Source organism: Sus scrofa, chromosome 12, assembly GCF_054392235.1.
Source record: "Sus scrofa isolate SSC_HxYL_T2T_F1_AM1 chromosome 12, Sscrofa_HxYL_maternal_Yorkshire_Landrace_v2.0, whole genome shotgun sequence".
In the NCBI taxonomy this organism is placed as follows: domain Eukaryota; kingdom Metazoa; phylum Chordata; class Mammalia; order Artiodactyla; family Suidae; genus Sus; species Sus scrofa.
Window position 1 is genome coordinate 19,891,880 of NC_139394.1, and position 113,133 is coordinate 20,005,012.

Consider the following 113,133-nt stretch of genomic DNA (forward strand, 5'->3'; position numbering starts at 1 on the left):
TTGTATGTTAGAAAGGTGAGTACATCTTCTGGGGTTTGGGTTGCAAATATGTACTCTTACTTTCCTTGTTTTATCCTGCATCACCTGGAACCGATGTGACACACCTGGGCAGGAGTGGACCAGCAGCTGATCCTGCCCTCAGGGCACACTCAGCCCAGGATGGGGACGAAGACACCTGCCCAAGAGGCCAGAACACCAGGCAGGACAAGGAGGGAGTCGGCGAGAAATGGACAGATGGTTGGGTGTTTGGACCGTAGCCACCGCCTTCTCAGGGAAACCAAAGGAGTGAGCAGAAGATGGTCTGACGCTCACAGATCTGAACAGAGGTCCAGGGATGGGAGGCTGAAGAGTCTGGTCAGGAGCAGGCTGAGCCTAGGATATATTGTCTCAGTTCACCCTCTTCTGTCCATTCAGTCAACGAGTACAGGCGCGGAGGAGACAGCAGCAAATACAACCCCTGCCATCGAGGGGAAGAGCAGTCCAGCACTAATTTCGGTGTATCTGTGATGACAGCTATACATCTGTGTGTCTGTGTGCCCACCTCAATGTCTATACACATGCCACGTGACACTCATGGGTGTCAATAGCAACGTAGCAGGTGGCAGAAACATAAATAGGTAAAGCGGGATGTGAAACAGGAATGCTCAGGGTGGGTAAGTGGAGACAGTGCACAGCACTGAAGTGGAATTCTCTCTCTCTTACAGACAAGAAGTGACTTTCCCTAGAGGGCCCTTATTCAGACAGCCCCATGCGCCTGCCCTTCCATGTGTAGCTTCACAGGCAGCCTAATCAGACAGGCATTGTCATTCTCCCTATTTTATTTTATTTTTTACTTTAGGAGGGCACCCTCAGCATAGGGAGGTTCCCAGGCCAGGGGTCAACTCAGAGCCATAGCTGCCAGCCTACACCACAGCCACAGCAACCATGGATCTGAGCAGCATCTTCCACCTACAACCACAGCTCACCGAAACGCTGGATCCTCAACCCAGTGGGCCAGGCCAAGGACGGAACCCAAGTCCTCGTGGATACTAGTCAGGTTCACTATTGCTGGCCATAACAAGAACTCCCATTATAACTATTAAAAAAAATAAAATAAAATCAACCCCAGTTTAAAAAGACTGAGGTCCCACATGGTTAGCTGGATGCTTGGATGCAAGCCCTGACTTGGCTTCACATTGGCTGTATGATCCTAGGCAAGCTGCTTGGCCTCTCTGAACTTCAGTCTGGCAGAGTGCTTTCCACTAGAAACAGGTGACGCACGCGGGTACTTTCTTCTTCCTTTCCCCCTCACCCACGCCATGTGGAGGTTCCCGGGCAAGGAATCAAATCCCAGCCAAATCGGTGGTAACACTGGAACTTGAACCCCACGGTGCAAGTCAGGGATCCAAACCACGCTGCCTGAAACACAGCAAAGGATCCTTACTCCACGGAGCCACAGGAACTCCACTTACACGTAACTTTAAGTCTTCCTAGCCACATAAGAAAATAGTGAAAACAAGTGAAATTAAGTTTCATGTTTTATTAAACTCAGTATATCTAAACTATCGCTTGAATCTATGTAATCAGTGTCCAAATTACTGAGATACTTTACCGCTTTGGATACTAAATTCTTGTCCTTTTTTCTTTTTTTCTTTTTTTTTTTTTTGGTTGGTTGACCCGTCGCATATGAAGTTCCCAGGCTGAGGCCCAGATCCCAATCACAGTCACTATGGAAGCCACAGCAGCAGCAGCAACAACGGGATCCTTAGCCTGAGGAGGGAACCTGCGTGCCAGCGCTCCCAAGAGGCCCTGACCGCTTGGAGCCACAGCGGGAACTCCTTGAAGGCTGTCTTTTAAACCCCACGTGTACTCTACCCTCACAACACATCCCAATTAGGACCCAGCGCTCCCACATGCCCAGTGCTCCAGGTGGCCTGTGCCTGTGACAGCTCCGGTGAGCAGAACGGGGCTAATAATAACGCAGTGGGGATTAGAGTGGAGGGAAGGGAGCGAGGCACTTGCCTTGGCCCACACATTGCAGGGAGCACCAAAAAGCCCAGTAAGCCCACGAGGCACCCCCTCTACCTTAGACTCTAGCGAAGAGGTAGTGTATTCAAAGGGCCCTCCTAAGAGTTCCCATTGCTGGGGTCCAGCAGAAACCAATCCAACTGGTATCCACCAGGATCCCGGTGCAATGCCTGGCCTCGCTCAGGGGGTCGGGGATCGGGCGTTGCGGTGAGCTGCGGTGGAGGTCACAGACGTGGCTCAGCGTCCCCGTGGCTGTGGCGAGGGCCGGCAGCCGTAGCTCTGATTTGGCCCCTAGCCTAGGAAATTCCCTGTGCCGACGACGACGGCGTGGCCATAGAAAGCAAATGGTACCTAGAGTTCCCACGGAGGCCCGGGGGGACGGGTGGGGTCTCAGGAGCACCGGCTTGCAGGCTCAGTAGCCCACCCGGCACAGTGTGCTGTGGATCCGGTGTTGCCACAGCTGTGGTGTGAGCCCCCACCGCAGCTCAGAGCTGATCCTCCCGGACTGGCCTCGACGCCCAGAGCGGCCCTGACAGTCCCCTCGCCTCTCGGGTGTCCTGCCGCCGCCTGGCCACCTCTTCCCTCCCTTCAGCCCTGGACCGGCCCGTACCCTCCTAACGGCTCGTCCGATTCCGTCTGTTCTGCGCCTCTTTCACTCGCTCAACGAGCGTCTACCGTGCACCTCCTTCCAGGCCGGCCCCCGGGCTAGCGCTGGGATGACGGGGCGACAAGGGCTGAGGAGGGTCCCCTCCGGTTTCGGCGGCGGGTGGGGAAGGGTGGACTGGAAAAGAAGCACCGGCTGGGAGGGAGCACGAAGGAGGAGGGCGGCAGGCAGACGCGGGGCGGGGTGCGCAAGAGCCCAGCGCGAGGCCTGCGGCGAGGAGCTGTGGCCACAAGCGGCCGGGGGCGGAGGGGGTGTAGGGATCGACGTCTCGGGCAGAGGGCGCTCTCCGACGGCCCGGTCCGTGGAGGCGGCCGGCAGACGCAGGCGCTGGAGCTGGGGAGGCTCCTGGCGTCGGCCCGGCCGGGCCCTCCCCACCCGCACGCCCGCCGCCTGGCTGGGAGCTGACGGCGCCGCGGGAAGCCCCGCTCCAGACCTGCCAAGCCCGGGACTCAGAACCAGGCCCTCCTGCGACGACGGCACGAAGCTCGTCCCTCCGCAGTCGGAGGCCATTGGCACACTTTGGCTTCAGGAAAATCTCCGCCAGCAGCTCCTTCCCCCGGCCCCTCCGGCCGCCCACCGCGTCTCTCCTGTCGGCTTGGGGTGCCAAAGACGAAGGGCATCCTCTGCGGCCCGGCCTGCGCGCCGGGTGCCGGGCGCCGGGAGGCGGTCCCCAGGGCCCAGCGAGCCCGCCTTGGCCACGCCTGCTCGGTTGGGACCGGGCGGGACATGCAAACGGCAAAGGTCGCCCCAGCCCGAGGCCGGCGAGGCCGCGAGCGGTGGAGGAGTCGTCTTTGACGATGTAGGGAGGAAAACATCCGCGGGAGAGGCCGGCGTAGCGCCCGCCGCAGTGGTGCGAGGGAGGCGAAGGAGGGGCGAGCGGGAGCGCGGGGTGGTGGGGGTCACCGTGAGTTGAGTGTGGCTGCGGGCCGGGCGGTGCGGGCGCTGGGGGTGGGGGCGGGCATCGCTTCTCGGCCTTTTGGCTAAGATCAAGTGTAGTATCTGTTCTTATCAGTTTAATATCTGATACGTCCTCTATCCGAGGACAATATATTAAATGGATTTTTGGAGCTGGGAGTTGGAGTAGGAGCTTGCTCCGTCCGCTCCACGCATCGACCTGGTATTGCAGTACTTCCGGGAACGGTGCACCCCCTGCGGGGGAACACGACAGGGTTTGAAAAGTAGAAGGGGCGTCACCTTGGCGGCTAGAAGAGCGTTTGAAGGGAAGTTTTATTCTATCATGTTGTCCATTACGTCGTCTTTCTGTTATGAAGCTTTTTTTCTGTGGGAAGTTTGGAGGCTGAGTTTTATAGCCGTGTTCTCTAGCTGGCTGCTGTAGGTGGATTTGAGTTTGTTTTTTGTTTTTTGTTTTTTTTCTTTTTCTTCTTCGGGTCTTGGTGCCATTTGCTTGGCCGCTCCCGCGGCATGTGGAGGTTCCCGGGCTGGGGGTCGAACCGGGGCTGCAGCTGCCCGCCTACGCCAGAGCCACAGCAACGCGGAATCCGAGCCACGTCTGCAACCTCCACCACAGTTCTCGGCAACGCCACGCCGGATCCTTAACCCACGGAGCAAGGCCAGGGCTTGAACCCGCAACCGATTCGTTAACCACTGCGCCTCACGACGGGAACTCCGGCTTTGAGTTTTACTTTACGCCTCAAGTCTTTCTTCGTTTAAGGTGCTTTCAGTGTGTTTATGTTGGTTCCGCGGCAGTTGGTGGCTGTTTGGGCGGGTGTTTTGTTTTGTTCTTCAGGGCCGCGTTCGCGGAGTGTGGAGGTTCCCAGACTAGGGCTGGGTTTGGAGCCACAGCTGCCGGCCTTTACCACCGGATGCTTGACCCACTGCGCAAGGCCAGGGATAGAACCTGCAACCTTCTGGTTCCTCGTGGGATTCATGTTCTCGGCACCACGACCGGAACTCCCTCCCCCTCCCCGCCTACCCCCCCCCCCGGGGGGTGGGGTGGGGTGGGCTGGTGGTTTTAATTACTGGGCTGTGTCTCCTGCCCAACCGGGAAAGCAGCGTTTTAACCACTGGACAAGACCTTTGCAGCCGCGGGATGATTTGCTGAGGAATATGCATTTGTTCCCTTACACTGTGGCGGAAAGCAAGTTTCAGAGATCAAGTCTGAGTTGGGCCTGCCACAAAGGAGAAACTAAATGATTGCAGTAGTCAACAAAGGATGTTACAGCCATTAAACCATCAGTTTACATGGGTGCACCCTGAGGCCCGTCTAGATTAGAAAGCACAGGATCGTTTAAAACCAAAAAACCCCCAGGAGTTCGCTGGCTCCGTGGGCTAAGGATCTGGTGCAGGTACCCTCCTTGGCCTGGGTACTTGCACGTGCTGCCAGCATGGCAGAAAACAAAAAGCAAAACAACAGGAGTTCCCGTCGTGGCACAGTGGTTAACGAATCCGACTAGGAACTATGAGGTTGCGGGTTCGGTCCCTGCCCTTGCTCAGTGGGTTCACGATCCGGCGTTGCCGTGAGCTGTGGTGTAGTGAGCTGTGGTGTAGGTCGCAGACGCGGCTCCGATCCCCCGTTGCTGTGGCTCTGGCGTAGGCCGGCGGCTACAGCTCTGATTGGACCCCTAGCCTGGGAACCTCCATATGCCGCGCGAGCGGCCCAAAGAAATAGCAAAAAGACAAAAAAAAAAAAAAAAAAAAAAGCAAAACAACAAAACGACATGAAAGCAGAGCACAATAGGATACGGGGCCCGGATATCTGAGGTGCATATTAAAGGAATGATTTCAGCGAGCCTAGATTCCTAGATCTTCCCATAAATAGAAGCACTGAATGGCTTACCTGGTTTTCTTTTGTTTTTATTTATTTTTGGTCCTTGACCAGGGCATACGGAAGCTTCTGGGCCAGGGATCCATCCCTCACCACAGCAGTGACAACTCCGGGTCCCTAATATGCTGAGCCACCAAGGAACTCCCTTGTTTTTCTTTCTGTCTGTCTGTCTGTCTTCCTTTCTTTCCTTCCCTCCTTCCTTCTTTTTCTTTCTCTTCCTTCCTTTTTTTAAAAATTATACTTGATTTACAATGTTGTGCCAATTTCTGCTGTATCCCCTATTTTCCTTCTTTCTTTCTTTTTTTTTTTTTTTTTGTCTTTTTTTTTGGGGGGGCACACCTGCAGCATATGGAGGTTCCCAGGCTAGGGATCCAGTTGGAGCTGTAGCCGCCGGCCCTGCGCCACAGCCACAGCCAACTCCGGATCCGAGCCGCGTCTGTGACCTACACCACGGCTCTCGGCAACGCTGGATCCTTAACCCACTGAGCGAGGCCAGGGATCAAACCCGTGACCTCGTGGATGCTAGTCGGCTTCGTTAACGGCTGAGCCCCAGTGGGAACTCCCCTTGTTTTCTTTTAGGAGCAGCAGTCCTTTGATGTTCGGACTGCCAGGTCTTTCGTTGCAAAAACTGATTTCCCCCACCCCTTGCCTCTGCTGAATAACCTACACCTCTCAACATTTAGGTGAGCTGCTTCTATTTTGTTTGCAGTTGACACAGCTCAAACCAGGTATGTTTACCCGAAAAGAAGAAACTGAGGTGTTCCCACGGTGGCGCAACAGGATCAGCAGCGGCTCTGCAGGGCCGAGACGCAGGTTCAATCCCCAGCCTGGCACGGTGTGTTAAAGCATCCAGCGACGCCGCAGGTGCGGCGGCGTCTAGGTGGAAACTGCTCCTGCACAAGGCACAGCTGTGGCTTGGATCTGATCCCTGGCCCAGGTCACCCAGCTAGAAATTAACTAACCTGGGCTTTGAACAAATGCTGCATTGTCTATGAAACCAAACAAATGGGAGCTGAAAACACGCCCATTGTTTTGTTTCTTCCACAATCTTTGAAACTTCTTTAGCATTTCTCCAAGATCTCCTGGGCCTCACCCAAGAGGGAGACTGTCACTTGACTATCTGATGAAGGGGATGGAAGTGGCAATTCTACCCTACGTTGCATCTTTTGTGTTTGCCAGGGAAGGTATTGAACAAGTGGGAAGGAGATGGGGCAAGATGAGGGTGAAGAAAGGGGCCCGGTTTGTCAGGACAGCCTCAGGCCGTGGACCTACCCCAATCCAGTCTCTTCTAAATAGGAATTCCAGGGCGTTCCCATCGTGGCTCAGTGGTTAACGAATCCGACGAGGAACCGTGAGGTTGCGGGTTCGATCCCTGGCCTTGCCCCGGGGGTTAAGGATCCGGCGTCGCCGTGAGCCGTGGTGTAGGTCGAAGACGGGGCTCAGGTCCCGCGTTGCTGTGGCTGTGGAGTAGGCCAGCGGCCACAGCTCTGATTAGACCCCTAGCCTGGGAACCTCCATGTGCCTCGGGTGCGGCCCTAGAAAAGACCAAGAAGAGGTAAGTGGGAACTCCGGTCTCCACCTCCACACCCCAGTCTGGGACCTGCCCTCGTGGAGTGTACACCATATTGGGCAATGGGGAGACACAGACAATGACTGCAAAGAGAGAATTTCAGATCACGACCCGTACAAGCAAGGAAAATGAAACAGGGAGATGGGCTGGAGAGTAACTGGGCAGGGAGCTACTTTAGATGAGTCCAGGCTTGGGGGGTAGGGGATTGCTCTTGAAGCGCTCTCCAATTGGCGACCTTAGAGCCAAGGTTTTCAGTGATAAGGAGTCACTCCAGAGCATTCATTCCAGAGAGGACAGAATAGCTGGGACCTGCATGCCACCTCCTGTAGACGCCCCAGCCGGGGTCAACTTCTAGCTGCTGAGGGGTTGTTCTTCCTTAGAGCCATCTCCCCAGCAGACGAAGTGCCGAGCCCAGGAGCTGGCTCTTGTCATCCACAGCTCTGCAGTGCCCAGCACCACGCCTGCCACACAGTGGGCAGTCAGGAAAGCTTGCAGGATTCATGACTGCACAATGGGACGATTTTTTCAAAATTAATGTCTTTTGCTTTTTGGGGGCTGCACCTGCAGCACGTGGAAGTTCCCAGGCTAGGGGGTCTAATGGGAGCTACAGCTGCCGGCCTAGGCCACAGCCACAGCAACGCCAGATCCGAGCCGCGTCTGCGTCCTACGCCGCAGCTCATGGCAATGCCGAGTCCTTAACCCACCGAGGGAGGCCAAGGATGGAGCCTGCATCCTCAGGGATACTGGTCGGGTTCATTACCACTGAGCCACAATGGGAACTCCACAATGGCATGGTTAAATGTACTCAGGGGGTTCCCTGACTATGGGAACCAAGCATCGACCCTTAGCTGGAAGTTTCCTGGTCTAGGATCCTTGAGACCTCGGTGGTCACCAGGGATGCCTATAAAATCCTGCCCTTCTGGGCAAGGTCTGGGTAGTACTGAATGCTCAGGCCTTTACTGGAGAGGAAGGATTTCTTGGAGGAGAGGCTACAGGATGGATGGAACGCACCCGGCAAGCAGCCGAGGACATCCTTGTCTCCTCAGCAGCCTAACCGAGCACCTGTCTGAGGGCACAAATGAAGGAGGAGAGGCGCCTGCAGGAGTGGGGATGGGCCGGGCAAGTGGATGCCCGGGAGCAGCTTCAGCCTGGGAATCACCAAGACCCGGATTTCAAATCCTAGCTGTGTTTCCTCCAGAATGAAATGCGGGGGACACAACCTACTTCTTAGAAGGAGCGCGACCAGAGAAAACGTGTGGAAGGAACCCTTAGGCGCCTCCTCTTCCCCTACCAGAGGCGGGTTCAGAGGCAACGCCTCCAAAACAAAACCAAGTCCCAGGGCCCAGCCAAGGGCTGGGCAGGAGATGCTGCCCCCTGGTGGAGGTGTCTGTGGGCGCCTGATTCCTGAAGGAACGTGGAGCCGGGAGGGTGTCAAGGTGTGCAGGTCGCTTGGCCTCCTGGAGGCTTCCTTTCTGACAGTTTGAAGGTGGGAATGGAAAATCTACACTCTTTCGGGTTTGTTGGTTCCTTTGGTGTGTGTGGAGGTGAGCTCACATTTAGATGAGCGTAACGCCCCACCCCACCCCCGCTTGTAAGCAGCCTTCACTGACCCAGCTCCCCCTCATTTCTTTTGGCGGTGCCCCCAGGACATACAAGTTCTCAGGCCAGGAGTGGGACCCATGCCTCAGCTGTGACCCCAGCCACAGCAGTGACAATGCCATATTTAACCTGCGGCATCCCAAGGGAACTTTGCCTTAATTATTTGGGGGCTCTTTAACCACCCCTCTAGATAACCCCTCGGACTTATGGCTCCCTTCTAATAACAGAGGCTTAATTGTTTTCCAGGAACTTGGAGTTGGCTGCTGTCCAGGTCAAGATGGCGAAGACTGGTTGGGACCACCAGCCCTAACACTGGGCCTGTGAGGTTCCCATCGTGGCTCAGCAGTAACAAACCCGACCGGTTTGCATGAGGACTTGGGTTCAATCCCGGGCCTCGCCCAGTGGGTTAAGGATCTGGCGTTGCTGTGGCTGTGGTGTTGGCCAGCAGCTGAGGCTCCAATTCCACCCCTAGCCTGGGAACTTCCATGTGCCACAGGTTCAGCCCTAAAAAGACCCAACAACCAACCAACCAACCAACCAACCAAACAAAACCTGGGTTTATGCAGGTGTCTTAGGAACAACATTTAGACATCAGACAGAAGAAAACTCCACTCTCAGATCATGCTTAGCAGCTCCATTTTGGGGGGAGGCCACACCTGTCTGACATTCGGAACTTCCCAGGCAAGGGATCGAATCTGAGTCACTGCAGTGACAACACTGGATACCCAAGCTGCTGGGCCACGGGAGAACTCCCACAGCCCCATTTTTGAACAGAACATCCCATGAGGAAGCATGGAACTCAGCTACCTCGCCTTTTCCCTACCTCAGTTTTCCCCACACCTAAGACCACCTGCTTCTTCATCCCATAACTATCTCAAGGCCCTCACCTTCCGGGGGGATGCAGGCAAGGCTAAGGCGGGAGTAGGCTGCAGGTGGAGGAGGTTATGAAGAGGGGGTTGCAGCCATGGTGCAGCGTCTTAGGAGACAGACCCCCACAGGGACAGACGTCCAGCCTCCACCTGCATAGGTGCCTGGCACTTTGGGAGACCTTGGCTGCAGGAGGGGACTGGGGGTGACCAGAAAGAAACAGCAAGTGGAGCCCCAGGAGGGTGGTAATGGCTGGGAGCGAGAGCCACGAGGGGGGAGAACTGATCACACTAGAGAGAGGCAGGGAGGTGAGGCCTGGGGGAGACCAGGCCCACCAGCTGAAGGGAAGGTGCCAGCTGCCCAGGTATCCAAGCTGCCGGGCTCCAGGGAGTTTCGCAGCAGGGCCGATCTCCAGCGACCGTCTATGTTTGACTCAGTTTATTTTAGTTGACTTTATTTTATTTTTACTTTTATGCCTCCCCCACCCCGCGCCGCATGTGGATGTGCCTAGGCTAGGGATCAAATCGGAGCTGTAGCCACCGATCTACAGCACAGCCAGGGCAACGCCAGATCACAGCTGCTTCTGCAGCCTACACAGTGGCTCATGGCAACGTCAGATCCTGAACCCACTGAGTGAAGCCAGGGATCCAACTCTCATCCTCATGGAGACTAGTTGGGTTCTTACCCTGCCGAGCCACAAGAGGAAATCCCAAAACCACTTTTTCTTCTCTACGAACTAGGAAATGATTCAGTGCCTGGTCTTCACCCACGTTCCCCCCTATGGAATAGTTAGCCTTTTAGTATAACTTTGAGGCGCTCTTTGTATGTTAGAAAGGTGAGTACATCTTCTGGGGTTTGGGTTGCTCTTACTTTCCTTGTTTTATCCTGCATCACCTGGAACCGATGTGACACTCCTGGGCAGGAGTGGACCAGCAGCTGATCCTGCCCTCAGGGCACACTCAGCCCAGGATGGGGACGAAGACACCTGCCCAAGAGGCCAGAACACCAGGCAGGACAAGGAGGGAGTCGGCGAGAAATGGACAGATGGTTGGGTGTTTGGACCGTAGCCACCGCCTTCTCAGGGAAACCAAAGGAGTGAGCAGAAGATGGTCTGACGCTCACAGATCTGAACAGAGGTCCAGGGATGGGAGGCTGAAGAGTCTGGTCAGGAGCAGGCTGAGCCTAGGATATATTGTCTCAGTTCACCCTCTTCTGTCCATTCAGTCAACAAATACAGGCGCGGAGGAGACAGCAGCAAATACAACCCCTGCCATCGAGGGGAAGAGCAGTCCAGCACTAATTTCGGTGTATCTGTGATGACAGCTATACATCTGTGTGTCTGTGTGCCCACCTCAATGTCTATACACATGCCACGTGACACTCATGGGTGTCAATAGCAACGTAGCAGGTGGCAGAAACATAAATAGGTAAAGCGGGATGTGAAACAGGAATGCTCAGGGTGGGTAAGTGGAGACAGTGCACAGCACTGAAGTGGAATTCTCTCTCTCTTACAGACAAGAAGTGACTTTCCCTAGAGGGCCCTTATTCAGACAGCCCCATGCGCCTGCCCTTCCATGTGTAGCTTCACAGGCAGCCTAATCAGACAGGCATTGTCATTCTCCCTATTTTATTTTATTTTTTACTTTAGGAGGGCACCCTCAGCATAGGGAGGTTCCCAGGCCAGGGGTCAACTCAGAGCCATAGCTGCCAGCCTACACCACAGCCACAGCAACCATGGATCTGAGCAGCATCTCCCACCTACAACCACAGCTCACCGAAACGCTGGATCCTCAACCCAGTGAGCCAAGGCAGGCCAAGGACGGAACCCAAGTCCTCGTGGATACTAGTCAGGTTCACTATTGCTGGCCATAACAAGAACTCCCATTATAACTATTAAAAAAAATAATAAAATCAACCCCAGTTTAAAAAGACTGAGGTCCCACATGGTTAGCTGGATGCTTGGACGCAAGCCCTGACTTGGCTTCACATTGGCTGTATGATCCTAGGCAAGCTGCTTGGCCTCTCTGAACTTGAGTCTGGCAGAGTGCTTTCCACTAGAAACAGGTGACGCACGCGGGTACTTTCTTCTTCCTTTCCCCCTCACCCACGCCATGTGGAGGTTCCCGGGCAAGGGATCAAATCCCAGCCAAATCTGTGGTAACACTGCAACTTGAACCCCACTGTGCAAGTCAGGGATCCAAACCACGCTGCCTGAAACACAGCAAAGGATCCTTACTCCACGGAGCCACAGGAACTCCACTTACACGTAACTTTAAGTATTCCTAGCCACATAAGAAAATAGTGAAAACAAGCGAAATTAAGTTTAATGTTTTATTAAACTCAGTATATCTAAACTATCGCTTGAATCTATGTAATCAGTGTCCAAATTACTGAGATACTTTACCGCTTTGGATACTAAATTCTTGTCCTTTTTTTTTCTTTTTTTTTTGGTTGGTTGACCCGTCGCATATGAAGTTCCCAGGCTGAGGCCCAGATCCCAATCACAGTCACTATGGAAGCCACAGCAGCAGCAGCAACAACGGGATCCTTAGCCTGAGGAGGGAACCTGCGTGCCAGCGCTCCCAAGAGGCCCTGACCGCTTGGAGCCACAGCGGGAACTCCTTGAAGGCTGTCTTTTAAACCCCACGTGTACTCTACCCTCACAACACATCCCAATTAGGACCCAGCGCTCCCACATGCCCAGCGCTCCAGGTGGCCTGTGCCTGTGACAGCTCCGGTGAGCAGAACGGGGCTAATACTAACGCAGTGGGGATTAGAGTGGAGGGAAGGGAGCGAGGCACTTGCCTTGGCCCACACATTGCAGGGAGCACCAAAAAGCCCAGTAAGCCCACGAGGCACCCCCTCTACCTTAGACTCTAGCGAAGAGGTAGTGTATTCAAAGGGCCCTCCTAAGAGTTCCCATTGCTGGGGTCCAGCAGAAACCAATCCAACTGGTATCCACCAGGATCCCGGTGCAATGCCTGGCCTCGCTCAGGGGGTCGGGGATCGGGCGTTGCGGTGAGCTGCGGTGGAGGTCACAGACGTGGCTCAGCGTCCCCGTGGCTGTGGCGAGGGCCGGCAGCCGTAGCTCTGATTTGGCCCCTAGCCTAGGAAATTCCATGTGCCGACGACGGCGTGGCCATAGAAAGCAAATGGTACCTAGAGTTCCCACGGAGGCCCGGGGGGACGGGTGGGGTCTCAGGAGCACCGGCTTGCAGGCTCAGTAGCCCACCCGGCACAGTGTGCTGTGGATCTGGTGTTGCCACAGCTGTGGTGTGAGCCCCCACCGCAGCTCAGAGCTGATCCTCCCGGACTGGCCTCCCGGACTGGCCTCGACGCCCAGAGCGGCCCTGACAGTCCCCTCGCCTCTCGGGTGTCCTGCCGCCGCCTGGCCACCTCTTCCCTCCCTTCAGCCCTGGACCGGCCCGTACCCTCCTAACTGCTCGTCCGATTCCGTCTGTTCTGCGCCTCTTTCACTCGCTCAACGAGCGTCTACCGTGCACCCCCTTCCAGGCCGGCCCCCGGGCTAGCGCTGGGATGACGGGGCGACAAGGGCTGAGGAGGGTCCCCTCCGGTCTCGGCGGCGGGTGGGGAAGGGTGGACTGGAAAAGAAGCACCGGCTGGGAGGGAACACGAAGGAGGAGGGCGGCAGGCGGACGCGGGGCGGGGTGCGCAAGAGCCCAGCGGGAGGCCTGCGGCGAGGAGCTGTGGCCACAAGCGGCCGGGGGCGGAGGGGGTGTAGGGATCGACGTCTCGGGCAGAGGGCGCTCTCCGACGGCCCGGTCCGTGGAGGCGGCCGGCAGACGCAGGCGCTGGAGCTGGGGAGGCTCCTGGCGTCGGCCCAGCCGGGCCCTCCCCACCCGCACGCCCGCCGCCTGGCTGGGGGCTGACGGCGCCGGCGCCGGCGCCGCGGGAAGCCCCGCTCCAGACCTGCCAAGGCCGGGACTCAGAACCAGGCCCTCCTGCGACGACGGCACGAAGCTCGTCCCTCCGCAGTCGGAGGCCATTGGCACACTTTGGCTTCAGGAAAATCTCCGCCAGCAGCTCCTTCCCCCGGCCCCTCCGGCCGCCCACCGCGTCTCTCCTGTCGGCTTGGGGTGCCAAAGACGAAGGGCATCCTCTGCGGCCTGGCCTGCGCGCCGGGCGCCGGGAGGCGGTCCCCAGGGCCCAGCGAGCCCGCCTTGGCCACGCCTGCTCGGCTGGGACCGGGCGGGACATGCAAACGGCAAAGGTCGCCCCAGCCCGAGGCCGGCGAGGCCGCGAGCGGTGGAGGAGTCGTCTTTGACGATGTAGGGAGGAAAACATCCGCGGGAGAGGCCGGCGTAGCGCCCGCCGCAGTGGTGCGAGGGAGGCGAAGGAGGGGCGAGCGGGAGCGCGGGGTGGTGGGGGTCACCGTGAGTTGAGTGTGGCTGCGGGCCGGGCGGTGCGGGCGCTGGGGGTGGGGGCGGGCATCGCTTCTCGGCCTTTTGGCTAAGATCAAGTGTAGTATCTGTTCTTATCAGTTTAATATCTGATACGTCCTCTATCCGAGGACAATATATTAAATGGATTTTTGGAGCTGGGAGTTGGAATAGGAGCTTGCTCCGTCCACTCCACGCATCGACCTGGTATTGCAGTACTTCCGGGAACGGTGCACCCCCTGCGGGGGAACACGACAGGGTTTGAAAAGTAGAAGGGGCGTTACCTTGGCGGTTAGAAGAGCGTTTAGAAGGGAAGTTTTGTTCTATCATGTTGTCCATTACGTCGTCTTTCTGTCGTGAAGCTTTTTTCTGTGGGAAGTTTGGAGGCTGAGTTTTACAGCCGTGTTCTCTAGCTGGCTGCTGTAGGTGGGTTTGAGTTTGTTTTTTTTTTCCTTTTTTTCTTCGGGTCTTGGTGCCATTTGCTTGGCCGCTCCCGCGGCATGTGGAGGTTCCCAGGCTGGGGGTCGAACCGGGGCTGCAGCTGCCCGCCTACGCCAGAGCCACAGCAACGCGGAATCCGAGCCACGTCTGCAACCTCCACCACAGTTCTCGGCACCGCCACGCCGGATCCTTAACCCACGGAGCAAGGCCAGGGCTTGAACCCGCAACCGATTCGTTAACCACTGCGCCACGACGGGAACTCCGGCTTTGAGTTTTACTTTACGCCTAAAGTCTTTCTTCGTTTAAGGTGCTTTCAGTGTGTTTATGTTGGTTCCGCGGCAGTTGGTGGCTGTTTGGGCGGGTGTTTTGTTTTGTTCTTCAGGGCCGCGTTCGCGGAGTGTGGAGGTTCCCAGACTAGGGCTGGGTTTGGAGCCACAGCTGCCGGCCTTTACCACCGGATGCTTGACCCACTGCGCAAGGCCAGGGATAGAACCTGCAACCTTCTGGTTCCTCGTGGGATTCATGTTCTCGGCACCACGACTGGAACTCCCTCCCCCTCCCCGCCTACCCCCCCCCCGGGGGGTGGGGTGGGGTGGGCTGGTGGTTTTAATTACTGGGCTGTGTCTCCTGCCCAACCGGGAAAGCAGCGTTTTAACCACTGGACAAGACCTTTGCAGCCGCGGGATGATTTGCTGAGGAATATGCATTTGTTCCCTTACACTGTGGCGGAAAGCAAGTTTCAGAGATCAAGTCTGAGTTGGGCCTGCCACAAAGGAGAAACTAAATGATTGCAGTAGTCAACAAAGGATGTTACAGCCATTAAACCATCAGTTTACATGGGTGCACCCTGAGGCCCGTCTAGATTAGAAAGCACAGGATCGTTTAAAACCAAAAAACCCCCAGGAGTTCGCTGGCTCCGTGGGCTAAGGATCTGGTGCAGGTTCCCTCCTTGGCCTGGGTACTTGCACGTGCTGCCAGCATGGCAGAAAACAAAAAGCAAAACAACAGGAGTTCCCGTCGTGGCACAGTGGTTAACGAATCCGACTAGGAACTATGAGGTTGCGGGTTCGGTCCCTGCCCTTGCTCAGTGGGTTCACGATCCGGCGTTGCCGTGAGCTGTGGTGTAGGTCGCAGACGCGGCTCCGATCCCCCGTTGCTGTGGCTCTGGCGTAGGCCGGCGGCTACAGCTCTGATTGGACCCCTAGCCCGGGAACCTCCATATGCCGCGGGAGCGGCCCAAAGAAATAGCAAAAAGACAAAAAAAAAAAAAAAAAAAAGGCAAAACAACAAAACGACATGAAAGCAGAGCACAATAGGATACGGGGCCCGGATATCTGAGGTGCATATTAAAGGAATGATTTCAGCGAGCCTAGATTCCTAGATCTTCCCATAAATAGAAGCACTGAATTGCTTACCTGGTTTTCTTTTGTTTTTATTTCTTTTTGGTCCTTGACCAGGGCATACGGAAGCTTCTGGGCCAGGGATCCATCCCTCACCACAGCAGTGACAATTCCGGGTCCCTAATATGCTGAGCCACCAAGGAACTCCCTTGTTTTTCTTTCTGTCTGTCTGTCTGTCTTCCTTTCTTTCCTTCCCTCCTTCCTTCTTTTTCTTTCTCTTCCTTCCTTTTTTTAAAAATTATACTTGATTTACAATGTTGTGCCAATTTCTGCTGTATCCCCTATTTTCCTTCTTTCTTTTTTTTTTTTTTTTGTCTTTTTTTTTGGGGGGGGGGCACACCTGCAGCATATGGAGGTTCCCAGGCTAGGGATCCAGTTGGAGCTGTAGCCGCCGGCCCTGCGCCACAGCCACAGCCAACTCCGGATCCGAGCCGCGTCTGTGACCTACACCACGGCTCTCGGCAACGCTGGATCCTTAACCCACTGAGCGAGGCCAGGGATCAAACCCGTGACCTCGTGGATGCTAGTCGGCTTCGTTAACGGCTGAGCCCCAGTGGGAACTCCCCTTGTTTTCTTTTAGGAGCAGCAGTCCTTTGATGTTCGGACTGCCAGGTCTTTCGTTGCAAAAACTGATTTCCCCCACCCCTTGCCTCTGCTGAATAACCTACACCTCTCAACATTTAGGTGAGCTGCTTCTATTTTGTTTGCAGTTGACACAACTCAAACCAGGTATGTTTACCCGAAAAGAAGAAACTGAGGCGTTCCCACGGTGGCGCAACAGGATCAGCAGCGGCTCTGCAGGGCCGAGACGCAGGTTCAATCCCCAGCCTGGCACGGTGTGTTAAAGCATCCAGCGACGCCGCAGGTGCGGTGGCGTCTAGGTGGAAACTGCTCCTGCACAAGGCACAGCTGTGGCTTGGATCTGATCCCTGGCCCAGGTCACCCAGCTAGAAATTAACTAACCTGGGCTTTGAACAAATGCTGCATTGTCTATGAAACCAAACAAATGGGAGCTGAAAACACGCCCATTGTTTTGTTTCTTCCACAATCTTTGAAACTTCTTTAGCATTTCTCCAAGATCTTCTGGGCCTCACCCAAGAGGGAGACTGTCACTGGACTATCTGATGAAGGGGATGGAAGTGGCAATTCATCTTTTGTGTTTGCCAGGGAAGGTATTGAACAAGTGGGAAGGAGATGGGGCAAGATGAGGGTGAAGAAAGGGGCCCGGTTTGTCAGGACAGCCTCAGGCCGTGGACCTACCCCAATCCAGTCTCTTCTAAGTAGGAATTCCAGGGAGTTCCCATCGGTGGCTCAGTGGTTAACGAATCCGACGAGGAACCGTGAGGTTGCGGGTTCGATCCCTGGCCTTGCCCCGGGGATTAAGGATCCGGCGTCGCCGTGAGCCGTGGTGTAGGTTGAAGACGGGGCTCAGGTCCCGCGTTGCTGTGACTGTGGAGTAGGCCAGCGGCCACAGCTCTGATTAGACCCCTAGCCTGGGAACCTCCCTGTGCCTCGGGTGCGGCCCTAGAAAAGACCAAGAAGAGGTAAGTGGGAACTCCGGTCTCCACCTCCACACCCCAGTCTGGGACCTGCCCTCACGGAGTGTACATCATATTGGGCAATGGGGGACACAGACAATGACTGCAAAGAGAGAATTTCAGATCACGACCCGTACAAGCAAGGAAAATGAAACAGGGAGATGGGCTGGAGAGTAACTGGGCAGGGAGCTACTTTAGATGAGTCCAGGCTTGGGGGGTAGGGGATTGCTCTTGAAGCGCTCTCCAATCGGCGACCTTAGAGCCAAGGTTTTCAGTGATAAGGAGTCACTCCAGAGCATTCATTCCAGAGAGGACAGATTGGCTGGGACCTGCACGCCACCTCCTGCAGACGCCCCAGCCGGGGTCAACTTCTAGCTGCTGAGGGGTTGTTCTTCCTTAGAGCCATCTCCCCAGCAGACGAAGTGCCGAGCCCAGGAGCTGGCTCTTGTCATCCACAGCTCTGCAGTGCCCAGCACCACGCCTGCCACACAGTGGGCAGTCAGGAAAGCTTGCAGGATTCATGACTGCACAATGGGACGATTTTTTCAAAATTAATGTCTTTTGCTTTTGGGGGGCTGCACCTGCAGCACGTGGAAGTTCCCAGGCTAGGGGTCTAATGGGAGCTACAGCTGCCGGCCTCTGCCACAGCCACAGCAACGCCAGATCCGAGCCGCGTCTGCGTCCTACGCCGCAGCTCATGGCAATGCCGAATCCTTAACCCACCGAGGGAGGCCAAGGATGGAGCCTGCATCCTCAGGGATACTGGTCGGGTTCATTACCACTGAGCCACAATGGGAACTCCACAATGGCATGGTTAAATGTACTCAGGGGGTTCCCTGACTATGGGAACCAAGCATCGACCCTTAGCTGGAAGTTTCCTGGTCTAGGATCCTTGAGACCTCGGTGGTCACCAGGGATGCCTATAAAATCCTGCCCTTCTGGGCAAGGTCTGGGTAGTACTGAATGCTCAGGCCTTTACTGGAGAGGAAGGATTTCTTGGAGGAGAGGCTACAGGATGGATGGAACGCACCCGGCAAGCGGCCGAGGACATCCTTGTCTCCTCAGCAGCCTAACCGAGCACCTGTCTGAGGGCACAAATGAAGGAGGAGAGGCGCCTGCAGGAGTGGGGATGGGCCGGGCAAGTGGCTGCCCGGGAGCAGCTTCAGCCTGGGAATCACCAAGACCCGGATTTCAAATCCTAGCTGTGTTTCCCCCAGAATGAAATGCGGGAGACACAACCTACTTCTTAGAAGGAGCGCGACCAGAGAAAACGTGTGGAAGGAACCCTTAGGCGCCTCCTCTTCCCCTACCAGAGGCGGGTTCAGAGGCAGCGCATCCAAAACAAAACCAAGTCCCAGGGCCCAGCCAAGGGCTGGGCAGGAGATGCTGCCCCCTGGTGGAGGTGTCTGTGGGCGCCTGATTCCTGAAGGAACGTGGAGCCGGGAGGGTGTCAAGGTGTGCAGGTCGCTTGGCCTCCTGGAGGCTTCCTTTCTGACAGTTTGAAGGTGGGAATGGAAAATCTGCACTCTTTCAGGTTTGTTGGTTCCTTTGGTGTGCGTGGAGGTGAGCTCACATTTAGATGAGCGTAACGCCCCACCCCACCCCCGCTTGTAAGCAGCCTTCACTGACCCAGCTCCCCCTCATTTCTTTTGGCGGTGCCCCCAGGATATACAAGTTCTCAGGCCAGGAGTGGGACCCATGCCTCCGCTGTGACCCCAGCCACAGCAGTGACAATGCCATATTTAACCTGCGGCATCCCAAGGGAACTTTGCCTTAATTATTTGGGGGCTCTTTAACCACCCCTCTAGATAACCCCTCGGACTTATGGCTCCCTTCTAATAACAGAGGCTTAATTGTTTTCCAGGAACTTGGAGTTGGCTGCTGTCCAGGTCAAGATGGCGAAGACTGGTTGGGACCACCAGCCCTAACACTGGGCCTGTGAGGTTCCCATCGTGGCTCAGCAGTAACAAACCCGACCGGTTTGCATGAGGACTTGGGTTCAATCCCGGGCCTCGCCCAGTGGGTTAAGGCTCTGGCGTTGCTGTGGCTGTGGTGTTGGCCAGCAGCTGAGGCTCCAGTTCCACCCCTAGCCTGGGAACTTCCATGTGCCACAGGTTCAGCCCTAAAAAGACCCAACAACCAACCAACCAACCAACCAAACAAAACCTGGGTTTATGCAGGTGCCTGAGGAACAACATTTAGACATCAGACAGAAGAAAACTCCACTCTCAGATCATGCTTAGCAGCTCCATTTTGGGGGGAGGCCACACCTGTCTGACATTCGGAACTTCCCAGGCAAGGGATCGAATCTGAGTCACTGCAGTGACAACACTGGATACCCAAGCTGCTGGGCCACGGGAGAACTCCCACAGCCCCATTTTTGAACAGAACATCCCATGAGGAAGCATGGAACTCAGCTACCTCGCCTTTTCCCTACCTCAGTTTTCCCCACACCTAAGACCACCTGCTTCTTCATCCCATAACTATCTCAAGGCCCTCACCTTCCGGGGGGATGCAGGCAAGGCTAAGGCGGGAGTAGGCTGCAGGTGGAGGAGGTTATGAAGAGGGGGTTGCAGCCATGGTGCAGCGTCTTAGGAGACAGACCCCCACAGGGACAGACGTCCAGCCTCCACCTGCATAGGCGCCTGGCACTTTGGGAGACCTTGGCTGCAGGAGGGGACTGGGGGTGACCAGAACGAAACAGCAAGTGGAGCCCCAGGAGGGTGGTAATGGCTGGGAAGCGAGAGCCACGAGGGGGGAGAACAAATCACACTAGAGAGAGGCAGGGAGGTGAGGCCTGGGGGAGACCAGGCCCACCAGCTGAAGGGAAGGTGCCAGCTGCCCAGGTATCCAAGCTGCCGGGCTCCAGGGAGTTTCGCAGCAGGGCCGATCTCCAGTGACCGTCTATGTTTGACTCAGTTTATTTTAGTTGACTTTATTTTATTTTTACTTTTATGCCTCCCCCAGCCCCCTCCCCCACCCCACGCCACATGTGGATGTGCCTAGGCTAGGGATCAAATCGGAGCTGTAGCCGCCAGAGCAACGCCAGATCACAGCTGCTTCTGCAGCCTACACAGTGGCTCATGGCAACGCCAGATCCTGAACCCACTGAGTGAAGCCAGGGATCCAACCCTCATCCTCATGGAGACTAGCTGGGTTCTCACCCTGCCGAGCCACAAGAGGAAATCCCAAAACCACTTTTTCTTCTCTACGAACTAGGAAATGATTCAGTGCCTGGTCTTCACCCACGTTCCCCCCTATGGAATAGTTAGCCTTTTAGTATAACTTTGAGGCGCTCTTTGTATGTTAGAAAGGTGAGTACATCTTCTGGGGTTTGGGTTGCAAATATGTACTCTTACTTTCCTTGTTTTATCCTGCATCACCTGGAACCGATGTGACACACCTGGGCAGGAGTGGACCAGCAGCTGATCCTGCCCTCAGGGCACACTCAGCCCAGGATGGGGACGAAGACACCTGCCCAAGAGGCCAGAACACCAGGCAGGACAAGGAGGGAGTCGGCGAGAAATGGACAGATGGTTGGGTGTTTGGACCGTAGCCACCGCCTTCTCAGGGAAACCAAAGGAGTGAGCAGAAGATGGTCTGACGCTCACAGATCTGAACAGAGGTCCAGGGATGGGAGGCTGAAGAGTCTGGTCAGGAGCAGGCTGAGCCTAGGATATATTGTCTCAGTTCACCCTCTTCTGTCCATTCAGTCAACAAATACAGGCGCGGAGGAGACAGCAGCAAATACAACCCCTGCCATCGAGGGGAAGAGCAGTCCAGCACTAATTTCGGTGTATCTGTGATGACAGCTATACATCTGTGTGTCTGTGTGCCCACCTCAATGTCTATACACATGCCACGTGACACTCATGGGTGTCAATAGCAACGTAGCAGGTGGCAGAAACATAAATAGGTAAAGCGGGATGTGAAACAGGAATGCTCAGGGTGGGTAAGTGGAGACAGTGCACAGCACTGAAGTGGAATTCTCTCTCTCTTACAGACAAGAAGTGACTTTCCCTAGAGGGCCCTTATTCAGACAGCCCCATGCGCCTGCCCTTCCATGTGTAGCTTCACAGGCAGCCTAATCAGACAGGCATTGTCATTCTCCCTATTTTATTTTATTTTTTACTTTAGGAGGGCACCCTCAGCATAGGGAGGTTCCCAGGCCAGGGGTCAACTCAGAGCCATAGCTGCCAGCCTACACCACAGCCACAGCAACCATGGATCTGAGCAGCATCTTCCACCTACAACCACAGCTCACCGAAACGCTGGATCCTCAACCCAGTGGGCCAGGCCAAGGACGGAACCCAAGTCCTCGTGGATACTAGTCAGGTTCACTATTGCTGGCCATAACAAGAACTCCCATTATAACTATTAAAAAAAATAAAATAAAATCAACCCCAGTTTAAAAAGACTGAGGTCCCACATGGTTAGCTGGATGCTTGGATGCAAGCCCTGACTTGGCTTCACATTGGCTGTATGATCCTAGGCAAGCTGCTTGGCCTCTCTGAACTTCAGTCTGGCAGAGTGCTTTCCACTAGAAACAGGTGACGCACGCGGGTACTTTCTTCTTCCTTTCCCCCTCACCCACGCCATGTGGAGGTTCCCGGGCAAGGAATCAAATCCCAGCCAAATCGGTGGTAACACTGGAACTTGAACCCCACGGTGCAAGTCAGGGATCCAAACCACGCTGCCTGAAACACAGCAAAGGATCCTTACTCCACGGAGCCACAGGAACTCCACTTACACGTAACTTTAAGTCTTCCTAGCCACATAAGAAAATAGTGAAAACAAGTGAAATTAAGTTTCATGTTTTATTAAACTCAGTATATCTAAACTATCGCTTGAATCTATGTAATCAGTGTCCAAATTACTGAGATACTTTACCGCTTTGGATACTAAATTCTTGTCCTTTTTTCTTTTTTTCTTTTTTTTTTTTTTGGTTGGTTGACCCGTCGCATATGAAGTTCCCAGGCTGAGGCCCAGATCCCAATCACAGTCACTATGGAAGCCACAGCAGCAGCAGCAACAACGGGATCCTTAGCCTGAGGAGGGAACCTGCGTGCCAGCGCTCCCAAGAGGCCCTGACCGCTTGGAGCCACAGCGGGAACTCCTTGAAGGCTGTCTTTTAAACCCCACGTGTACTCTACCCTCACAACACATCCCAATTAGGACCCAGCGCTCCCACATGCCCAGCGCTCCAGGTGGCCTGTGCCTGTGACAGCTCCGGTGAGCAGAACGGGGCTAATAATAACGCAGTGGGGATTAGAGTGGAGGGAAGGGAGCGAGGCACTTGCCTTGGCCCACACATTGCAGGGAGCACCAAAAAGCCCAGTAAGCCCACGAGGCACCCCCTCTACCTTAGACTCTAGCGAAGAGGTAGTGTATTCAAAGGGCCCTCCTAAGAGTTCCCATTGCTGGGGTCCAGCAGAAACCAATCCAACTGGTATCCACCAGGATGCCGGTGCAATGCCTGGCCTCGCTCAGGGGGTCGGGGATCGGGCGTTGCGGTGAGCTGCGGTGGAGGTCACAGACGTGGCTCAGCGTCCCCGTGGCTGTGGCGAGGGCCGGCAGCCGTAGCTCTGATTTGGCCCCTAGCCTAGGAAATTCCCTGTGCCGACGACGACGGCGTGGCCATAGAAAGCAAATGGTACCTAGAGTTCCCACGGAGGCCCGGGGGGACGGGTGGGGTCTCAGGAGCACCGGCTTGCAGGCTCAGTAGCCCACCCGGCACAGTGTGCTGTGGATCCGGTGTTGCCACAGCTGTGGTGTGAGCCCCCACCGCAGCTCAGAGCTGATCCTCCCGGACTGGCCTCGACGCCCAGAGCGGCCCTGACAGTCCCCTCGCCTCTCGGGTGTCCTGCCGCCGCCTGGCCACCTCTTCCCTCCCTTCAGCCCTGGACCGGCCCGTACCCTCCTAACGGCTCGTCCGATTCCGTCTGTTCTGCGCCTCTTTCACTCGCTCAACGAGCGTCTACCGTGCACCCCCTTCCAGGCCGGCCCCCGGGCTAGCGCTGGGATGACGGGGCGACAAGGGCTGAGGAGGGTCCCCTCCGGTTTCGGCGGCGGGTGGGGAAGGGTGGACTGGAAAAGAAGCACCGGCTGGGAGGGAGCACGAAGGAGGAGGGCGGCAGGCAGACGCGGGGCGGGGTGCGCAAGAGCCCAGCGCGAGGCCTGCGGCGAGGAGCTGTGGCCACAAGCGGCCGGGGGCGGAGGGGGTGTAGGGATCGACGTCTCGGGCAGAGGGCGCTCTCCGACGGCCCGGTCCGTGGAGGCGGCCGGCAGACGCAGGCGCTGGAGCTGGGGAGGCTCCTGGCGTCGGCCCGGCCGGGCCCTCCCCACCCGCACGCCCGCCGCCTGGCTGGGAGCTGACGGCGCCGCGGGAAGCATCGCTCCAGACCTGCCAAGGCCGGGACTCAGAACCAGGCCCTTCTGCGACGACGGCACGAAGCTCGTCCCTCCGCAGTCGGAGGCCATTGGCACACTTTGGCTTCAGGAAAATCTCCGCCAGCAGCTCCTTCCCCCGGCCCCTCCGGCCGCCCACCGCGTCTCTCCTGTCGGCTTGGGGTGCCAAAGACGAAGGGCATCCTCTGCGGCCCGGCCTGCGCGCCGGGTGCCGGGCGCCGGGAGGCGGTCCCCAGGGCCTGGCGAGCCCGCCTTGGCCACGCCTGCTCGGTTGGGACCGGGCGGGACATGCAAACGGCAAAGGTCGCCCCAGCCCGAGGCCGGCGAGGCCGCGAGCGGTGGAGGAGTCGTCTTTGACGATGTAGGGAGGAAAACATCCGCGGGAGAGGCCGGCGTAGCGCCCGCCGCAGTGGTGCGAGGGAGGCGAAGGAGGGGCGAGCGGGAGCGCGGGGTGGTGGGGGTCACCGTGAGTTGAGTGTGGCTGCGGGCCGGGCGGTGCGGGCGCTGGGGGTGGGGGCGGGCATCGCTTCTCGGCCTTTTGGCTAAGATCAAGTGTAGTATCTGTTCTTATCAGTTTAATATCTGATACGTCCTCTATCCGAGGACAATATATTAAATGGATTTTTGGAGCTGGGAGTTGGAGTAGGAGCTTGCTCCGTCCGCTCCACGCATCGACCTGGTATTGCAGTACTTCCGGGAACGGTGCACCCCCTGCGGGGGAACACGACAGGGTTTGAAAAGTAGAAGGGGCGTCACCTTGGCGGCTAGAAGAGCGTTTGAAGGGAAGTTTTATTCTATCATGTTGTCCATTACGTCGTCTTTCTGTTATGAAGCTTTTTTTCTGTGGGAAGTTTGGAGGCTGAGTTTTATAGCCGTGTTCTCTAGCTGGCTGCTGTAGGTGGATTTGAGTTTGTTTTTTGTTTTTTGTTTTTTTTCTTTTTCTTCTTCGGGTCTTGGTGCCATTTGCTTGGCCGCTCCCGCGGCATGTGGAGGTTCCCGGGCTGGGGGTCGAACCGGGGCTGCAGCTGCCCGCCTACGCCAGAGCCACAGCAACGCGGAATCCGAGCCACGTCTGCAACCTCCACCACAGTTCTCGGCACCGCCACGCCGGATCCTTAACCCACGGAGCAAGGCCAGGGCTTGAACCCGCAACCGATTCGTTAACCACTGCGCCACGACGGGAACTCCGGCTTTGAGTTTTACTTTACGCCTCAAGTCTTTCTTCGTTTAAGGTGCTTTCAGTGTGTTTATGTTGGTTCCGCGGCAGTTGGTGGCTGTTTGGGCGGGTGTTTTGTTTTGTTCTTCAGGGCCGCGTTCGCGGAGTGTGGAGGTTCCCAGACTAGGGCTGGGTTTGGAGCCACAGCTGCCGGCCTTTACCACCGGATGCTTGACCCACTGCGCAAGGCCAGGGATAGAACCTGCAACCTTCTGGTTCCTCGTGGGATTCATGTTCTCGGCACCACGACCGGAACTCCCTCCCCCTCCCCGCCAACCCCCCCCCGGGGGGGGGGGGCCTGGTGGTTTTAATTACTGGGCTGTGTCTCCTGCCCAACCGGGAAAGCAGCGTTTTAACCACTGGACAAGACCTTTGCAGCCGCGGGATGATTTGCTGAGGAATATGCATTTGTTCCCTTACACTGTGGCGGAAAGCAAGTTTCAGAGATCAAGTCTGAGTTGGGCCTGCCACAAAGGAGAAACTAAATGATTGCAGTAGTCAACAAAGGATGTTACAGCCATTAAACCATCAGTTTACATGGGTGCACCCTGAGGCCCGTCTAGATTAGAAAGCACAGGATCGTTTAAAACCAAAAAACCCCCAGGAGTTCGCTGGCTCCGTGGGCTAAGGATCTGGTGCAGGTTCCCTCCTTGGCCTGGGTACTTGCACGTGCTGCCAGCATGGCAAAAAACAAAAAGCAAAACAACAGGAGTTCCCGTCGTGGCACAGTGGTTAACGAATCCGACTAGGAACTATGAGGTTGCGGGTTCGGTCCCTGCCCTTGCTCAGTGGGTTCACGATCCGGCGTTGCCGTGAGCTGTGGTGTAGGTCGCAGACGCGGCTCCGATCCCCCGTTGCTGTGGCTCTGGCGTAGGCCGGCGGCTACAGCTCTGATTGGACCCCTAGCCCGGGAACCTCCATATGCCGCGGGAGCGGCCCAAAGAAATAGCAAAAAGACAAAAAAAAAAAAAAAAGCAAAACAACAAAACAACATGAAAGCAGAGCACAATAGGATTCGGGGCCCGGATATCTGAGGTGCATATTAAAGGAATGATTTCAGCGAGCCTAGATTCCTAGATCTTCCCATAAATAGAAGCACTGAATTGCTTACCTGGTTTTCTTTTGTTTTTATTTCTTTTTGGTCCTTGACCAGGGCATACGGAAGCTTCTGGGCCAGGGATCCATCCCTCACCACAGCAGTGACAATTCCGGGTCCCTAATATGCTGAGCCACCAAGGAACTCCCTTGTTTTTCTTTCTGTCTGTCTGTCTGTCTTCCTTTCTTTCCTTCCCTCCTTCCTTCTTTTTCTTTCTCTTCCTTCCTTTTTTTAAAAATTATACTTGATTTACAATGTTGTGCCAATTTCTGCTGTATCCCCTATTTTCCTTCTTTCTTTTTTTTTTTTTTTTGTCTTTTTTTTTGGGGGGGGGGCACACCTGCAGCATATGGAGGTTCCCAGGCTAGGGATCCAGTTGGAGCTGTAGCCGCCGGCCCTGCGCCACAGCCACAGCCAACTCCGGATCCGAGCCGCGTCTGTGACCTACACCACGGCTCTCGGCAACGCTGGATCCTTAACCCACTGAGCGAGGCCAGGGATCAAACCCGTGACCTCGTGGATGCTAGTCGGCTTCGTTAACGGCTGAGCCCCAGTGGGAACTCCCCTTGTTTTCTTTTAGGAGCAGCAGTCCTTTGATGTTCGGACTGCCAGGTCTTTCGTTGCAAAAACTGATTTCCCCCACCCCTTGCCTCTGCTGAATAACCTACACCTCTCAACATTTAGGTGAGCTGCTTCTATTTTGTTTGCAGTTGACACAACTCAAACCAGGTATGTTTACCCGAAAAGAAGAAACTGAGGCGTTCCCACGGTGGCGCAACAGGATCAGCAGCGGCTCTGCAGGGCCGAGACGCAGGTTCAATCCCCAGCCTGGCACGGTGTGTTAAAGCATCCAGCGACGCCGCAGGTGCGGTGGCGTCTAGGTGGAAACTGCTCCTGCACAAGGCACAGCTGTGGCTTGGATCTGATCCCTGGCCCAGGTCACCCAGCTAGAAATTAACTAACCTGGGCTTTGAACAAATGCTGCATTGTCTATGAAACCAAACAAATGGGAGCTGAAAACACGCCCATTGTTTTGTTTCTTCCACAATCTTTGAAACTTCTTTAGCATTTCTCCAAGATCTTCTGGGCCTCACCCAAGAGGGAGACTGTCACTGGACTATCTGATGAAGGGGATGGAAGTGGCAATTCATCTTTTGTGTTTGCCAGGGAAGGTATTGAACAAGTGGGAAGGAGATGGGGCAAGATGAGGGTGAAGAAAGGGGCCCGGTTTGTCAGGACAGCCTCAGGCCGTGGACCTACCCCAATCCAGTCTCTTCTAAGTAGGAATTCCAGGGAGTTCCCATCGGTGGCTCAGTGGTTAACGAATCCGACGAGGAACCGTGAGGTTGCGGGTTCGATCCCTGGCCTTGCCCCGGGGGTTAAGGATCCGGCGTCGCCGTGAGCCGTGGTGTAGGTTGAAGACGGGGCTCAGGTCCCGCGTTGCTGTGACTGTGGAGTAGGCCAGCGGCCACAGCTCTGATTAGACCCCTAGCCTGGGAACCTCCCTGTGCCTCGGGTGCGGCCCTAGAAAAGACCAAGAAGAGGTAAGTGGGAACTCCGGTCTCCACCTCCACACCCCAGTCTGGGACCTGCCCTCACGGAGTGTACATCATATTGGGCAATGGGGGACACAGACAATGACTGCAGAGAGAGAATTTCAGATCACGACCCGTACAAGCAAGGAAAATGAAACAGGGAGATGGGCTGGAGAGTAACTGGGCAGGGAGCTACTTTAGATGAGTCCAGGCTTGGGGGGTAGGGGATTGCTCTTGAAGCGCTCTCCAATTGGCGACCTTAGAGCCAAGGTTTTCAGTGATAAGGAGTCACTCCAGAGCATTCATTCCAGAGAGGACAGATTGGCTGGGACCTGCACGCCACCTCCTGCAGACGCCCCAGCCGGGGTCAACTTCTAGCTGCTGAGGGGTTGTTCTTCCTTAGAGCCATCTCCCCAGCAGACGAAGTGCCGAGCCCAGGAGCTGGCTCTTGTCATCCACAGCTCTGCAGTGCCCAGCACCACGCCTGCCACACAGTGGGCAGTCAGGAAAGCTTGCAGGATTCATGACTGCACAATGGGACGATTTTTTCAAAATTAATGTCTTTTGCTTTTGGGGGGCTGCACCTGCAGCACGTGGAAGTTCCCAGGCTAGGGGTCTAATGGGAGCTACAGCTGCCGGCCTCTGCCACAGCCACAGCAACGCCAGATCCGAGCCGCGTCTGCGTCCTACGCCGCAGCTCATGGCAATGCCGAATCCTTAACCCACCGAGGGAGGCCAAGGATGGAGCCTGCATCCTCAGGGATACTGGTCGGGTTCATTACCACTGAGCCACAATGGGAACTCCACAATGGCATGGTTAAATGTACTCAGGGGGTTCCCTGACTATGGGAACCAAGCATCGACCCTTAGCTGGAAGTTTCCTGGTCTAGGATCCTTGAGACCTCGGTGGTCACCAGGGATGCCTATAAAATCCTGCCCTTCTGGGCAAGGTCTGGGTAGTACTGAATGCTCAGGCCTTTACTGGAGAGGAAGGATTTCTTGGAGGAGAGGCTACAGGATGGATGGAACGCACCCGGCAAGCGGCCGAGGACATCCTTGTCTCCTCAGCAGCCTAACCGAGCACCTGTCTGAGGGCACAAATGAAGGAGGAGAGGCGCCTGCAGGAGTGGGGATGGGCCGGGCAAGTGGCTGCCCGGGAGCAGCTTCAGCCTGGGAATCACCAAGACCCGGATTTCAAATCCTAGCTGTGTTTCCCCCAGAATGAAATGCGGGAGACACAACCTACTTCTTAGAAGGAGCGCGACCAGAGAAAACGTGTGGAAGGAACCCTTAGGCGCCTCCTCTTCCCCTACCAGAGGCGGGTTCAGAGGCAGCGCATCCAAAACAAAACCAAGTCCCAGGGCCCAGCCAAGGGCTGGGCAGGAGATGCTGCCCCCTGGTGGAGGTGTCTGTGGGCGCCTGATTCCTGAAGGAACGTGGAGCCGGGAGGGTGTCAAGGTGTGCAGGTCGCTTGGCCTCCTGGAGGCTTCCTTTCTGACAGTTTGAAGGTGGGAATGGAAAATCTGCACTCTTTCAGGTTTGTTGGTTCCTTTGGTGTGCGTGGAGGTGAGCTCACATTTAGATGAGCGTAACGCCCCACCCCACCCCCGCTGGTAAGCAGCCTTCACTGACCCAGCTCCCCCTCATTTCTTTTGGCGGTGCCCCCAGGATATACAAGTTCTCAGGCCAGGAGTGGGACCCATGCCTCCGCTGTGACCCCAGCCACAGCAGTGACAATGCCATATTTAACCTGCGGCATCCCAAGGGAACTTTGCCTTAATTATTTGGGGGCTCTTTAACCACCCCTCTAGATAACCCCTCGGACTTATGGCTCCCTTCTACTAACAGAGGCTTAATTGTTTTCCAGAAACTTGGAGTTGGCTGCTGTCCAGGTCAAGATGGCGAAGACTGGTTGGGACCACCAGCCCTAACACTGGGCCTGTGAGGTTCCCATCGTGGCTCAGCAGTAACAAACCCGACCGGTTTGCATGAGGACTTGGGTTCAATCCCGGGCCTCGCCCAGTGGGTTAAGGCTCTGGCGTTGCTGTGGCTGTGGTGTTGGCCAGCAGCTGAGGCTCCAGTTCCACCCCTAGCCTGGGAACTTCCATGTGCCACAGGTTCAGCCCTAAAAAGACCCAACAACCAACCAACCAACCAACCAAACAAAACCTGGGTTTATGCAGGTGCCTGAGGAACAACATTTAGACATCAGACAGAAGAAAACTCCACTCTCAGATCATGCTTAGCAGCTCCATTTTGGGGGGAGGCCACACCTGTCTGACATTCGGAACTTCCCAGGCAAGGGATCGAATCTGAGTCACTGCAGTGACAACACTGGATACCCAAGCTGCTGTGCCACGGGAGAACTCCCACAGCCCCATTTTTGAACAGAACATCCCATGAGGAAGCATGGAACTCAGCTACCTCGCCTTTTCCCTACCTCAGTTTTCCCCACACCTAAGACCACCTGCTTCTTCATCCCATAACTATCTCAAGGCCCTCACCTTCCGGGGGGATGCAGGCAAGGCTAAGGCGGGAGTAGGCTGCAGGTGGAGGAGGTTATGAAGAGGGGGTTGCAGCCATGGTGCAGCGTCTTAGGAGACAGACCCCCACAGGGACAGACGTCCAGCCTCCACCTGCATAGGCGCCTGGCACTTTGGGAGACCTTGGCTGCAGGAGGGGACTGGGGGTGACCAGAACGAAACAGCAAGTGGAGCCCCAGGAGGGTGGTAATGGCTGGGAAGCGAGAGCCACGAGGGGGGAGAACAAATCACACTAGAGAGAGGCAGGGAGGTGAGGCCTGGGGGAGACCAGGCCCACCAGCTGAAGGGAAGGTGCCAGCTGCCCAGGTATCCAAGCTGCCGGGCTCCAGGGAGTTTCGCAGCAGGGCCGATCTCCAGTGACCGTCTATGTTTGACTCAGTTTATTTTAGTTGACTTTATTTTATTTTTACTTTTATGCCTCCCCCAGCCCCCTCCCCCACCCCACGCCACATGTGGATGTGCCTAGGCTAGGGATCAAATCGGAGCTGTAGCCGCCAGAGCAACGCCAGATCACAGCTGCTTCTGCAGCCTACACAGTGGCTCATGGCAACGCCAGATCCTGAACCCACTGAGTGAAGCCAGGGATCCAACCCTCATCCTCATGGAGACTAGCTGGGTTCTCACCCTGCCGAGCCACAAGAGGAAATCCCAAAACCACTTTTTCTTCTCTACGAACTAGGAAATGATTCAGTGCCTGGTCTTCACCCACGTTCCCCCCTATGGAATAGTTAGCCTTTTAGTATAACTTTGAGGCGCTCTTTGTATGTTAGAAAGGTGAGTACATCTTCTGGGGTTTGGGTTGCAAATATGTACTCTTACTTTCCTTGTTTTATCCTGCATCACCTGGAACCGATGTGACACACCTGGGCAGGAGTGGACCAGCAGCTGATCCTGCCCTCAGGGCACACTCAGCCCAGGATGGGGACGAAGACACCTGCCCAAGAGGCCAGAACACCAGGCAGGACAAGGAGGGAGTCGGCGAGAAATGGACAGATGGTTGGGTGTTTGGACCGTAGCCACCGCCTTCTCAGGGAAACCAAAGGAGTGAGCAGAAGATGGTCTGACGCTCACAGATCTGAACAGAGGTCCAGGGATGGGAGGCTGAAGAGTCTGGTCAGGAGCAGGCTGAGCCTAGGATATATTGTCTCAGTTCACCCTCTTCTGTCCATTCAGTCAACAAATACAGGCGCGGAGGAGACAGCAGCAAATACAACCCCTGCCATCGAGGGGAAGAGCAGTCCAGCACTAATTTCGGTGTATCTGTGATGACAGCTATACATCTGTGTGTCTGTGTGCCCACCTCAATGTCTATACACATGCCACGTGACACTCATGGGTGTCAATAGCAACGTAGCAGGTGGCAGAAACATAAATAGGTAAAGCGGGATGTGAAACAGGAATGCTCAGGGTGGGTAAGTGGAGACAGTGCACAGCACTGAAGTGGAATTCTCTCTCTCTTACAGACAAGAAGTGACTTTCCCTAGAGGGCCCTTATTCAGACAGCCCCATGCGCCTGCCCTTCCATGTGTAGCTTCACAGGCAGCCTAATCAGACAGGCATTGTCATTCTCCCTATTTTATTTTATTTTTTACTTTAGGAGGGCACCCTCAGCATAGGGAGGTTCCCAGGCCAGGGGTCAACTCAGAGCCATAGCTGCCAGCCTACACCACAGCCACAGCAACCATGGATCTGAGCAGCATCTTCCACCTACAACCACAGCTCACCGAAACGCTGGATCCTCAACCCAGTGGGCCAGGCCAAGGACGGAACCCAAGTCCTCGTGGATACTAGTCAGGTTCACTATTGCTGGCCATAACAAGAACTCCCATTATAACTATTAAAAAAAATAAAATAAAATCAACCCCAGTTTAAAAAGACTGAGGTCCCACATGGTTAGCTGGATGCTTGGATGCAAGCCCTGACTTGGCTTCACATTGGCTGTATGATCCTAGGCAAGCTGCTTGGCCTCTCTGAACTTCAGTCTGGCAGAGTGCTTTCCACTAGAAACAGGTGACGCACGCGGGTACTTTCTTCTTCCTTTCCCCCTCACCCACGCCATGTGGAGGTTCCCGGGCAAGGAATCAAATCCCAGCCAAATCGGTGGTAACACTGGAACTTGAACCCCACGGTGCAAGTCAGGGATCCAAACCACGCTGCCTGAAACACAGCAAAGGATCCTTACTCCACGGAGCCACAGGAACTCCACTTACACGTAACTTTAAGTCTTCCTAGCCACATAAGAAAATAGTGAAAACAAGTGAAATTAAGTTTCATGTTTTATTAAACTCAGTATATCTAAACTATCGCTTGAATCTATGTAATCAGTGTCCAAATTACTGAGATACTTTACCGCTTTGGATACTAAATTCTTGTCCTTTTTTCTTTTTTTCTTTTTTTTTTTTTGGTTGGTTGACCCGTCGCATATGAAGTTCCCAGGCTGAGGCCCAGATCCCAATCACAGTCACTATGGAAGCCACAGCAGCAGCAGCAACAACGGGATCCTTAGCCTGAGGAGGGAACCTGCGTGCCAGCGCTCCCAAGAGGCCCTGACCGCTTGGAGCCACAGCGGGAACTCCTTGAAGGCTGTCTTTTAAACCCCACGTGTACTCTACCCTCACAACACATCCCAATTAGGACCCAGCGCTCCCACATGCCCAGCGCTCCAGGTGGCCTGTGCCTGTGACAGCTCCGGTGAGCAGAACGGGGCTAATAATAACGCAGTGGGGATTAGAGTGGAGGGAAGGGAGCGAGGCACTTGCCTTGGCCCACACATTGCAGGGAGCACCAAAAAGCCCAGTAAGCCCACGAGGCACCCCCTCTACCTTAGACTCTAGCGAAGAGGTAGTGTATTCAAAGGGCCCTCCTAAGAGTTCCCATTGCTGGGGTCCAGCAGAAACCAATCCAACTGGTATCCACCAGGATGCCGGTGCAATGCCTGGCCTCGCTCAGGGGGTCGGGGATCGGGCGTTGCGGTGAGCTGCGGTGGAGGTCACAGACGTGGCTCAGCGTCCCCGTGGCTGTGGCGAGGGCCGGCAGCCGTAGCTCTGATTTGGCCCCTAGCCTAGGAAATTCCATGTGCCGACGACGACGGCGTGGCCATAGAAAGCAAATGGTACCTAGAGTTCCCACGGAGGCCCGGGGGGACGGGTGGGGTCTCAGGAGCACCGGCTTGCAGGCTCAGTAGCCCACCCGGCACAGTGTGCTGTGGATCCGGTGTTGCCACAGCTGTGGTGTGAGCCCCCACCGCAGCTCAGAGCTGATCCTCCCGGACTGGCCTCGACGCCCAGAGCGGCCCTGACAGTCCCCTCGCCTCTCGGGTGTCCTGCCGCCGCCTGGCCACCTCTTCCCTCCCTTCAGCCCTGGACCGGCCCGTACCCTCCTAACGGCTCGTCCGATTCCGTCTGTTCTGCGCCTCTTTCACTCGCTCAACGAGCGTCTACCGTGCACCCCCTTCCAGGCCGGCCCCCGGGCTAGCGCTGGGATGACGGGGCGACAAGGGCTGAGGAGGGTCCCCTCCGGTTTCGGCGGCGGGTGGGGAAGGGTGGACTGGAAAAGAAGCACCGGCTGGGAGGGAGCACGAAGGAGGAGGGCGGCAGGCAGACGCGGGGCGGGGTGCGCAAGAGCCCAGCGCGAGGCCTGCGGCGAGGAGCTGTGGCCACAAGCGGCCGGGGGCGGAGGGGGTGTAGGGATCGACGTCTCGGGCAGAGGGCGCTCTCCGACGGCCCGGTCCGTGGAGGCGGCCGGCAGACGCAGGCGCTGGAGCTGGGGAGGCTCCTGGCGTCGGCCCGGCCGGGCCCTCCCCACCCGCACGCCCGCCGCCTGGCTGGGAGCTGACGGCGCCGCGGGAAGCATCGCTCCAGACCTGCCAAGGCCGGGACTCAGAACCAGGCCCTTCTGCGACGACGGCACGAAGCTCGTCCCTCCGCAGTCGGAGGCCATTGGCACACTTTGGCTTCAGGAAAATCTCCGCCAGCAGCTCCTTCCCCCGGCCCCTCCGGCCGCCCACCGCGTCTCTCCTGTCGGCTTGGGGTGCCAAAGACGAAGGGCATCCTCTGCGGCCCGGCCTGCGCGCCGGGTGCCGGGCGCCGGGAGGCGGTCCCCAGGGCCCGGCGAGCCCGCCTTGGCCACGCCTGCTCGGTTGGGACCGGGCGGGACATGCAAACGGCAAAGGTCGCCCCAGCCCGAGGCCGGCGAGGCCGCGAGCGGTGGAGGAGTCGTCTTTGACGATGTAGGGAGGAAAACATCCGCGGGAGAGGCCGGCGTAGCGCCCGCCGCAGTGGTGCGAGGGAGGCGAAGGAGGGGCGAGCGGGAGCGCGGGGTGGTGGGGGTCACCGTGAGTTGAGTGTGGCTGCGGGCCGGGCGGTGCGGGCGCTGGGGGTGGGGGCGGGCATCGCTTCTCGGCCTTTTGGCTAAGATCAAGTGTAGTATCTGTTCTTATCAGTTTAATATCTGATACGTCCTCTATCCGAGGACAATATATTAAATGGATTTTTGGAGCTGGGAGTTGGAGTAGGAGCTTGCTCCGTCCGCTCCACGCATCGACCTGGTATTGCAGTACTTCCGGGAACGGTGCACCCCCTGCGGGGGAACACGACAGGGTTTGAAAAGTAGAAGGGGCGTCACCTTGGCGGCTAGAAGAGCGTTTGAAGGGAAGTTTTATTCTATCATGTTGTCCATTACGTCGTCTTTCTGTTATGAAGCTTTTTTTCTGTGGGAAGTTTGGAGGCTGAGTTTTATAGCCGTGTTCTCTAGCTGGCTGCTGTAGGTGGATTTGAGTTTGTTTTTTGTTTTTTGTTTTTTTTCTTTTTCTTCTTCGGGTCTTGGTGCCATTTGCTTGGCCGCTCCCGCGGCATGTGGAGGTTCCCGGGCTGGGGGTCGAACCGGGGCTGCAGCTGCCCGCCTACGCCAGAGCCACAGCAACGCGGAATCCGAGCCACGTCTGCAACCTCCACCACAGTTCTCGGCACCGCCACGCCGGATCCTTAACCCACGGAGCAAGGCCAGGGCTTGAACCCGCAACCGATTCGTTAACCACTGCGCCACGACGGGAACTCCGGCTTTGAGTTTTACTTTACGCCTCAAGTCTTTCTTCGTTTAAGGTGCTTTCAGTGTGTTTATGTTGGTTCCGCGGCAGTTGGTGGCTGTTTGGGCGGGTGTTTTGTTTTGTTCTTCAGGGCCGCGTTCGCGGAGTGTGGAGGTTCCCAGACTAGGGCTGGGTTTGGAGCCACAGCTGCCGGCCTTTACCACCGGATGCTTGACCCACTGCGCAAGGCCAGGGATAGAACCTGCAACCTTCTGGTTCCTCGTGGGATTCATGTTCTCGGCACCACGACCGGAACTCCCTCCCCCTCCCCGCCAACCCCCCCCCGGGGGGGGGGGGCCTGGTGGTTTTAATTACTGGGCTGTGTCTCCTGCCCAACCGGGAAAGCAGCGTTTTAACCACTGGACAAGACCTTTGCAGCCGCGGGATGATTTGCTGAGGAATATGCATTTGTTCCCTTACACTGTGGCGGAAAGCAAGTTTCAGAGATCAAGTCTGAGTTGGGCCTGCCACAAAGGAGAAACTAAATGATTGCAGTAGTCAACAAAGGATGTTACAGCCATTAAACCATCAGTTTACATGGGTGCACCCTGAGGCCCGTCTAGATTAGAAAGCACAGGATCGTTTAAAACCAAAAAACCCCCAGGAGTTCGCTGGCTCCGTGGGCTAAGGATCTGGTGCAGGTTCCCTCCTTGGCCTGGGTACTTGCACGTGCTGCCAGCATGGCAAAAAACAAAAAGCAAAACAACAGGAGTTCCCGTCGTGGCACAGTGGTTAACGAATCCGACTAGGAACTATGAGGTTGCGGGTTCGGTCCCTGCCCTTGCTCAGTGGGTTCACGATCCGGCGTTGCCGTGAGCTGTGGTGTAGGTCGCAGACGCGGCTCCGATCCCCCGTTGCTGTGGCTCTGGCGTAGGCCGGCGGCTACAGCTCTGATTGGACCCCTAGCCCGGGAACCTCCATATGCCGCGGGAGCGGCCCAAAGAAATAGCAAAAAGACAAAAAAAAAAAAAAAAGCAAAACAACAAAACAACATGAAAGCAGAGCACAATAGGATTCGGGGCCCGGATATCTGAGGTGCATATTAAAGGAATGATTTCAGCGAGCCTAGATTCCTAGATCTTCCCATAAATAGAAGCACTGAATTGCTTACCTGGTTTTCTTTTGTTTTTATTTCTTTTTGGTCCTTGACCAGGGCATACGGAAGCTTCTGGGCCAGGGATCCATCCCTCACCACAGCAGTGACAATTCCGGGTCCCTAATATGCTGAGCCACCAAGGAACTCCCTTGTTTTTCTTTCTGTCTGTCTGTCTGTCTTCCTTTCTTTCCTTCCCTCCTTCCTTCTTTTTCTTTCTCTTCCTTCCTTTTTTTAAAAATTATACTTGATTTACAATGTTGTGCCAATTTCTGCTGTATCCCCTATTTTCCTTCTTTCTTTTTTTTTTTTTTTTGTCTTTTTTTTTGGGGGGGGGGCACACCTGCAGCATATGGAGGTTCCCAGGCTAGGGATCCAGTTGGAGCTGTAGCCGCCGGCCCTGCGCCACAGCCACAGCCAACTCCGGATCCGAGCCGCGTCTGTGACCTACACCACGGCTCTCGGCAACGCTGGATCCTTAACCCACTGAGCGAGGCCAGGGATCAAACCCGTGACCTCGTGGATGCTAGTCGGCTTCGTTAACGGCTGAGCCCCAGTGGGAACTCCCCTTGTTTTCTTTTAGGAGCAGCAGTCCTTTGATGTTCGGACTGCCAGGTCTTTCGTTGCAAAAACTGATTTCCCCCACCCCTTGCCTCTGCTGAATAACCTACACCTCTCAACATTTAGGTGAGCTGCTTCTATTTTGTTTGCAGTTGACACAACTCAAACCAGGTATGTTTACCCGAAAAGAAGAAACTGAGGCGTTCCCACGGTGGCGCAACAGGATCAGCAGCGGCTCTGCAGGGCCGAGACGCAGGTTCAATCCCCAGCCTGGCACGGTGTGTTAAAGCATCCAGCGACGCCGCAGGTGCGGTGGCGTCTAGGTGGAAACTGCTCCTGCACAAGGCACAGCTGTGGCTTGGATCTGATCCCTGGCCCAGGTCACCCAGCTAGAAATTAACTAACCTGGGCTTTGAACAAATGCTGCATTGTCTATGAAACCAAACAAATGGGAGCTGAAAACACGCCCATTGTTTTGTTTCTTCCACAATCTTTGAAACTTCTTTAGCATTTCTCCAAGATCTTCTGGGCCTCACCCAAGAGGGAGACTGTCACTGGACTATCTGATGAAGGGGATGGAAGTGGCAATTCATCTTTTGTGTTTGCCAGGGAAGGTATTGAACAAGTGGGAAGGAGATGGGGCAAGATGAGGGTGAAGAAAGGGGCCCGGTTTGTCAGGACAGCCTCAGGCCGTGGACCTACCCCAATCCAGTCTCTTCTAAGTAGGAATTCCAGGGAGTTCCCATCGGTGGCTCAGTGGTTAACGAATCCGACGAGGAACCGTGAGGTTGCGGGTTCGATCCCTGGCCTTGCCCCGGGGGTTAAGGATCCGGCGTCGCCGTGAGCCGTGGTGTAGGTTGAAGACGGGGCTCAGGTCCCGCGTTGCTGTGACTGTGGAGTAGGCCAGCGGCCACAGCTCTGATTAGACCCCTAGCCTGGGAACCTCCCTGTGCCTCGGGTGCGGCCCTAGAAAAGACCAAGAAGAGGTAAGTGGGAACTCCGGTCTCCACCTCCACACCCCAGTCTGGGACCTGCCCTCACGGAGTGTACATCATATTGGGCAATGGGGGACACAGACAATGACTGCAGAGAGAGAATTTCAGATCACGACCCGTACAAGCAAGGAAAATGAAACAGGGAGATGGGCTGGAGAGTAACTGGGCAGGGAGCTACTTTAGATGAGTCCAGGCTTGGGGGGTAGGGGATTGCTCTTGAAGCGCTCTCCAATTGGCGACCTTAGAGCCAAGGTTTTCAGTGATAAGGAGTCACTCCAGAGCATTCATTCCAGAGAGGACAGATTGGCTGGGACCTGCACGCCACCTCCTGCAGACGCCCCAGCCGGGGTCAACTTCTAGCTGCTGAGGGGTTGTTCTTCCTTAGAGCCATCTCCCCAGCAGACGAAGTGCCGAGCCCAGGAGCTGGCTCTTGTCATCCACAGCTCTGCAGTGCCCAGCACCACGCCTGCCACACAGTGGGCAGTCAGGAAAGCTTGCAGGATTCATGACTGCACAATGGGACGATTTTTTCAAAATTAATGTCTTTTGCTTTTGGGGGGCTGCACCTGCAGCACGTGGAAGTTCCCAGGCTAGGGGTCTAATGGGAGCTACAGCTGCCGGCCTCTGCCACAGCCACAGCAACGCCAGATCCGAGCCGCGTCTGCGTCCTACGCCGCAGCTCATGGCAATGCCGAATCCTTAACCCACCGAGGGAGGCCAAGGATGGAGCCTGCATCCTCAGGGATACTGGTCGGGTTCATTACCACTGAGCCACAATGGGAACTCCACAATGGCATGGTTAAATGTACTCAGGGGGTTCCCTGACTATGGGAACCAAGCATCGACCCTTAGCTGGAAGTTTCCTGGTCTAGGATCCTTGAGACCTCGGTGGTCACCAGGGATGCCTATAAAATCCTGCCCTTCTGGGCAAGGTCTGGGTAGTACTGAATGCTCAGGCCTTTACTGGAGAGGAAGGATTTCTTGGAGGAGAGGCTACAGGATGGATGGAACGCACCCGGCAAGCGGCCGAGGACATCCTTGTCTCCTCAGCAGCCTAACCGAGCACCTGTCTGAGGGCACAAATGAAGGAGGAGAGGCGCCTGCAGGAGTGGGGATGGGCCGGGCAAGTGGCTGCCCGGGAGCAGCTTCAGCCTGGGAATCACCAAGACCCGGATTTCAAATCCTAGCTGTGTTTCCCCCAGAATGAAATGCGGGAGACACAACCTACTTCTTAGAAGGAGCGCGACCAGAGAAAACGTGTGGAAGGAACCCTTAGGCGCCTCCTCTTCCCCTACCAGAGGCGGGTTCAGAGGCAGCGCATCCAAAACAAAACCAAGTCCCAGGGCCCAGCCAAGGGCTGGGCAGGAGATGCTGCCCCCTGGTGGAGGTGTCTGTGGGCGCCTGATTCCTGAAGGAACGTGGAGCCGGGAGGGTGTCAAGGTGTGCAGGTCGCTTGGCCTCCTGGAGGCTTCCTTTCTGACAGTTTGAAGGTGGGAATGGAAAATCTGCACTCTTTCAGGTTTGTTGGTTCCTTTGGTGTGCGTGGAGGTGAGCTCACATTTAGATGAGCGTAACGCCCCACCCCACCCCCGCTGGTAAGCAGCCTTCACTGACCCAGCTCCCCCTCATTTCTTTTGGCGGTGCCCCCAGGATATACAAGTTCTCAGGCCAGGAGTGGGACCCATGCCTCCGCTGTGACCCCAGCCACAGCAGTGACAATGCCATATTTAACCTGCGGCATCCCAAGGGAACTTTGCCTTAATTATTTGGGGGCTCTTTAACCACCCCTCTAGATAACCCCTCGGACTTATGGCTCCCTTCTACTAACAGAGGCTTAATTGTTTTCCAGGAACTTGGAGTTGGCTGCTGTCCAGGTCAAGATGGCGAAGACTGGTTGGGACCACCAGCCCTAACACTGGGCCTGTGAGGTTCCCATCGTGGCTCAGCAGTAACAAACCCGACCGGTTTGCATGAGGACTTGGGTTCAATCCCGGGCCTCGCCCAGTGGGTTAAGGCTCTGGCGTTGCTGTGGCTGTGGTGTTGGCCAGCAGCTGAGGCTCCAGTTCCACCCCTAGCCTGGGAACTTCCATGTGCCACAGGTTCAGCCCTAAAAAGACCCAACAACCAACCAACCAACCAACCAAACAAAACCTGGGTTTATGCAGGTGCCTGAGGAACAACATTTAGACATCAGACAGAAGAAAACTCCACTCTCAGATCATGCTTAGCAGCTCCATTTTGGGGGGAGGCCACACCTGTCTGACATTCGGAACTTCCCAGGCAAGGGATCGAATCTGAGTCACTGCAGTGAGGGAGCGAATCTGAGTCACTGCAGTGACAACACTGGATACCCAAGCTGCTGGGCCACGGGAGAACTCCCACAGCCCCATTTTTGAACAGAACATCCCATGAGGAAGCATGGAACTCAGCTACCTCGCCTTTTCCCTACCTCAGTTTTCCCCACACCTAAGACCACCTGCTTCTTCATCCCATAACTATCTCAAGGCCCTCACCTTCCGGGGGGATGCAGGCAAGGCTAAGGCGGGAGTAGGCTGCAGGTGGAGGAGGTTATGAAGAGGGGGTTGCAGCCATGGTGCAGCGTCTTAGGAGACAGACCCCCACAGGGACAGACGTCCAGCCTCCACCTGCATAGGCGCCTGGCACTTTGGGAGACCTTGGCTGCAGGAGGGGACTGGGGGTGACCAGAACGAAACAGCAAGTGGAGCCCCAGGAGGGTGGTAATGGCTGGGAAGCGAGAGCCACGAGGGGGGAGAACAAATCACACTAGAGAGAGGCAGGGAGGTGAGGCCTGGGGGAGACCAGGCCCACCAGCTGAAGGGAAGGTGCCAGCTGCCCAGGTATCCAAGCTGCCGGGCTCCAGGGAGTTTCGCAGCAGGGCCGATCTCCAGTGACCGTCTATGTTTGACTCAGTTTATTTTAGTTGACTTTATTTTATTTTTACTTTTATGCCTCCCCCAGCCCCCTCCCCCACCCCACGCCACATGTGGATGTGCCTAGGCTAGGGATCAAATCGGAGCTGTAGCCGCCAGAGCAACGCCAGATCACAGCTGCTTCTGCAGCCTACACAGTGGCTCATGGCAACGCCAGATCCTGAACCCACTGAGTGAAGCCAGGGATCCAACCCTCATCCTCATGGAGACTAGCTGGGTTCTCACCCTGCCGAGCCACAAGAGGAAATCCCAAAACCACTTTTTCTTCTCTACGAACTAGGAAATGATTCAGTGCCTGGTCTTCACCCACGTTCCCCCCTATGGAATAGTTAGCCTTTTAGTATAACTTTGAGGCGCTCTTTGTATGTTAGAAAGGTGAGTACATCTTCTGGGGTTTGGGTTGCAAATATGTACTCTTACTTTCCTTGTTTTATCCTGCATCACCTGGAACCGATGTGACACACCTGGGCAGGAGTGGACCAGCAGCTGATCCTGCCCTCAGGGCACACTCAGCCCAGGATGGGGACGAAGACACCTGCCCAAGAGGCCAGAACACCAGGCAGGACAAGGAGGGAGTCGGCGAGAAATGGACAGATGGTTGGGTGTTTGGACCGTAGCCACCGCCTTCTCAGGGAAACCAAAGGAGTGAGCAGAAGATGGTCTGACGCTCACAGATCTGAACAGAGGTCCAGGGATGGGAGGCTGAAGAGTCTGGTCAGGAGCAGGCTGAGCCTAGGATATATTGTCTCAGTTCACCCTCTTCTGTCCATTCAGTCAACAAATACAGGCGCGGAGGAGACAGCAGCAAATACAACCCCTGCCATCGAGGGGAAGAGCAGTCCAGCACTAATTTCGGTGTATCTGTGATGACAGCTATACATCTGTGTGTCTGTGTGCCCACCTCAATGTCTATACACATGCCACGTGACACTCATGGGTGTCAATAGCAACGTAGCAGGTGGCAGAAACATAAATAGGTAAAGCGGGATGTGAAACAGGAATGCTCAGGGTGGGTAAGTGGAGACAGTGCACAGCACTGAAGTGGAATTCTCTCTCTCTTACAGACAAGAAGTGACTTTCCCTAGAGGGCCCTTATTCAGACAGCCCCATGCGCCTGCCCTTCCATGTGTAGCTTCACAGGCAGCCTAATCAGACAGGCATTGTCATTCTCCCTATTTTATTTTATTTTTTACTTTAGGAGGGCACCCTCAGCATAGGGAGGTTCCCAGGCCAGGGGTCAACTCAGAGCCATAGCTGCCAGCCTACACCACAGCCACAGCAACCATGGATCTGAGCAGCATCTTCCACCTACAACCACAGCTCACCGAAACGCTGGATCCTCAACCCAGTGGGCCAGGCCAAGGACGGAACCCAAGTCCTCGTGGATACTAGTCAGGTTCACTATTGCTGGCCATAACAAGAACTCCCATTATAACTATTAAAAAAAATAAAATAAAATCAACCCCAGTTTAAAAAGACTGAGGTCCCACATGGTTAGCTGGATGCTTGGATGCAAGCCCTGACTTGGCTTCACATTGGCTGTATGATCCTAGGCAAGCTGCTTGGCCTCTCTGAACTTCAGTCTGGCAGAGTGCTTTCCACTAGAAACAGGTGACGCACGCGGGTACTTTCTTCTTCCTTTCCCCCTCACCCACGCCATGTGGAGGTTCCCGGGCAAGGAATCAAATCCCAGCCAAATCGGTGGTAACACTGGAACTTGAACCCCACGGTGCAAGTCAGGGATCCAAACCACGCTGCCTGAAACACAGCAAAGGATCCTTACTCCACGGAGCCACAGGAACTCCACTTACACGTAACTTTAAGTCTTCCTAGCCACATAAGAAAATAGTGAAAACAAGTGAAATTAAGTTTCATGTTTTATTAAACTCAGTATATCTAAACTATCGCTTGAATCTATGTAATCAGTGTCCAAATTACTGAGATACTTTACCGCTTTGGATACTAAATTCTTGTCCTTTTTTCTTTTTTTCTTTTTTTTTTTTTTGGTTGGTTGACCCGTCGCATATGAAGTTCCCAGGCTGAGGCCCAGATCCCAATCACAGTCACTATGGAAGCCACAGCAGCAGCAGCAACAACGGGATCCTTAGCCTGAGGAGGGAACCTGCGTGCCAGCGCTCCCAAGAGGCCCTGACCGCTTGGAGCCACAGCGGGAACTCCTTGAAGGCTGTCTTTTAAACCCCACGTGTACTCTACCCTCACAACACATCCCAATTAGGACCCAGCGCTCCCACATGCCCAGCGCTCCAGGTGGCCTGTGCCTGTGACAGCTCCGGTGAGCAGAACGGGGCTAATAATAACGCAGTGGGGATTAGAGTGGAGGGAAGGGAGCGAGGCACTTGCCTTGGCCCACACATTGCAGGGAGCACCAAAAAGCCCAGTAAGCCCACGAGGCACCCCCTCTACCTTAGACTCTAGCGAAGAGGTAGTGTATTCAAAGGGCCCTCCTAAGAGTTCCCATTGCTGGGGTCCAGCAGAAACCAATCCAACTGGTATCCACCAGGATGCCGGTGCAATGCCTGGCCTCGCTCAGGGGGTCGGGGATCGGGCGTTGCGGTGAGCTGCGGTGGAGGTCACAGACGTGGCTCAGCGTCCCCGTGGCTGTGGCGAGGGCCGGCAGCCGTAGCTCTGATTTGGCCCCTAGCCTAGGAAATTCCATGTGCCGACGACGACGGCGTGGCCATAGAAAGCAAATGGTACCTAGAGTTCCCACGGAGGCCCGGGGGGACGGGTGGGGTCTCAGGAGCACCGGCTTGCAGGCTCAGTAGCCCACCCGGCACAGTGTGCTGTGGATCCGGTGTTGCCACAGCTGTGGTGTGAGCCCCCACCGCAGCTCAGAGCTGATCCTCCCGGACTGGCCTCGACGCCCAGAGCGGCCCTGACAGTCCCCTCGCCTCTCGGGTGTCCTGCCGCCGCCTGGCCACCTCTTCCCTCCCTTCAGCCCTGGACCGGCCCGTACCCTCCTAACGGCTCGTCCGATTCCGTCTGTTCTGCGCCTCTTTCACTCGCTCAACGAGCGTCTACCGTGCACCCCCTTCCAGGCCGGCCCCCGGGCTAGCGCTGGGATGACGGGGCGACAAGGGCTGAGGAGGGTCCCCTCCGGTTTCGGCGGCGGGTGGGGAAGGGTGGACTGGAAAAGAAGCACCGGCTGGGAGGGAGCACGAAGGAGGAGGGCGGCAGGCAGACGCGGGGCGGGGTGCGCAAGAGCCCAGCGCGAGGCCTGCGGCGAGGAGCTGTGGCCACAAGCGGCCGGGGGCGGAGGGGGTGTAGGGATCGACGTCTCGGGCAGAGGGCGCTCTCCGACGGCCCGGTCCGTGGAGGCGGCCGGCAGACGCAGGCGCTGGAGCTGGGGAGGCTCCTGGCGTCGGCCCGGCCGGGCCCTCCCCACCCGCACGCCCGCCGCCTGGCTGGGAGCTGACGGCGCCGCGGGAAGCATCGCTCCAGACCTGCCAAGGCCGGGACTCAGAACCAGGCCCTTCTGCGACGACGGCACGAAGCTCGTCCCTCCGCAGTCGGAGGCCATTGGCACACTTTGGCTTCAGGAAAATCTCCGCCAGCAGCTCCTTCCCCCGGCCCCTCCGGCCGCCCACCGCGTCTCTCCTGTCGGCTTGGGGTGCCAAAGACGAAGGGCATCCTCTGCGGCCCGGCCTGCGCGCCGGGTGCCGGGCGCCGGGAGGCGGTCCCCAGGGCCCGGCGAGCCCGCCTTGGCCACGCCTGCTCGGTTGGGACCGGGCGGGACATGCAAACGGCAAAGGTCGCCCCAGCCCGAGGCCGGCGAGGCCGCGAGCGGTGGAGGAGTCGTCTTTGACGATGTAGGGAGGAAAACATCCGCGGGAGAGGCCGGCGTAGCGCCCGCCGCAGTGGTGCGAGGGAGGCGAAGGAGGGGCGAGCGGGAGCGCGGGGTGGTGGGGGTCACCGTGAGTTGAGTGTGGCTGCGGGCCGGGCGGTGCGGGCGCTGGGGGTGGGGGCGGGCATCGCTTCTCGGCCTTTTGGCTAAGATCAAGTGTAGTATCTGTTCTTATCAGTTTAATATCTGATACGTCCTCTATCCGAGGACAATATATTAAATGGATTTTTGGAGCTGGGAGTTGGAGTAGGAGCTTGCTCCGTCCGCTCCACGCATCGACCTGGTATTGCAGTACTTCCGGGAACGGTGCACCCCCTGCGGGGGAACACGACAGGGTTTGAAAAGTAGAAGGGGCGTCACCTTGGCGGCTAGAAGAGCGTTTGAAGGGAAGTTTTATTCTATCATGTTGTCCATTACGTCGTCTTTCTGTTATGAAGCTTTTTTTCTGTGGGAAGTTTGGAGGCTGAGTTTTATAGCCGTGTTCTCTAGCTGGCTGCTGTAGGTGGATTTGAGTTTGTTTTTTGTTTTTTGTTTTTTTTCTTTTTCTTCTTCGGGTCTTGGTGCCATTTGCTTGGCCGCTCCCGCGGCATGTGGAGGTTCCCGGGCTGGGGGTCGAACCGGGGCTGCAGCTGCCCGCCTACGCCAGAGCCACAGCAACGCGGAATCCGAGCCACGTCTGCAACCTCCACCACAGTTCTCGGCACCGCCACGCCGGATCCTTAACCCACGGAGCAAGGCCAGGGCTTGAACCCGCAACCGATTCGTTAACCACTGCGCCACGACGGGAACTCCGGCTTTGAGTTTTACTTTACGCCTCAAGTCTTTCTTCGTTTAAGGTGCTTTCAGTGTGTTTATGTTGGTTCCGCGGCAGTTGGTGGCTGTTTGGGCGGGTGTTTTGTTTTGTTCTTCAGGGCCGCGTTCGCGGAGTGTGGAGGTTCCCAGACTAGGGCTGGGTTTGGAGCCACAGCTGCCGGCCTTTACCACCGGATGCTTGACCCACTGCGCAAGGCCAGGGATAGAACCTGCAACCTTCTGGTTCCTCGTGGGATTCATGTTCTCGGCACCACGACCGGAACTCCCTCCCCCTCCCCGCCAACCCCCCCCCGGGGGGGGGGGGGCTGGTGGTTTTAATTACTGGGCTGTGTCTCCTGCCCAACCGGGAAAGCAGCGTTTTAACCACTGGACAAGACCTTTGCAGCCGCGGGATGATTTGCTGAGGAATATGCATTTGTTCCCTTACACTGTGGCGGAAAGCAAGTTTCAGAGATCAAGTCTGAGTTGGGCCTGCCACAAAGGAGAAACTAAATGATTGCAGTAGTCAACAAAGGATGTTACAGCCATTAAACCATCAGTTTACATGGGTGCACCCTGAGGCCCGTCTAGATTAGAAAGCACAGGATCGTTTAAAACCAAAAAACCCCCAGGAGTTCGCTGGCTCCGTGGGCTAAGGATCTGGTGCAGGTTCCCTCCTTGGCCTGGGTACTTGCACGTGCTGCCAGCATGGCAAAAAACAAAAAGCAAAACAACAGGAGTTCCCGTCGTGGCACAGTGGTTAACGAATCCGACTAGGAACTATGAGGTTGCGGGTTCGGTCCCTGCCCTTGCTCAGTGGGTTCACGATCCGGCGTTGCCGTGAGCTGTGGTGTAGGTCGCAGACGCGGCTCCGATCCCCCGTTGCTGTGGCTCTGGCGTAGGCCGGCGGCTACAGCTCTGATTGGACCCCTAGCCCGGGAACCTCCATATGCCGCGGGAGCGGCCCAAAGAAATAGCAAAAAGACAAAAAAAAAAAAAAAAAAAAGGCAAAACAACAAAACGACATGAAAGCAGAGCACAATAGGATTCGGGGCCCGGATATCTGAGGTGCATATTAAAGGAATGATTTCAGCGAGCCTAGATTCCTAGATCTTCCCATAAATAGAAGCACTGAATTGCTTACCTGGTTTTCTTTTGTTTTTATTTCTTTTTGGTCCTTGACCAGGGCATACGGAAGCTTCTGGGCCAGGGATCCATCCCTCACCACAGCAGTGACAATTCCGGGTCCCTAATATGCTGAGCCACCAAGGAACTCCCTTGTTTTTCTTTCTGTCTGTCTGTCTGTCTTCCTTTCTTTCCTTCCCTCCTTCCTTCTTTTTCTTTCTCTTCCTTCCTTTTTTTAAAAATTATACTTGATTTACAATGTTGTGCCAATTTCTGCTGTATCCCCTATTTTCCTTCTTTCTTTTTTTTTTTTTTTTTGTCTTTTTTTTTGGGGGGGGGCACACCTGCAGCATATGGAGGTTCCCAGGCTAGGGATCCAGTTGGAGCTGTAGCCGCCGGCCCTGCGCCACAGCCACAGCCAACTCCGGATCCGAGCCGCGTCTGTGACCTACACCACGGCTCTCGGCAACGCTGGATCCTTAACCCACTGAGCGAGGCCAGGGATCAAACCCGTGACCTCGTGGATGCTAGTCGGCTTCGTTAACGGCTGAGCCCCAGTGGGAACTCCCCTTGTTTTCTTTTAGGAGCAGCAGTCCTTTGATGTTCGGACTGCCAGGTCTTTCGTTGCAAAAACTGATTTCCCCCACCCCTTGCCTCTGCTGAATAACCTACACCTCTCAACATTTAGGTGAGCTGCTTCTATTTTGTTTGCAGTTGACACAACTCAAACCAGGTATGTTTACCCGAAAAGAAGAAACTGAGGCGTTCCCACGGTGGCGCAACAGGATCAGCAGCGGCTCTGCAGGGCCGAGACGCAGGTTCAATCCCCAGCCTGGCACGGTGTGTTAAAGCATCCAGCGACGCCGCAGGTGCGGCGGCGTCTAGGTGGAAACTGCTCCTGCACAAGGCACAGCTGTGGCTTGGATCTGATCCCTGGCCCAGGTCACCCAGCTAGAAATTAACTAACCTGGGCTTTGAACAAATGCTGCATTGTCTATGAAACCAAACAAATGGGAGCTGAAAACACGCCCATTGTTTTGTTTCTTCCACAATCTTTGAAACTTCTTTAGCATTTCTCCAAGATCTTCTGGGCCTCACCCAAGAGGGAGACTGTCACTGGACTATCTGATGAAGGGGATGGAAGTGGCAATTCATCTTTTGTGTTTGCCAGGGAAGGTATTGAACAAGTGGGAAGGAGATGGGGCAAGATGAGGGTGAAGAAAGGGGCCCGGTTTGTCAGGACAGCCTCAGGCCGTGGACCTACCCCAATCCAGTCTCTTCTAAGTAGGAATTCCAGGGAGTTCCCATCGGTGGCTCAGTGGTTAACGAATCCGACGAGGAACCGTGAGGTTGCGGGTTCGATCCCTGGCCTTGCCCCGGGGGTTAAGGATCCGGCGTCGCCGTGAGCCGTGGTGTAGGTTGAAGACGGGGCTCAGGTCCCGCGTTGCTGTGACTGTGGAGTAGGCCAGCGGCCACAGCTCTGATTAGACCCCTAGCCTGGGAACCTCCCTGTGCCTCGGGTGCGGCCCTAGAAAAGACCAAGAAGAGGTAAGTGGGAACTCCGGTCTCCACCTCCACACCCCAGTCTGGGACCTGCCCTCACGGAGTGTACATCATATTGGGCAATGGGGGACACAGACAATGACTGCAAAGAGAGAATTTCAGATCACGACCCGTACAAGCAAGGAAAATGAAACAGGGAGATGGGCTGGAGAGTAACTGGGCAGGGAGCTACTTTAGATGAGTCCAGGCTTGGGGGGTAGGGGATTGCTCTTGAAGCGCTCTCCAATTGGCGACCTTAGAGCCAAGGTTTTCAGTGATAAGGAGTCACTCCAGAGCATTCATTCCAGAGAGGACAGATTGGCTGGGACCTGCACGCCACCTCCTGCAGACGCCCCAGCCGGGGTCAACTTCTAGCTGCTGAGGGGTTGTTCTTCCTTAGAGCCATCTCCCCAGCAGACGAAGTGCCGAGCCCAGGAGCTGGCTCTTGTCATCCACAGCTCTGCAGTGCCCAGCACCACGCCTGCCACACAGTGGGCAGTCAGGAAAGCTTGCAGGATTCATGACTGCACAATGGGACGATTTTTTCAAAATTAATGTCTTTTGCTTTTTGGGGGCTGCACCTGCAGCACGTGGAAGTTCCCAGGCTAGGGGTCTAATGGGAGCTACAGCTGCCGGCCTAGGCCACAGCCACAGCAACGCCAGATCCGAGCCGCGTCTGCGTCCTACGCCGCAGCTCATGGCAATGCCGAATCCTTAACCCACCGAGGGAGGCCAAGGATGGAGCCTGCATCCTCAGGGATACTGGTCGGGTTCATTACCACTGAGCCACAATGGGAACTCCACAATGGCATGGTTAAATGTACTCAGGGGGTTCCCTGACTATGGGAACCAAGCATCGACCCTTAGCTGGAAGTTTCCTGGTCTAGGATCCTTGAGACCTCGGTGGTCACCAGGGATGCCTATAAAATCCTGCCCTTCTGGGCAAGGTCTGGGTAGTACTGAATGCTCAGGCCTTTACTGGAGAGGAAGGATTTCTTGGAGGAGAGGCTACAGGATGGATGGAACGCACCCGGCAAGCGGCCGAGGACATCCTTGTCTCCTCAGCAGCCTAACCGAGCACCTGTCTGAGGGCACAAATGAAGGAGGAGAGGCGCCTGCAGGAGTGGGGATGGGCCGGGCAAGTGGATGCCCGGGAGCAGCTTCAGCCTGGGAATCACCAAGACCCGGATTTCAAATCCTAGCTGTGTTTCCTCCAGAATGAAATGCGGGGGACACAACCTACTTCTTAGAAGGAGCGCGACCAGAGAAAACGTGTGGAAGGAACCCTTAGGCGCCTCCTCTTCCCCTACCAGAGGCGGGTTCAGAGGCAGCGCATCCAAAACAAAACCAAGTCCCAGGGCCCAGCCAAGGGCTGGGCAGGAGATGCTGCCCCCTGGTGGAGGTGTCTGTGGGCGCCTGATTCCTGAAGGAACGTGGAGCCGGGAGGGTGTCAAGGTGTGCAGGTCGCTTGGCCTCCTGGAGGCTTCCTTTCTGACAGTTTGAAGGTGGGAATGGAAAATCTGCACTCTTTCAGGTTTGTTGGTTCCTTTGGTGTGCGTGGAGGTGAGCTCACATTTAGATGAGCGTAACGCCCCACCCCACCCCCGCTTGTAAGCAGCCTTCACTGACCCAGCTCCCCCTCATTTCTTTTGGCGGTGCCCCCAGGATATACAAGTTCTCAGGCCAGGAGTGGGACCCATGCCTCCGCTGTGACCCCAGCCACAGCAGTGACAATGCCATATTTAACCTGCGGCATCCCAAGGGAACTTTGCCTTAATTATTTGGGGGCTCTTTAACCACCCCTCTAGATAACCCCTCGGACTTATGGCTCCCTTCTAATAACAGAGGCTTAATTGTTTTCCAGGAACTTGGAGTTGGCTGCTGTCCAGGTCAAGATGGCGAAGACTGGTTGGGACCACCAGCCCTAACACTGGGCCTGTGAGGTTCCCATCGTGGCTCAGCAGTAACAAACCCGACCGGTTTGCATGAGGACTTGGGTTCAATCCCGGGCCTCGCCCAGTGGGTTAAGGCTCTGGCGTTGCTGTGGCTGTGGTGTTGGCCAGCAGCTGAGGCTCCAGTTCCACCCCTAGCCTGGGAACTTCCATGTGCCACAGGTTCAGCCCTAAAAAGACCCAACAACCAACCAACCAACCAACCAAACAAAACCTGGGTTTATGCAGGTGCCTGAGGAACAACATTTAGACATCAGACAGAAGAAAACTCCACTCTCAGATCATGCTTAGCAGCTCCATTTTGGGGGGAGGCCACACCTGTCTGACATTCGGAACTTCCCAGGCAAGGGAGCGAATCTGAGTCACTGCAGTGAGGGAGCGAATCTGAGTCACTGCAGTGACAACACTGGATACCCAAGCTGCTGGGCCACGGGAGAACTCCCACAGCCCCATTTTTGAACAGAACATCCCATGAGGAAGCATGGAACTCAGCTACCTCGCCTTTTCCCTACCTCAGTTTTCCCCACACCTAAGACCACCTGCTTCTTCATCCCATAACTATCTCAAGGCCCTCACCTTCCGAGGGGATGCAGGCAAGGCTAAGGCGGGAGTAGGCTGCAGGTGGAGGAGGTTATGAAGAGGGGGTTGCAGCCATGGTGCAGCGTCTTAGGAGACAGACCCCCACAGGGACAGACGTCCAGCCTCCACCTGCATAGGCGCCTGGCACTTTGGGAGACCTTGGCTGCAGGAGGGGACTGGGGGTGACCAGAACGAAACAGCAAGTGGAGCCCCAGGAGGGTGGTAATGGCTGGGAAGCGAGAGCCACGAGGGGGGAGAACAAATCACACTAGAGAGAGGCAGGGAGGTGAGGCCTGGGGGAGACCAGGCCCACCAGCTGAAGGGAAGGTGCCAGCTGCCCAGGTATCCAAGCTGCCGGGCTCCAGGGAGTTTCGCAGCAGGGCCGATCTCCAGTGACCGTCTATGTTTGACTCAGTTTATTTTAGTTGACTTTATTTTATTTTTACTTTTATGCCTCCCCCAGCCCCCTCCCCCACCCCACGCCACATGTGGATGTGCCTAGGCTAGGGATCAAATCGGAGCTGTAGCCGCCAGAGCAACGCCAGATCACAGCTGCTTCTGCAGCCTACACAGTGGCTCATGGCAACGCCAGATCCTGAACCCACTGAGTGAAGCCAGGGATCCAACCCTCATCCTCATGGAGACTAGCTGGGTTCTCACCCTGCCGAGCCACAAGAGGAAATCCCAAAACCACTTTTTCTTCTCTACGAACTAGGAAATGATTCAGTGCCTGGTCTTCACCCACGTTCCCCCCTATGGAATAGTTAGCCTTTTAGTATAACTTTGAGGCGCTCTTTGTATGTTAGAAAGGTGAGTACATCTTCTGGGGTTTGGGTTGCTCTTACTTTCCTTGTTTTATCCTGCATCACCTGGAACCGATGTGACACTCCTGGGCAGGAGTGGACCAGCAGCTGTTCCTGCCCTCAGGGCACACTCAGCCCAGGATGGGGACGAAGACACCTGCCCAAGAGGCCAGAACACCAGGCAGGACAAGGAGGGAGTCGGCGAGAAATGGACAGATGGTTGGGTGTTTGGACCGTAGCCACCGCCTTCTCAGGGAAACCAAAGGAGTGAGCAGAAGATGGTCTGACGCTCACAGATCTGAACAGAGGTCCAGGGATGGGAGGCTGAAGAGTCTGGTCAGGAGCAGGCTGAGCCTAGGATATATTGTCTCAGTTCACCCTCTTCTGTCCATTCAGTCAACAAATACAGGCGCGGAGGAGACAGCAGCAAATACAACCCCTGCCATCGAGGGGAAGAGCAGTCCAGCACTAATTTCGGTGTATCTGTGATGACAGCTATACATCTGTGTGTCTGTGTGCCCACCTCAATGTCTATACACATGCCACGTGACACTCATGGGTGTCAATAGCAACGTAGCAGGTGGCAGAAACATAAATAGGTAAAGCGGGATGTGAAACAGGAATGCTCAGGGTGGGTAAGTGGAGACAGTGCACAGCACTGAAGTGGAATTCTCTCTCTCTTACAGACAAGAAGTGACTTTCCCTAGAGGGCCCTTATTCAGACAGCCCCATGCGCCTGCCCTTCCATGTGTAGCTTCACAGGCAGCCTAATCAGACAGGCATTGTCATTCTCCCTATTTTATTTTATTTTTTACTTTAGGAGGGCACCCTCAGCATAGGGAGGTTCCCAGGCCAGGGGTCAACTCAGAGCCATAGCTGCCAGCCTACACCACAGCCACAGCAACCATGGATCTGAGCAGCATCTTCCACCTACAACCACAGCTCACCGAAACGCTGGATCCTCAACCCAGTGGGCCAGGCCAAGGACGGAACCCAAGTCCTCGTGGATACTAGTCAGGTTCACTATTGCTGGCCATAACAAGAACTCCCATTATAACTATTAAAAAAAATAAAATAAAATCAACCCCAGTTTAAAAAGACTGAGGTCCCACATGGTTAGCTGGATGCTTGGATGCAAGCCCTGACTTGGCTTCACATTGGCTGTATGATCCTAGGCAAGCTGCTTGGCCTCTCTGAACTTCAGTCTGGCAGAGTGCTTTCCACTAGAAACAGGTGACGCACGCGGGTACTTTCTTCTTCCTTTCCCCCTCACCCACGCCATGTGGAGGTTCCCGGGCAAGGAATCAAATCCCAGCCAAATCGGTGGTAACACTGGAACTTGAACCCCACGGTGCAAGTCAGGGATCCAAACCACGCTGCCTGAAACACAGCAAAGGATCCTTACTCCACGGAGCCACAGGAACTCCACTTACACGTAACTTTAAGTCTTCCTAGCCACATAAGAAAATAGTGAAAACAAGTGAAATTAAGTTTCATGTTTTATTAAACTCAGTATATCTAAACTATCGCTTGAATCTATGTAATCAGTGTCCAAATTACTGAGATACTTTACCGCTTTGGATACTAAATTCTTGTCCTTTTTTCTTTTTTTCTTTTTTTTTTTTTTGGTTGGTTGACCCGTCGCATATGAAGTTCCCAGGCTGAGGCCCAGATCCCAATCACAGTCACTATGGAAGCCACAGCAGCAGCAGCAACAACGGGATCCTTAGCCTGAGGAGGGAACCTGCGTGCCAGCGCTCCCAAGAGGCCCTGACCGCTTGGAGCCACAGCGGGAACTCCTTGAAGGCTGTCTTTTAAACCCCACGTGTACTCTACCCTCACAACACATCCCAATTAGGACCCAGCGCTCCCACGTGCCCAGCGCTCCAGGTGGCCTGTGCCTGTGACAGCTCCGGTGAGCAGAACGGGGCTAATAATAACGCAGTGGGGATTAGAGTGGAGGGAAGGGAGCGAGGCACTTGCCTTGGCCCACACATTGCAGGGAGCACCAAAAAGCCCAGTAAGCCCACGAGGCACCCCCTCTACCTTAGACTCTAGCGAAGAGGTAGTGTATTCAAAGGGCCCTCCTAAGAGTTCCCATTGCTGGGGTCCAGCAGAAACCAATCCAACTGGTATCCACCAGGATCCCGGTGCAATGCCTGGCCTCGCTCAGGGGGTCGGGGATCGGGCGTTGCGGTGAGCTGCGGTGGAGGTCACAGACGTGGCTCAGCGTCCCCGTGGCTGTGGCGAGGGCCGGCAGCCGTAGCTCTGATTTGGCCCCTAGCCTAGGAAATTCCATGTGCCGACGACGGCGTGGCCATAGAAAGCAAATGGTACCTAGAGTTCCCACGGAGGCCCGGGGGGACGGGTGGGGTCTCAGGAGCACCGGCTTGCAGGCTCAGTAGCCCACCCGGCACAGTGTGCTGTGGATCCGGTGTTGCCACAGCTGTGGTGTGAGCCCCCACCGCAGCTCAGAGCTGATCCTCCCGGACTGGCCTCGACGCCCAGAGCGGCCCTGACAGTCCCCTCGCCTCTCGGGTGTCCTGCCGCCGCCTGGCCACCTCTTCCCTCCCTTCAGCCCTGGACCGGCCCGTACCCTCCTAACGGCTCGTCCGATTCCGTCTGTTCTGCGCCTCTTTCACTCGCTCAACGAGCGTCTACCGTGCACCCCCTTCCAGGCCGGCCCCCGGGCTAGCGCTGGGATGACGGGGCGACAAGGGCTGAGGAGGGTCCCCTCCGGTTTCGGCGGCGGGTGGGGAAGGGTGGACTGGAAAAGAAGCACCGGCTGGGAGGGAGCACGAAGGAGGAGGGCGGCAGGCAGACGCGGGGCGGGGTGCGCAAGAGCCCAGCGCGAGGCCTGCGGCGAGGAGCTGTGGCCACAAGCGGCCGGGGGCGGAGGGGGTGTAGGGATCGACGTCTCGGGCAGAGGGCGCTCTCCGACGGCCCGGTCCGTGGAGGCGGCCGGCAGACGCAGGCGCTGGAGCTGGGGAGGCTCCTGGCGTCGGCCCGGCCGGGCCCTCCCCACCCGCACGCCCGCCGCCTGGCTGGGAGCTGACGGCGCCGCGGGAAGCCCCGCTCCAGACCTGCCAAGCCCGGGACTCAGAACCAGGCCCTCCTGCGACGACGGCACGAAGCTCGTCCCTCCGCAGTCGGAGGCCATTGGCACACTTTGGCTTCAGGAAAATCTCCGCCAGCAGCTCCTTCCCCCGGCCCCTCCGGCCGCCCACCGCGTCTCTCCTGTCGGCTTGGGGTGCCAAAGACGAAGGGCATCCTCTGCGGCCCGGCCTGCGCGCCGGGTGCCGGGCGCCGGGAGGCGGTCCCCAGGGCCCGGCGAGCCCGCCTTGGCCACGCCTGCTCGGTTGGGACCGGGCGGGACATGCAAACGGCAAAGGTCGCCCCAGCCCGAGGCCGGCGAGGCCGCGAGCGGTGGAGGAGTCGTCTTTGACGATGTAGGGAGGAAAACATCCGCGGGAGAGGCCGGCGTAGCGCCCGCCGCAGTGGTGCGAGGGAGGCGAAGGAGGGGCGAGCGGGAGCGCGGGGTGGTGGGGGTCACCGTGAGTTGAGTGTGGCTGCGGGCCGGGCGGTGCGGGCGCTGGGGGTGGGGGCGGGCATCGCTTCTCGGCCTTTTGGCTAAGATCAAGTGTAGTATCTGTTCTTATCAGTTTAATATCTGATACGTCCTCTATCCGAGGACAATATATTAAATGGATTTTTGGAGCTGGGAGTTGGAGTAGGAGCTTGCTCCGTCCACTCCACGCATCGACCTGGTATTGCAGTACTTCCGGGAACGGTGCACCCCCTGCGGGGGAACACGACAGGGTTTGAAAAGTAGAAGGGGCGTCACCTTGGCGGCTAGAAGAGCGTTTGAAGGGAAGTTTTATTCTATCATGTTGCCCATTACGTCGTCTTTCTGTTATGAAGCTTTTTTTCTGTGGGAAGTTTGGAGGCTGAGTTTTATAGCCGTGTTCTCTAGCTGGCTGCTGTAGGTGGATTTGAGTTTGTTTTTTGTTTTTTGTTTTTTTTCTTTTTCTTCTTCGGGTCTTGGTGCCATTTGCTTGGCCGCTCCCGCGGCATGTGGAGGTTCCCGGGCTGGGGGTCGAACCGGGGCTGCAGCTGCCCGCCTACGCCAGAGCCACAGCAACGCGGAATCCGAGCCACGTCTGCAACCTCCACCACAGTTCTCGGCACCGCCACGCCGGATCCTTAACCCACGGAGCAAGGCCAGGGCTTGAACCCGCAACCGATTCGTTAACCACTGCGCCACGACGGGAACTCCGGCTTTGAGTTTTACTTTACGCCTCAAGTCTTTCTTCGTTTAAGGTGCTTTCAGTGTGTTTATGTTGGTTCCGCGGCAGTTGGTGGCTGTTTGGGCGGGTGTTTTGTTTTGTTCTTCAGGGCCGCGTTCGCGGAGTGTGGAGGTTCCCAGACTAGGGCTGGGTTTGGAGCCACAGCTGCCGGCCTTTACCACCGGATGCTTGACCCACTGCGCAAGGCCAGGGATAGAACCTGCAACCTTCTGGTTCCTCGTGGGATTCATGTTCTCGGCACCACGACCGGAACTCCCTCCCCCTCCCCGCCAACCCCCCCCCGGGGGGGGGTGGCCTGGTGGTTTTAATTACTGGGCTGTGTCTCCTGCCCAACCGGGAAAGCAGCGTTTTAACCACTGGACAAGACCTTTGCAGCCGCGGGATGATTTGCTGAGGAATATGCATTTGTTCCCTTACACTGTGGCGGAAAGCAAGTTTCAGAGATCAAGTCTGAGTTGGGCCTGCCACAAAGGAGAAACTAAATGATTGCAGTAGTCAACAAAGGATGTTACAGCCATTAAACCATCAGTTTACATGGGTGCACCCTGAGGCCCGTCTAGATTAGAAAGCACAGGATCGTTTAAAACCAAAAAACCCCCAGGAGTTCGCTGGCTCCGTGGGCTAAGGATCTGGTGCAGGTTCCCTCCTTGGCCTGGGTACTTGCACGTGCTGCCAGCATGGCAAAAAACAAAAAGCAAAACAACAGGAGTTCCCGTCGTGGCACAGTGGTTAACGAATCCGACTAGGAACTATGAGGTTGCGGGTTCGGTCCCTGCCCTTGCTCAGTGGGTTCACGATCCGGCGTTGCCGTGAGCTGTGGTGTAGGTCGCAGACGCGGCTCCGATCCCCCGTTGCTGTGGCTCTGGCGTAGGCCGGCGGCTACAGCTCTGATTGGACCCCTAGCCCGGGAACCTCCATATGCCGCGGGAGCGGCCCAAAGAAATAGCAAAAAGACAAAAAAAAAAAAAAAAAAAAGGCAAAACAACAAAACGACATGAAAGCAGAGCACAATAGGATTCGGGGCCCGGATATCTGAGGTGCATATTAAAGGAATGATTTCAGCGAGCCTAGATTCCTAGATCTTCCCATAAATAGAAGCACTGAATTGCTTACCTGGTTTTCTTTTGTTTTTATTTCTTTTTGGTCCTTGACCAGGGCATACGGAAGCTTCTGGGCCAGGGATCCATCCCTCACCACAGCAGTGACAATTCCGGGTCCCTAATATGCTGAGCCACCAAGGAACTCCCTTGTTTTTCTTTCTGTCTGTCTGTCTGTCTTCCTTTCTTTCCTTCCCTCCTTCCTTCTTTTTCTTTCTCTTCCTTCCTTTTTTTAAAAATTATACTTGATTTACAATGTTGTGCCAATTTCTGCTGTATCCCCTATTTTCCTTCTTTCTTTCTTTTTTTTTTTTTTGTCTTTTTTTTGGGGGGGGGGGGGCACACCTGCAGCATATGGAGGTTCCCAGGCTAGGGATCCAGTTGGAGCTGTAGCCGCCGGCCCTGCGCCACAGCCACAGCCAACTCCGGATCCGAGCCGCGTCTGTGACCTACACCACGGCTCTCGGCAACGCTGGATCCTTAACCCACTGAGCGAGGCCAGGGATCAAACCCGTGACCTCGTGGATGCTAGTCGGCTTCGTTAACGGCTGAGCCCCAGTGGGAACTCCCCTTGTTTTCTTTTAGGAGCAGCAGTCCTTTGATGTTCGGACTGCCAGGTCTTTCGTTGCAAAAACTGATTTCCCCCACCCCTTGCCTCTGCTGAATAACCTACACCTCTCAACATTTAGGTGAGCTGCTTCTATTTTGTTTGCAGTTGACACAACTCAAACCAGGTATGTTTACCCGAAAAGAAGAAACTGAGGCGTTCCCACGGTGGCGCAACAGGATCAGCAGCGGCTCTGCAGGGCCGAGACGCAGGTTCAATCCCCAGCCTGGCACGGTGTGTTAAAGCATCCAGCGACGCCGCAGGTGCGGCGGCGTCTAGGTGGAAACTGCTCCTGCACAAGGCACAGCTGTGGCTTGGATCTGATCCCTGGCCCAGGTCACCCAGCTAGAAATTAACTAACCTGGGCTTTGAACAAATGCTGCATTGTCTATGAAACCAAACAAATGGGAGCTGAAAACACGCCCATTGTTTTGTTTCTTCCACAATCTTTGAAACTTCTTTAGCATTTCTCCAAGATCTTCTGGGCCTCACCCAAGAGGGAGACTGTCACTGGACTATCTGATGAAGGGGATGGAAGTGGCAATTCATCTTTTGTGTTTGCCAGGGAAGGTATTGAACAAGTGGGAAGGAGATGGGGCAAGATGAGGGTGAAGAAAGGGGCCCGGTTTGTCAGGACAGCCTCAGGCCGTGGACCTACCCCAATCCAGTCTCTTCTAAGTAGGAATTCCAGGGAGTTCCCATCGGTGGCTCAGTGGTTAACGAATCCGACGAGGAACCGTGAGGTTGCGGGTTCGATCCCTGGCCTTGCCCCGGGGGTTAAGGATCCGGCGTCGCCGTGAGCCGTGGTGTAGGTTGAAGACGGGGCTCAGGTCCCGCGTTGCTGTGACTGTGGAGTAGGCCAGCGGCCACAGCTCTGATTAGACCCCTAGCCTGGGAACCTCCCTGTGCCTCGGGTGCGGCCCTAGAAAAGACCAAGAAGAGGTAAGTGGGAACTCCGGTCTCCACCTCCACACCCCAGTCTGGGACCTGCCCTCACGGAGTGTACATCATATTGGGCAATGGGGGACACAGACAATGACTGCAAAGAGAGAATTTCAGATCACGACCCGTACAAGCAAGGAAAATGAAACAGGGAGATGGGCTGGAGAGTAACTGGGCAGGGAGCTACTTTAGATGAGTCCAGGCTTGGGGGGTAGGGGATTGCTCTTGAAGCGCTCTCCAATTGGCGACCTTAGAGCCAAGGTTTTCAGTGATAAGGAGTCACTCCAGAGCATTCATTCCAGAGAGGACAGATTGGCTGGGACCTGCACGCCACCTCCTGCAGACGCCCCAGCCGGGGTCAACTTCTAGCTGCTGAGGGGTTGTTCTTCCTTAGAGCCATCTCCCCAGCAGACGAAGTGCCGAGCCCAGGAGCTGGCTCTTGTCATCCACAGCTCTGCAGTGCCCAGCACCACGCCTGCCACACAGTGGGCAGTCAGGAAAGCTTGCAGGATTCATGACTGCACAATGGGACGATTTTTTCAAAATTAATGTCTTTTGCTTTTTGGGGGCTGCACCTGCAGCACGTGGAAGTTCCCAGGCTAGGGGTCTAATGGGAGCTACAGCTGCCGGCCTCTGCCACAGCCACAGCAACGCCAGATCCGAGCCGCGTCTGCGTCCTACGCCGCAGCTCATGGCAATGCCGAATCCTTAACCCACCGAGGGAGGCCAAGGATGGAGCCTGCATCCTCAGGGATACTGGTCGGGTTCATTACCACTGAGCCACAATGGGAACTCCACAATGGCATGGTTAAATGTACTCAGGGGGTTCCCTGACTATGGGAACCAAGCATCGACCCTTAGCTGGAAGTTTCCTGGTCTAGGATCCTTGAGACCTCGGTGGTCACCAGGGATGCCTATAAAATCCTGCCCTTCTGGGCAAGGTCTGGGTAGTACTGAATGCTCAGGCCTTTACTGGAGAGGAAGGATTTCTTGGAGGAGAGGCTACAGGATGGATGGAACGCACCCGGCAAGCGGCCGAGGACATCCTTGTCTCCTCAGCAGCCTAACCGAGCACCTGTCTGAGGGCACAAATGAAGGAGGAGAGGCGCCTGCAGGAGTGGGGATGGGCCGGGCAAGTGGCTGCCCGGGAGCAGCTTCAGCCTGGGAATCACCAAGACCCGGATTTCAAATCCTAGCTGTGTTTCCCCCAGAATGAAATGCGGGAGACACAACCTACTTCTTAGAAGGAGCGCGACCAGAGAAAACGTGTGGAAGGAACCCTTAGGCGCCTCCTCTTCCCCTACCAGAGGCGGGTTCAGAGGCAGCGCATCCAAAACAAAACCAAGTCCCAGGGCCCAGCCAAGGGCTGGGCAGGAGATGCTGCCCCCTGGTGGAGGTGTCTGTGGGCGCCTGATTCCTGAAGGAACGTGGAGCCGGGAGGGTGTCAAGGTGTGCAGGTCGCTTGGCCTCCTGGAGGCTTCCTTTCTGACAGTTTGAAGGTGGGAATGGAAAATCTGCACTCTTTCAGGTTTGTTGGTTCCTTTGGTGTGCGTGGAGGTGAGCTCACATTTAGATGAGCGTAACGCCCCACCCCACCCCCGCTTGTAAGCAGCCTTCACTGACCCAGCTCCCCCTCATTTCTTTTGGCGGTGCCCCCAGGATATACAAGTTCTCAGGCCAGGAGTGGGACCCATGCCTCCGCTGTGACCCCAGCCACAGCAGTGACAATGCCATATTTAACCTGCGGCATCCCAAGGGAACTTTGCCTTAATTATTTGGGGGCTCTTTAACCACCCCTCTAGATAACCCCTCGGACTTATGGCTCCCTTCTAATAACAGAGGCTTAATTGTTTTCCAGGAACTTGGAGTTGGCTGCTGTCCAGGTCAAGATGGCGAAGACTGGTTGGGACCACCAGCCCTAACACTGGGCCTGTGAGGTTCCCATCGTGGCTCAGCAGTAACAAACCCGACCGGTTTGCATGAGGACTTGGGTTCAATCCCGGGCCTCGCCCAGTGGGTTAAGGCTCTGGCGTTGCTGTGGCTGTGGTGTTGGCCAGCAGCTGAGGCTCCAGTTCCACCCCTAGCCTGGGAACTTCCATGTGCCACAGGTTCAGCCCTAAAAAGACCCAACAACCAACCAACCAACCAACCAAACAAAACCTGGGTTTATGCAGGTGCCTGAGGAACAACATTTAGACATCAGACAGAAGAAAACTCCACTCTCAGATCATGCTTAGCAGCTCCATTTTGGGGGGAGGCCACACCTGTCTGACATTCGGAACTTCCCAGGCAAGGGAGCGAATCTGAGTCACTGCAGTGAGGGAGCGAATCTGAGTCACTGCAGTGACAACACTGGATACCCAAGCTGCTGGGCCACGGGAGAACTCCCACAGCCCCATTTTTGAACAGAACATCCCATGAGGAAGCATGGAACTCAGCTACCTCGCCTTTTCCCTACCTCAGTTTTCCCCACACCTAAGACCACCTGCTTCTTCATCCCATAACTATCTCAAGGCCCTCACCTTCCGAGGGGATGCAGGCAAGGCTAAGGCGGGAGTAGGCTGCAGGTGGAGGAGGTTATGAAGAGGGGGTTGCAGCCATGGTGCAGCGTCTTAGGAGACAGACCCCCACAGGGACAGACGTCCAGCCTCCACCTGCATAGGCGCCTGGCACTTTGGGAGACCTTGGCTGCAGGAGGGGACTGGGGGTGACCAGAACGAAACAGCAAGTGGAGCCCCAGGAGGGTGGTAATGGCTGGGAAGCGAGAGCCACGAGGGGGGAGAACAAATCACACTAGAGAGAGGCAGGGAGGTGAGGCCTGGGGGAGACCAGGCCCACCAGCTGAAGGGAAGGTGCCAGCTGCCCAGGTATCCAAGCTGCCGGGCTCCAGGGAGTTTCGCAGCAGGGCCGATCTCCAGTGACCGTCTATGTTTGACTCAGTTTATTTTAGTTGACTTTATTTTATTTTTACTTTTATGCCTCCCCCAGCCCCCTCCCCCACCCCACGCCACATGTGGATGTGCCTAGGCTAGGGATCAAATCGGAGCTGTAGCCGCCAGAGCAACGCCAGATCACAGCTGCTTCTGCAGCCTACACAGTGGCTCATGGCAACGCCAGATCCTGAACCCACTGAGTGAAGCCAGGGATCCAACCCTCATCCTCATGGAGACTAGCTGGGTTCTCACCCTGCCGAGCCACAAGAGGAAATCCCAAAACCACTTTTTCTTCTCTACGAACTAGGAAATGATTCAGTGCCTGGTCTTCACCCACGTTCCCCCCTATGGAATAGTTAGCCTTTTAGTATAACTTTGAGGCGCTCTTTGTATGTTAGAAAGGTGAGTACATCTTCTGGGGTTTGGGTTGCTCTTACTTTCCTTGTTTTATCCTGCATCACCTGGAACCGATGTGACACTCCTGGGCAGGAGTGGACCAGCAGCTGTTCCTGCCCTCAGGGCACACTCAGCCCAGGATGGGGACGAAGACACCTGCCCAAGAGGCCAGAACACCAGGCAGGACAAGGAGGGAGTCGGCGAGAAATGGACAGATGGTTGGGTGTTTGGACCGTAGCCACCGCCTTCTCAGGGAAACCAAAGGAGTGAGCAGAAGATGGTCTGACGCTCACAGATCTGAACAGAGGTCCAGGGATGGGAGGCTGAAGAGTCTGGTCAGGAGCAGGCTGAGCCTAGGATATATTGTCTCAGTTCACCCTCTTCTGTCCATTCAGTCAACAAATACAGGCGCGGAGGAGACAGCAGCAAATACAACCCCTGCCATCGAGGGGAAGAGCAGTCCAGCACTAATTTCGGTGTATCTGTGATGACAGCTATACATCTGTGTGTCTGTGTGCCCACCTCAATGTCTATACACATGCCACGTGACACTCATGGGTGTCAATAGCAACGTAGCAGGTGGCAGAAACATAAATAGGTAAAGCGGGATGTGAAACAGGAATGCTCAGGGTGGGTAAGTGGAGACAGTGCACAGCACTGAAGTGGAATTCTCTCTCTCTTACAGACAAGAAGTGACTTTCCCTAGAGGGCCCTTATTCAGACAGCCCCATGCGCCTGCCCTTCCATGTGTAGCTTCACAGGCAGCCTAATCAGACAGGCATTGTCATTCTCCCTATTTTATTTTATTTTTTACTTTAGGAGGGCACCCTCAGCATAGGGAGGTTCCCAGGCCAGGGGTCAACTCAGAGCCATAGCTGCCAGCCTACACCACAGCCACAGCAACCATGGATCTGAGCAGCATCTTCCACCTACAACCACAGCTCACCGAAACGCTGGATCCTCAACCCAGTGGGCCAGGCCAAGGACGGAACCCAAGTCCTCGTGGATACTAGTCAGGTTCACTATTGCTGGCCATAACAAGAACTCCCATTATAACTATTAAAAAAAATAAAATAAAATCAACCCCAGTTTAAAAAGACTGAGGTCCCACATGGTTAGCTGGATGCTTGGATGCAAGCCCTGACTTGGCTTCACATTGGCTGTATGATCCTAGGCAAGCTGCTTGGCCTCTCTGAACTTCAGTCTGGCAGAGTGCTTTCCACTAGAAACAGGTGACGCACGCGGGTACTTTCTTCTTCCTTTCCCCCTCACCCACGCCATGTGGAGGTTCCCGGGCAAGGAATCAAATCCCAGCCAAATCGGTGGTAACACTGGAACTTGAACCCCACGGTGCAAGTCAGGGATCCAAACCACGCTGCCTGAAACACAGCAAAGGATCCTTACTCCACGGAGCCACAGGAACTCCACTTACACGTAACTTTAAGTCTTCCTAGCCACATAAGAAAATAGTGAAAACAAGTGAAATTAAGTTTCATGTTTTATTAAACTCAGTATATCTAAACTATCGCTTGAATCTATGTAATCAGTGTCCAAATTACTGAGATACTTTACCGCTTTGGATACTAAATTCTTGTCCTTTTTTCTTTTTTTCTTTTTTTTTTTTTTTGGTTGGTTGACCCGTCGCATATGAAGTTCCCAGGCTGAGGCCCAGATCCCAATCACAGTCACTATGGAAGCCACAGCAGCAGCAGCAACAACGGGATCCTTAGCCTGAGGAGGGAACCTGCGTGCCAGCGCTCCCAAGAGGCCCTGACCGCTTGGAGCCACAGCGGGAACTCCTTGAAGGCTGTCTTTTAAACCCCACGTGTACTCTACCCTCACAACACATCCCAATTAGGACCCAGCGCTCCCACATGCCCAGCGCTCCAGGTGGCCTGTGCCTGTGACAGCTCCGGTGAGCAGAACGGGGCTAATAATAACGCAGTGGGGATTAGAGTGGAGGGAAGGGAGCGAGGCACTTGCCTTGGCCCACACATTGCAGGGAGCACCAAAAAGCCCAGTAAGCCCACGAGGCACCCCCTCTACCTTAGACTCTAGCGAAGAGGTAGTGTATTCAAAGGGCCCTCCTAAGAGTTCCCATTGCTGGGGTCCAGCAGAAACCAATCCAACTGGTATCCACCAGGATCCCGGTGCAATGCCTGGCCTCGCTCAGGGGGTCGGGGATCGGGCGTTGCGGTGAGCTGCGGTGGAGGTCACAGACGTGGCTCAGCGTCCCCGTGGCTGTGGCGAGGGCCGGCAGCCGTAGCTCTGATTTGGCCCCTAGCCTAGGAAATTCCATGTGCCGACGACGGCGTGGCCATAGAAAGCAAATGGTACCTAGAGTTCCCACGGAGGCCCGGGGGGACGGGTGGGGTCTCAGGAGCACCGGCTTGCAGGCTCAGTAGCCCACCCGGCACAGTGTGCTGTGGATCCGGTGTTGCCACAGCTGTGGTGTGAGCCCCCACCGCAGCTCAGAGCTGATCCTCCCGGACTGGCCTCGACGCCCAGAGCGGCCCTGACAGTCCCCTCGCCTCTCGGGTGTCCTGCCGCCGCCTGGCCACCTCTTCCCTCCCTTCAGCCCTGGACCGGCCCGTACCCTCCTAACGGCTCGTCCGATTCCGTCTGTTCTGCGCCTCTTTCACTCGCTCAACGAGCGTCTACCGTGCACCCCCTTCCAGGCCGGCCCCCGGGCTAGCGCTGGGATGACGGGGCGACAAGGGCTGAGGAGGGTCCCCTCCGGTTTCGGCGGCGGGTGGGGAAGGGTGGACTGGAAAAGAAGCACCGGCTGGGAGGGAGCACGAAGGAGGAGGGCGGCAGGCAGACGCGGGGCGGGGTGCGCAAGAGCCCAGCGCGAGGCCTGCGGCGAGGAGCTGTGGCCACAAGCGGCCGGGGGCGGAGGGGGTGTAGGGATCGACGTCTCGGGCAGAGGGCGCTCTCCGACGGCCCGGTCCGTGGAGGCGGCCGGCAGACGCAGGCGCTGGAGCTGGGGAGGCTCCTGGCGTCGGCCCGGCCGGGCCCTCCCCACCCGCACGCCCGCCGCCTGGCTGGGAGCTGACGGCGCCGCGGGAAGCATCGCTCCAGACCTGCCAAGGCCGGGACTCAGAACCAGGCCCTCCTGCGACGACGGCACGAAGCTCGTCCCTCCGCAGTCGGAGGCCATTGGCACACTTTGGCTTCAGGAAAATCTCCGCCAGCAGCTCCTTCCCCCGGCCCCTCCGGCCGCCCACCGCGTCTCTCCTGTCGGCTTGGGGTGCCAAAGACGAAGGGCATCCTCTGCGGCCCGGCCTGCGCGCCGGGTGCCGGGCGCCGGGAGGCGGTCCCCAGGGCCCGGCGAGCCCGCCTTGGCCACGCCTGCTCGGTTGGGACCGGGCGGGACATGCAAACGGCAAAGGTCGCCCCAGCCCGAGGCCGGCGAGGCCGCGAGCGGTGGAGGAGTCGTCTTTGACGATGTAGGGAGGAAAACATCCGCGGGAGAGGCCGGCGTAGCGCCCGCCGCAGTGGTGCGAGGGAGGCGAAGGAGGGGCGAGCGGGAGCGCGGGGTGGTGGGGGTCACCGTGAGTTGAGTGTGGCTGCGGGCCGGGCGGTGCGGGCGCTGGGGGTGGGGGCGGGCATCGCTTCTCGGCCTTTTGGCTAAGATCAAGTGTAGTATCTGTTCTTATCAGTTTAATATCTGATACGTCCTCTATCCGAGGACAATATATTAAATGGATTTTTGGAGCTGGGAGTTGGAGTAGGAGCTTGCTCCGTCCACTCCACGCATCGACCTGGTATTGCAGTACTTCCGGGAACGGTGCACCCCCTGCGGGGGAACACGACAGGGTTTGAAAAGTAGAAGGGGCGTCACCTTGGCGGCTAGAAGAGCGTTTGAAGGGAAGTTTTATTCTATCATGTTGTCCATTACGTCGTCTTTCTGTTATGAAGCTTTTTTTCTGTGGGAAGTTTGGAGGCGGAGTTTTATAGCCGTGTTCTCTAGCTGGCTGCTGTAGGTGGATTTGAGTTTGTTTTTTGTTTTTTGTTTTTTTTCTTTTTCTTCTTCGGGTCTTGGTGCCATTTGCTTGGCCGCTCCCGCGGCATGTGGAGGTTCCCGGGCTGGGGGTCGAACCGGGGCTGCAGCTGCCCGCCTACGCCAGAGCCACAGCAACGCGGAATCCGAGCCACGTCTGCAACCTCCACCACAGTTCTCGGCACCGCCACGCCGGATCCTTAACCCACGGAGCAAGGCCAGGGCTTGAACCCGCAACCGATTCGTTAACCACTGCGCCACGACGGGAACTCCGGCTTTGAGTTTTACTTTACGCCTCAAGTCTTTCTTCGTTTAAGGTGCTTTCAGTGTGTTTATGTTGGTTCCGCGGCAGTTGGTGGCTGTTTGGGCGGGTGTTTTGTTTTGTTCTTCAGGGCCGCGTTCGCGGAGTGTGGAGGTTCCCAGACTAGGGCTGGGTTTGGAGCCACAGCTGCCGGCCTTTACCACCGGATGCTTGACCCACTGCGCAAGGCCAGGGATAGAACCTGCAACCTTCTGGTTCCTCGTGGGATTCATGTTCTCGGCACCACGACCGGAACTCCCTCCCCCTCCCCGCCAACCCCCCCCCGGGGGGGGGGCCTGGTGGTTTTAATTACTGGGCTGTGTCTCCTGCCCAACCGGGAAAGCAGCGTTTTAACCACTGGACAAGACCTTTGCAGCCGCGGGATGATTTGCTGAGGAATATGCATTTGTTCCCTTACACTGTGGCGGAAAGCAAGTTTCAGAGATCAAGTCTGAGTTGGGCCTGCCACAAAGGAGAAACTAAATGATTGCAGTAGTCAACAAAGGATGTTACAGCCATTAAACCATCAGTTTACATGGGTGCACCCTGAGGCCCGTCTAGATTAGAAAGCACAGGATCGTTTAAAACCAAAAAACCCCCAGGAGTTCGCTGGCTCCGTGGGCTAAGGATCTGGTGCAGGTTCCCTCCTTGGCCTGGGTACTTGCACGTGCTGCCAGCATGGCAAAAAACAAAAAGCAAAACAACAGGAGTTCCCGTCGTGGCACAGTGGTTAACGAATCCGACTAGGAACTATGAGGTTGCGGGTTCGGTCCCTGCCCTTGCTCAGTGGGTTCACGATCCGGCGTTGCCGTGAGCTGTGGTGTAGGTCGCAGACGCGGCTCCGATCCCCCGTTGCTGTGGCTCTGGCGTAGGCCGGCGGCTACAGCTCTGATTGGACCCCTAGCCCGGGAACCTCCATATGCCGCGGGAGCGGCCCAAAGAAATAGCAAAAAGACAAAAAAAAAAAAAAAAAAAAAGGCAAAACAACAAAACGACATGAAAGCAGAGCACAATAGGATTCGGGGCCCGGATATCTGAGGTGCATATTAAAGGAATGATTTCAGCGAGCCTAGATTCCTAGATCTTCCCATAAATAGAAGCACTGAATTGCTTACCTGGTTTTCTTTTGTTTTTATTTCTTTTTGGTCCTTGACCAGGGCATACGGAAGCTTCTGGGCCAGGGATCCATCCCTCACCACAGCAGTGACAATTCCGGGTCCCTAATATGCTGAGCCACCAAGGAACTCCCTTGTTTTTCTTTCTGTCTGTCTGTCTGTCTTCCTTTCTTTCCTTCCCTCCTTCCTTCTTTTTCTTTCTCTTCCTTCCTTTTTTTAAAAATTATACTTGATTTACAATGTTGTGCCAATTTCTGCTGTATCCCCTATTTTCCTTCTTTCTTTTTTTTTTTTTTTGTCTTTTTTTTTGGGGGGGGGGCACACCTGCAGCATATGGAGGTTCCCAGGCTAGTGATCCAGTTGGAGCTGTAGCCGCCGGCCCTGCGCCACAGCCACAGCCAACTCCGGATCCGAGCCGCGTCTGTGACCTACACCACGGCTCTCGGCAACGCTGGATCCTTAACCCACTGAGCGAGGCCAGGGATCAAACCCGTGACCTCGTGGATGCTAGTCGGCTTCGTTAACGGCTGAGCCCCAGTGGGAACTCCCCTTGTTTTCTTTTAGGAGCAGCAGTCCTTTGATGTTCGGACTGCCAGGTCTTTCGTTGCAAAAACTGATTTCCCCCACCCCTTGCCTCTGCTGAATAACCTACACCTCTCAACATTTAGGTGAGCTGCTTCTATTTTGTTTGCAGTTGACACAACTCAAACCAGGTATGTTTACCCGAAAAGAAGAAACTGAGGCGTTCCCACGGTGGCGCAACAGGATCAGCAGCGGCTCTGCAGGGCCGAGACGCAGGTTCAATCCCCAGCCTGGCACGGTGTGTTAAAGCATCCAGCGACGCCGCAGGTGCGGCGGCGTCTAGGTGGAAACTGCTCCTGCACAAGGCACAGCTGTGGCTTGGATCTGATCCCTGGCCCAGGTCACCCAGCTAGAAATTAACTAACCTGGGCTTTGAACAAATGCTGCATTGTCTATGAAACCAAACAAATGGGAGCTGAAAACACGCCCATTGTTTTGTTTCTTCCACAATCTTTGAAACTTCTTTAGCATTTCTCCAAGATCTTCTGGGCCTCACCCAAGAGGGAGACTGTCACTGGACTATCTGATGAAGGGGATGGAAGTGGCAATTCATCTTTTGTGTTTGCCAGGGAAGGTATTGAACAAGTGGGAAGGAGATGGGGCAAGATGAGGGTGAAGAAAGGGGCCCGGTTTGTCAGGACAGCCTCAGGCCGTGGACCTACCCCAATCCAGTCTCTTCTAAGTAGGAATTCCAGGGAGTTCCCATCGGTGGCTCAGTGGTTAACGAATCCGACGAGGAACCGTGAGGTTGCGGGTTCGATCCCTGGCCTTGCCCCGGGGGTTAAGGATCCGGCGTCGCCGTGAGCCGTGGTGTAGGTTGAAGACGGGGCTCAGGTCCCGCGTTGCTGTGACTGTGGAGTAGGCCAGCGGCCACAGCTCTGATTAGACCCCTAGCCTGGGAACCTCCCTGTGCCTCGGGTGCGGCCCTAGAAAAGACCAAGAAGAGGTAAGTGGGAACTCCGGTCTCCACCTCCACACCCCAGTCTGGGACCTGCCCTCACGGAGTGTACATCATATTGGGCAATGGGGGACACAGACAATGACTGCAAAGAGAGAATTTCAGATCACGACCCGTACAAGCAAGGAAAATGAAACAGGGAGATGGGCTGGAGAGTAACTGGGCAGGGAGCTACTTTAGATGAGTCCAGGCTTGGGGGGTAGGGGATTGCTCTTGAAGCGCTCTCCAATTGGCGACCTTAGAGCCAAGGTTTTCAGTGATAAGGAGTCACTCCAGAGCATTCATTCCAGAGAGGACAGATTGGCTGGGACCTGCACGCCACCTCCTGCAGACGCCCCAGCCGGGGTCAACTTCTAGCTGCTGAGGGGTTGTTCTTCCTTAGAGCCATCTCCCCAGCAGACGAAGTGCCGAGCCCAGGAGCTGGCTCTTGTCATCCACAGCTCTGCAGTGCCCAGCACCACGCCTGCCACACAGTGGGCAGTCAGGAAAGCTTGCAGGATTCATGACTGCACAATGGGACGATTTTTTCAAAATTAATGTCTTTTGCTTTTTGGGGGCTGCACCTGCAGCACGTGGAAGTTCCCAGGCTAGGGGTCTAATGGGAGCTACAGCTGCCGGCCTCTGCCACAGCCACAGCAACGCCAGATCCGAGCCGCGTCTGCGTCCTACGCCGCAGCTCATGGCAATGCCGAATCCTTAACCCACCGAGGGAGGCCAAGGATGGAGCCTGCATCCTCAGGGATACTGGTCGGGTTCATTACCACTGAGCCACAATGGGAACTCCACAATGGCATGGTTAAATGTACTCAGGGGGTTCCCTGACTATGGGAACCAAGCATCGACCCTTAGCTGGAAGTTTCCTGGTCTAGGATCCTTGAGACCTCGGTGGTCACCAGGGATGCCTATAAAATCCTGCCCTTCTGGGCAAGGTCTGGGTAGTACTGAATGCTCAGGCCTTTACTGGAGAGGAAGGATTTCTTGGAGGAGAGGCTACAGGATGGATGGAACGCACCCGGCAAGCGGCCGAGGACATCCTTGTCTCCTCAGCAGCCTAACCGAGCACCTGTCTGAGGGCACAAATGAAGGAGGAGAGGCGCCTGCAGGAGTGGGGATGGGCCGGGCAAGTGGCTGCCCGGGAGCAGCTTCAGCCTGGGAATCACCAAGACCCGGATTTCAAATCCTAGCTGTGTTTCCCCCAGAATGAAATGCGGGAGACACAACCTACTTCTTAGAAGGAGCGCGACCAGAGAAAACGTGTGGAAGGAACCCTTAGGCGCCTCCTCTTCCCCTACCAGAGGCGGGTTCAGAGGCAGCGCATCCAAAACAAAACCAAGTCCCAGGGCCCAGCCAAGGGCTGGGCAGGAGATGCTGCCCCCTGGTGGAGGTGTCTGTGGGCGCCTGATTCCTGAAGGAACGTGGAGCCGGGAGGGTGTCAAGGTGTGCAGGTCGCTTGGCCTCCTGGAGGCTTCCTTTCTGACAGTTTGAAGGTGGGAATGGAAAATCTGCACTCTTTCAGGTTTGTTGGTTCCTTTGGTGTGCGTGGAGGTGAGCTCACATTTAGATGAGCGTAACGCCCCACCCCACCCCCGCTTGTAAGCAGCCTTCACTGACCCAGCTCCCCCTCATTTCTTTTGGCGGTGCCCCCAGGATATACAAGTTCTCAGGCCAGGAGTGGGACCCATGCCTCCGCTGTGACCCCAGCCACAGCAGTGACAATGCCATATTTAACCTGCGGCATCCCAAGGGAACTTTGCCTTAATTATTTGGGGGCTCTTTAACCACCCCTCTAGATAACCCCTCGGACTTATGGCTCCCTTCTAATAACAGAGGCTTAATTGTTTTCCAGGAACTTGGAGTTGGCTGCTGTCCAGGTCAAGATGGCGAAGACTGGTTGGGACCACCAGCCCTAACACTGGGCCTGTGAGGTTCCCATCGTGGCTCAGCAGTAACAAACCCGACCGGTTTGCATGAGGACTTGGGTTCAATCCCGGGCCTCGCCCAGTGGGTTAAGGCTCTGGCGTTGCTGTGGCTGTGGTGTTGGCCAGCAGCTGAGGCTCCAGTTCCACCCCTAGCCTGGGAACTTCCATGTGCCACAGGTTCAGCCCTAAAAAGACCCAACAACCAACCAACCAACCAACCAAACAAAACCTGGGTTTATGCAGGTGCCTGAGGAACAACATTTAGACATCAGACAGAAGAAAACTCCACTCTCAGATCATGCTTAGCAGCTCCATTTTGGGGGGAGGCCACACCTGTCTGACATTCGGAACTTCCCAGGCAAGGGAGCGAATCTGAGTCACTGCAGTGAGGGAGCGAATCTGAGTCACTGCAGTGACAACACTGGATACCCAAGCTGCTGGGCCACGGGAGAACTCCCACAGCCCCATTTTTGAACAGAACATCCCATGAGGAAGCATGGAACTCAGCTACCTCGCCTTTTCCCTACCTCAGTTTTCCCCACACCTAAGACCACCTGCTTCTTCATCCCATAACTATCTCAAGGCCCTCACCTTCCGAGGGGATGCAGGCAAGGCTAAGGCGGGAGTAGGCTGCAGGTGGAGGAGGTTATGAAGAGGGGGTTGCAGCCATGGTGCAGCGTCTTAGGAGACAGACCCCCACAGGGACAGACGTCCAGCCTCCACCTGCATAGGCGCCTGGCACTTTGGGAGACCTTGGCTGCAGGAGGGGACTGGGGGTGACCAGAACGAAACAGCAAGTGGAGCCCCAGGAGGGTGGTAATGGCTGGGAAGCGAGAGCCACGAGGGGGGAGAACAAATCACACTAGAGAGAGGCAGGGAGGTGAGGCCTGGGGGAGACCAGGCCCACCAGCTGAAGGGAAGGTGCCAGCTGCCCAGGTATCCAAGCTGCCGGGCTCCAGGGAGTTTCGCAGCAGGGCCGATCTCCAGTGACCGTCTATGTTTGACTCAGTTTATTTTAGTTGACTTTATTTTATTTTTACTTTTATGCCTCCCCCAGCCCCCTCCCCCACCCCACGCCACATGTGGATGTGCCTAGGCTAGGGATCAAATCGGAGCTGTAGCCGCCAGAGCAACGCCAGATCACAGCTGCTTCTGCAGCCTACACAGTGGCTCATGGCAACGCCAGATCCTGAACCCACTGAGTGAAGCCAGGGATCCAACCCTCATCCTCATGGAGACTAGCTGGGTTCTCACCCTGCCGAGCCACAAGAGGAAATCCCAAAACCACTTTTTCTTCTCTACGAACTAGGAAATGATTCAGTGCCTGGTCTTCACCCACGTTCCCCCCTATGGAATAGTTAGCCTTTTAGTATAACTTTGAGGCGCTCTTTGTATGTTAGAAAGGTGAGTACATCTTCTGGGGTTTGGGTTGCTCTTACTTTCCTTGTTTTATCCTGCATCACCTGGAACCGATGTGACACTCCTGGGCAGGAGTGGACCAGCAGCTGTTCCTGCCCTCAGGGCACACTCAGCCCAGGATGGGGACGAAGACACCTGCCCAAGAGGCCAGAACACCAGGCAGGACAAGGAGGGAGTCGGCGAGAAATGGACAGATGGTTGGGTGTTTGGACCGTAGCCACCGCCTTCTCAGGGAAACCAAAGGAGTGAGCAGAAGATGGTCTGACGCTCACAGATCTGAACAGAGGTCCAGGGATGGGAGGCTGAAGAGTCTGGTCAGGAGCAGGCTGAGCCTAGGATATATTGTCTCAGTTCACCCTCTTCTGTCCATTCAGTCAACAAATACAGGCGCGGAGGAGACAGCAGCAAATACAACCCCTGCCATCGAGGGGAAGAGCAGTCCAGCACTAATTTCGGTGTATCTGTGATGACAGCTATACATCTGTGTGTCTGTGTGCCCACCTCAATGTCTATACACATGCCACGTGACACTCATGGGTGTCAATAGCAACGTAGCAGGTGGCAGAAACATAAATAGGTAAAGCGGGATGTGAAACAGGAATGCTCAGGGTGGGTAAGTGGAGACAGTGCACAGCACTGAAGTGGAATTCTCTCTCTCTTACAGACAAGAAGTGACTTTCCCTAGAGGGCCCTTATTCAGACAGCCCCATGCGCCTGCCCTTCCATGTGTAGCTTCACAGGCAGCCTAATCAGACAGGCATTGTCATTCTCCCTATTTTATTTTATTTTTTACTTTAGGAGGGCACCCTCAGCATAGGGAGGTTCCCAGGCCAGGGGTCAACTCAGAGCCATAGCTGCCAGCCTACACCACAGCCACAGCAACCATGGATCTGAGCAGCATCTTCCACCTACAACCACAGCTCACCGAAACGCTGGATCCTCAACCCAGTGGGCCAGGCCAAGGACGGAACCCAAGTCCTCGTGGATACTAGTCAGGTTCACTATTGCTGGCCATAACAAGAACTCCCATTATAACTATTAAAAAAAATAAAATAAAATCAACCCCAGTTTAAAAAGACTGAGGTCCCACATGGTTAGCTGGATGCTTGGATGCAAGCCCTGACTTGGCTTCACATTGGCTGTATGATCCTAGGCAAGCTGCTTGGCCTCTCTGAACTTCAGTCTGGCAGAGTGCTTTCCACTAGAAACAGGTGACGCACGCGGGTACTTTCTTCTTCCTTTCCCCCTCACCCACGCCATGTGGAGGTTCCCGGGCAAGGAATCAAATCCCAGCCAAATCGGTGGTAACACTGGAACTTGAACCCCACGGTGCAAGTCAGGGATCCAAACCACGCTGCCTGAAACACAGCAAAGGATCCTTACTCCACGGAGCCACAGGAACTCCACTTACACGTAACTTTAAGTCTTCCTAGCCACATAAGAAAATAGTGAAAACAAGTGAAATTAAGTTTCATGTTTTATTAAACTCAGTATATCTAAACTATCGCTTGAATCTATGTAATCAGTGTCCAAATTACTGAGATACTTTACCGCTTTGGATACTAAATTCTTGTCCTTTTTTCTTTTTTTCTTTTTTTTTTTTTTTGGTTGGTTGACCCGTCGCATATGAAGTTCCCAGGCTGAGGCCCAGATCCCAATCACAGTCACTATGGAAGCCACAGCAGCAGCAGCAACAACGGGATCCTTAGCCTGAGGAGGGAACCTGCGTGCCAGCGCTCCCAAGAGGCCCTGACCGCTTGGAGCCACAGCGGGAACTCCTTGAAGGCTGTCTTTTAAACCCCACGTGTACTCTACCCTCACAACACATCCCAATTAGGACCCAGCGCTCCCACATGCCCAGCGCTCCAGGTGGCCTGTGCCTGTGACAGCTCCGGTGAGCAGAACGGGGCTAATAATAACGCAGTGGGGATTAGAGTGGAGGGAAGGGAGCGAGGCACTTGCCTTGGCCCACACATTGCAGGGAGCACCAAAAAGCCCAGTAAGCCCACGAGGCACCCCCTCTACCTTAGACTCTAGCGAAGAGGTAGTGTATTCAAAGGGCCCTCCTAAGAGTTCCCATTGCTGGGGTCCAGCAGAAACCAATCCAACTGGTATCCACCAGGATCCCGGTGCAATGCCTGGCCTCGCTCAGGGGGTCGGGGATCGGGCGTTGCGGTGAGCTGCGGTGGAGGTCACAGACGTGGCTCAGCGTCCCCGTGGCTGTGGCGAGGGCCGGCAGCCGTAGCTCTGATTTGGCCCCTAGCCTAGGAAATTCCATGTGCCGACGACGGCGTGGCCATAGAAAGCAAATGGTACCTAGAGTTCCCACGGAGGCCCGGGGGGACGGGTGGGGTCTCAGGAGCACCGGCTTGCAGGCTCAGTAGCCCACCCGGCACAGTGTGCTGTGGATCCGGTGTTGCCACAGCTGTGGTGTGAGCCCCCACCGCAGCTCAGAGCTGATCCTCCCGGACTGGCCTCGACGCCCAGAGCGGCCCTGACAGTCCCCTCGCCTCTCGGGTGTCCTGCCGCCGCCTGGCCACCTCTTCCCTCCCTTCAGCCCTGGACCGGCCCGTACCCTCCTAACGGCTCGTCCGATTCCGTCTGTTCTGCGCCTCTTTCACTCGCTCAACGAGCGTCTACCGTGCACCCCCTTCCAGGCCGGCCCCCGGGCTAGCGCTGGGATGACGGGGCGACAAGGGCTGAGGAGGGTCCCCTCCGGTTTCGGCGGCGGGTGGGGAAGGGTGGACTGGAAAAGAAGCACCGGCTGGGAGGGAGCACGAAGGAGGAGGGCGGCAGGCAGACGCGGGGCGGGGTGCGCAAGAGCCCAGCGCGAGGCCTGCGGCGAGGAGCTGTGGCCACAAGCGGCCGGGGGCGGAGGGGGTGTAGGGATCGACGTCTCGGGCAGAGGGCGCTCTCCGACGGCCCGGTCCGTGGAGGCGGCCGGCAGACGCAGGCGCTGGAGCTGGGGAGGCTCCTGGCGTCGGCCCGGCCGGGCCCTCCCCACCCGCACGCCCGCCGCCTGGCTGGGAGCTGACGGCGCCGCGGGAAGCCCCGCTCCAGACCTGCCAAGGCCGGGACTCAGAACCAGGCCCTCCTGCGACGACGGCACGAAGCTCGTCCCTCCGCAGTCGGAGGCCATTGGCACACTTTGGCTTCAGGAAAATCTCCGCCAGCAGCTCCTTCCCCCGGCCCCTCCGGCCGCCCACCGCGTCTCTCCTGTCGGCTTGGGGTGCCAAAGACGAAGGGCATCCTCTGCGGCCCGGCCTGCGCGCCGGGTGCCGGGCGCCGGGAGGCGGTCCCCAGGGCCCGGCGAGCCCGCCTTGGCCACGCCTGCTCGGTTGGGACCGGGCGGGACATGCAAACGGCAAAGGTCGCCCCAGCCCGAGGCCGGCGAGGCCGCGAGCGGTGGAGGAGTCGTCTTTGACGATGTAGGGAGGAAAACATCCGCGGGAGAGGCCGGCGTAGCGCCCGCCGCAGTGGTGCGAGGGAGGCGAAGGAGGGGCGAGCGGGAGCGCGGGGTGGTGGGGGTCACCGTGAGTTGAGTGTGGCTGCGGGCCGGGCGGTGCGGGCGCTGGGGGTGGGGGCGGGCATCGCTTCTCGGCCTTTTGGCTAAGATCAAGTGTAGTATCTGTTCTTATCAGTTTAATATCTGATACGTCCTCTATCCGAGGACAATATATTAAATGGATTTTTGGAGCTGGGAGTTGGAGTAGGAGCTTGCTCCGTCCGCTCCACGCATCGACCTGGTATTGCAGTACTTCCGGGAACGGTGCACCCCCTGCGGGGGAACACGACAGGGTTTGAAAAGTAGAAGGGGCGTCACCTTGGCGGCTAGAAGAGCGTTTGAAGGGAAGTTTTATTCTATCATGTTGTCCATTACGTCGTCTTTCTGTTATGAAGCTTTTTTTCTGTGGGAAGTTTGGAGGCGGAGTTTTATAGCCGTGTTCTCTAGCTGGCTGCTGTAGGTGGATTTGAGTTTGTTTTTTGTTTTTTGTTTTTTTTCTTTTTCTTCTTCGGGTCTTGGTGCCATTTGCTTGGCCGCTCCCGCGGCATGTGGAGGTTCCCGGGCTGGGGGTCGAACCGGGGCTGCAGCTGCCCGCCTACGCCAGAGCCACAGCAACGCGGAATCCGAGCCACGTCTGCAACCTCCACCACAGTTCTCGGCACCGCCACGCCGGATCCTTAACCCACGGAGCAAGGCCAGGGCTTGAACCCGCAACCGATTCGTTAACCACTGCGCCACGACGGGAACTCCGGCTTTGAGTTTTACTTTACGCCTCAAGTCTTTCTTCGTTTAAGGTGCTTTCAGTGTGTTTATGTTGGTTCCGCGGCAGTTGGTGGCTGTTTGGGCGGGTGTTTTGTTTTGTTCTTCAGGGCCGCGTTCGCGGAGTGTGGAGGTTCCCAGACTAGGGCTGGGTTTGGAGCCACAGCTGCCGGCCTTTACCACCGGATGCTTGACCCACTGCGCAAGGCCAGGGATAGAACCTGCAACCTTCTGGTTCCTCGTGGGATTCATGTTCTCGGCACCACGACCGGAACTCCCTCCCCCTCCCCGCCAACCCCCCCCCGGGGGGGGGGCCTGGTGGTTTTAATTACTGGGCTGTGTCTCCTGCCCAACCGGGAAAGCAGCGTTTTAACCACTGGACAAGACCTTTGCAGCCGCGGGATGATTTGCTGAGGAATATGCATTTGTTCCCTTACACTGTGGCGGAAAGCAAGTTTCAGAGATCAAGTCTGAGTTGGGCCTGCCACAAAGGAGAAACTAAATGATTGCAGTAGTCAACAAAGGATGTTACAGCCATTAAACCATCAGTTTACATGGGTGCACCCTGAGGCCCGTCTAGATTAGAAAGCACAGGATCGTTTAAAACCAAAAAACCCCCAGGAGTTCGCTGGCTCCGTGGGCTAAGGATCTGGTGCAGGTTCCCTCCTTGGCCTGGGTACTTGCACGTGCTGCCAGCATGGCAAAAAACAAAAAGCAAAACAACAGGAGTTCCCGTCGTGGCACAGTGGTTAACGAATCCGACTAGGAACTATGAGGTTGCGGGTTCGGTCCCTGCCCTTGCTCAGTGGGTTCACGATCCGGCGTTGCCGTGAGCTGTGGTGTAGGTCGCAGACGCGGCTCCGATCCCCCGTTGCTGTGGCTCTGGCGTAGGCCGGCGGCTACAGCTCTGATTGGACCCCTAGCCCGGGAACCTCCATATGCCGCGGGAGCGGCCCAAAGAAATAGCAAAAAGACAAAAAAAAAAAAAAAAAAAAAGGCAAAACAACAAAACGACATGAAAGCAGAGCACAATAGGATTCGGGGCCCGGATATCTGAGGTGCATATTAAAGGAATGATTTCAGCGAGCCTAGATTCCTAGATCTTCCCATAAATAGAAGCACTGAATTGCTTACCTGGTTTTCTTTTGTTTTTATTTCTTTTTGGTCCTTGACCAGGGCATACGGAAGCTTCTGGGCCAGGGATCCATCCCTCACCACAGCAGTGACAATTCCGGGTCCCTAATATGCTGAGCCACCAAGGAACTCCCTTGTTTTTCTTTCTGTCTGTCTGTCTGTCTTCCTTTCTTTCCTTCCCTCCTTCCTTCTTTTTCTTTCTCTTCCTTCCTTTTTTTAAAAATTATACTTGATTTACAATGTTGTGCCAATTTCTGCTGTATCCCCTATTTTCCTTCTTTCTTTTTTTTTTTTTTTGTCTTTTTTTTTGGGGGGGGGCACACCTGCAGCATATGGAGGTTCCCAGGCTAGGGATCCAGTTGGAGCTGTAGCCGCCGGCCCTGCGCCACAGCCACAGCCAACTCCGGATCCGAGCCGCGTCTGTGACCTACACCACGGCTCTCGGCAACGCTGGATCCTTAACCCACTGAGCGAGGCCAGGGATCAAACCCGTGACCTCGTGGATGCTAGTCGGCTTCGTTAACGGCTGAGCCCCAGTGGGAACTCCCCTTGTTTTCTTTTAGGAGCAGCAGTCCTTTGATGTTCGGACTGCCAGGTCTTTCGTTGCAAAAACTGATTTCCCCCACCCCTTGCCTCTGCTGAATAACCTACACCTCTCAACATTTAGGTGAGCTGCTTCTATTTTGTTTGCAGTTGACACAACTCAAACCAGGTATGTTTACCCGAAAAGAAGAAACTGAGGCGTTCCCACGGTGGCGCAACAGGATCAGCAGCGGCTCTGCAGGGCCGAGACGCAGGTTCAATCCCCAGCCTGGCACGGTGTGTTAAAGCATCCAGCGACGCCGCAGGTGCGGCGGCGTCTAGGTGGAAACTGCTCCTGCACAAGGCACAGCTGTGGCTTGGATCTGATCCCTGGCCCAGGTCACCCAGCTAGAAATTAACTAACCTGGGCTTTGAACAAATGCTGCATTGTCTATGAAACCAAACAAATGGGAGCTGAAAACACGCCCATTGTTTTGTTTCTTCCACAATCTTTGAAACTTCTTTAGCATTTCTCCAAGATCTTCTGGGCCTCACCCAAGAGGGAGACTGTCACTGGACTATCTGATGAAGGGGATGGAAGTGGCAATTCATCTTTTGTGTTTGCCAGGGAAGGTATTGAACAAGTGGGAAGGAGATGGGGCAAGATGAGGGTGAAGAAAGGGGCCCGGTTTGTCAGGACAGCCTCAGGCCGTGGACCTACCCCAATCCAGTCTCTTCTAAGTAGGAATTCCAGGGAGTTCCCATCGGTGGCTCAGTGGTTAACGAATCCGACGAGGAACCGTGAGGTTGCGGGTTCGATCCCTGGCCTTGCCCCGGGGGTTAAGGATCCGGCGTCGCCGTGAGCCGTGGTGTAGGTTGAAGACGGGGCTCAGGTCCCGCGTTGCTGTGACTGTGGAGTAGGCCAGCGGCCACAGCTCTGATTAGACCCCTAGCCTGGGAACCTCCCTGTGCCTCGGGTGCGGCCCTAGAAAAGACCAAGAAGAGGTAAGTGGGAACTCCGGTCTCCACCTCCACACCCCAGTCTGGGACCTGCCCTCACGGAGTGTACATCATATTGGGCAATGGGGGACACAGACAATGACTGCAAAGAGAGAATTTCAGATCACGACCCGTACAAGCAAGGAAAATGAAACAGGGAGATGGGCTGGAGAGTAACTGGGCAGGGAGCTACTTTAGATGAGTCCAGGCTTGGGGGGTAGGGGATTGCTCTTGAAGCGCTCTCCAATTGGCGACCTTAGAGCCAAGGTTTTCAGTGATAAGGAGTCACTCCAGAGCATTCATTCCAGAGAGGACAGATTGGCTGGGACCTGCACGCCACCTCCTGCAGACGCCCCAGCCGGGGTCAACTTCTAGCTGCTGAGGGGTTGTTCTTCCTTAGAGCCATCTCCCCAGCAGACGAAGTGCCGAGCCCAGGAGCTGGCTCTTGTCATCCACAGCTCTGCAGTGCCCAGCACCACGCCTGCCACACAGTGGGCAGTCAGGAAAGCTTGCAGGATTCATGACTGCACAATGGGACGATTTTTTCAAAATTAATGTCTTTTGCTTTTGGGGGGCTGCACCTGCAGCACGTGGAAGTTCCCAGGCTAGGGGTCTAATGGGAGCTACAGCTGCCGGCCTCTGCCACAGCCACAGCAACGCCAGATCCGAGCCGCGTCTGCGTCCTACGCCGCAGCTCATGGCAATGCCGAATCCTTAACCCACCGAGGGAGGCCAAGGATGGAGCCTGCATCCTCAGGGATACTGGTCGGGTTCATTACCACTGAGCCACAATGGGAACTCCACAATGGCATGGTTAAATGTACTCAGGGGGTTCCCTGACTATGGGAACCAAGCATCGACCCTTAGCTGGAAGTTTCCTGGTCTAGGATCCTTGAGACCTCGGTGGTCACCAGGGATGCCTATAAAATCCTGCCCTTCTGGGCAAGGTCTGGGTAGTACTGAATGCTCAGGCCTTTACTGGAGAGGAAGGATTTCTTGGAGGAGAGGCTACAGGATGGATGGAACGCACCCGGCAAGCGGCCGAGGACATCCTTGTCTCCTCAGCAGCCTAACCGAGCACCTGTCTGAGGGCACAAATGAAGGAGGAGAGGCGCCTGCAGGAGTGGGGATGGGCCGGGCAAGTGGCTGCCCGGGAGCAGCTTCAGCCTGGGAATCACCAAGACCCGGATTTCAAATCCTAGCTGTGTTTCCCCCAGAATGAAATGCGGGAGACACAACCTACTTCTTAGAAGGAGCGCGACCAGAGAAAACGTGTGGAAGGAACCCTTAGGCGCCTCCTCTTCCCCTACCAGAGGCGGGTTCAGAGGCAGCGCATCCAAAACAAAACCAAGTCCCAGGGCCCAGCCAAGGGCTGGGCAGGAGATGCTGCCCCCTGGTGGAGGTGTCTGTGGGCGCCTGATTCCTGAAGGAACGTGGAGCCGGGAGGGTGTCAAGGTGTGCAGGTCGCTTGGCCTCCTGGAGGCTTCCTTTCTGACAGTTTGAAGGTGGGAATGGAAAATCTGCACTCTTTCAGGTTTGTTGGTTCCTTTGGTGTGCGTGGAGGTGAGCTCACATTTAGATGAGCGTAACGCCCCACCCCACCCCCGCTTGTAAGCAGCCTTCACTGACCCAGCTCCCCCTCATTTCTTTTGGCGGTGCCCCCAGGATATACAAGTTCTCAGGCCAGGAGTGGGACCCATGCCTCCGCTGTGACCCCAGCCACAGCAGTGACAATGCCATATTTAACCTGCGGCATCCCAAGGGAACTTTGCCTTAATTATTTGGGGGCTCTTTAACCACCCCTCTAGATAACCCCTCGGACTTATGGCTCCCTTCTAATAACAGAGGCTTAATTGTTTTCCAGGAACTTGGAGTTGGCTGCTGTCCAGGTCAAGATGGCGAAGACTGGTTGGGACCACCAGCCCTAACACTGGGCCTGTGAGGTTCCCATCGTGGCTCAGCAGTAACAAACCCGACCGGTTTGCATGAGGACTTGGGTTCAATCCCGGGCCTCGCCCAGTGGGTTAAGGCTCTGGCGTTGCTGTGGCTGTGGTGTTGGCCAGCAGCTGAGGCTCCAGTTCCACCCCTAGCCTGGGAACTTCCATGTGCCACAGGTTCAGCCCTAAAAAGACCCAACAACCAACCAACCAACCAACCAAACAAAACCTGGGTTTATGCAGGTGCCTGAGGAACAACATTTAGACATCAGACAGAAGAAAACTCCACTCTCAGATCATGCTTAGCAGCTCCATTTTGGGGGGAGGCCACACCTGTCTGACATTCGGAACTTCCCAGGCAAGGGAGCGAATCTGAGTCACTGCAGTGAGGGAGCGAATCTGAGTCACTGCAGTGACAACACTGGATACCCAAGCTGCTGGGCCACGGGAGAACTCCCACAGCCCCATTTTTGAACAGAACATCCCATGAGGAAGCATGGAACTCAGCTACCTCGCCTTTTCCCTACCTCAGTTTTCCCCACACCTAAGACCACCTGCTTCTTCATCCCATAACTATCTCAAGGCCCTCACCTTCCGAGGGGATGCAGGCAAGGCTAAGGCGGGAGTAGGCTGCAGGTGGAGGAGGTTATGAAGAGGGGGTTGCAGCCATGGTGCAGCGTCTTAGGAGACAGACCCCCACAGGGACAGACGTCCAGCCTCCACCTGCATAGGCGCCTGGCACTTTGGGAGACCTTGGCTGCAGGAGGGGACTGGGGGTGACCAGAACGAAACAGCAAGTGGAGCCCCAGGAGGGTGGTAATGGCTGGGAAGCGAGAGCCACGAGGGGGGAGAACAAATCACACTAGAGAGAGGCAGGGAGGTGAGGCCTGGGGGAGACCAGGCCCACCAGCTGAAGGGAAGGTGCCAGCTGCCCAGGTATCCAAGCTGCCGGGCTCCAGGGAGTTTCGCAGCAGGGCCGATCTCCAGTGACCGTCTATGTTTGACTCAGTTTATTTTAGTTGACTTTATTTTATTTTTACTTTTATGCCTCCCCCAGCCCCCTCCCCCACCCCACGCCACATGTGGATGTGCCTAGGCTAGGGATCAAATCGGAGCTGTAGCCGCCAGAGCAACGCCAGATCACAGCTGCTTCTGCAGCCTACACAGTGGCTCATGGCAACGCCAGATCCTGAACCCACTGAGTGAAGCCAGGGATCCAACCCTCATCCTCATGGAGACTAGCTGGGTTCTCACCCTGCCGAGCCACAAGAGGAAATCCCAAAACCACTTTTTCTTCTCTACGAACTAGGAAATGATTCAGTGCCTGGTCTTCACCCACGTTCCCCCCTATGGAATAGTTAGCCTTTTAGTATAACTTTGAGGCGCTCTTTGTATGTTAGAAAGGTGAGTACATCTTCTGGGGTTTGGGTTGCTCTTACTTTCCTTGTTTTATCCTGCATCACCTGGAACCGATGTGACACTCCTGGGCAGGAGTGGACCAGCAGCTGTTCCTGCCCTCAGGGCACACTCAGCCCAGGATGGGGACGAAGACACCTGCCCAAGAGGCCAGAACACCAGGCAGGACAAGGAGGGAGTCGGCGAGAAATGGACAGATGGTTGGGTGTTTGGACCGTAGCCACCGCCTTCTCAGGGAAACCAAAGGAGTGAGCAGAAGATGGTCTGACGCTCACAGATCTGAACAGAGGTCCAGGGATGGGAGGCTGAAGAGTCTGGTCAGGAGCAGGCTGAGCCTAGGATATATTGTCTCAGTTCACCCTCTTCTGTCCATTCAGTCAACAAATACAGGCGCGGAGGAGACAGCAGCAAATACAACCCCTGCCATCGAGGGGAAGAGCAGTCCAGCACTAATTTCGGTGTATCTGTGATGACAGCTATACATCTGTGTGTCTGTGTGCCCACCTCAATGTCTATACACATGCCACGTGACACTCATGGGTGTCAATAGCAACGTAGCAGGTGGCAGAAACATAAATAGGTAAAGCGGGATGTGAAACAGGAATGCTCAGGGTGGGTAAGTGGAGACAGTGCACAGCACTGAAGTGGAATTCTCTCTCTCTTACAGACAAGAAGTGACTTTCCCTAGAGGGCCCTTATTCAGACAGCCCCATGCGCCTGCCCTTCCATGTGTAGCTTCACAGGCAGCCTAATCAGACAGGCATTGTCATTCTCCCTATTTTATTTTATTTTTTACTTTAGGAGGGCACCCTCAGCATAGGGAGGTTCCCAGGCCAGGGGTCAACTCAGAGCCATAGCTGCCAGCCTACACCACAGCCACAGCAACCATGGATCTGAGCAGCATCTTCCACCTACAACCACAGCTCACCGAAACGCTGGATCCTCAACCCAGTGGGCCAGGCCAAGGACGGAACCCAAGTCCTCGTGGATACTAGTCAGGTTCACTATTGCTGGCCATAACAAGAACTCCCATTATAACTATTAAAAAAAATAAAATAAAATCAACCCCAGTTTAAAAAGACTGAGGTCCCACATGGTTAGCTGGATGCTTGGATGCAAGCCCTGACTTGGCTTCACATTGGCTGTATGATCCTAGGCAAGCTGCTTGGCCTCTCTGAACTTCAGTCTGGCAGAGTGCTTTCCACTAGAAACAGGTGACGCACGCGGGTACTTTCTTCTTCCTTTCCCCCTCACCCACGCCATGTGGAGGTTCCCGGGCAAGGAATCAAATCCCAGCCAAATCGGTGGTAACACTGGAACTTGAACCCCACGGTGCAAGTCAGGGATCCAAACCACGCTGCCTGAAACACAGCAAAGGATCCTTACTCCACGGAGCCACAGGAACTCCACTTACACGTAACTTTAAGTCTTCCTAGCCACATAAGAAAATAGTGAAAACAAGTGAAATTAAGTTTCATGTTTTATTAAACTCAGTATATCTAAACTATCGCTTGAATCTATGTAATCAGTGTCCAAATTACTGAGATACTTTACCGCTTTGGATACTAAATTCTTGTCCTTTTTTCTTTTTTTCTTTTTTTTTTTTTTTGGTTGGTTGACCCGTCGCATATGAAGTTCCCAGGCTGAGGCCCAGATCCCAATCACAGTCACTATGGAAGCCACAGCAGCAGCAGCAACAACGGGATCCTTAGCCTGAGGAGGGAACCTGCGTGCCAGCGCTCCCAAGAGGCCCTGACCGCTTGGAGCCACAGCGGGAACTCCTTGAAGGCTGTCTTTTAAACCCCACGTGTACTCTACCCTCACAACACATCCCAATTAGGACCCAGCGCTCCCACATGCCCAGCGCTCCAGGTGGCCTGTGCCTGTGACAGCTCCGGTGAGCAGAACGGGGCTAATAATAACGCAGTGGGGATTAGAGTGGAGGGAAGGGAGCGAGGCACTTGCCTTGGCCCACACATTGCAGGGAGCACCAAAAAGCCCAGTAAGCCCACGAGGCACCCCCTCTACCTTAGACTCTAGCGAAGAGGTAGTGTATTCAAAGGGCCCTCCTAAGAGTTCCCATTGCTGGGGTCCAGCAGAAACCAATCCAACTGGTATCCACCAGGATCCCGGTGCAATGCCTGGCCTCGCTCAGGGGGTCGGGGATCGGGCGTTGCGGTGAGCTGCGGTGGAGGTCACAGACGTGGCTCAGCGTCCCCGTGGCTGTGGCGAGGGCCGGCAGCCGTAGCTCTGATTTGGCCCCTAGCCTAGGAAATTCCATGTGCCGACGACGGCGTGGCCATAGAAAGCAAATGGTACCTAGAGTTCCCACGGAGGCCCGGGGGGACGGGTGGGGTCTCAGGAGCACCGGCTTGCAGGCTCAGTAGCCCACCCGGCACAGTGTGCTGTGGATCCGGTGTTGCCACAGCTGTGGTGTGAGCCCCCACCGCAGCTCAGAGCTGATCCTCCCGGACTGGCCTCGACGCCCAGAGCGGCCCTGACAGTCCCCTCGCCTCTCGGGTGTCCTGCCGCCGCCTGGCCACCTCTTCCCTCCCTTCAGCCCTGGACCGGCCCGTACCCTCCTAACGGCTCGTCCGATTCCGTCTGTTCTGCGCCTCTTTCACTCGCTCAACGAGCGTCTACCGTGCACCCCCTTCCAGGCCGGCCCCCGGGCTAGCGCTGGGATGACGGGGCGACAAGGGCTGAGGAGGGTCCCCTCCGGTTTCGGCGGCGGGTGGGGAAGGGTGGACTGGAAAAGAAGCACCGGCTGGGAGGGAGCACGAAGGAGGAGGGCGGCAGGCAGACGCGGGGCGGGGTGCGCAAGAGCCCAGCGCGAGGCCTGCGGCGAGGAGCTGTGGCCACAAGCGGCCGGGGGCGGAGGGGGTGTAGGGATCGACGTCTCGGGCAGAGGGCGCTCTCCGACGGCCCGGTCCGTGGAGGCGGCCGGCAGACGCAGGCGCTGGAGCTGGGGAGGCTCCTGGCGTCGGCCCGGCCGGGCCCTCCCCACCCGCACGCCCGCCGCCTGGCTGGGAGCTGACGGCGCCGCGGGAAGCCCCGCTCCAGACCTGCCAAGGCCGGGACTCAGAACCAGGCCCTCCTGCGACGACGGCACGAAGCTCGTCCCTCCGCAGTCGGAGGCCATTGGCACACTTTGGCTTCAGGAAAATCTCCGCCAGCAGCTCCTTCCCCCGGCCCCTCCGGCCGCCCACCGCGTCTCTCCTGTCGGCTTGGGGTGCCAAAGACGAAGGGCATCCTCTGCGGCCCGGCCTGCGCGCCGGGTGCCGGGCGCCGGGAGGCGGTCCCCAGGGCCCGGCGAGCCCGCCTTGGCCACGCCTGCTCGGTTGGGACCGGGCGGGACATGCAAACGGCAAAGGTCGCCCCAGCCCGAGGCCGGCGAGGCCGCGAGCGGTGGAGGAGTCGTCTTTGACGATGTAGGGAGGAAAACATCCGCGGGAGAGGCCGGCGTAGCGCCCGCCGCAGTGGTGCGAGGGAGGCGAAGGAGGGGCGAGCGGGAGCGCGGGGTGGTGGGGGTCACCGTGAGTTGAGTGTGGCTGCGGGCCGGGCGGTGCGGGCGCTGGGGGTGGGGGCGGGCATCGCTTCTCGGCCTTTTGGCTAAGATCAAGTGTAGTATCTGTTCTTATCAGTTTAATATCTGATACGTCCTCTATCCGAGGACAATATATTAAATGGATTTTTGGAGCTGGGAGTTGGAATAGGAGCTTGCTCCGTCCACTCCACGCATCGACCTGGTATTGCAGTACTGCCGGGAACGGTGCACCCCCTCCCGGGGTAAAACAACTGTAGGTTTAAGAAAAGCTGTGTCTGTTCCCTTTTCGTCCGATTTTCTTTGGAAGCTTGTGGCAGTGGTGACTTCTTGTTGTCTTTTTCAGGAGCGGCCTGTTCCATTCTCCGTGCCCCTGGCTCTCTCTTGCTTAGGAAGGTCCTGAACTGGGAGCAATGGAACGGCGAAATAACAGTTAAGCCTCCTCTCCCAACACACTTGAAAAAGCTGAGGCCCACCTGAGTCGTCTCAATACAGGTCCGAGGTTACGACCTGTTGTATTTAGGACGTGTAGGGGGAACAGGGAAACAGTAAGGTCGTACTGCACAGCACTGGACACTACATCCAATCTCATCAGGTGCGCGACTGGTCACTGTGCTGTACAGCAGAAACTGGTACCATATGGAGTTCCTGTCGTGGCTCAGGGGTGAACGAATCCGGCTAGGCTCCACGAGGCGGCGGGTTCCATCCCTGGCCTCGCTCAGTGGGTTGGGATCCCGCGTTGCCGTGAGCTGCGGGGAAGGTCGCAGACGCGGCTCAGATCCCGCGTTGCTGCGGCTGCGGCTGTGGCTGTGGCAAAGGCGGGCAGCTGCAGCTCCGATTAGACCCGCTAGCCCAGCAACGTCCCCGTGCCTCAGGTGCGGCCCTAAAAAGATAGAAAGAAAGAAAGGGGAGAGAGAGAGAGAGAGAGAGAGAGAGAAAGAGAGAAGGAAAGGAAAGGGTGCCGCGTTGCTGCACCTGCGGTTGACATCCAATCCCTGGCCTACAACTTCCATATGCAGAGGGAGTGGCCATAACCTATATGTATGAGTTCCCATCGTGGCTTAGCGGGTTAAGAGCCCGACTAGTATCCATGAGGGTGCGGGCGCCATCCCTGGCCTGGCTCAGTGGGTTAGGGATCTGGCGTTGCCCCGCGCTGTGGTGTAGGTCGTAGACGCAGCTGGGATCCCTCGTTGCTGTGGCTGCGGCCTAGGCCGGCGGCTGCAGCTCCGGTTGGACCCCTAGCCCGGGAACTTCCATATGCCCCAGGTGCAGCCCTAACCAGCAAAAGAAAGGAAGGAAGGAGGGAAGGATGGAAGGACGGAAGGAAGGAAGGAAGGAAGGAAGGGCACTTTCCAGGGAAGCTTAAGCAATGGAATCATGCCCTTAAGCAAAGCGAGAAGACAGACAGATATCGAACAGAAAATACTCCCCCTCTGTTTACATTACAGACAAAGGGCCAGCCCCCTCGAAGTGTAAATGGCAGGTAGAGGCTCTTAGGAGCCAGCCCCACCAAGGACCCAGCAGGAAATAGGGCCGAAGACACCCCCGCCCCACCCCCTGCCCACCAGGGAGTTGAACAGGGAGAGGGAGGGCAAACAAACAGGAGAGAGGACTCGAGGGTTCAGACTGACTTTACCCGAGGTTAGAAAACTGCGGATCCAGGAGTGAAGACCCATGAGGTTGCGGGTTCGATCCCTGGCCTTGCTCAGTGGGTTAAGGATCCAGCGTGGCCGTGAGCTGTGGTGTAGGTCGCAGACGCGGCTCGGATCCTCCGACTCGACCCCTAGCCTGGGAACCTCCATGTGCCGCGAGAGCGGCCCTCGAAGAGGCAAAAAGACCAACAAAAGGAAAAGAAAAGAAGGAACGAAAAGAAAACTGCAGCTCCAAAGTACTGCGCTGACGTGCCATTTTCACCCGTGACCTCGAGACAGAGCCCTCCCCCCATGCCCCCCCACAAAGCGTTCCCACGCGGGGTCGTTGGCGAGGCTGGGGACCGAGGCCGAGAAGGCCCCCGCCTGCCCTGCTCTTCCAGTCACCGTCCCTGATCTCCCGAAATGCGAAGGTCCGTCGCAGCAGCGGGGGCGGGGCGGATCCGAACCGTCCGGCAGAAGACGGGCGAGAGAACCCGGACGCGAGCAGAGCCGTCGGGAGCAAGGAATGGGGGGGGCGGGGCGGTGGCTGAAGAGCCTGGGTAATCGCGACGTGTCGGGCCCTGGCTAAGCGTGCAGGAGGCTCTCCTACTCGTGGACGGGTCGTTGAGTGTGCCGTACGTGCGGGGGAAAGAGCGGCGGACAACGCGGAGCTCTCGCTTTCTGGGGCTCGAACCGTGCGAGCGCCTACGGTGTCAGCGCTCCCTTCGCGGGGAGCGAGGTCTCCGGGAGCCGCCCCTCCACCTCGGGTCTCGGGCTGGAGGTCCGCGGGCGGGGAGGCGGGCTCCGGGTGAGGTCTGGGCTGTGGGCGCGAGGGGGCGGTGCTGAGGGTGGAGTCGGCCCGCGGTCTCCGCGCGTGCTCTGGCGGTGGAAGGCGGGGCATGCAGATTAGAAGCGGAGGGTCGGCGCGGGCACGACGGAACGACCCAGAATATAGAGTGTCTCCCTAAAACGGCAGAGAGCAGAGATGTGCTCAAGGGGTAGTGATATCTCTGTGGAGACGGCAAAGGCATCGGAGGAGAAGCGCGGGTGCGGGTGGTCACCGTGCGCTAGATGGGGATGGAGGGGAGGTGGTGCGGGGGCCGGCGGGGGCGGAGGTTATCGCTTCTCGGCCTTTTGGCTAAGATCAAGTGTAGTATCTGTTCTTATCAGTTTAATATCTGATACGTCCTCTATCCGAGGACAATATGTTGAGTGGGTTTTTGGAGCTGGGGGTTGGAGTAGGAGCTTGCTCCGTCCACTCCACGCATCGACCTGGTATTGCAGTACTGCCGGGAACGGTGCACTTCTCTCTCTTTACGTTGGCCTAACGAGAGATCTAGATTAAGCCTTGGCTTGTCTTTGTTTCTGTATCCGCTTTTCGCTTTCGGGCGTACGGCGTTTCTGCACTGTTACCACCCGCCGCGTGACTGCTGTTCTCCGAGGCTGGCGTTGACCCCGTTCTCCCTGGTGTGTGAGACGGTCTGGTCGGACGCATTCCGCAGCTGCTGTCTCGCTGGCGAGACCTTGAACCTCAAGTTCTCTTCTCCGATCTCCTATATGCTCCCAGGGCTCGCGGCTGTGTTTTCAGGGGGGCGCCGGCCTTTTCTCTCTCGACCCTCTCTCTCTCGTTCCGCTGGCCTTGGCTCCACGTAGTCGCTTACGCATGCACGCTCTCGCTCTCCTAACTGACCCCCGCGCCGGCGTTGGGTCACCAGCGACCAAGTCTGTCCAGCCGCAGGTCACTCCCTGGAAGGTCTGAGCTCCCTGTCTGTCTCAGACGTTTTTCCTGGTCGTCGTAACAGCCCCACAGACGGCCTCTCGAGACGTTCCTTGACGTGGGCCCACCCCCAGCCACTCACTGCCCTGGTCCGGCTCTGGATCTAGCCTTTTACCAAGGGCTTTAACAACCCCTCCGCTCTGGGCATCACACTCTCCAATCACCTTCTCCCCTCTCTCGGCCCCTCCCTCCTTCAGCTACCCTCTGGTACCTGCCGCCTGATGGTTTTCTTTCCTTTCTTTGTTTTGCTTTTTAAGGCCGCAGCCGTGGCATGTGGAAGTTCCCAGGCTAGGGGTCTGAATCCGCGCTGCGGCTGCCGGCCCACGCCACCGCCACCGCCACCGCCACCGCCACGCCCGATCCAAGCCGTGTCTGCGACCTGTATACCACAGCTCCGCGCAACGCCGGGTCCTTAACCCACTGAGCCAGGCCAGGGGTGGAACCCCTGTCCTCATGGATACTAGTCGGAGTCGTTACTGCTGAACCACGGCAGGAACTCTTTCGAGACAAGAAAAAGTTAAACACAGATGATGATGATGTTGTTGTTGTTGTTGTTGTTTTCCCCCCTCTGCCCCTTTGGGCCTCCTGCCTCCCCTCTAGTGTGCACTGTGCATCTACCTGAAGCATGAACCTGTCTTCCGCACCGCACCGCACCCCCACCCCCACCCCCACGCCCACCCCCACGCCCACGCCCACGCCCACGCCCCGAGGCGGGAATGAATACTTGCTGGATCCTCAAGATCCACCGTTTTCTCCTTCTGGCGGCGGCCATGTCACTCCTTAGAAGGTAGTACTGCCTTTCGCATGACCCACCACTCACCTTGTGGTCTTTGGTGAAAGACGCTTTACGTACGATGCCGCTATATCATTTCCCTCAGAGACAGAGACTGGTACTTAGAACAGACTGGGTCAGACGACGTGCGGAGGTCCTGGGCACCTCCTGGGGTTCTTGGCCTAAATACTTCCCGACGGCCTTGGTGGGGTTACTTGCATTTCTGCCTGTTTTACGAGATCATTGTTCCTTGCAGTAGCCACCGTGTTGGCCGAGCCTCGGACTTGGTGACGTGCGACGATGGATCCGATATCGGCTTCTCCAAGACCAGTGATTGCCACAGGGCGTTCGCGTCGTGGCGCAGCGGAAACGGATCCGACTGGTACCCATGGGGATGCGGGTTCGAACGCCGGCCTCGCTCAGCGGGTCGGGGATCCGGCGTTTCCGTGAGCTGTGGTGTAGGTAGCAGACGCGGCTCGGCTCCCACGCGGCTGTGGCTTAGGCCGACAGCTGTCGCTCCCCTTCGACCCCTAGCCTGGGACCTTCCATATGCCACTGGCGCCGCCCTAAAAATAGAAAAAAGAAAAAAAAAAAATTGCAGCAGACTCATAGACTTTGCCAACAGACTTACCCCTTTGGTTACCAAAGGGGAAAGGTGGGAGTTTGGGGGAGGGGTGGGATCAATGGGGGGGTTGGGGATTAACCCCCACACACACGCGCTCCTATGTTTAGAAGCGAGACCCGACAGGCACCTTCCCTGTGTGTGTCGCATAGGGAACTCGACTCCACATGCTGTAATAACCTGTATGGGAAAAGAATCTGAAAAAGGAATGGATAGTGCATAACTTGATGGCTTTGCTGTACCCCTGAGCCAACAGGACATTGTACATCAGCTGTACTCCGATACAAAATACAAAATTAAAGAAAATCAGCGACGGCAATGGTGTAATTCTAGAGGGGAGAGAGAAAGCAACACGAGGGAACCATTTCCTGACTTGTGAGACGTTTCCAGACTAGTGGGACAGGCGGTCGGGAGGCTTTGGGCTATGGTGAACAGGGCATCGGCTGGTAACGGCACATTGGCCTTGATGAGCAACGTAATCCTTGCCCGACCTGCGACTGAGCATTCCTAGCCAAGTGGGACCGTGTGGTCAAGCAACGCACCCCTCCCACCCCCGGCCCCGCCAAGCCGCGGTGGACCTTAAGACCGAGAGGGAGGGGCTCGTAAACTCAAGAACGTCGCCCGCCATCTCTGTAAGAATCAAGTCCAGGAGTTCCCGTCGTGGCGCAGTGGCTAACCAATCGGACGAGGAACCATGAGGTCGCGGGTTCGGTCCCTGCCCTTGCTCAGCGGGTTAAGGATCCGGCGTCGCCCTGAGCTGTGGTGAAGGCCGCAGACGCGGCTCGGATCCCGTGCTGCTGTGGCTGTGGCGTAGGCCGGTGGCTACAGCTCCGATGAGACTCCTAGCCTGGGAACCTCCATATGCCGCGGGAGCGGCCCAAGAAATGGCAGAAAGACCAAAAGAAGAAAAAAAAAAAAGAAGAAGAATCAAGTCCAGTCGGAGTTCCCCCAGGAACGTCCACATGCCTCCTGCATGGCATAAATAAATAAATAAATAAATAAATAAATAAACGAACTAAAAAGAGAGAGAGAGGAGGGAAAAGACAGGAAAGGAAAGAGAAAAGAAAAGAATCAGAATCAAGTCGTTAGCCCCACTCGCTGACATACCATCCACCCCGAAAGGGATTCAGGGCTGAGGTCAGGATGAGGCACCTCGTGGTCTGGGAAACTGGGAGAGGTCGCTATTTCCAGGAGAAAATGTTATGCACCCGGTTCCAGGTTCCAGTTTCGTGCCTGCTTCCCATACTTAGAAAAGCACTAAAGCCGTTAGCTGAGATATCCGTTCCCTTCAGGGAGCCATAACCTTCCACCAGGACATGAGCGTGACTGTCCTGTACCCCTCCTCGAAAAATCACATACAGGCTGGCCTCCCCCTTCACCTCTTTGGAACAGTCCTCCTCGGAGCTGTCGGAAAGGCTGTCTCCCCGGTCAGAGGCCTCAGGTGGGCTCCAGCAAAATTCCCTGCTTCTTTCTGTCTGTCTGTCTGTCTCTCTTTCTTTCTTTCTTGGCCACACCCTCAGCATGTGGAAGTTCCTGGGCCAGGGACCCAGCCGACTCCATGGCAGCGACCCAAGTGGCTGCAGTGACAATGCCAGATCCCCATGAGAAGGCCCCTTTTCTTCTTTCCTTCCTCTTTCGTTCGTTCGTTCGTTCTTGTGTTTAAATCTTATTGGCGGCCGGGGTGATGTGTCAGTTTTGGGCGGTACAGCGGAGTGATTCAGTTACACGTACACGTGTCCATTCTTTCTTAGCGTCTTTTCCCCTACAGGTTATCACAGATTACAGAGCTTTCCCTGTGCTATACAGGAGGTCCTTTTTGTATGTAATAGTGTGTATGTGTGAATCCCAAACTCCCAATTTATCCACCCCTCCCCATCCCTTCTGGTAACCCTAGTTTGGTGTTCAAAGTCTGTGAACCTGTTTCTGCTTTGTAAAGAAGACCATTGTGGATCATTTTAAAAGTTAGAATCCACCTAGAAGGGATTTCGTGTGATGTTTGTCTTTCTCTGTCTGACGTGCTTCACTCAGTAGGACCATCTCTGGGTCCACCCATGTTGCTGTAAACGGCACCACGTCGTTCTTTTTTAGGGCTGCCTAATAGTCCATTGTAGACATGTACCACTTGTTCTTTGGCTTCCATGCCTTGGCTAGTGTAAAGAGTGCTGCCATGAACACGGGGGTGCGTGTATCTTTTCGGGTTAGAGTTTTCTCTGGGTACTGCTCAGGAGTGGGATTGCTGGAGCCCACGGTTGTTCTATATTTAGTTTTCTAAGGAACCTTCTCATTGGCCCTCCGCCAGTGCTTGCCCCAATTTACGTTCCCACGAGGGTTCCCTTTCCTCCACACCCCCCAGGATGTCTTGTTTGTCGTTTTCTTTTCCTTTCCTTTCCTTTTCTTTTTTTTCTTTTCGGGCCACACCCGCGGCCTGTGGAGCGAGGTTCCCAGGCTAGGGGTCCGGTCGGAGCTGGAGCCGCCGGCCTCTGCCTGCGCCGCAGGAACGCGCGCGGGATCCGAGCGGAGCCACGCGCGTCTGCGACCCACACCACGGCTCATGGCCACGCCGGGTCCTGAACCCGCTGAGCGAGGCCGGGGATGGAAGCTGCGTCTCGCGGATGGATGCCAGTGAGATTCATTTCCGCTGCCGCTGCGCCACGACGGGAACGGGAACGCCCGCTTGCAGACTGTCTGAGGATGGTCCCTCTGACTGGTGTGAGGTGCTACTTCATCGCCGCGTTGACCGGCATCTCGCTAAGGGTTCAGGACGTGGAGCACCTTTTCCTGTGTTGTTTGGCCACCCGTATGTCTTTTTGGAGAAATGTCTGCTTACATCTTCTGCCCGTCTTGCGAGTGTGTTTGTTTTTTGGTTTTGTTTCTTTGTTTTGATATAAAGCTCATGAGACGTCTGCGTATTTTGGAGATTAATCCCTCGTCGGTCACTTTGTGTGCCAAGATCGATTTTCTCCCATTCTGGGGGTTATCTTTTCTGGGTGTTTGTTTGTTTGTTTGTTTCTTTCTTTCTTTCTTTTTCGGCCGCCCCCGCGGCATGCGGAAGTTCCCGGGCCAGGGATCAAATGGGAGCCAGAGCTGGGACCTAGGCCACAGCTGCGGCCACTCGGGATCCTTAACCCACTCACTGCGAGGGCCCGGGGATCGAATCGGCGCCTCCACGGGAGAGACGCCAGATCGTTAGTCCACTGCGCCAGAGTGGGGAACAGGGACGGGTCTGTAAAGGCAAGGCGTGGGGGAATCGCCCGCTCTGCCTTTACAATCCCGTCCCTGTTCCCCCTGATTGTGCCATCGGCCCGGGCACGGGTCTCTGACCGGTCTCTGGTGAGGGAGGAGCCCGGGGTCCGGGGCGGTCAAGGTCATCGATCCTCGGGCTCCTCCAGCTGGTCTGGGGGCTACAAGCTCATGGCCCTCATGCAGTCAGCTTCTTCCCTCGGACAGGGGCCTCGGTGTGGACAGAGCAGCTCAGGAAAGTGCATCGGCCGCTGTTATCTTTGTCCTTGGCGGGGGGGGGGGGGGGGGGGGGGGAACCAAGGCCTCTGCCACCCGCTGTGCCATAATGGCTGGTCGATGGAGGACTTACCTTGTTACCAGGTCTCCTGGCCGAACCGCTGTTTCTTTGTCACCGCTTGTCCACGTTGTCTCCATCAGTAACTCTGGAGCCAGCCTTTTGTGACTCAGGGGAGGCCTGGGAGACTAGAGCTTTTCTACAAACGAGAGGCAGGCGGAGGACATGGGAAGGAGGGTGTGTCCCGGGAAGGCCCCGTAGGGCCCTGCTCCCTTACACGATGAAATGGCAGGAGCAGACTGTTAAGACCCTGCCAGGACGAGGACGAGGGTGTCCTAGGTCTTGGGGAGAGGGAGAGAGGGAGACGGGGGAGAGGGGGGAGAGGGGGGAGGGGGGAGAGGGGGGAGAGGGGGGAGGGGGGAGGGGGGAGAGGGAGAGGGGGAGGGGGAGGGGGAGAGGGGGGAGAGGGGGAAGGGGAGGGGGGAGAGGGGGAGAGCCAAGAGCAGCCCCAGAAGCTGGCCTGCCGCTCACAGGTCGGCCATGATGGTCTCCCGTGGGACATGAACAATTTCCAGAACATCCACATCAGACAAGGCCACTCTGTGGCCGGAACCCTCCCGTAGTCACGTCTGAACTCAGACGGAAAGGAACATTGCCCAAATGACAAAACCGACCAAACACCCCCAGATCCTGGCTCATCCACCAACGTACCTGCCACTACTTTCCCTGTGGCAGCTTGGGCCCCGCCCTGCCCTGCCCTCCTTCTGGGGAAAAGATTTAGTCAGCTACCCCATCACAGACGCGCCCCAACCTCCGGAGAGCATCTGTATCTGTACGGGAGGAACAACAAACAAACAAAACCCTCAAATCTTTTCCCTCCCACCCTTCTAGGTGCTCAGCAGCTGGGACAGACTGTAGCAAAGGGCGGATCAACAGGAGCAAAACACAGAAGGTGGTTGGCCTGCAGAGCTCCCACACACGACGCCGCACGGGAGAAACTCAGGGATGAGTAGCTCAAGGGGGTGGCTGGAACTCGGGCTCAAGACCAAAGAGACAGAGAAACAGAAACGGGAAAGGTTTTCAGAGCGGTGACAAGACGAAGGCAAAGGACTGTGAGTTTGGAGGGTGGCAGCCTGCGGGCGGCAAGGTAAACCTGAGCGGGGCGCGATGGCCCAGAAGGGCTCGTCAGTAAAGCCTGTGACGTAGACAGAGTCCTCTGGGGCCCGTCTCCGGGCCGACGAAGGTCCGGGGTTGCCAGCGATGAGCGTCTGTACAGATGCGTGTTCTGCCTTTAGGGAAACGGGAGGGCAGGGGCTAGTTCTCCTGGCGATCTCGGCTCATACCCGAGCGGCCTCCCTCCAGGGTGGTACATTCTGCTGCCCTTCGCATCCCATCCAGAGGAAGGCCTGGCTCACTTAAACGCTCCCCAACCCCCCTGACTCGAGCTGTCCCTGAAATGAGCCATTCCTGACCTCCTCTCGGGGAGACGCACCAGGGTTCCCCACGGTGTGCATCCCCGCCCCCAATTAAATGGTGTTTTTTGTTTGTTTTGTTTTGGCGGGGCGAGGGGGAGATCCCGCCATGGCGCAGCAGAAGGGAATCCGACTAGGAACTGTGAGGATGCGGGTTCGATCCCTGGCCTTGCTCAGTGGGTTAAGGATCTGGTGTTGCCCCGTGAGCTGTGGTGTAGGTCGCAGTCGCAGCTGGCATCTGGCCTTGCCTTGGCTGTGGCATGGTGTAGGCCAGGCCGGCAGCCGCAGCTCCGATTCCACCCCTAGCCTGCGAACTTCCATATGCCAGCAGGTGCGGCCCTAAGAAGCCAAAGAAAAACAAACATAAAAACAACCCCCCCTCACCAAACCAAAGCAAACCAACCAGACAAAAAAAGCACAGCAAGTCTTAGGGCGAGACAGGTTGGTCAAAAGTGCAGAGGGAAGGCTCTCTGCAGGTGTCTGCCGTCTGTGTGTGTGTACGTGCATACAGTATACAACAGTAGGAGGATGTCAGTGATCCCCGTAAAAAATCTCTCAAGGTAGCAGCTGTATGAGAAAAGAAAACGGTTTGGGGAAGAAAACACCTCATCGACCTGGAGTTCCCGTCGTGGCGCAGCGGAAACGAATCCGACTAGCATCCATGAGGATGCAGGTTCAATCCCTAGCCTCGCTCAGTGGGCCGGGATCCGGTGTTGCCATGAACTGTGGTTACAGGTGGCAGATGCAGATGCAGCTGGGATCCCCCATCGCTGCGGCTCCTATTTGACCCCTAGCCTGGGAACCTCCATATGCCGCGGGTGCGGCCCTAAAAACCAAAAGAAAAAGAAAAAGAAAGAAAGAAAAGAAAAGAAAAAGAAAACCCTGATTGCGTTTTTCTCGCTCTGGCCTTTTCCAGGCAAAGGAGGCTGAAGGAGCCTTCCGGCTGCTCGCTTGTCTCAGTTCCACCGCGAGAGGGCGCACACGGGGAGCAGGAAACGGGGGCGGGGCGGGACATGCAAATTATATGGCTGTTTGTCCAGGGGATCCATGGGAGCGTAAAAAGCCTAAGAGCCCCCGAAAAGTCAAGGAATCTGACAAACTGTATTTGCCTTCTAAGTTGTGACAATGGTAGAGTGCGAGGTCTATGGAGGAGGGCTGGCTTTCTTTTGAGGCTGACTTTTGTCACCGTGCGCTTAAAGGAGTGCGAACAGAAGGGTGAGGCGGCGACGGGGGCCTGCCCGGTATCGCTTCTCGGCCTTTTGGCTAAGATCAAGTGTAGTATCTGTTCTTATCAGTTTAATATCTGATACGTCCTCTATCCGAGGACAATATATTAAATGGATTTTTGGAGCTGGGAGTTGGAATAGGAGCTTGCTCCGTCCACTCCACGCATCGACCTGGTATTGCAGTACTTCCAGGAACGGTGCACCCCCTCCTCGGGGGAAACTTTTACGGTTAAAAAGCAGAATTTGCTGATTGTTTCTCCCATTGCCTCTGCCTGGTCCGTGGTGGAAAACAGCGGTGTTTTTCGTTGTGCAAATATCGTATGCGTTCCTTAGTTGATTTGAGGCTTTTCGGAAGCTCTACTGCGGTGGTGGGATCCTCCGTGTTATTTGTTCTGAACAGTTTCAGGTGACGATGGCGTAATATAGACCACCACCCCCGCCAAGGCCGTGGGGGAGGTAGAATCTGTTAGGTTTTCAACCTCAGTCGCCGTACGTAAACCGCACGCAGGTGGATCTACTTCCTGGCTGGAGGGAGTCGAATAGTGCCCCCCAGGTTAAAGCAGCCGCTTTCCGTACTATACACATCGTTCCCCACCGCATATTTAAATTAATAAGGCTGTTATGTCTTGATTCCAGATTGGCAAAAAAGAAGTCAACACTAGTGGGCCCTAACTCCACGCGAAACCATTCTTCCTAACTAGCTCAGAAAACCAGGCATTCAGAAAGGTCATTAAAAAGCCAATTGAAACAGGAAGCCGCATATTCTCCGTACACGGATGTAAACAGCTTACACGCTTTCCCTATACAGAACAATGCCGCACGAGGAGTTCCCGTCATGATTCAGAGTAACCGAATCCGACTAGGAACTGTGCGGTGGACGGTTCGATCCCTGGCCTTGCGGAGAGGATTAATCCAGCGTTGCGGGTGGATCGCAGCCGTGGCTCGATGGCGGCATTGCGTTCCTTCCGCCTCCACCAACACTAAGTAAGTGGGACGCAGGAACGCTACATGCGGCGGAAACGACCTAAAAAAAAGTGAAAACACCCAAAACTGGATTCAAACTCCCCGTCACGAATCCGCTCGGGTATCTTAAAAGCCGGCTTTTATTTTTTTTCTTTTTGGCCTTTTTAATGGGCGCGTCTCCTAGTCGAAGAAGGGAGAGAACCACAACCTCCTGCATCTTTATGCACCCACAGCACAGGCACCACAGCTGCCTCCGTCGTCTACACTCGCCTTAAAACCAGCTTTAATTAAAACCGAAAACTAAAGACATTCTAAGCACACAACCGCCGCTGTTTTCTATCACGGAGCAGGCAGAGATAATGGGAGAAACAATCAGCAAATTCTGCTTTCAACCGTAAAAGTTTCCCCCGAGGAGGGGGTGCACCGTTCCTGGAAGTACTGCAATACCAGGTCGATGCGTGGAGTGGACGGAGCAAGCTCCTATTCCAACTCCCAGCTCCAAAAATCCATTTAATATATTGTCCTCGGATAGAGGACGTATCAGATATTAAACTGATAAGAACAGATACTACACTTGATCTTAGCCAAAAGGCCGAGAAGCGATACCGGGCAGGCCCCCGTCGCCGCCTCACCCTTCTGTTCGCACTCCTTTAAGCGCACGGTGACAAAAGTCAGCCTCAAAAGAAAGCCAGCCCTCCTCCATAGACCTCGCACTCTACCATTGTCACAACTTAGAAGGCAAATACAGTTTGTCAGATTCCTTGACTTTTCGGGGGCTCTTAGGCTTTTTACGCTCCCATGGATCCCCTGGACAAACAGCCATATAATTTGCATGTCCCGCCCCGCCCCCGTTTCCTGCTCCCCGTGTGCGCCCTCTCGCGGTGGAACTGAGACAAGCGAGCAGCCGGAAGGCTCCTTCAGCCTCCTTTGCCTGGAAAAGGCCAGAGCGAGAAAAACGCAATCAGGGTTTTCTTTTTCTTTTCTTTTCTTTCTTTCTTTTTCTTTTTCTTTTGGTTTTTAGGGCCGCACCCGCGGCATATGGAGGTTCCCAGGCTAGGGGTCAAATAGGAGCCGCAGCGATGGGGGATCCCAGCTGCATCTGCATCTGCCACCTGTAACCACAGTTCATGGCAACACCGGATCCCGGCCCACTGAGCGAGGCTAGGGATTGAACCTGCATCCTCATGGATGCTAGTCGGATTCGTTTCCGCTGCGCCACGACGGGAACTCCAGGTCGATGAGGTGTTTTCTTCCCCAAACCGTTTTCTTTTCTCATACAGCTGCTACCTTGAGAGATTTTTTACGGGGATCACTGACATCCTCCTACTGTTGTATACTGTATGCACGTACACACACACAGACGGCAGACACCTGCAGAGAGCCTTCCCTCTGCACTTTTGACCAACCTGTCTCGCCCTAAGACTTGCTGTGCTTTTTTTGTCTGGTTGGTTTGCTTTGGTTTGGTGAGGGGGGGTTGTTTTTATGTTTGTTTTTCTTTGGCTTCTTAGGGCCGCACCTGCTGGCATATGGAAGTTCGCAGGCTAGGGGTGGAATCGGAGCTGCGGCTGCCGGCCTGGCCTACACCATGCCACAGCCAAGGCAAGGCCAGATGCCAGCTGCGACTGCGACCTACACCACAGCTCACGGGGCAACACCAGATCCTTAACCCACTGAGCAAGGCCAGGGATCGAACCCGCATCCTCACAGTTCCTAGTCGGATTCCCTTCTGCTGCGCCATGGCGGGATCTCCCCCTCGCCCCGCCAAAACAAAACAAACAAAAAACACCATTTAATTGGGGGCGGGGATGCACACCGTGGGGAACCCTGGTGCGTCTCCCCGAGAGGAGGTCAGGAATGGCTCATTTCAGGGACAGCTCGAGTCAGGGGGGTTGGGGAGCGTTTAAGTGAGCCAGGCCTTCCTCTGGATGGGATGCGAAGGGCAGCAGAATGTACCACCCTGGAGGGAGGCCGCTCGGGTATGAGCCGAGATCGCCAGGAGAACTAGCCCCTGCCCTCCCGTTTCCCTAAAGGCAGAACACGCATCTGTACAGACGCTCATCGCTGGCAACCCCGGACCTTCGTCGGCCCGGAGACGGGCCCCAGAGGACTCTGTCTACGTCACAGGCTTTACTGACGAGCCCTTCTGGGCCATCGCGCCCCGCTCAGGTTTACCTTGCCGCCCGCAGGCTGCCACCCTCCAAACTCACAGTCCTTTGCCTTCGTCTTGTCACCGCTCTGAAAACCTTTCCCGTTTCTGTTTCTCTGTCTCTTTGGTCTTGAGCCCGAGTTCCAGCCACCCCCTTGAGCTACTCATCCCTGAGTTTCTCCCGTGCGGCGTCGTGTGTGGGAGCTCTGCAGGCCAACCACCTTCTGTGTTTTGCTCCTGTTGATCCGCCCTTTGCTACAGTCTGTCCCAGCTGCTGAGCACCTAGAAGGGTGGGAGGGAAAAGATTTGAGGGTTTTGTTTGTTTGTTGTTCCTCCCGTACAGATACAGATGCTCTCCGGAGGTTGGGGCGCGTCTGTGATGGGGTAGCTGACTAAATCTTTTCCCCAGAAGGAGGGCAGGGCAGGGCGGGGCCCAAGCTGCCACAGGGAAAGTAGTGGCAGGTACGTTGGTGGATGAGCCAGGATCTGGGGGTGTTTGGTCGGTTTTGTCATTTGGGCAATGTTCCTTTCCGTCTGAGTTCAGACGTGACTACGGGAGGGTTCCGGCCACAGAGTGGCCTTGTCTGATGTGGATGTTCTGGAAATTGTTCATGTCCCACGGGAGACCATCATGGCCGACCTGTGAGCGGCAGGCCAGCTTCTGGGGCTGCTCTTGGCTCTCCCCCTCTCCCCCCTCCCCTTCCCCCTCTCCCCCCTCTCCCCCTCCCCCTCCCCCTCTCCCTCTCCCCCCTCCCCCCTCCCCCCTCTCCCCCCTCTCCCCCCTCCCCCCTCTCCCCCCTCTCCCCCGTCTCCCTCTCTCCCTCTCCCCAAGACCTAGGACACCCTCGTCCTCGTCCTGGCAGGGTCTTAACAGTCTGCTCCTGCCATTTCATCGTGTAAGGGAGCAGGGCCCTACGGGGCCTTCCCGGGACACACCCTCCTTCCCATGTCCTCCGCCTGCCTCTCGTTTGTAGAAAAGCTCTAGTCTCCCAGGCCTCCCCTGAGTCACAAAAGGCTGGCTCCAGAGTTACTGATGGAGACAACGTGGACAAGCGGTGACAAAGAAACAGCGGTTCGGCCAGGAGACCTGGTAACAAGGTAAGTCCTCCATCGACCAGCCATTATGGCACAGCGGGTGGCAGAGGCTTTGGTTCCTCCCCCCCCCCCCCCAAGGACAAAGATAACAGCGGCCGATGCACTTTCCTGAGCTGCTCTGTCCACACCGAGGCCCCTGTCCGAGGGAAGAAGCTGACTGCATGAGGGCCATGAGCTTGTAGCCCCCAGACCAGCTGGAGGAGCCCGAGGATCGATGACCTTGACCGCCCCGGACCCCGGGCTCTTCCCTCACCAGAGACCGGTCAGAGACCCGTGCCCCGGCCGATGGCACAATCAGGGGGAACAGGGACGGGATTGTAAAGGCAGAGCGGGCGATTCCCCCACGCCTTGCCTTTACAGACCCGTCCCTGTTCCCCACTCTGGCGCAGTGGACTAACGATCTGGCGTCTCTCCCGTGGAGGCGCCGGTTCGATCCCCGGGCCCTCGCAGTGAGTGGGTTAAGGATCCCGAGTGGCCGCAGCTGTGGCCTAGGTCCCAGCTCTGGCTCCCATTTGATCCCTGGCCCGGGAACTTCCGCATGCCGCGGGGGCGGCCGAAAAAGAAAGAAAGAAAGAAAGAAACAAACAAACACCCAGAAAAGATAACCCCCAGAATGGGAGAAAATCGATCTTGGCACACAAAGTGACCGACGAGGGATTAATCTCCAAAATACGCAGACGTCTCATGAGCTTTATATCAAAACAAAGAAACAAAACCAAAAAACAAACACACTCGCAAGACGGGCAGAAGATGTAAGCAGACATTTCTCCAAAAAGACATACGGGTGGCCAAACAACACAGGAAAAGGTGCTCCACGTCCTGAACCCTTAGCGAGATGCCGGTCAACGCGGCGATGAAGTAGCACCTCACACCAGTCAGAGGGACCATCCTCAGACAGTCTGCAAGCGGGCGTTCCCGTTCCCGTCGTGGCGCAGCGGCAGCGGAAATGAATCTCACTGGCATCCATCCACGAGACGCAGCTTCCATCCCCGGCCTCGCTCAGCGGGTTCAGGACCCGGCGTGGCCATGAGCCGTGGTGTGGGTCGCAGACGCGCGTGGCTCCGCTCGGATCCCGCGCGCGTTCCTGCGGCGCAGGCAGAGGCCGGCGGCTCCAGCTCCGACCGGACCCCTAGCCTGGGAACCTCGCTCCACAGGCCGCGGGTGTGGCCCGAAAAGAAAAAAAAGAAAAGGAAAGGAAAGGAAAAGAAAACGACAAACAAGACATCCTGGGGGGTGTGGAGGAAAGGGAACCCTCGTGGGAACGTAAATTGGGGCAAGCACTGGCGGAGGGCCAATGAGAAGGTTCCTTAGAAAACTAAATATAGAACAACCGTGGGCTCCAGCAATCCCACTCCTGAGCAGTACCCAGAGAAAACTCTAACCCGAAGAGATACACACACCCCCGTGTTCATGGCAGCACTCTTTACACTAGCCAAGGCATGGAAGCCAAAGAACATGTGGTACATGTCTACAATGGACTATTAGGCAGCCCTAAAAAAGAACGACGTGGTGCCGTTTACAGCAACATGGGTGGACCCAGAGATGGTCCTACTGAGTGAAGCACGTCAGACAGAGAAAGACAAACATCACACGAAATCCCTTCTAGGTGGATTCTAATTTTTAAAATGATCCACAATGGTCTTCTTTACAAAACAGAAACAGGTTCACAGACTTTGAAAACCAAACTAGGGTTACCAGAAGGGATGGGGAGGGGTGGATAAATTGGGAGTTTGGGATTCACACATACACACTATTACATACAAAAAGGACCTCCTGTATAGCACAGGGAAAGCTCTGTAATCTGTGATAACCTGTAGGGGAAAAGACGCTAAGAAAGAATGGACACATGTGTACGTGTAACTGAATCACTCCGCTGTACCGCCCGAAACTGACACATCACCCCGGCCGCCAAAAAGATTTAAACACAAGAACGAACGAACGAACGAACGAAAGAGGAAGGAAGGAAGAAAAGGGGCCTTCTCATGGGGATCTGGCATTGTCACTGCAGCCACTTGGGTCGCTGCCGTGGAGTCGGCTGGGTCCCTGGCCCAGGAACTTCCACATGCTGAGGGTGTGGCCAAGAAAGAAAGAAAGAGAGACAGACAGACAGACAGAAAGAAAGAAGCAGGGAATTTTGCTGGAGCCCACCTGAGGCCTCTGACCGGGGAGACAGCCTTTCCGACAGCTCGGAGGAGGACTGTTCCGAAGAGGTGAAGGGGGAGGCCAGCCTGTATGTGATTTTTCGAGGAGGGGTACAGTACAGTCACGCTCATGTCCTGGTGGAAGGTTATGGCTCCCTGAAGGGAACGGATATCTCAGCTAACGGCTTTAGTGCTTTTCTAAGTATGGGAAGCAGGCACGAAACTGGAACCTGGAACCGGGTGCATAACATTTTCTCCTGGAAATAGCGACCTCTCCCAGTTTCCCAGACCACGAGGTGCCTCATCCTGACCTCAGCCCTGAATCCCTTTCGCGGTGGATGGTATGTCAGCGAGTGGGGCTAACGACTTGATTCTGATTCTTTTCTTTTCTCTTTCCTTTCCTGTCTTTTCCCTCCTCTCTCTCTCTTTTTAGTTCATTTATTTATTTATTTATTTATTTATTTATTTATTTATTTATTTATTTATGTATGTATGTATTTTTGCCATGCAGGAGGCATGTGGACGTTCCTGGGGGAACTCCGACTGGACTTGATTCTTCTTCTTCTTTTTTTTTCTTCTTCTTTTGGTCTTTCTGCCATTTCTTGGGCCGCTCCCGCGGCATATGGAGGTTCCCAGGCTAGGAGTCTCATCGGAGCTGTAGCCACCGGCCTACGCCACAGCCACAGCAGCACGGGATCCGAGCCGCGTCTGCGGCCTTCAGCACAGCTCAGGGCGACGCCGGATCCTTAACCCGCTGAGCAAGGGCAGGGACCGAACCCGCGACCTCATGGTTCCTCGTCCGATTGGTTAGCCACTGCGCCACGACGGGAACTCCTGGACTTGATTCTTACAGAGATGGCGGGCGACGTTCTTGAGTTTACGAGCCCCTCCCTCTCGGTCTTAAGGTCCACCGCGGCTTGGCGGGGCCGGGGGTGGGAGGGGTGCGTTGCTTGACCACACGGTCCCACTTGGCTAGGAATGCTCAGTCGCAGGTCGGGCAAGGATTACGTTGCTCATCAAGGCCAATGTGCCGTTACCAGCCGATGCCCTGTTCACCATAGCCCAAAGCCTCCCGACCGCCTGTCCCACTAGTCTGGAAACGTCTCACAAGTCAGGAAATGGTTGCCTCGTGTTGCTTTCTCTCTCCCCTCTAGAATTACACCATTGCCGTCGCTGATTTTCTTTAATTTTGTATTTTGTATCGAAGTACAGTTGATGTACAATGTCCTGTTGGCTCAGGGGTACAGCAAAGCCATCAAGTTATGCACTATCCATTCCTTTTTCAGATTCTTTTCCCATACAGGTTATTACAGCATGTGGAGTCGAGTTCCCTATGCGACACACACAGGGAAGGTGCCTGTCGGGTCTCGCTTCTAAACATAGGAGCGCGTGTGTGTGTGGGTTAATCCCCAACCCCCCCATTGATCTCACCCCTCCCCCAAACTCCCACCTTTCCCCTTTGGTAACCAAAGGGGTAAGTCTGTTGGCAAAGTCTATGAGTCTGCTGCAATTTTCTTTTTCTTTTTTCTATTTTTAGGGCGGCGCCAGTGGCATATGGAAGGTCCCAGGCTAGGGGTCGAAGGGGAGCGACAGCTGTCGGCCTAAGCCACAGCCGCGTGGGAGCCGAGCCGCGTCTGCTACCTACACCACAGCTCACGGAAACGCCGGATCCCCGACCCGCTGAGCGAGGCCGGCGTTCGAACCCGCATCCCCATGGGTACCAGTCGGATCCGTTTCCGCTGCGCCACGACGCGAACGCCCTGTGGCAATCACTGGTCTTGGAGAAGCCGATATCGGATCCATCGTCGCACGTCACCAAGTCCGAGGCTCGGCCAACACGGTGGCTACTGCAAGGAACAATGATCTCGTAAAACAGGCAGAAATGCAAGTAACCCCACCAAGGCCGTCGGGAAGTATTTAGGCCAAGAACCCCAGGAGGTGCCCAGGACCTCCGCACGTCGTCTGACCCAGTCTGTTCTAAGTACCAGTCTCTGTCTCTGAGGGAAATGATATAGCGGCATCGTACGTAAAGTGTCTTTCACCAAAGACCACAAGGTGAGTGGTGGGTCATGCGAAAGGCAGTACTACCTTCTAAGGAGTGACATGGCCGCCGCCAGAAGGAGAAAACGGTGGATCTTGAGGATCCAGCAAGTATTCATTCCCGCCTCGGGGCGTGGGGGTGGGGGTGCGGTGCGGTGCGGAAGACAGGTTCATGCTTCAGGTAGATGCACAGTGCACACTAGAGGGGAGGCAGGAGGCCCAAAGGGGCAGAGGGGGGAAAACAACAACAACAACAACATCATCATCTGTGTTTAACTTTTTCTTGTCTCGAAAGAGTTCCTGCCGTGGTTCAGCAGTAACGACTCCGACTAGTATCCATGAGGACAGGGGTTCCACCCCTGGCCTGGCTCAGTGGGTTAAGGACCCGGCGTTGCGCGGAGCTGTGGTATACAGGTCGCAGACACGGCTTGGATCGGGCGTGGCGGTGGCGGTGGCGGTGGCGGTGGCGGTGGCGTGGGCCGGCAGCCGCAGCGCGGATTCAGACCCCTAGCCTGGGAACTTCCACATGCCACGGCTGCGGCCTTAAAAAGCAAAACAAAGAAAGGAAAGAAAACCATCAGGCGGCAGGTACCAGAGGGTAGCTGAAGGAGGGAGGGGCCGAGAGAGGGGAGAAGGTGATTGGAGAGTGTGATGCCCAGAGCGGAGGGGTTGTTAAAGCCCTTGGTAAAAGGCTAGATCCAGAGCCGGACCAGGGCAGTGAGTGGCTGGGGGTGGGCCCACGTCAAGGAACGTCTCGAGAGGCCGTCTGTGGGGCTGTTACGACGACCAGGAAAAACGTCTGAGACAGACAGGGAGCTCAGACCTTCCAGGGAGTGACCTGCGGCTGGACAGACTTGGTCGCTGGTGACCCAACGCCGGCGCGGGGGTCAGTTAGGAGAGCGAGAGCGTGCATGCGTAAGCGACTACGTGGAGCCAGGGCCAGCGGAACGAGAGAGAGGGTCGAGAGAGAAAAGGCCGGCGCCCCCCAGAAAACAGCCGCGAGCCCTGGGAGCATACAGGAGATCGGAGAAGAGAACTTAAGGTTCAAAGTCTCGCCAGCGAGACAGCAGCTGCGGAATGCGTCCGACCAGACCGTCTCACACACCAGGGAAAACGGGGTCAACGCCAGCCTCGGAGAACTGCAGCCACGCGACGAGTGGTAACAGTGCACACACCAGGGAGAACGGGGTCAACGCCAGCCTCGGAGAACTGCAGCCACGCGACGAGTGGTAACAGTGCAGAAACGCCGCACGCCCGGAAGTGAAAAGCGGATACAGAAACAGGGAGAAGCCAAGGCTTAACCTAGATCTCTCGTTAGACCAACGTAAAGAGAGAGAAGCGCACCGTTCTCGGAAGTACTGCAATACCAGGTCGATGCGTGGAGTGGACGGAGCAAGCTCCTATTCCAACCCCCAGCTCCAAAAATCCATTTAATATGTTGTCCTCGGATAGAAGACGTATCAGATATTAAACTGATAAGAACAGATACTACACTTGATCTTAGCCAAAAGGCCGAAAAGCGATAACCTCCGCCCCCGCCGGCCCCCGCACCACCTCCCCTCCATCCCCATCTAGCGCACGGTGACCACCCGCACCCTCGCTTCTCCTCCGATGCCTTTGCCGTCTCCACAGAGATATCACTACCCCTTGAGCACATCTCTGCTCTCTGCCGTTTTACGGAGAAACTCTATATTCTGGGTCGTTCCGTCGTGCCCGCGCCGACCCTCCGCTTCTAATCTGCATGCCCCGCCTTCCACCGCCAGAGCACGCGCGGAGACCGCGGGCGGACTCCACCCTCAGCACCGCCCCCTCGCGCCCACAGCCCAGACCTCACCCGGAGCCCGCCTCCCCGCCCGCGGACCTCCAGCCCGAGACCCGAGGTGGAGGGGCGGCTCCCGGAGACCTCGCTCCCCGCGAAGGGAGCGCTGACACCGTAGGCGCTCGCACGGTTCGAGCCCCAGAAAGCGAGAGCTCCGCGTTGTCCGCCGCTCTTTCCCCCGCACGTACGGCACACTCAACGACCCGTCCACGAGTAGGAGAGCCTCCTGCACGCTTAGCCAGGGCCCGACACGTCGCGATTACCCAGGCTCTTCAGCCACCGCCCCGCCCCCCCCATTCCTTGCTCCCGACGGCTCTGCTCGCGTCCGGGTTCTCTCGCCCGTCTTCTGCCGGACGGTTCGGATCCGCCCCGCCCCCGCTGCTGCGACGGACCTTCGCATTTCGGGAGATCAGGGACGGTGACTGGAAGAGCAGGGCAGGCGGGGGCCTTCTCGGCCTCGGTCCCCAGCCTCGCCAACGACCCCGCGTGGGAACGCTTTGGGGGGGGCATGGGGGGAGGGCTCTGTCTCGAGGTCACGGGTGAAAATGGCACGTCAGCGCAGTACTTTGGAGCTGCAGTTTTCTTTTCGTTCCTTCTTTTCTTTTCCTTTTGTTGGTCTTTTTGCCTCTTCGAGGGCCGCTCTCGCGGCACATGGAGGTTCCCAGGTTCCCAGGCTAGGGGTCGAGTCGGAGGATCCGAGCCGCGTCTGCGACCTACACCACAGCTCACGGCCACGCTGGATCCTTAACCCACTGAGCAAGGCCAGGGATCGAACCCGCAACCTCATGGGTCTTCACTCCTGGATCCGCAGTTTTCTAACCTCGGGTAAAGTAAGTCTGAACCCTCGAGTCCTCTCTCCTGTTTGTTTGCCCTCCCTCTCCCTGTTCAACTCCCTGGTGGGCAGGGGGTGGGGCGGGGGTGTCTTCGGCCCTATTTCCTGCTGGGTCCTTGGTGGGGCTGTCTCCTACGAGCCTCTACCTGCCATTTACACTTCGAGGGGGCTGGCCCTTTGTCTGTAATGTAAACAGAGGGGGAGTATTTTCTGTTCGATATCTGTCTGTCTTCTCGCTTTGCTTAAGGGCATGATTCCATTGCTTAAGCTTCCCTGGAAAGTGCCCTTCCTTCCTTCCTTCCTTCCGTCCTTCCATCCTTCCCTCCTTCCTTCCTTTCTTTTGCTGGTTAGGGCTGCACCTGGGGCATATGGAAGTTCCCGGGCTAGGGGTCCAACCGGAGCTGCAGCCGCCGGCCTAGGCCGCAGCCACAGCAACGAGGGATCCCAGCTGCGTCTGCGACCTACACCACAGCGCCGGGCAACGCCGGATCCCTAACCCACTGAGCCAGGCCAGGGATGGCGCCCGCACCCTCATGGATACTAGTCGGGCTCTTAACCCGCTAAGCCACGATGGGAACTCATACATATAGGTTATGGCCACTCCCTCTGCATATGGAAGTTGTAGGCCAGGGATTGGATGTCAACCGCAGGTGCAGCAACGCGGCACCCTTTCCTTTCCTTCTCTCTTTCTCTCTCTCTCTCTCTCTCCCCTTTCTTTCTTTCTATCTTTTTAGGGCCGCACCTGAGGCACGGGGACGTTGCTGGGCTAGCGGGTCTAATCGGAGCTGCAGCTGCCCGCCTTTGCCACAACCACAGCCGCAGCCGCAGCAACGCGGGATCTGAGCCGCGTCTGCGACCTTCCCCGCAGCTCACGGCAACGCGGGATCCCAACCCACTGAGCGAGGCCAGGGATGGAACCCGCCGCCTCGTGGAGCCTAGCCGGATTCGTTCACCCCTGAGCCACGACAGGAACTCCATATGGTACCAGTTTCTGCTGTACAGCACAGTGACCAGTCGAGATTGGATGTAGTGTCCAGTGCTGTGCAGTACGACCTTACTGTTTCCCTGTTCCCCCTACACGTCCTAAATACAACAGGTCGTAACCTCGGACCTGTATTGAGACGACTCAGGTGGGCCTCAGCTTTTTCAAGTGTGTTGGGAGAGGAGGCTTAACTGTTATTTCGCCGTCCCATTGCTCCCAGGTCAGGACCTTCCTAAGCAAGAGAGAGCCAGGGGCACGGAGAATGGAACAGGCCGCTCCTGAAAAAGCCAACAAGAAGTCACCACTGCCACAAGCTTCCAACGAAAATCGGACGAAAAGGGAACAGACACAGCTTTTCTTAAACCTACAGTTGTCTTACCCCGGGAGGGGGTGCACCGTTCCCGGAAGTACTGCAATACCAGGTCGATGCGTGGAGTGGACGGAGCAAGCTCCTATTCCAACTCCCAGCTCCAAAAATCCATTTAATATGTTGTCCTCGGATAGAGGACGTATCAGATATTAAACTGATAAGAACAGATACTACACTTGATCTTAGCCAAAAGGCCGAGAAGCGATGCCCGCCCCCACCCCCAGCGCCCGCACCGCCCGGCCCGCAGCCACACTCAACTCACGGTGACCCCCACCACCCCGCGCTCCCGCTCGCCCCTCCTTCGCCTCCCTCGCACCACTGCGGCGGGCGCTACGCCGGCCTCTCCCGCGGATGTTTTCCTCCCTACATCGTCAAAGACGACTCCTCCACCGCTCGCGGCCTCGCCGGCCTCGGGCTGGGGCGACCTTTGCAGTTTGCATGTCCCGCCCGGTCCCAACCGAGCAGGCGTGGCCAAGGCGGGCTCGCCGGGCCCTGGGGACCGCCTCCAGGCGCCCGGCGCGGAAGCCCGGCTGCAGAGGCCCGAAGGCCTCTTTGGGCCACAACTCCCGGGCCCCTGGGGCCGAGCCTGGGGTGGCCAACGACAAAGGCTTGTAGAGTCGCTCAGGGTGTTGGGGGTCCAGTGCCTCTCCTCCTGCCCAGGCTGCGTGCTGACTCACCAGGTCACGCCCAACTTGGGATGGCTGCTGCTGCCGCCCCCTTCTCTGACTGGTCCCCTGGGGCGATGGCCATCCCTCTGGGGACTCCCGCCCCTTGGCTCCCCTGATCCTCTCTGACCTCTCATCCCCCAGAGGCTGAAGCCCCCTCCAGAGTCCTTCCTTGGCCTCCGGGCCCTCTAAGATCATGTGGGGCTTTCCCCACCCATCCCCCACGCTGGATCCTTAGAGACGGGATAGAGTTTGGATTCCAGAATGTTTCCGATTTTAGGCTTGGGTACCAACACCCTGGCCAGGCCCAGCTCTCATCAAGCATATTCACATTTTTGCATCCGACTACGTGTTTGCGGTGTTCTCACCAGGACACCGTCTCTGAGGGAGGAGGCGGGTTGGATCCCTGGCCTTGATCAGCGGGTTAAGGAGCCAGCGTGGCGGCAAGAAACGTGGTACACTGCAGATGCTGCACTGATCTGGTGTGGCTGCAGCTGTGGCTCCGATCCGATCCAACCCCTGGCTCGGGGGCTTCCACCTGCCCCAGAGGCAGGCTTGAAAAAGCAAAAGAGCTCCCTTCGTGGCTCAACGACTTACCAACTCATCTAGTATCCAGGAGGCCACGGGTTTGATCCCTGGTCTCGCTCAGGGTAGGGTGTTAAGGATCCGGTGTTGCCGTGAGCTGTGGTGTAGGTCGCAGATGCCACTCGGATCTGGCGTTGCTGTGACTCTGGTGTAGGCCCGCAGCAACAGCTCCGATTCCACCCCTACCCTGGGGACCTCCATATGCCGTGGGTGCAGCCCTAAAAACAAACAAACCAACAAACAGCTCCATCTGGCCTCGCCCTGAGCTGTGATGCAGGTCACAGACACAGCTTGGATGCAGTGTTGCCGTGGCCGTGGTGTGGGCTGGCAGCTCCGAGTGGACCCCTAGCCTGGGAACTTCCACATGGCACATTTTTGGCCTTCGAAAAGGGAAAGCAATTACATGAGTGTTCCCAACAAGTAGGATAGCTCGAAACTCATGTCTTGCAATAGTTGCTATCATCTTTTGATGACAAATGAGTGAGGTCAGCTCGCGAAAGGAAATGCTTTTCAGAATTTCCTTTCAGGAAATGCCTGTGCACTCCTAATGACCACTGCTCTCTCTCTCCAAGGGAGGTTCTACACCTCCTCAGAGGAGACGCCTTTTTCATACCTATGCACCTGTCACTGAGTCTCAGCCCATGCTAGTCACTCGGTACCTATTTCTGGATTGAGCAAATCCTAATTTAGACATGCACTGCACTGGAATCTGATCTCGAGGTGCAGGGGTGCAGGGGTGCAGGGGGGCAGGGGGTGGGGTGGGGTGGGGTGGGGTGGGGGGCTGGGCAGGGGGATGCTCGGTGGGAGAGGGGGATGTCTCCACTCTCTTCTCCAGTCGAAAGCTTCCACGAGCACCCTCTTTGCCTTTCCACCTCTCCCCCCTGGGTAATCCCGAGATGGGAAGTTCACATAAAGTGCTCATCCACTGGATTGGTCATGTTTTCGACTTTCCTAGAGTCTAGGATGCTTGGACATCGACAGGGCCCGCTGGCCTGGAAGAGATAGCCCCTCCCGGGACCAGCTCATTCCTAGAGGGGCAACCTCCTTGCCTCGGGAGCCTGCTGTTCACGGGCGAACCGACCTTCCAACCCCCATGTCTGAGGCTGCCTCCTCGGTTTCACTCTCAAGCGCTAGCTAGGGTTTCCCCTGCCTTCCCGCCATCACCTCCGGGCCAGGTACCTGACAACTAGAGAGCCGCCCGGTGGCCCAGACCTTGCTTGGACTTGTCTACCCTGCCTTTGCCCATTCTCTCCTCCCCCGGACGGTAAAGGCCATGCTTTCTCCCTCCTGCTTCCCGAGCAAGCAAACCCGTGCGGAGTCCCCATGTAGCCCTGGGCGTGATGTGGCTGGCATGCCCTCTTCTCTGGGGAACTGTAACAAGAAAACACCTCCTGGAGTTCCCGTTGTGGCACAGCGGAAACGAATCCGAGTAGTAGCCCTGAGGATGCGGGTCCGAGCACTGGCCTTGCTCAGTGGATCAAGGATCTGGCATAACCGTGAGCTGTGGTATAGATCATAGATATGCCTCGGATCCCATGTTACTCTGGCTGTGGCGTAGGCCGGCAGCTGTGGCTCTGATTTGACCCCTAGTCTGTGAATTTCCATATGTGAAGGTTGGGGCCCTAGAAAAACAAGGGAAAAAAAAAAAAAAAAGCAGTGAGTTCCCAACGTGGTGCAGCGGAAATGAATTGGACTAGGAACCCTGAGGTTGAGGGTTCGATCCCTGGCCTTGCTCAGTGGGTTCAGAATCCGGCTTTCCCATGAGCTGTGGTGTAGGTCACAGACACGGCTCAGACCTTGCCTTGCTGTGGCTCTGTCTTCAGCTGGTGGCTACTGCTCCAATTAGACCCCTAGCCTGGGAACCTCCATAGGCTGGGGGTGTGGCTCTAAAAGGAGAAAAAGAAAAAAGTGTTATAAAACATCCTCAGTGATGCTTTTTTAACTTTAAAATTTTTCCAAATCAAGGTATTGTTGATTTACAATGTTTTGCCAATTTCTGCACCTATATACCCAATCATGCACCTATATACATTCCCTGTCTTGTCTTCCATCATGTTCTATCCCAAGAGATTGGATGTAGTTTCCTGTGCTAATGGAGTAGAACCTTACTGTTTATTCATTCTAAATGTAAGAGTTTGTGACCTCTCCGTGCTAGATGAACTTGCTGTATACAACCAAGGTAGGATGTGAGACTATGGCTAGCAAAAGCGGTGAGAAAAGAGCCTTGACTGATTCCCTCTGGTTCTGCTACTGCCTGTCTGCTTCCTAAATAAACAAACAAACAAGAGAAAAAGACTTACTAAAAAGCCAGATAGCAGTTAAAGGAGTTCCCGTCATGGCTCAGTGGTTAACAAATCCAAATAAGAACGATGAGGTTGCGGGTTCAATCCCTGGCCTCGCTCAGTGGGTTAAGGATCCAGCATTGCCGTAAACTGTGGTGTAGGTCACAGATGCGGCTTGGATACCATGTTGCTATAGCTCTGGAGTGGGCAGGAGACTACAGCTCTGATTTTTAGGGCCGCATCTGCAGCCGAAGACAAGAAAGAAAAAGCAGTAAGAAAAAATCCCAAAACCCCATGCAGCAGCTACGGTATTAAAAACGCCGAAGCATCGGAAAGAAACACCCACAGTAGGAACATCTCCAGATCATCAAGGCACTGCTGTTACCGAAAACAC

At 56.1% G+C, this 113,133-nt stretch overlaps 8 protein-coding genes, 2 long non-coding RNA genes and 14 other non-coding genes across 24 annotated transcripts; 15 read left to right on the forward strand and 9 right to left on the reverse strand.

Moving 5' to 3' along the window:
• Nucleotides 1-1,622: 1,622 nt before the first annotated feature.
• On the forward strand, nucleotides 1,623-6,477 carry LOC146398096 (uncharacterized). Its single transcript, XM_084984437.1, has 2 exons — nucleotides 1,623-3,521; nucleotides 6,166-6,477. Exons 1-2 carry the CDS (start codon nucleotides 2,724-2,726, stop codon nucleotides 6,298-6,300), a joined length of 933 nt encoding a protein of 310 aa, XP_084840563.1. The 5' UTR covers nucleotides 1,623-2,723; the 3' UTR covers nucleotides 6,301-6,477.
• Nucleotides 3,632-3,822, forward strand: LOC146398097 (U2 spliceosomal RNA). Its single transcript, XR_014822105.1, has one exon. It is a non-coding gene; the product is annotated as a U2 spliceosomal RNA (small nuclear RNA).
• A 243-nt stretch (nucleotides 6,478-6,720) lies between the features above and the next one.
• On the forward strand, nucleotides 6,721-11,403 carry LOC146398098 (uncharacterized). Its single transcript, XR_014821133.1, has 2 exons — nucleotides 6,721-10,919; nucleotides 11,007-11,403. It is a non-coding gene; the product is annotated as an uncharacterized LOC146398098 (long non-coding RNA).
• Nucleotides 11,404-13,942: 2,539 nt separating this feature from the next.
• On the forward strand, nucleotides 13,943-14,133 carry LOC146398099 (U2 spliceosomal RNA). Its single transcript, XR_014822099.1, has one exon. It is a non-coding gene; the product is annotated as a U2 spliceosomal RNA (small nuclear RNA).
• A 7,710-nt stretch (nucleotides 14,134-21,843) lies between these two features.
• Nucleotides 21,844-30,168, reverse strand: LOC146398100 (uncharacterized). The gene is made up of 4 exons (XM_084983152.1): nucleotides 30,150-30,168; nucleotides 30,031-30,069; nucleotides 23,188-24,390; nucleotides 21,844-21,968 (listed from the first exon to the last, which is right to left on the reverse strand). The coding sequence occupies exons 1-3, from the start codon at nucleotides 30,166-30,168 to the stop codon at nucleotides 23,249-23,251; spliced, it is 1,200 nt and encodes a 399-aa protein (XP_084839278.1). The 3' UTR covers nucleotides 21,844-21,968; nucleotides 23,188-23,248.
• Nucleotides 24,202-24,392, forward strand: LOC146398101 (U2 spliceosomal RNA). The gene has a single exon (XR_014822106.1). It is a non-coding gene; the product is annotated as a U2 spliceosomal RNA (small nuclear RNA).
• Nucleotides 30,169-32,101: 1,933 nt separating the features above from the next.
• LOC146398102 (uncharacterized) lies at nucleotides 32,102-40,452 on the reverse strand. The gene is made up of 4 exons (XM_084983153.1): nucleotides 40,434-40,452; nucleotides 40,315-40,353; nucleotides 33,445-34,647; nucleotides 32,102-32,226 (listed from the first exon to the last, which is right to left on the reverse strand). The coding sequence occupies exons 1-3, from the start codon at nucleotides 40,450-40,452 to the stop codon at nucleotides 33,506-33,508; spliced, it is 1,200 nt and encodes a 399-aa protein (XP_084839279.1). The 3' UTR covers nucleotides 32,102-32,226; nucleotides 33,445-33,505.
• Nucleotides 34,459-34,649, forward strand: LOC146398103 (U2 spliceosomal RNA). The gene has a single exon (XR_014822107.1). It is a non-coding gene; the product is annotated as a U2 spliceosomal RNA (small nuclear RNA).
• A 1,933-nt stretch (nucleotides 40,453-42,385) lies between the features above and the next one.
• On the reverse strand, nucleotides 42,386-50,742 carry LOC146398104 (uncharacterized). Its single transcript, XM_084983154.1, has 4 exons — nucleotides 50,724-50,742; nucleotides 50,605-50,643; nucleotides 43,730-44,932; nucleotides 42,386-42,510 (listed from the first exon to the last, which is right to left on the reverse strand). Exons 1-3 carry the CDS (start codon nucleotides 50,740-50,742, stop codon nucleotides 43,791-43,793), a joined length of 1,200 nt encoding a protein of 399 aa, XP_084839280.1. The 3' UTR covers nucleotides 42,386-42,510; nucleotides 43,730-43,790.
• Nucleotides 44,744-44,934, forward strand: LOC146398105 (U2 spliceosomal RNA). The gene has a single exon (XR_014822108.1). It is a non-coding gene; the product is annotated as a U2 spliceosomal RNA (small nuclear RNA).
• A 1,923-nt stretch (nucleotides 50,743-52,665) lies between the features above and the next one.
• On the reverse strand, nucleotides 52,666-61,023 carry LOC146398106 (uncharacterized). Its single transcript, XM_084983155.1, has 4 exons — nucleotides 61,005-61,023; nucleotides 60,886-60,924; nucleotides 54,007-55,209; nucleotides 52,666-52,790 (listed from the first exon to the last, which is right to left on the reverse strand). The coding sequence occupies exons 1-3, from the start codon at nucleotides 61,021-61,023 to the stop codon at nucleotides 54,068-54,070; spliced, it is 1,200 nt and encodes a 399-aa protein (XP_084839281.1). The 3' UTR covers nucleotides 52,666-52,790; nucleotides 54,007-54,067.
• Nucleotides 55,021-55,211, forward strand: LOC146398107 (U2 spliceosomal RNA). The gene has a single exon (XR_014822103.1). It is a non-coding gene; the product is annotated as a U2 spliceosomal RNA (small nuclear RNA).
• A 2,272-nt stretch (nucleotides 61,024-63,295) lies between the features above and the next one.
• Nucleotides 63,296-68,083, forward strand: LOC146398108 (uncharacterized). Its single transcript, XM_084984439.1, has 2 exons — nucleotides 63,296-65,192; nucleotides 67,806-68,083. The coding sequence occupies exons 1-2, from the start codon at nucleotides 64,395-64,397 to the stop codon at nucleotides 67,938-67,940; spliced, it is 933 nt and encodes a 310-aa protein (XP_084840565.1). The 5' UTR covers nucleotides 63,296-64,394; the 3' UTR covers nucleotides 67,941-68,083.
• LOC146398109 (U2 spliceosomal RNA) lies at nucleotides 65,303-65,493 on the forward strand. Its single transcript, XR_014822104.1, has one exon. It is a non-coding gene; the product is annotated as a U2 spliceosomal RNA (small nuclear RNA).
• Nucleotides 68,084-73,222: 5,139 nt separating the features above from the next.
• On the reverse strand, nucleotides 73,223-81,574 carry LOC146398110 (uncharacterized). The gene is made up of 4 exons (XM_084983156.1): nucleotides 81,556-81,574; nucleotides 81,437-81,475; nucleotides 74,565-75,767; nucleotides 73,223-73,347 (listed from the first exon to the last, which is right to left on the reverse strand). The coding sequence occupies exons 1-3, from the start codon at nucleotides 81,572-81,574 to the stop codon at nucleotides 74,626-74,628; spliced, it is 1,200 nt and encodes a 399-aa protein (XP_084839282.1). The 3' UTR covers nucleotides 73,223-73,347; nucleotides 74,565-74,625.
• LOC146398111 (U2 spliceosomal RNA) lies at nucleotides 75,579-75,769 on the forward strand. Its single transcript, XR_014822109.1, has one exon. It is a non-coding gene; the product is annotated as a U2 spliceosomal RNA (small nuclear RNA).
• A 1,923-nt stretch (nucleotides 81,575-83,497) lies between the features above and the next one.
• LOC146398112 (uncharacterized) lies at nucleotides 83,498-88,337 on the reverse strand. The gene is made up of 4 exons (XM_084983157.1): nucleotides 88,076-88,337; nucleotides 87,842-87,992; nucleotides 84,840-86,059; nucleotides 83,498-83,622 (listed from the first exon to the last, which is right to left on the reverse strand). Exons 1-3 carry the CDS (start codon nucleotides 88,335-88,337, stop codon nucleotides 84,901-84,903), a joined length of 1,572 nt encoding a protein of 523 aa, XP_084839283.1. The 3' UTR covers nucleotides 83,498-83,622; nucleotides 84,840-84,900.
• LOC146398113 (U2 spliceosomal RNA) lies at nucleotides 85,854-86,044 on the forward strand. The gene has a single exon (XR_014822100.1). It is a non-coding gene; the product is annotated as a U2 spliceosomal RNA (small nuclear RNA).
• Nucleotides 88,338-88,554: 217 nt separating the features above from the next.
• LOC146398115 (U2 spliceosomal RNA) lies at nucleotides 88,555-88,745 on the forward strand. Its single transcript, XR_014822110.1, has one exon. It is a non-coding gene; the product is annotated as a U2 spliceosomal RNA (small nuclear RNA).
• LOC146398114 (uncharacterized) lies at nucleotides 88,555-90,926 on the forward strand. Its single transcript, XR_014821134.1, has 2 exons — nucleotides 88,555-90,000; nucleotides 90,242-90,926. It is a non-coding gene; the product is annotated as an uncharacterized LOC146398114 (long non-coding RNA).
• A 5,910-nt stretch (nucleotides 90,927-96,836) lies between these two features.
• Nucleotides 96,837-97,027, forward strand: LOC146398116 (U2 spliceosomal RNA). The gene has a single exon (XR_014822191.1). It is a non-coding gene; the product is annotated as a U2 spliceosomal RNA (small nuclear RNA).
• Nucleotides 97,028-98,195: 1,168 nt separating this feature from the next.
• LOC146398117 (U2 spliceosomal RNA) lies at nucleotides 98,196-98,386 on the reverse strand. Its single transcript, XR_014822096.1, has one exon. It is a non-coding gene; the product is annotated as a U2 spliceosomal RNA (small nuclear RNA).
• Nucleotides 98,387-106,537: 8,151 nt separating this feature from the next.
• Nucleotides 106,538-106,728, reverse strand: LOC146398118 (U2 spliceosomal RNA). The gene has a single exon (XR_014822111.1). It is a non-coding gene; the product is annotated as a U2 spliceosomal RNA (small nuclear RNA).
• Nucleotides 106,729-109,222: 2,494 nt separating this feature from the next.
• Nucleotides 109,223-109,413, reverse strand: LOC146398119 (U2 spliceosomal RNA). The gene has a single exon (XR_014822101.1). It is a non-coding gene; the product is annotated as a U2 spliceosomal RNA (small nuclear RNA).
• Between the last annotated feature and the right edge of the window lie 3,720 nt (nucleotides 109,414-113,133).

Bases quoted from the DNA above. Each gene is read 5' to 3' on its own strand.
- LOC146398106 (XM_084983155.1), bottom strand. The intron at 55,210-60,885 runs GTGAGGGCCTTG...GTTCCCCCGCAG, and splicing joins TGCCTGCATCCCCTCGGAAG to GGGGTGCACCGTTCCCGGAA.
- LOC146398112 (XM_084983157.1), bottom strand. From the start codon at position 88,337: ATGCCCCGCCTTCCACCGCCAGAGCACGCGCGGAGACCGCGGGCCGAC. The intron at 87,993-88,075 runs GTACGGCACACT...GCGATTACCCAG, and splicing joins CGCCGCTCTTTCCCCCGCAC to GCTCTTCAGCCACCGCCCCG. The intron at 86,060-87,841 runs GTGACTGGAAGA...TTAAACCTACAG, and splicing joins ATTTCGGGAGATCAGGGACG to TTGTTTTACCCCGGGAGGGG.
- LOC146398110 (XM_084983156.1), bottom strand. The intron at 75,768-81,436 runs GTGAGGGCCTTG...GTTCCCCCGCAG, and splicing joins TGCCTGCATCCCCTCGGAAG to GGGGTGCACCGTTCCCGGAA.
- LOC146398100 (XM_084983152.1), bottom strand. The intron at 24,391-30,030 runs GTGAGGGCCTTG...GTTCCCCCGCAG, and splicing joins TGCCTGCATCCCCCCGGAAG to GGGGTGCACCGTTCCCGGAA.
- LOC146398108 (XM_084984439.1), top strand. From the start codon at position 64,395: ATGACGGGGCGACAAGGGCTGAGGAGGGTCCCCTCCGGTTTCGGCGGC. The intron at 65,193-67,805 runs GTGCGAGGGAGG...TTTTGTTTGCAG, and splicing joins GCGTAGCGCCCGCCGCAGTG to TTGACACAACTCAAACCAGG.
- LOC146398104 (XM_084983154.1), bottom strand. The intron at 44,933-50,604 runs GTGAGGGCCTTG...GTTCCCCCGCAG, and splicing joins TGCCTGCATCCCCTCGGAAG to GGGGTGCACCGTTCCCGGAA.
- LOC146398096 (XM_084984437.1), top strand. From the start codon at position 2,724: ATGACGGGGCGACAAGGGCTGAGGAGGGTCCCCTCCGGTTTCGGCGGC. The intron at 3,522-6,165 runs GTGCGAGGGAGG...TTTTGTTTGCAG, and splicing joins GCGTAGCGCCCGCCGCAGTG to TTGACACAGCTCAAACCAGG.
- LOC146398102 (XM_084983153.1), bottom strand. The intron at 34,648-40,314 runs GTGAGGGCCTTG...GTTCCCCCGCAG, and splicing joins TGCCTGCATCCCCCCGGAAG to GGGGTGCACCGTTCCCGGAA.